The 121,896-nt window shown below is 42.6% G+C and overlaps 1 protein-coding gene and 1 pseudogene across 8 annotated transcripts; both read right to left on the bottom strand.

Annotated features, from left to right (window-relative positions):
* Positions 1–612: 612 nt before the first annotated feature.
* On the bottom strand, positions 613–118,358 carry LOC109890921 (band 4.1-like protein 1). Of its 8 annotated transcripts, none has more exons than XM_020483066.2 (26): positions 118,204–118,358; positions 50,869–51,005; positions 50,232–50,399; positions 46,704–46,808; positions 39,762–39,804; positions 38,032–38,107; positions 31,631–31,849; positions 31,056–31,143; positions 30,731–30,883; positions 29,466–29,563; positions 27,878–28,053; positions 25,873–26,120; positions 25,194–25,229; positions 24,485–24,517; positions 22,342–22,491; positions 18,149–18,226; positions 16,003–17,703; positions 14,111–14,161; positions 13,181–13,561; positions 11,789–11,920; positions 9,152–9,232; positions 8,305–8,370; positions 4,745–4,840; positions 4,519–4,599; positions 4,242–4,358; positions 613–3,694 (listed from the first exon to the last, which is right to left on the bottom strand). In XM_020483066.2, exons 2-26 carry the CDS (start codon positions 50,986–50,988, stop codon positions 3,689–3,691), a joined length of 4,503 nt encoding a protein of 1,500 aa, XP_020338655.1. In that variant the 5' UTR covers positions 50,989–51,005; positions 118,204–118,358; the 3' UTR covers positions 613–3,688. The 8 variants fall into 8 exon arrangements, with proteins under 8 accessions (XP_020338655.1, XP_020338657.1, XP_020338658.1 ...); XM_020483068.2 differs by having other exon boundaries at positions 25,873–26,117; XM_020483069.2 differs by lacking the exon at positions 24,485–24,517.
* LOC116374107 (uncharacterized) lies at positions 92,140–95,162 on the bottom strand (annotated as a pseudogene).
* Positions 118,359–121,896: the final 3,538 nt, after the last annotated feature.

Genomic DNA, 121,896 nt, shown 5'->3' with positions numbered 1-121,896 from the left:
TGGTCCCCCTTTGTCAGTTCAGAGTAGTGATCGGAGACCTCTGTGTTGATAAATGTGTCTGTCAAGATCAGAATCTGTAGACACACCTCTGCCACGCCTTCATTTCGTTGATCTCCACCTCAAACGAATAGCGGGCGAATAGCATGCTCTCCTCAAGCTTAAGTTCAAGGTCAGAATACTCTTCGATAGAAAAGTGTAAAGGGAAAAGTCCATAAAAAGGGAATTATGTAACATTTATGAAGGGCTTAATTAACTCGGTTCAGAATTCCCCCCTTAGAGCCTAGATTGTATATATAAAGAGTTAGAGATGTCCAATGACAGTCAAAATGTTCCAAATACAAAGCAACAATAGAACAACTGGCACGTGGCAGTAATAGTAGAACTATAACCATTAAGCGATATTTGAATCAATTTGAGAGGAATGATGATTATGCTTGACTGAGTATTGTCCTTCTGTAATCTTATTCCCAATTGCAATTCTCTTAAGGGCCACAAGATGGCAATGCAGGATTCCAAAGAAACTAAATGTAAACGCCTCACCAAGCCCTTTACCGGTTTCCATAACATGGTCTTGCAGCATTTGTCTTCCTCATGAAAATCGCAGAGACAATGTGAATAGCATTGAGACATTTATTTATTTACGTATGTATGTTTTCCATTTAGACTGAACGCAAATACAGCAAACACACACCACCAAGCACTAGGGGGAATGTAGAACAGACAGGTTGAGGTGAATTGAAGGGTGGAAGGAGAAGAGTGGGATGGACAGTGCCTCATGTGAGCCTATGGAATCTGCTTTCTGCTCTTCAATATATTTTTGTTCCAATTCGTATTATTACTACCACTGAAACAGTGTATCGTAGCTAATCTATAGTATTAACCAGTTCTTCTAAGAAGAGGTCATGACCTTAACACCACACGGAGAGTGGATGGCACACAGCTAGGCTAAATAATTACTTCCATGGTTTCAGTATAACAAGTGCACTGTATTAGCACTTACACTTAGTCGGTAGTCGTAACATTGCACATTTGTGAATCCTCTATTACAAAATGCGCACAACCTCATACCACTCTTCCAGTATATTTGTAACTAAATGCACACATAGAAGTATTTATGTTCATACATACAATACATACATACAATATCCACCCTTCAAAACAGCACATCAAGATATACAGAGCAACTTCTTTCTCAATGTCTATACTGTACAGCAAGTAATCATTTTCAGAGGTGTGTGTCCAGTATAGAGAAAACACACATTCCTAACAATATCGTTGCTGCCTATCACTGCAAGCAAGTGCCTTAACATGAATCCAGTGTCATTTGACCAGATAAAATGAAATAAAATATACAAAATAACTGTTAGGGACTCTGTTCACAGCGACTGAACTCTACAGCAGATAAAGACAAGGTCGAAGGATCTTCTCCGTTACTTCAGGGTGAAGTGAGAGTGGAGTAACTATGCCAAGCACGGTAACAAAGCCATGGGAACACGGTGGCAGAACTCAACTTTAGATTCAACTCCATCTTGGAACGGTTTTGGTAGTGCTTTTTATATGCATAAGAGCTCACAGTTCTCTTTTAAATAGATTGATAATGGATTACAATAGCGAGGTGGCTACAAAAAGAGACGGTTATTGCAAGTCTCACAAGCAGTTAAGATTGACCGCTGTAATAAACAATATCATATACTGTAGGAGATGAGAGCAGAGCGGCACACCATAAAATGAATCGGGTTCTCCTCTGTAATATTTTCAAAGTTAGTCCGCACAGGAAACAATGCATAGTATTTATTCAACAGTATGTTCCAGCATATCGTTTTTGTTGATTTTTCAGACTGACTGACGAATGTATACGCAGCTGTTGAATATAGCTTTAGAGTTATTATCCAGAGAGTATACAGATTTGGCCAGGCAGGGCTACGGAGGCCTTTGCTAGGTGTTCTGGAACAGGTTCACCGCCTGTCTATCTGTCGAAGGTGATGGGAGTTTGGCCTTAAAACGTGTCACACTATGAATCCAGGCTTTGTCTGTGAAGTTAACAGAAAAAAGAATCCCACACTTAATAATCGTTTTTAGGGAAGGCAAGAAACCCGCCGGCTCACATTCACCACCACTCTTATAAATACAAATGTTGAACTCACACACCATAACTTAAAAACAAAAGTTTAAAAAAAATCCAAATCAAACATATCCTCACACTTCATAAAATTAGATACTGTAAAACATTATATTAAAACTGCTCATTTGACCAGACTATAGCTTTGTCTCAAATGACACCCTTTTCCCTGTAGAGTGTACTAGTTTTGACCAAAGTAGTGCACTACATGGGGAAATGGGTATGATTTGACTTTTGCCCTACGTGACCAGCATTTGCAAATTAAAGTATAACAGTATGATGAGTGAAGGAGAACAGGATGAGCAGAGGAGCACAGAAGGGGGTGTGGAAGGATTCTGTTTGTTATAATCCAGAGAACGAGCGTCAGAGCCTGGAGTAGTAACGCACCCTGAATGTCAAGCGGAGTCCCAACTCATAGTCTCTTGATGTTGTAGAAGTGTCTGTCCACGTATTTCTTCCGTTGACTCTCCTATCAGTATAGGCCCGTCAGCTTTGTTTGACATGCAGTGTCTACACGCCGCAGAAGTATATTCCACAGAATCCTCCTTGAGCACTTCCCGTGGACGTCAGTTCCACGACAGCTCTGTATCGTATCGTTCATTCCCTCGACTACTTAGAATCATGCATGTGAGTATGAGACGCTAAATCGACCCATTTGATTTTTATTTTCAGAAGATAAGCAAACACTGGACTTTAAATTAGATTGTTCTATTGTTAAAAATGTTTAAAAAGCTAGTAAGACAGCTGTTGACTATATATGTGTCACGCTGGTGACAACAAGCATTAAAGGCTGACCCTCACTACTGGCCCCTGCAGAGCACCCCTCCCCCCCCAAACCCCTTCCTCACACTCCACTCACCCAGTCCCCATGCTTCATGCATGATGTCAGCACAGAGCAGGCATCTCCATGGTGACCATATATGACAGCAATTTGTGGGGGTGGGCTATTGAGTTCCTTAAGAATAAATGACCAGTACTTACAGGTAAGTCAACGTGTTCTGGGGAAATGTCGATCCGTTTTTTTTGTGGATTACATCGTGATCGCTAATAATTTAATTGAACTATGCCGATCAGGGGTGATGAACCATTAACATGCCATTATGTTTGTACTGTACATACAGAGTCTGTCTGGGGATGTAAAATACCAGAACCATTATACTGATCTCTCACAGATCCCAGAGCTAAACAGCCCTATTCGCGACCAAATACAGGTGTAGGAACTTCATTATGCGCGCACAGACACACACAATTAAGATCCTACACCTGTAGCCCTATTCTTTACAAACCATGAGTCAGTCCTCATGGGGGTCTACTGTACAAACACCGAGCATTTTCTAGGGCATTTTCCAGAGGAAGAGTGGTTGGTGGGTGAGGATGGGTCAGAGGCGGCGTCACAGTCGGTTCTGGCTAAAGGGACAGGAGAGGAGACGGAAATTATTTCAAGGAGAGCTGTCTATTGTATTGTAGTATACACTGTGGGTAGGTTACTGTAGTCCTCTTGCAACGGTTGAGTGGGAGTCAGGGAGTTGATGGGCTCCTGTCCCCACTCCCAGGAACCACCATGGGTTATCAGGACTGAAACAGAGAGAGAACACAAACACAGCTCTGTGAAACTGACACTGGGATAAACAAGGTGGTTTAAACGCAAGTTGAGGTTTGTCGTCATTAATCTTTCCCTGGAGGCAGAACTGAACGATTTCCACTAGATGGGCCAGCTGAAAAGTCAAAATTGCCCATTTCGTAAAAATGTTGGTCTAAATTTAAGGTTAGGGTACGGCATTAGGGTTAGCAGTGTGGTTATGGTTAGGTTTAAATCTGATTTTAGGACTTTGTGGCTTTGCCAGTTAGTGACCACTCTGCGAGTTGCTTGCAGTGCAAGAATCATGACAATAGATTGCAACCTGCATTTTAAACAACGTGATTGACTTCCATGTCCAACATACTGTACGCGTGAGCTATGGCATATTTAAAGCCACCTATAGCCTGTATAGCATACATTCACAAATAAATGCATACGCGCACACACACACACACACACACACACAAACACACTGTCTATCACTATCTCCCTACTTATCGAGGCAATACTATGGTGTCTTGTTTACATTGCAGCTCCACATACCTCCGATTTTCTATGTTGCTCTTCAGTGGGAGACTCTGTTTCCCTGACAACCACTGCTTTTGTCACCAGCATGTCGGGGTGTTGCTGCTTGGCCTCCTGTATCGCCATGGCAAGGGCCTGTGTGATAAAGGTCACTGTTCCCATTAAATGGACACTATTCATTTGCACTCAATCTACAATATTAGTGTCTTTGAGTGTCCATGAAAGATGCCATACAAATGACATGCATTTCTACAGTGCTTCTAACTTAGTAACGGCTGTAACTGTTGTTCCTCACCTGATGCTGGTCCACGTCATCATCTCCCGTGATGATGATCCTTTTCTCAATCCGGGTCTCGGAGTAGCCACCTTTCACTGTCTGAAACACAACACACACACACACAGTCAACATCAATCAGATCAGATAATAATTGTGTCCTTTCATAGCGCTATAGTGTATATTAAGTGAAGAGGAAGTGTCAATAACTTTTTTTAAAGGTCACAGAGGAGACACGAGGGGTTACCTTGGTAACTTGAGTTGTGGTTGCTGAGGTGACATTGTCGGCGGTGACAGTCAGCGGGGACACTACGGCCTCTCTCCCCAGGGTGCCCGCCTTCACCTGCAGCACGGCCATTAGGAGAAAGAAGGGTCACATACATTATCAGCACAGCTGCTACAAACACACACACATCCAGTGGTTAAATTGAACCGGAGCAAGGGTCAAAGAGAGCCAGATGGAGCCTAGTTCCAGCACCTTATGGGTCCAACAAGGATTTTTTATTTAATTTATTAGAACCCCCATTGACTGACACATAACGAAAAATACATTACAGACAAAAGAATTTACAATTTAAATACATTTAATAAACATTCATATGAAGTGTGTGTGTGCGCGCGCATCTATCAGTTAGTACATACACACAACAAGTACTGTAGGTCACATTGACGTTTTGCCATGAGGTGTTGCTTTATTTGTACTTAGTCCAACAAAATAAATCCAACAGTTTGCATAGAGCAGGCAGCAAGCTGATAGGCTGCTTTACCTGAGGACAACGATTTTCCTCTATTCTCCGATTAAATATATGTCATGATGTGGCCCTCTTTGGGTATAGCAAGTACCATACCCTTCTCTCTCACTCTGTCTCTCTCCCTCCTACACCCAGGTTCTGTTATCTCAGGTCATAAATTCCTGGAGGAGACTCTCTCCTCATGGCCAGGCAGTATATAGATAGAGAGAGTTTCACAGTAGAACAAAGGAACTTCTACATCATAGAACTTGAGAACTGAACAATATCCATGTTTTGGAGAATGTGTAAACAGTCGGTGGAGTAGCCAGCTACAACCCGGTCCATTTTGTTTCATGTTGTGACCTCATGAAAGACAATACAGCCACATTACCATACCTCTGTTTATACAGGAGCCTCCGTTATGAGGTTTGCGTCTAATTATTGTATAAAATGAATGAGTAAAGATGAAACTATTTGTGAAATTATGTAAGGTGATGTTGAACCGTTAATGTGAGAGTTTAACTAAGTTATTGGCCCACCCCCGTGAGCACAGACATGATCTGGCGTCATGGGACAACCCTTTTCTACTGTTATGAATAAAAACCCCACCTGAAGAAACCCCTTCAGACCATGCATACCTAGGTCAGCTGAGGGAGCGAAGGTTGAGTAGAGACCACAAAAACCTCAGTACAAGCTAAGGTTGTAATGATTGTTGAAACTCTGAGACTATCGACTCCAACAGAATAAGAGCAAATTTTCGATACTAATTACTAGTCTAAAGCGAGAAATCGACCTGAAATGCGAAGACCAACAACTGCCGCAACATCTATTCTACAAGAACATTTCTGAATGTTACTCTGAAGTATCCAGCTTACCACAAAAGACTTGATGGAACAGAGAGACGATCAGATGAACTTTCCAACAGAAAGACGGACGATTCCAACAGATATCACAACGACACACTGAGCGTAAATATATATTGATTGCAGTTATTCCCGAATGAGTGAGCGTTCATGTGCAAAGGATTAGCATTTCAGTTAATATAATTATCAACTGTGTAGTGACTCTCGTCTTTCCCGCCCTTCTCAGTCCACACCCACTTCCCTTTGTCTGGCAAGCCGTCATATCGGCTCAGCCCACTAGGGAACCTCCCCTATCATTTACTTGTAACCATATCTACTGTTTGTTTGTTTACATTTACACGATTAGTTTTATCACGTAATAATAATTACAGAGAATTGATTTGATAAAATAACAGCCTTCAATTTAATGATGCCAAAGACACGACAGATATGACATATAGGAGTGGCTTTGGAGTCAGCTACCATCCTCAGTAGCTCTCCATCTAAGTTGTTAATGCCAGGACGTTTGTCATTATTGATCAATGACAGTAATGTTTCCACCTCGCACACACTAACTTCACAAAAATATCAAATTCAAACTTGCAATGCTTTTCTTTTCATTATTTCGTTTTTTTATGCACGAGTGCGATGGCTCACTGTTCGTTGTTGGCATTTCCTGCCTAAGTTTGCTCACTTTGTCAATTGAGTAATGATTAAAATAACTGGCAACATCAAATCGTTTTGTGATGAATAAGCCATCTGATTGGATGAAAGACGGAGTTGAAATTGTATTTCTGCCCATACATTTAATAGAAAGTACTCCAAAGTTTTTTTTACATCATTTATCTTGGCTTCATAATACAGTTTCTTATTTTTTGTCGTTGTGTTTAGTCACATCATTTCTCAATTTGCAGTAAGTCAGCAAGTAAGATGTGCAGGCAGACTTATTAGCCACTCCTTTTGCCCCATCTCTTTCAACCAGACATTTTTTTTTTTAAATTCCTCATCAATCCATGGAGCCGTAACAGATCTAACAGTCAGTTTCGTAACAGGTGCATGTTTATCAATAATTGGAAGAAGCAATTTCATAAATGCATCAACTGCACCGTCTGGATGCAGATCATCATCCACATAAGAGTCACAGCCAAATCTTTTGTATGATCCTCTTATGCACTATTTTAGGCCCAGGTTTTAGAAGTTTGGCTTTCCTGGATAGAGCCACTATATTGTGATCACTGCATCCTAAGCGTGCAATTTTAGAACAAAGTTCTACACGTGTGGATGACCTTGTTCCTGTAGTGTTTGTAAACACCCTGGCAGGTTGATTAATAACCTGAAACAGATTACAGGAACTGGTTACAGTAAGAAGCTTCTTCTTAAGTGAACAACTTGATGAAAACCTGTTAATATTCAGGCCCCCAAGTAAGTAGACCTCTCGGTTGACATCACATACACTATCAAGCATTTTACACATATTATGTAGATACTGACTGTTAGTACTTAGTGGCCTATAGCAACACCCCAAAAGAAAAGGCTTAAGATATGCCAGATGAACCTGCAACCATAACACTTGACATAAGATCTTCTCTACGCACATACAGCAACACCTCCCTATTTGCATCCCTGTCTCTTCTATACATGTTATATCCATGTATAGCTACTGCTGTATCATCAAATGAATTATCTGATGTTAGCAAGTTATTGATTTCATTAACCTTATTTCTAAGGCTACATATAGTAGTAGGATAAAAAGTAGAATAAAGTACTAACCCTCCCCCTAGAATGGTAATGCATTATACAGCAGTTAACATTACCCTAGACACTTTCCTAACCCTAGCCCTAACCTTGTCTTAATGTCCACACCCTGGTTCAACCCTAACCCTAGCAATACCCTAACCTTGTCTCTGCCACCTCCAAAGTCCCAATTTAAACCCTGCACACACACACACACACACACACACACACAATGCTGCTGATTCAAGGTATAGTCCAGCCAAAATACAACTGCATCTTTACCCACTTCTCTCTACATGACAACATACAGTGAATCACAGACACCGCTTCAATTCAACAACAAACAAGAGCATTGTTTCATGGGAACCTTTATCACTGCGTCAGCTACAATTAATCAAGCGCTACAGTATAGGACTAAATGTCTGGAGTCAGAGTACAGTAACATAGTCTATTGAGTGAGATGAGGGGGTGGAGGATGGTAAGGTGAATTATGTACTTACATGGGAGCCATTTTCTATACTGGGGAGAGGAACTTCCTTCCTACTGCCAACTTCCTGGTTCTGGTTCTGGGATAACAGGAAGGATGAGGAGAGGGAGGGAGGAAAGAAAATGTCACTTGGATGAAGGGATGAAGTCATCATGTTCATGATGATTCAACTAATCAGGGAGAAGAGCAGTGTGTCCATATGGGAACAAGCAGTCCACAAAACCTGATCACCATATTGCATGCAGCTACCATGACCGTAGTGAATCAGAAGCAAGGTATTAGGATGAATTTATAAAGCAACTTATAAGCCAATAGGCAGCCAAGCAGGAGCGTACCAACTACTGAAGTTCAACCCAACAGATCCTCCTGTCATTATCATTACAGCATGTTTGTTGGCACTGTGATACAAACTGGAGCTTATTTAAATATTAAGTGCCATAGATAACCAAAGCCAATTATGTGGTAGCAGTATGACATGTTGTAAACATGTGACTCTGCACAATTTATAAGGGGGAGAAGTCTTTATAGCAAGCCTATTTTAAAAGGATGCACATGCAAAAATTGTGAGGCAATATCATATTAAGGCAGAAAACTAAACAATCTGGCAAAATATATTCTCTAAATGTGCAGCCCATTATTTGCACATGCAAAACCTGTCATGGCAGATTTGAGTGATTCTCTATACCCTTATCCCCCATGAGCACCATATTTACACCAGTCCAGTTCCTTTCAAATCCACCAGGGGGATTGAATTAGTGTGCAGTTCAGGGAGAAGGGTAGTGAATCAGACTGCAGATAGAGCTTGCATAGCATAGCCTTCAAGCCTTTCCGCTATTGTCAATAGAGTGTATGATACATACCAGGTCGCCCTCTGGTGGCTTAGCCATGTCAGTGCTGCTGGAGACCTTTGTCTCGTTACAGTTGATGTCAGCCTCCATTTGCTGCAGACACACACAAAACGCTACTGTATTTTTGCTTACTCCAAATCAAGAGCACATCTGCCAAAGAGGCTCAACACACGAGACATGGCTATTTGTCATCTAGAAGACTATGTACCTACACGTAGTGTACAAAACATGAAGAACACCTTCCTGATATTGTGTTGCGCGCTGAAGCGTTGCAGTTCTGGACACAACCCGGTGCACCTGGAACCTACTACAATACCCCATTCAAAGGCGCTTAATATTTTGTCTTGCCCATTCACCCTCTGAATGACACAGACATACAATCCATGTCTCAATTGTCTCAAGCCTTAAGCATGCTCTTTAACCCGTCTCCTCCCCTTCATCTACACGACTGAAGTGGATTTAACAAGTGACATCAATAAGGGATCATAGCTTTCACCTGTTCAGTCTATGTCATGGAAAGAGCAGGTCTTCCTAATGTTTTGTACACTCAGTGTATTCAAGGTCAATCCATTTCTCTGCTCAACACACACTGACTTGAGTTTTCACTTCAAAGAAACCCGCTCCAACACAGCTCATCCTCATCATTATATGAATGACACACCAGAGGCACCAATTACATTTTAATCAGGCACCTGTGGGACTGACACAGCTCCATGCTCTGCCTTTAGAGATGAATGGAACTCCCGCATGCTTTCATAATTCTCTTTAATGTCCTGTCAATACTTTAATCCCTGTATAACAACGTTATTAAAGTCCCAATGGATTAAAAAACATGATTTGATTTTGGCCTTCCATGGTGACATCACCATGCGGTAAATGTGTTAATTGACCAATAACAAAGAGAGTTCCAAACCTCTCTGTAAAATAACAGTGTCACGTTCTGACCTTTATTTCCTGTGTTTTGTATTTAGTTAGTATGGTCAGGGCGTGAGTTGGGTGGGCAGTCTATGTTTGATTTTCTATGATTTGGGGTTTTCTATGTTTCGGCCTAGTATGGTTCTCAATCAGAGGCAGGTGTCATTAGTTGTCTCTGATTGAGAATCATACTTAGGTAGCCTGGGTGTCACTGTGTGTTTGTGGGTGATTGTTCCTGTCTTTGTGTTTTGCACCAGATAGGGCTGTTGAGGGTTTTCACACATTTCTTGTTTTGTTGTATCAGTTGTTCATGAGTAAATTTACATATTAAAAGAACCTTGGACACTTACCACGCCGCATATTGGTCCTCTGATCCGTTTCGCCTCTCCTCTTCGGAAGAAGAGGAGGAAATCCCTTACAAACAGCTCATTTTCAGTTTTCCCCTTCCTACTCAGACCACTCCCAGACAGTCCTAGCAAAATCCTTGCTTGAGAAATTGCCCTTTGCTAAGAAGAAGCTATTTTTGTTTACTTAAAACATTCACAGTAAGGTGCTTAGTTGTTACCCAGAAATGATTTGATATTGAGATTTTTTTTTAATGGCTCCATTGGACCTTTAACTCCCTGTGGTCGTGAGAATATGTCACTCAATCGAATCAAGAGCTGCACTACAGCAGAGCTACGGAGAGAAAATGTCTCATCTATATTAGGATTATATGCTTCCTCTTTAAATGACTAATTACATTTCCCTCTGTTTACAAAAATATCAAACTATATTGGTGGGGTAAAAATGAACCTAGAAATGGTCTTATTCACCATAAGACAGTGTTTCCATTTCCTGCTGAGGATCATTTCAGATGCCTTCTGGTCAAACTGTAGGGCCACTCTGCTACATTTGTCATTTGATCATTAGTATGCACTAGCACTGGTAACACTAATCTGCACTGGTACTAAAGTGACTCTTATCAACTGGATGCAAGGATTTCCTTTGTGTTGTCGTAGGAATGCTGCATTATCTCACCAACCCCCTTGTCACACCTCTGGGTAGCAGAGGTTCTGTTGCGATAACATCCTTTAAGTCTGATATCACTTTGTAATGCTATTGTTCAACAACTCAAAATGTTGAATCCAAACTTTTTAAAAAAGGGGCCTCGGATTCATTGTCTCTTTCTCTTTTGTTCCTGACCTGCGCTGGTGAGATTCATGCGCTCTCTCGTTCTTTCTTTCTCTCTCCACCTCATGGACTCTTGGGGCATGCCCTTTCAGGCTATGACTTCTCCCACTCTCTCCCGCTCTGATCAATCCGATAATAATGCCGTGTAATGCGTGTCAAAGCTTTGTAACTTAAGTTTATGCCTTGTATGTGATTTCAGTCATTTTACAATGTTAATTAAATTAAGAATTCCATTCTCAGACCTTTCTTGATTGCCTATTACTGTATCGCAACTGTAGTCTCTTGCATATTGCAAACATATTTTTATGGAGTCAGAAAACTTTTTAAATAGGCTAATTGTATAGTCCCGGATCGCATGTGAGGCATATATGATCAATATTACAACACAAAACTGATAGCACTTATCTGGTTTGTGCTTTAGACAACTCATCTGTCATGTTTATTGTCAAAGGACTTGGCTAGAGCACAAACAGATTTGACTACTTTACCAGGCTAAATCATCAAACATCAAAACACAGAGGGACATGAGTGAGTCCATATGCATAGACTGATCTAGTGTACCTGCTCAGACATGTCCATGATGTTGGTGCTGGTGACCTCTGACCCATTGGTATGTGTCTCCATCTTAGTGTCGGCCTTCCTCAGCATCTGGGCAGCGCTAACAGCACTGGGGTCTTTCCTGGCTACTGGGGGCTGCAGCAGGAGGACACAGACAGGTACACTAAGATTTCATAGACCATAGACAGTCTATTCTTCTCCAACGTCGTCAATATTACCTGACGGTATACAAATCTTTAACAAATGTCCTAAAATTGAGCCCCGAAGTACAGTACCAGTCAAAAGTGTGGACGCACCTACTCATTCAAGGTTTTTTCTTTATTTTTAATATTTTCTACATTGTGAAAAAAATTGTGAAGACATCAAAATGACGAAATAACACATGTGGAATCACGTAGTAACCAAAAAAGTGTTAAACAAATCAAAATGCTGTATGTCGTTTTCTATGTTTATATGTTGGAAATAATTATGGGCGAATCGCTTGAAAGACACATGAAAATCCATCAAATTTGAATCTTACTTACGTGATGTCTAAATACGGTATATTCTGTCAGGTACGTGCTGTGGCCTTGACGTGTTACTGACCGTGCTTATCCTTAGTTCAACTACAATACATTTCTTATTCAAAAACTACAATACTGTTCAAACAGACAATGAAGCAATACAAGCATAGTCATACACTGCAGTATCAATTGGTGATTGTACATCACTTCATTTCAGACCAAACATTTAGTAACGCAAGCAGGACTGACAATGGAAGGGAAAATACCAGAGAACATACACATTTCACAATAATCTGAAACAACGAAAACAGCAAATGGACAAACCATAGGAAAAAAAATAAACAAAAACCAAAAGACTAAGCAAAAATATAACTAATAATTGTATAACATGTAAACATAAAATTAAAACATCAACAACAACAAAAAATGGCAACTGAAAATGCTCCAACAGAAAAGGTGACTGGTGATTTCATTAAAGGAATGACGTTATCTACTTCCCCAGAGTCCGATGAACTCATGGATACCATTTTTACGTCTCTGCATCTAGTATGAAGGAAGCTAGGGGTAGTTTCGCGAGCTAACACTAACTAGCGTAAGCGCAATGACTGGAAGTCGATGGTATGTACTAGCGTGCTAGCAGTTACCATGGTCTTCCAGTCATTTCACTAACCCTAGTTAGCAATTGCACTAACGCTATTTAGCAACGTCCTTCAAACTGCATGCAGAGACATAACAATGGCATCCACGAGTCCATCTGACTCTGGGGAAGTAGATAAAGGACTTCATTGAAAAAAATAATGAAGTTTCCCTTTAAGGGCAGGATTCGCTCTCAGAAGCAGGAGGGAGGAGACAGGGAGTGGCAAGGATCAGGGATGGGGTACATTGTGTCTACCTCATGGCGCATACGTTCCTCACGGTGCACAGGGGGCATCTCCTCTACAGCGGACATGTCATGGGAGCCCATGAGACGGGCCGAATAGAACCTGGAGGTCTCCTCAAAGTCGTCCCGGCCCACCTCGGGCAGCCGCTCGGGCAACCACTCCCTCTCCCCCAGCTCAGACAGGCCCTTGGAGAAATCCTCCACGCCCGTGTGGAGGTCCATGATGACGGTGAAGTCCACCTCGGCCTCCAGGCTGGACGTGGAGCTGACCGTCATGCTGGAGCACTTCCTCTCAATGCCCAACTGGGTCTCTTTCATGAAGACCACCGTGTCACGCTCGTGGTCTTCCTCCGAGGTGGAGCCCGGCCGAGGCCTCCTCTCCCAGTGTTCCCTCTGGGTGAGAGAGGGGGTTACAGAAAGATGGCCGCCACAACAAAAATCACAACACACGGCCAGTCTGGCCGCAGCTCAGGGCAGGGAGTGACCATGAGAGAGGGGATGATGATGATGATGATGATGATGATGATGATGATGATGACAGTGGATGAATGATCCTCTAGAAGGGAATATGTCCTGGCCTGGAGGTGTGCATAAGTATTCATGTAGGATCTTTCCGAGGCCCTGATATCTATTATACATGTATATATTATCATAAAAATCGATCATAAAAATCTTCTCCAGGCATGCAATTTGCCACATCGTATATAGAGAAGAAAGGAGATAAATGGGGAAGTCTTACACAGAGGAAATTACTTTTAACATAACGGAGGATAAACGCCTGTGGCATAGTCAGGGTTCAGCCTCTATGTATGCTGCTCATATGACAGAGTTACCCATGTGTGACGGTGAGGGAGACAATGGGGAGTGAGGGACTAATTTACCACAGGGGAGAAATGGGAAAATGGTGAGGCATGTGGTTGAATTCAAAATGTAAAAAGTGACCTTGGCATCATCTACTGTATCTTCATAAATGGCAAGAGTGGAGAGAGGCTCCTGCGGAGGGAAAGCAAGGGAGGAAGGAGAGCAGCCAGAGGTTATTCCAAGCTGGAGAGACAGACTACTAGACATCAGTAGAGAGACTGGGTCTCTGCTAAAAGGCTGTTAGAACAACAAAACCGCACGTTTCTAGCATAGAAGGGCAGTTCCCCCTTCTACCTATTAGTGAGTACAAAAAAACAAGTAAGCTTACTACCAGCTTGGACAAGAGAAATTAACCCAACATGTAAAGCCAGTTGTCATACTTGGAATTAGTTTAAGCTAGAGTGTCATACAGAATGTTCTATGGACAGGTTGTACGATTTGATCATCTCGAACAGCCGTAGCAGCATGGCAACAGTCAATCATTGGCCAAGGGCAGAATCATAGAATGCCGCAAACCACGCAGACTGAATTTCAAGGGGCTCAAATGGCCAAAGAATAGTGTTTGGTTTTCAATGACATCAAAGGCAGTTTTGGAAGTCAAAATAAGGAGGCTCGTTATGATTTTATAACATGCTTGTGAGCCCATTCAACTTTTTTCACACCCAGTATACAGAATGGCGGTTGCTCTCACACTGCTGTTTGTCAGTTTTTGGGTGAGGCAGCTTACAAAGTGATCTCACACCTCGTTCCATGCCTGATCGTGCCAATGTGTCCTGGGCCTACAGACTAAACGCAGGGAATGATTTAAGCTGTTTGATCCCAGTCCTAATTTCTAATGATTATAATTCCACTGGCAGATACATTCAAGCACCTAATGACACTAACTGTGGAATGAAAGTGGCGACTCTCTTTCTGAAAGCTAGTCTGTCTGTGTAGCTACAGTACAGCAGCCTGGGGATTGCTGCTTGAGGGCTTGTTGCCTGCCTCTTTTTTTCCACAGTCTGGGTGGGTCCTTGGCTTTACAATAATGCATATAGCATCCAATGTATGATCCTTGTAAAGCATTTTGATCTGGTTTCTAAATAATCACTAACCAATAAGGTACCATTATTCATTTTCATGCTAATGAAGTTGATATTTTGAAGGGGGAAAAAAAAACATGTCAAATCACAAACTACTTACATTTACATTACACAAACTTTTTTTCTTTAAAAAGTATCTTTGAGGTCAGGAGATTAATGGCCGACATTTGACTGATGAGCATACTGTACAGTATATGTAACAGAGTGCCTTTATGGGTGATAATGACATGTTTCTCTCATTTTCTCATACAGTTCCTGTCACAGTCAATTGAGCTGTAAAAACATGTATGAAACCATGTCTGAAGTCCATGCCTTCCTCCACATGTCAGCTTGGAAACAGCATGGAGGAGAAGTGCAAAAGAAAACTCAGCGCCATGGCAATATGCAAGAGGCTTTTTTTCCCTTGCAACCCTCTGCGAAAGAGACTTGCTTGGGGGGGGGGGGGGTTAGTTGGAAGGAGCGTCACGGTTCAAATGTGAATAGAGGGGGAATAGAAGCCAAGAGCAAAAGCATGAAAAGTTGTGTTCGTCTTTTTGACAATCTCTACCATAGCCCTGTTGTGAGTTTTACAGACTTGCAAGCAGTTGTGTTTCAGGTTTGCTGTGAAGCATAAGGGTGAAGGGAGGCAGGGAGGAGTAGGGGGGCTAAACGGGGAGGATCCAAACTCATGGCAGACAAAATGCATTGATGGCGGCATCAGCCAATGAGACGCAGCCAAAAACAAGTGTCTCATAAGTTACACTCCAACCCCTTCTTCATATACAGGCACATATATATATATATGTATATTCAAGTCACTGAAAACAGGAAAATAAGAAAATGGGAGTGTACGGGTCAGTCTGAAGCTCATGCGATGCTTTTTGCTTCCAAATGACTGAAAAGCCAAGTTACCGAGTGTCTCTTCTTGGCAGCATCCAGGCCAGGCTCCCTGCTAGCATTGCGGTTGATGTTCCGGAGTATGAGTCCAGACTCTCTGGCTTTCCGTGTTTTCACTGGAGGGGCAGGAGGAGCTGTTCTGGGAATCGCTGAAGCTGGAACTGAGGCCTTAAAGCTGAGAAGGTGATGACTCTCTATGGCTTCTCGAGCCACCTGAAAGGGATCGTCACAGGCAGTGCTGCTCTGTTCCAGCTCTTCAGTTTTAGCCTCGACTCTCGTCAAGCCTTCCAGACCCCAGAAGCTGCCCTGTACCTGTGTAGCTTCTCTGTGTGATGTGGTCGGGGAGTGAGTCTGTCTTGCTGGACTAGTGTTGGTTGTTACGAATGATGTAGGCAGGGTGAATGTTGGATGAAAGGTGGGTGCGTCGTTCCGGTTGATGTCTGAGGGTCCCTCTGAGGAACCCCCTGACCATCTGTACTCTCTTCTAAAAACTCCAATCAGCTCAGACTCAGTCTCCTGGCTCCCTTTGTCGTGCTCATCTTTACAGGCCAAGCTCTTTGACCTTTCGGGTTTGAGAGGAACGATCCTTGTTATTTCTGACTGACTGCGGCCTGATAGTCTTTGAAAAGACCTTCTCTGACCCCTGACCTCTGACATGAGAACTTCCATGTCCTCCCCTCCAGAGTTACTGGATTTTCTCTCATGGGTCTTGACCACCCTCAGTTTGACCTCTGCTATGTGTTCTTTATTGTCAGTCATGCTCCTCTCTCTACGATCAAACTCTTTAACCATTTCTGCTAAAGTATCCCATTCTTTCTTATCAGGACCATTGACAGAGCCCAGCACTTCATCTGCTGGCTGGACTTCATCGTTGATGAAGCTTTTAGCCTGGTCGTTTTCCTCACACCCTGCCGGATCATCCACAGCACTTCCCGGAGTCTCCTTGTCTTCTCCTATTGATGTAATGTGTCCCTTCTGGTTATCTTTATGCACAGCGGCAGACACCACTTTCTCCGTCCACTTTCTCCGTCCACTCGTCCCCCAACACTGGTCGTCTGGCTCCTCTCTCGCTGTACTGTCTTCAGGGTGGTCTATTAGTCCCGCCTTTGTCTTCTCTGTAGGACTATCCTCCCAGTCTGATCCCTCATGGTCTTCTTCGCCATTTGAGCCGTCGCCCTCTTTCTCATAGACAAATTCTGTTGACATTCCCAGGTTTAAACTATTAGGCCTCTTCTTTTTTCTGTGTCTGTTGAGTTGATGATCCTTCTTAGAGTCTCGGAATGGGACTGGGGCTGGGGTTGATACTGGGTCTGGGTCTGAGACTATGTCATTCTTTGCACCAGAGTCATCTGCTGGAGGTACTTTCCACTGTGTATCATCATCAGAAGATTCAGTGGTTTCAGCTAATTCCACCATGAACCGGCTGTTGCTAGTCAGCCGCGGTTCAGAACATTCATCATGGGCTTCCCTTGTGGCTTTGGGCAAAGGAAAGTTATCAATATCTGTTATCATTTCTGGCCCATCCTCTCCTGTAGCCTTGACATGAATCATCTTGGCTCCTTCTCTCTCTTTTTCCAGTTCTTTCTTTCTTTCCCAATAGATATCAGGGACTAATGGGGGAGGTGAGGTGGAAGCTTTGTTCTGTTCCTCGGCCTTCCAGTCATGGTTATGTTGATAAGTGTCTTGTTTCTCAATCAATACCCACTCCTCAGAGCCCTACATGTTGATATAGATTAAACACAGTTAGAGGTGCCAACTGAACTGTAACATAGGTTAACAGCTACAGTACAGAAATGTGTTTTTATTGTACAAATAGATCCTCTACCATCCTCCATGTAGATGGTAGGTGCATGCTCATAGACTGTAATCTGCTAATAATTTATGCTTCAATTGCTGCAATCATACATTGAAATGTTACATTTTACATAAAAAATGTATATGTTGGTTATTGCTTTTCTTAAAAGATTTTCTCAGACACAATGACTGCAGCTGGTCAGATTAAAACAGGATGCAAGGGATATCAGCTATAGCTGAGTGAGCAATATGTATATGAAATGGTACCAGGCCACAGATTCATTACAGATAAATGGCCAACTACAGTACAGTCAGTATGTTATGAGGTAAAAGTTAGAAGAGAGAGGAAGAGGAAGTGAAGAGCAACCTCTGGGGAAGTCACCAAAGTCTTCTGGAAGAAGAAGTCCTCTACAGAGAAGCTGTTTACTGGGTCCTTGCCCCCCACCTTATGGGGGGGACGAGCGTTACCCGCCAGGAGAGGTGTGGAGGGGGAAGAGAGAGGGAGGAGAACAGCTATTAGATGAGCCCCAACTGTATGGTTCTTTGTCACAGCATACTATCCAACGTTTGGTAATTTCATGCAAAAGGGGAAAAGGAAAGTGAAGGATAGAAAGGGGGAAGAAATATTGATTCAATGGGCTAGGGAGACCAGGGATTTTCAAAAAAATACTGTACGACTCTCCTGAATCAAAGTCCTAGCTGAAATCTAAGAGCCAATCCAGATTAATCTTGAATCAAATAACGAGACATGGGCCTAGTTGGCGTCCACCTGCACATTGCGGCTCCCACATCCACATAACCAACTGAGGAGGTATTTGCAATGCAAAAATAACATTTGCAACTACATCAAAGGCTATATGATTTCCTCTGAATCGCTCCGAGTTGGACTCCTCCAGGATAGAGAGATTTCTCAGGCCACACGTTGTCGTTGTTCAATCGGGACAATAGCGTCACTCCCTCAGATCTATGTAGGTGCATGACAGATGGCGTTTTCATGCCCTCGAGGAGGTCTGATGAGAATCTCTATGGCTATAATTTGATTGTTCTCAAAGAGCAGATGTGAACGCGTCGGTAGACTACATAAATACCTGGAAACAGACTGCATTGACAGAGCTACACTAGAGAGGACTGTCATATTATTGTCTCTTAACAGTATAATCACAATGTGAAAGTGATCAAAGTGGCAGGGGCTATTGCGTTCTGACACAAAGGGAAGATTTGTAATTGTCAGGCAATCAAGGTGGGTAGACGATCGAGATGGTTGTTCCTCTAGGGCTTCATAATCTGAATATGTCCAGATTTTGCACATCTTCTCTTCAAGTTAATGCAGAGTCACTTTTCTACCATCTCTAAATAAACTGGGATTTTGCTACAAGTGAAGATCCGTCATCAATAAAGCGGTGAATTGGGAGCTTCGACAATGTGCGGGCCTTCTTGTTCTTTACTAGGTGTTCTTTGTAAGCCCAGCACCTATGTTTTTAAGGATGTGCGTATGACCACAAACACCCACCTTTAATGATAAACGCAGGACATGATTTCAGTTTTTTCAAATTCAATATGTTCTTATGATCTAGACTGAACAGAAATATAAACACAACATGTAAAGTGATGGTCCCATGTTTCATGAGCTTAAATAAAAGATCCCAGAAATGTTCCATATGCACAAAAAGGTAATTTCTCTCAAATGTTGTGCACAAATTTGTGTACATCCCTGTTAGTGAGCATTTCTCCTTTGCCAAGATAATCATTCCACCTGACAGGTGTGGCATATCAAGAAAAGTGTGCTGGGGACAATAAAAGACCACTCTAAACACAACACCATGCCACAGATTCCGAAAGTTTTGAGGGAGTGTTGGCATGCTGACTGCAGGAATGTCCACCAGAGCTGTTGCCAGAGAATTGAATGTTTGTTTCTCTACTATAACGTTGTTTTAGAGAATTTGGCAGTAACCGGCCTGACAACCGTGGACCAAGTGTAACCACGCCAGCCCAGGACCTCGACTTCCGGCTTCTTTTGTGGGGAAAAACAAATTCTGATTGACTGGGCCTGGCTCCCAAATCGGTGAACCTAGCTCCCAACTGGGTGGGCCTACTGTATGCTCTCCCAGGCCCACCCATGGCTGAGCCTCTGCCCAGTCATGTGAAATGCATAGATTTGGGCCAAATGAATTTATTTCAATTGACTGATTTCCTTATATGAACTGTAACTCAGTAAAATTGTTGAAATAGTTGCATGTTGCGTTTATATTTTTGTTCCGTATATTTTAGCAGTACCATCACACTATCCAATAGATTGGGTCTGAGTCTGCAGCAGTATCTACAGTTGAAGTCAGAAGTTAACATACACTTAGGTTGGAATCATTAAAACTCGTTTTTTCAACCATCTCCACAAATTTCTTGTTAACAAAAAAATCGTTTTGAGAAGTCAGTTAGGACATCTATTTTGTGCATGACATAAGTCATTTTTCCAACAATTGTTTACAGACAGATTATTTTACTTAATTCACTGTATCACAATTCCAGTGGGCCAGAAGTTTATATACACTAAGTTGACTGTACCTTTAAACAGCTTGGAAAATTCCAGAAAATTATGTCATGGCTTTAGAAGCTTCTGATAGGCTAATTGACATCATTTGAGTCAATTGGAGGTGTACCTGTGGATGTATTTCAAGGCCTTCCTCCAAACTCAGTACCTCTTTGCTTGACATCATGGGAACATCTAAAGAAATCAGCCAAGACCACAGAAAAAAAAATGTCCACCAAAAGTCTGGTTCATCCTTGGGAGCAATTTCCAAACGCCTGAATTACCACGTTAATCTGTACAAATAATAGTACGCAAGTATAAACACAATGGGACCACGCAGCTGTTAAACCGTTCAGGAAGGAGACACGTTGTCTCCTAGAGATGAACGTACTTTGGTGCAAAAAGTGAAAATCAATCCCAGAACAACAGCAAAGGGCCTTGTGAAGATGCTGGAGGAAACAGGTACAAAAGTATCTATAGCCACAGTAAAACGAGTCCTATATCGACATAACCTGAAAGGCCGCTCAGCAAGGCCGCTCAGCCTGACTATGTTTGCAACTGCACATGGTGACAAAGATCGTACTTTTTGGGGAAATGTCCTCTGGTCTGATGAAACAAAAATAGAACTGTTTGGCAATAATGACCATCGTTATGTTTGGAGGAAAAAGGGGGAGGCTTGCAAGCCAAAGAACACCATCCCAACCGTGAAGCATGGGGGTGGCAGCATCATGTTGTGGGGGTGCTTTGCTGCAGGAGGGACTTGTGCACTTCACAAAATAGATGGCCTCATGAGGAAGGAAAACTATGTGGATATATTGAAGCAACATCTCAAGACATCAGTCAGGAAATTAAAGCTTGGTCGCAAATGGGTCTTCCAAATGGACAATGACACCAAGCATATTTCTAAAGATGTGGCCAAATGGCTTAAGGACAACAAAGTCAAGGTATTGGAATGGCCATCACAAAGCCCTGACCTCAATCCCATAGAAAATTAGTGGGCAGAACTGAAAAAGAACTGGGCCAACATTCACCCAACTTATTGTGGGACGCTTGTGGAAGACTACCCGAAACATTTGACCCAAGTTCAACAATTTAACGGCAATGCTACTAAATACTAATTGAGTGCATGTAAACTTCTGACCCACTGGGAATGTGATGAAAGAAATAAAAGCTGAAATAAATCATTCCCTACTATAAGTCTGACATTTCACATTCTTAAAATAAAGTGGTGATCCCAACTGATTTTTTCTAGAATTAAATGTCAGGAATTGTGAGTTTAAATGTATATGGCTAAGGTGTATGTAAACTTCAGACTTCAACTGTATCTACAATAAATAACCACCTACAATACCTTGAAGAATTTTTATTATCCTTAAAAGTAATTGTCAAAAAGACAGTTATTGGTTTCACATCAGACTGTAGATTATTCCAAAAGCACACAAACACCAGTACTGTCTGTTTCCCTATGAATAATGGAGAAAAACATGTTCTCCGGTGTTGACCTCCAAGCATACTGGGTTCTAGGAGATTGAACTGTAAGAGGTGCTACAAAACTAACCTCAAGACTGGAATATCAACGCTGTCGGTCATACACAGCCTATTTGTCAAACGCTAGGGCAGTTTCAACAGAAGTATTAAAAAGGTGCACTACGCAGAAACCATTTCCTGGTTGCTAAAATTATAATAGTTTCAGTTTACGTGACAAAACAAGCAAGTATAGTGTAGAGAACCATTGTACAATCTAAACTGCTGTGAAATATATTTTCCATAACCAAAAATATAATATTGTAGCTGATAAAACCGTAGCCGAAAGTACTTGCTTGTACTAAGAATGAAAGATCTAGAACTAACGTTTCTATGTGAATTTGGTCGGGGTCGCCCAAAAAGTGACATATTGCAGCTTTAAGGCATTATCGGTGATATATTCATGGCATACAGTAGAGAATCTGTACATAGGTTAAAGATTGTGAAATCTCTCAACCTCCACCCGTGCGCCAGTGGACCGCTGGTCCTCACCACCCTTATCCCACACTCACAGCTTTCCTCTCGGGCGTGCCTCCTGGGGGCGTTCCTGACAGACGCTTCTCACGGTTCGTCAGCTTGCTGTTGGGTCCCCTCAGAGCTTTCTTCAGCTCATTGATACTGGCCTGGTGCTTCAATAAGACATCCTCCGACTTATCCAAAAACTGTATTGAATAAAAGGGGATAGATAATGATAATTAGAGAGGATTGGGAGAGAAGGAGAGAGAAATATACATTAGTTTGACATCTATATCAATTACCACATGTAGTAATCACACTGACACTCAATTCAATTGCATTATGACTTGATATGCATGGACAAGCGGAACGTGATCTGAAATAACACATCAAAGTGACATTAATATCGCAGGCAGCACACAAGAAAAGACACAGTGACTTAGACCAATGTGTCTTAATACTTAGTGATTCAGCACATGCATCAAGTGCATTGTTTGTGGGCTGTTATCGCATTGCTATTCTGTTCAGTAGTCTTTCTAAAGCCTGTTAGGGAGGCTGCGAATTTTCGCAGCTTTTTGTTAAAACTCGCGCAAAATTTCAACGTCCTGCTACTCATGCCAGGAATATAGTATATGCATATGATTAGTATGTGTGGATATAAAACACTCTGAAGTTTATAAATCTGGTTAAATAATGTCTGTGACTATAACAGAACGTGTTTAGCAGGCAAAATCCCAAGGAAAACTGTTCACAAAAAAATATCCATCCGCCAGTCTCTGTATTGTCTATGGCAAGGGAAAATAGATAGCGACCAGTTTGCAATGCCTACAGCTTCCACACGATGTCGCCAGTACTGGCATTTAGACTGAAGTTAATCCTTGGTCAGATGAGAAATAGGCACTTCCTGTTATCGAGTACACAGGCGGAAGTTTGGAGAGAGAGAAAATGGAGCATCATTTCAAAACGTGCTGCTATTGAATACAGATCGCCTCGTGATCAATTTGATCGATTATTAACGTTTACTAATACCTAAAGTTGGATTACAAAAGTAGTTTGAAGTGTTTTGTCAAAGTTTATAGGCAACTTTTTTAATTTTAAAAAATGACGTTGCGTTTTGGATCGGTGCTTTTCCATGGATCAGACGGGCTTCATAAATGGACATTTTGGGTATACATGGACGGATTTAATCGAAAAAAAGACCCAATTGTGATGTTTATGGGACATATAGGAGTGCCAACAAAGAAGCTCGTCAAAGGTAATGAATGTTTTATATTTTATTTCTGCGTTTTGTGTAGCGCCGGCTACGCAAATTATTCTATCAGATAATAGCTTCTCATGCTTTCGCTGTAAAGCATTTAAAAAATCTGACATGTTGGCTAGATTCACAACGAGTGTAGCTTTAATTGAGTACCCTGCATGTGTGTTTTAATTAAAGTTTGAGTTGTATCGAGTACTATTAGTTGTCACTCTGAAATTTCCGCTGATGTTGATCCCTGTACAGGGACAGCAGCCGTAATGAACATGGCATTTGGGATGCTATTAAGACCCACGGAAGTGAAATTATTATCTGACTTTTTGGATTGTTTATTAAGATGAAACACAAAATTAAAACAACTGAGTGCCCTAATAAATCGTCTTAGTGACTAGCTAGCTAGTCTACTTTTGCCCAATATTCATTTTCATTGACTGTATCTGCCTATCAATTGAAGGCTGACTTAAGTGAATGCTGTTAATTCATATGAAGGCTGGTTGCATCTCCATGCAACAATAGGGCCATCACATTAATGCTACAGGCACCTAGAGAGGAAATGGAGCTTCAGTGCAATTTCTCCCCTAGTCCTAGTCATACATTGCAGTGTTCCATGATGTTCAATACTCTGCAAATAGTATCGTGAGATATTGGTAGATACCACATGTTCAGTTGAGGGGGTCACAAAGCACTGGGACAGAACCAGGGTTGAAATCAATTCCATCTGAATTCCAGTCAATTACAGAGCTGATTTTAACTGCTGAAGAAATGAAGGAAAAAGGAAACCGCACACTGCTCTTGATAGTATCACTGATATTTAATCGGCCTTTCGGCCTTCGTCAGAGCTTTTGTCAGAACTGCTGAAGAAATGCAATGTCCAATTGAATAGACAGGAATAGACCTGGAACAGACTCCAACTCTGGATAGATCATCAGCACAATGAGCTGTACCTCCTTGTGTCGAGGGGTTGTCTCCTGGTCCAACTGAGAGGGCAGAGTTGGGGCAGGAGCAGGGACAGGGACGGGGGCATGTGGAGTGGGGGAGGGGGAGTGGGGGAGGATGCAGAGACAGAGAGGAAGAGCAGAGATGGTGAGTCAAGGAGGTCAGGCAGGCAGACAGACAGGGAGACTGAGCAACCCGGACAGGACACAAGACAGGGAGCCACAAACACACAGAAGCACAAACCAGGAACACGAACATACACAACCATGCTGGCTGACTTAAGATTTTCACATTGAATTGCCTGTAAAATCCTTGTAGTTAGGCTCTTTCTCTGATAGTTGAATGATCATTGGGGAACTTTGTCATGTCTATTTGATTTGAGCAGCACCTCATGCAAAAAAAATGTTACAAAAATTCTACCCCCGAAGCACTATTTAACAACTAAAAATACAGCTGTACCAAAACCGTAGTTCATTCTAGAAGGAAATAAAATATTGCATTACCAGCATAAAATGAAGGCTTTGCAGCTTCAATGTAATACTTTGGGTGCAAACAAATATAACATGGTGCAGAAGATTACTCACTGTCGGTCAACCACTGCTAGTTTAACAGGAATATGTGGGATTACTAAACAACAAGACAGGTAGGCAAAGAACAATCTCACTGACCGACAGACAGACTAACACAGAGACAGACGGGGCACAAGACACCAAATACCTCCTGGATATTGTCAAGTGGGGACCCAGCATCCTCCTTTTGCCAGCGAGGGTTAAAGAGAGAGAGCATGTTAGTGAATGACAGGGAGAGAGAGCAAGGAAGAACAGCAGCAGGAGAGGTTAAGTCGGCTTGACATTATGAGAGAGAAGTGAAGGACCGACACGACAGTTAGTGGTGGGGATAGTGAGCCATAACGGTTAGCCTATAAGCCACTGAGTGGCAGCAGAGTTAGTTCTGACAAATCTTGAACTTTTTAAACCCCAGCAGGGAGCGTCACAGCGACCCCAAAAAAGTTCCAGCGGTACACTCCTGCACCCTTGCGGTCACGACCATCTGCCCTGAGACATACAGATCCACCCTGACAAAAACATGAATCTCCACACAAGCAGTGTGACTCTCTAAGCGTCCATACAGATGCAGGATCCTAATTTGATCACCCTGTTACAGGATTTCCTGCATTGCAAGTGGGGACAAGTAGGCTGAGCCTGGGTCAACAGTTCTGTTTGTGCTTTATCCAACTCCTATGTCATGTAGCCTAAGGAATGTTAGAGGAGTTGGCTAAAACATATAGATCTGTCAGCCATGCGAGGTTGGGCCATTTACCCTCTGAACCAGATATGACAACCGCGGTATCATAAATCTACCCTATCAACCCTTCCTCCCATCCGCCTAACAGTACCTTGATCTCCTTCTTCTTGCTGGGGGTGGTGACACCCGCCTCCTCTTGGTCCTGGTCTTCCTCAGGATCCCGTTCCTCATCCTGATCCTCCTCATGGTCCTCTTGGTCCTGCTCCAGACTGGGTGGTTCCAGTTCAGTCTCCTGTTCGTCCCCAGAGGGGCTGTGGAGGTTGGGGTGTTCACTGACACAGCGCCGGGACAGACCATCCTGGTTCTCACACATGGCCGACACTGGCCGGGAGAACTCTGCTGGTTAGACAAAGGTACAGTGGGACTGTTTTATTTTTTTACAGGGGAACAATCCAGCACTAGATAAACAGTGCCTTGCGAAAGTATTCGGCCCCCTTGAACTTTGCGACCTTTTGCCACATTTCAGGCTTCAAACATAAAGATATAAAACTGTATTTTTTTGTGAAGAATCAACAACAAGTGGGACACAATATGGATATTTCAAACTTTTTTAACAAATCAAAAACTGAAAGATTGGGCGTGCAAAATTATTCAGCCCCTTTACTTTCAGTGCAGCAAACTCTCTCCAGAAGTTCAGTGAGGATCTCTGAATGATCCAATGTTGACCTAAATGACTAATGATGATAAATACAATCCACCTGTGTGTAATCAAGTCTCCGTATAAATGCACCTGCACTGTGATAGTCTCAGAGGTCCGTTAAAAGCGCAGAGAGCATCATGAAGAACAAGGAACACACCAGGCAGGTCCGAGATACTGTTGTGAAGAAGTTTAAAGCCGGATTTGGATACAAAAAGATTTCCCAAGCTTTAAACATCCCAAGGAGCACTGTGCAAGCGATAATATTCAAATGGAAGGAGTATCAGACCACTGCAAATCTACCAAGACCTGGCCGTCCCTCTAAACTTTCAGCTCATACAAAGAGAAGACTGATCAGAGATGCAGCCAAGAGGCCCATGATCACTCTGGATGAACTGCAGAGATCTACAGCTGAGGTGGGAGACTCTGTCCATAGGACAACAATCAGTCGTATATTGCACAAATCTGGCCTTTATGGAAGAGTGGCAAGAAGAAAGCAATTTCTTAAAGATATCCATAAAAAGTGTTGTGTAAAGTTTCATCTTATCTGGTCAGATGAAACCAAAATTGAACTTTTTGGCAACAATGCAAAATGTTATGTTTGGCGTAAAAGAAACACAGCCCATCACCCTGAACACACCATCCCCACTGTCAAACATGTTGGTGGCAGCATCATGGTTTGGGCCTGCTTTTCTTCAGCAGGGACAGGGAAGATGGTTAAAATTGATGGGAAGATGGATGGAGCCAATTACAGGACCATTCTGGAAGAAAACCTGATGGAGTCTGCAAAAGACCTGAGACTGGGACGGAGATTTGTCTTCCAACAAGACAATGATCCAAAACATAAAGCAAAATCTACAATGGAATGGTTCAAAAATAAACATATCCAGGTGTTAGAATGGCCAAGTCAAAGTCCAGACCTGAATCCAATCGAGAATCTGTGGAAAGAACTGAAAACTGCTGTTCACAAATGCTCTCCATCCAACCTCACTGAGCTCGAGCTGTTTTGCAAGGAGGAATGGGAAAAAATTTCGGTCTCTCGATGTGCAAAACTGATAGAGACATACCCCAAGCGACTTACAGCTGTAATCGCAGCAAAAGGTGGCGCTACAAAGTATTAACTTAAGGGGGCTGAATAATTTTGCACGCCCAATTTTTCAGTTTTTGATTTGTTAAAAAAGTTAGAAATATCCAATAAATGTCGTTCCACTTCATGATTGTGTCCCACTTGTTGTTGATTCTTCACAAAGAAATACAGTTTTATATCTATATGTTTGAAGCCTGAAATGTGGCAAAAGGTCGCAAAGTTCAAGGGGGCCGAATACTTTCGCAAGGCACTGTACATACATAGCGGCTTCTAAAAAATATCCCATAGCCACTGATATTTCATAATATAATTCACTTTGAATAATTGTCACTTGTGTGAGTAGCCTTTGAGGAACACAACCATGGTACCTACCTCCATCCAGACTGCGGGACAGCAGGTACCTCTTGCTGGTGGATCGTTCAAAGTGTGGCGCGGGCCGGTCTATAAGGGCACTGGCCTGCCGGGTCTGGGCCTGTGTTCGCCCACTGTAGCGGAACTTCGAGCCCATCACCAGGAAGCCCTTAGGAGGAGGCTCTGGAGACACTAACCTGGAGGTGTTATAGTCCACAGACAGAGAGGAATTTGTCAGCCCTAATTCTGGAGACTTTAACCTGGAGAATCCAGATTCAGGAACATCTTCATTGTCTGATTGCGGTTTTAACGGTAAAAAAAAAACACAAAAAACAAGGGTTAACTTAAAAATACTGGTGAAAGAGAAATTCACCATCCTTGCTTTACAGCAATACAATTAAGAGAAATGCCAGATATAAGTATGAGAGTAATTACTGGATGTAGTAGACGGCTTTGTAAAATGCTGAGAACTTTGGACTTGTGTTAGAGCAACAGGACCTGTTTGAACACATTGCTCAATTCAGTGGTTCCTAAACTCGGTCCAGTTTTAAACGTACTCTTGAAAGATGTGGTAGAATGCACAAGGTCCAATTTCAAAATTGGGAAGTGCATCATCAGGTCCTCTTGTCACGTTAGTCAGAGCTAATTATAATTTGTCAGAAATGTCCAGATCAACTAACCCATGTCAGCTAGGTTTTTTTGCACATAGATTTTCAGACTTTCAGTCCCTCAAATATTACACGAATACATATCGGACATGGCAAAATGTATAGGATGGCAAAACTGCAAACTTTTCCATGCAACCCATGACCAAATGTGTTGTATTGCAGGAAATTCTCCCCACCAACAAAAGGGCTGTGAACAGTTTGCATCATGAACAGTGCTTGTGCCCGTAGAAAAAGGCATCGTGCATGAGCTCGCCCAGGATGTTCCCCAAAGCTGGAAGGGGGGCCCCTAATGAGAAAGTTCAGGAACCCTTGCTCTTACCTTTGTTTGCTATTTAACTAGGCAAGTCAGTTAAGAACAAATTCTTATTTACAATGACAGCCTACTGGGGAACAGTCATTCAACTGCCTTGTTCAGGGGCAGAAAAACAGATTATTACCTTGTCAGCTCGGGGATTTGATCCAGCACCCTTTCGGTTACTGGCCAAACGCTCTAACCACTAGGCTACCTGGTGTCTTACTACCCTTGCAGTGAATTTCTCAAAACCCGAGGCAGCACAGGCAGAGAAACACCAGAGACACAAGTCGTAACATGAAGACGAAGACACAAAACAGAGAAGGAAACACCTCGAGCCTAACTATAGTGCTAGCTGCTGTGGAACAAAAACGCTGCTGTGGATGATGCCTACAGGGAGAAAGAGCCCTGATCAAAGCTGTGCTCTAATCACTCCTGAGCTTCCCCGGCAGTGGGATAGCAGGTGCTGGAAGCGGCTGGGGAAAAAGCTATAGAGAGATGGGAACACGATTGAAGCGAGTGGTGTTTGGTTATATTTGGCTGCCTAAAGATCAAGAGGATCTAAGGAGAAATGGCTTGCATGGGGTAACGTAACAGAGGTACAAGAGGGCTACAAGTGAGGGGATTAGATACCTGAAGTTGCTCTTACCTGAAGAAGGTGTGGTGCTCGATGCAGACCTTCCATAGTCTCTTAGCCGCCCGGTGGTTGGGAAGCTTGAAGCCAATAGTGCTCTCAAACTGCTCGTACTGGTTCGTGAGAGAGAGATAGAGGGAGAGGGGAAGACCGAAAGGGAAGGAGGGAAAAGAGAGAGGAGCAGGTGTTTCTTGGGGTTACATTTACTGCATGAATGCATCATGTTCCATTCCGTATGAGGAAGAGACTGCAGTTTTGTATGACGTGATACATTCTTAAAAAACTACTTTGTAATGCATAGTCACTTTATTTCATATTCCAAACTGTCACAATTTGAAGTTCTATGCTTTTCAGATAGATTTGCTGGATCGGCCTGCTTGTCACTCAGGAGATGAAACAAGCTCTAAGCAAACAGACAGTGTGAAACTGTTCACTTCTGTAAACCCACAGACACCTGTTCCAAAGCCAAACGGCTGACAAGCAGGGTTAAAACTCCCAAGTATGGACACTAGTAATCTGTTCTCCCTGAAATTCCAGCCCTGTAACCACCAGACAGATTCCTGCGCTGAGCCGAGAAAACGGCTAAGAAACGACAATTTTCAAACAGTGGAGACAAACATGAGGGTAGCGTTTCAATTTTCATGACTATATTTATACTTTTCATCCCTCTATTCTGGGTGCTGCTGCAGCTGCACTGGCAGTGTTAAAGGCTCTCTTTATCCTGCTCTTCCACAGGCTCACTGTGGGCCTCTTGTCACTTTAGCAGCCCTGGCCAGACAGCCTGTCACACTGGGCAGAGCTTCTGAGCTGCGTCTGAGCTCAGTAGGCTGCAGAGTTTGAGGCTGCAGTGCAGCAAAGAACTGAATAGAGACGGGGCGAGAAAGGCAGGCTATAGAATCTAAGCCTGTGGAGCAGCTAAATTAGGGGGAACTAAATATTTTCCAGTTCTCTGGTTAGTCGAACTGACCACACATCCGTTTCCTCACAATCTTTAGCTGGACGTATTCCCAGTTATAACAGAAATTATGGGGTGCATACTGCATAAATGCTCATGTTTCATGTTCATTTTGAAAGGGGCCAAGACTTGATCTACACCCAGAGGAGAACCCTTTGAAGAACCCTTCTTGGTTCCAGGTAGAACCCTTTTAGTTTCAAGTAGAACCGTGTTATGTTCCATGTAGAACCCTTTCTAACTGGAACCTAAAAGGATTCTCTATGGGGACAGCCAAAGCTTTTTTTCTAAGAATGTACAGAGAAGCCACTAACTTGGTTCAGCTTACCTCTCCAGGCCGGATCTTGATGTAGAAGTTGCTCCTCTTGTAGGAGATCTTAAGGATCTTTGGCCAGGCGAAGCGGTTGATCCTCAGGCGGTCGCGGTAGATCAGGAGCCCGTTGGCACACACGCCCAGCATGATGTCAATCCCTTCTGAATCCTGGAGCAGCCAAAGACAAAGCATGGCAGAGGAGAGGAAGATGAAAGGAGAGGAAAGAGAGAGGGAAGGAGAGGAAACATTCAAGTAATAAAGTAATATGTTGGTAAAATAAATAATCCTGCACAGTCACATAGAAATTTTGACTAACAACATGTCATATGTAACAGCATACCTTGGCATGATGAAGGTCCACCCCATACATGGATAGCTTCTTAGCATTTTCCAGGAAGTTGATTTCTGCGTCAGCTGGAGTCATACCCCTGAAACCAAAAATGGGAGAACGGGAGAACCAATTGAATACTCAAAATGGTAAGATTGATATTTTCAAACCCATGTCTCTCCCTCCACCTTTCTACCATAACTCCTTGGGCAAGAGCCAAGTGCAGGGGCCATGCCAGGAAAGGGATGGGGGAGACCCTGAGACTTGGGAAGTATTGACAGTGTTGGCAAGGCCTATTGTATACAGCCATGACAGACCAGGGCAATGTGGTGGCATCTGTCAACATATGTATGGTATGTTGTTGGACACTGTCTGAGCAAAGGTTCATCAGCAGGCTCCAATGGTTCCATATGAATGGGAGATGTAACTAAAATGGATTTACTATATAAAATGCTGAACTGAACTGAAATAAACCTAACTGGGCCTAGAGATTTCTCTGACCATGTGACCTGACCAGGAAAACCTACAAGACCCCTATCATTTTCTGGTGGTCAGATTATACTCTTGGACATAACCGTAAGTCCTACCTGTAGTTACGATGGAGCTCCATGACCCTCTCCTCCAGCTCTCGTGTCTGATTGGGTGCGAAGCGGAAGTCGCTGACGTAGTCAGGGCCATGGTCGTCGGTGTCATAGTCTCCCAGCTCGGCCTGCACGGCGTAGGAACCCAGCAGGGCATGGGTCACGAAGGAACAGGGCAGACGGCCCGACAACATGTCATCTCTCAGCTGCAGACACAGGTAGTACCTGTGAAGGAGAGGGAGACGTTAAAAAAGGCCATAGCTCCAACAAGAATGCTGAGGAGTTAATCCATAACAGTCAGTGGAATTCCAAATGTAGCTAATCCTTCTAAGTAGAGTGGGATTTTGAACTATTTGACAGCTGTGAAATATGCACTGAAATGATTACAACTGTACAAAGTCTTTCAACACAAACTTTTGTTATTTGACAGCGATATTTTAATGTGCAAACCGACACTGTAAGTATGAGAGACTGCATGCTGCGAGTTTATACAGTGCATTCGGAAAATATTCAGAACCCTTCACTTTTTCCACATTTTGTTACGTTACAGCCTTATTCTAAAATGGATTAAATAAATGTTTTCCTCAATCTAAAAACAATACCCCATTATGACAAAGCAAAAACAGTTTTTAGAAGAAAACGGAAATACCTTACTTACATAAGTATTCAAACCCTGTGCTATGAGACTCGAGCTCAGGTGCATCCTGTTTCCATTGATCACAACTTGATTGGAGACCACCTGTGGTAAATTCAATTGATTGGACATGATTTGGAAAGGCACACCTGTCTATATAAATCTCACAGTTGACAGTGCATGTCAGAGGAAAAACCAAGCCATGAGGCTGAAGGAATTGTCCGTTGAGCTCCGAAACAGGATTTTGTTGAGGCACAGATCTGAGGAAGGGTACCAAAACATTTCTGCAGCATTGAAGTTCCTGAAGAACACAGTGGCCTCCCTCATTCTTAAATGGAAGAAATTTGGAACCACCAAGATTCTTCCTAGACCTGGCCGCCCGGCCAAACTGAGCAATCGGGGGAGTAGGGCCTTGGTCAGGGAGGTGACCAAGAACCCGATAGTCACTCTGACAGAGCTCCAGAGTTCCTCTGTGGAGATAGGAGCATCATCTAGAAGGACATCCATCTCTGCAGCATTCCACCAATCAGGGCTTTATGGTAAAGTGGTCAGACGGAAGCCACTCCTCAGTAAAAGGCACATGACACACTTGCCAAAAGGCCCCTAAAGGACTCTCAGATCATGAGAAACAAGATTATTTGGTCTGATGAAACCAAGATTGAACTCTTTGGCCTGAATGCCAAGCATCACGTCTGGAGGAAACAAGGCACCGCTCATCACCTGGCCAATACCATCCCTACGGTGAAGCATGGTGGTGGCAGTATCATGCTGCGGGGATGTTTTTCAGTGGCAGAGACTGGAAGACTAGTCAGGATCGAGGTAAAGATGACCGGAGCAAAGTGCAGAGAGATCCTGCTGAAAACCTGCTCCAGAGCACTCAGGACCGCAGACTGGGGCGAAGGTTCACCTTCCAACAGGACAAAGACCCAAAGCACACAGTCAAGACAATGCAGGAGTGGCTTCGGGACAAGTCTCTGAATGTCCTTGAGTGGACCAGCCGGAGTCCGGTCTTGACCTGAAAATAGCTGTGCAGCGACGCTCCCCATCCAACCTGACAGAGCTTGAGAGGATCTGCAGAGAAGAATGGGATAAACTCCCCAAATACAGGTGTGCAAGCTTGTAGCGTCATACCCAAGAAGACTCGAGGCTGTAATCACTGGCAAAGGTGCTTCAACAAAGTACTGAGTAAAGGGTCTGAATTGAAGAACAATTAAATCCATTTTAGAATAAGGCTGTAATGTAACAAAATGTGAAAAGGTGAAGGGGTCTGAATACTATATGTGTGTGTATACTTTATATAGGGCCCTATTAAATCTGTATTATTAGTAGCCTGAATCCGTTTTCCCAAATTTCATTTTCTGCATTTTGTTTTTCCAGGTTTCCGCCCCCACCATCATCGCTAACAGCAACACAAAGTGGTAGGCACCCGCACCACAGATACACAGACGGGGAATTCTCGATGCCTCTTCAGAAAGTCGCACGAAATACGAATCACTGATGCATTCTGTTCATGTCTAATGATGAACTTAGGCTAATTAATTACTTTTCAATACATTTAGTTGATTCCTACTAAGTGCAATAATTGTTGAATTCTGTTTGGTCACACTTTATTTTTGTACATACTCTACAGATGGTCACACCATCAACAAACCATCTGTTGAATAAGCAATTGCTTGCTGAGGTTACAGCTAGATTTAGGGCAATGTTTAGGCTCCTGAACAGCTTCTACCCCTAAGCCATAAGACTGCTGAACAGTTAATCAAATGGCTACCCATACCATTTGACCTTTTTTTTTGCATGGACTCTCTTGCACTGACTCTATCCATATTCACTGGACTCTACCCACACACTCACACCTTTTTACAATGTCACTCCAACACACACGCTCATACACCCACACATGCATATTGACGCTGATGCTGCTCTGTTTATTATCTATCCTGATTGCCTTTCACTTTTGCCCCTGCCTACATGTACATATTACCTCAACTACCTCGTACCCCTGCACATTGACTCGGTACCGGTACTCCTTGAATATAGCCTTATAATTGTTATTTATTTATTAACCCTGTATTGTTGGGAAAGGGCTTGTATGTAAGCATTTCACAGTAAAGCCTACACCGGTTGTATTCAGTGCATGTGACACAGTTTGATTGATGTTAAGAATAAGGGTTAAGTTCAGGGTTAGGATAACGTTTAAGGTTTAAGGTTGGAAGAAGTTAACTGAAATGTTACGGATAGTCTGTAGAGCAACTACAGAGGGACTATCCAAATATAGTGTTATCTGGATTCCGTGATTCTGGCTATACTCGACCCTGCTCTTCTGGTGTCCACAGATGCATCAGATTATGACTTGGGTGGTGTGCAAATACATCCAGACGGAACAGAACGGACAGTTCTGCATGCCGTTCCTTCTCCTCCGTATGGTAGAAAAGGAACCGCTTACTTGCGTGTGGTCAGTTGAGCCGTAGCGAACGTTCCTGTGGGGTACAACCTTTTATCCTACGAACTGATCATCAAGCCTTTTCTACCCGTATTGGCAGTGGTGTAAAGTACTTTAAGTAAAAAATACTTTAAAGTACACTAAACTAGTTTTGTAGATATCTGTACTTTACTATTTATCTTTTTGACAACTTTTACTTCACTACATTCCTAAAGTAAATAATATACTTTTTACTCCATGCATTTTCCCTGACACCTAAAAGTACTCATTACATTTTGAATAATTAGCCAGACAAGACATTTTTTTTTACAATTCACGCACTTATCAAGAGAACATCCCTGGTCATCCCTACTGCCTCTGATCTGGCGGACTCACTAAACACAAATGCTTAATTTATCAACTATATCTGAGTGATTGAGTGTGCCCCTGGCTATCCTTAAATAAATAAATAAAACAAGAATAGTGGCATCTGGTTTTCTTAATACAAAGAAATTGAAATGATTTATATTTTTAAGCATGTTTTAGCCATTACATTTACTTTTAATACTTAAGTATATTTTAAACCAAATACTTTTAGAGTTTTACTCAAGTAGTGTTTTACTGGATGACTTTCAATTTTTCATGAGTCATTATCTATTAAGGTATCTTAACTTTTACTCAAGTATGACAATTAGTTCCTTTTCCCACCACTGCCTATTTGCATCGAAAGGTAATGGAATGCCCATTGCAAGATGGTCTGCTCGCTTACTGTGCTTCAAATATGACATTCTGTACAGGCCTGGATCAGTAAGCGTAATTGCAGTTACTGTTGTTTTGGTTACTACGCTGTGCATTTTAACAGTGCTATTATTCTGTACTTTGAATAAGAATAACTGTTCAATTAAAGAATTGTGAAATGTTTTATTTGGGTAGTTCTTAGAAAGCTTTCACAAGGGGGAAATATGTTGTGTTCTGCTGCACTACCCACATTTACCACTAGAGACAGGTATTCTACCCTACCTATTCTGACACAGAACGGAAGTACAATGAGAACAGGATTTCAGATAGGGAGAAGAAGAGTATGCATGTGCTGATGATGTATGCTGTGATGGAGCGCTAAGCTTGCTGAATAAACTTGTCCTTAATTTTACCCATTGTGTCCTCATGTTATCCTCTTGCTCTTTTGCACCCCAGTATCTCTACTTGCACATCATCATCTGCACATCTATCACTCCAGTGTTGATGCTAAATTGTAATTATTTCTCCGCCATGGCCTATTTATTGCCTTACCTCCTTACTCTTCTCTATTTGCACACACTGTACATAGATTTTTCTATTGCAATATTGACTGTACGTTTGTTAATGTGTAACTCTGTGTTGTTTTTGTCGCACTGCTTTGCTTTATCTTGGCCTCAACTGGCCTACCTAGTTAAATAAAGATGAAATAAAAAAAATTAAATAAAAATGTTACTCAGGCTACACTAGAAGCTGATAGGATTGGAACGCGGTGTGGTCGGCTGTTGCAATAGCCCATCCGTGAAAGGACAGACAAGTTGTGCGTTCTGAGATGCCATTCTGCACATCACTGTTGTACAGCGCCGTTACTTACTTGTTCGTGGCCCGCATGTTAGCTTGCACGATTCTTGCCATTCTCATTTGACCTCTCTACTCAACTAACTGTTTTCGCGCACTGAATGTTTTTTGTTTGTCGCCCCATTCTCTGTAAAACATAGACACTGGTGTGCATGGAAAGCCCAGCAGGCCATACCACGCTCAAAGTCCTTTAGGTCACTCGTTTTGCCTATTCAAACATTCAATCGAACATTAAGTTACATACACTAAGTTGACTGTGCCTTTAAACAGCTTGGAAAATTCCAGAAAAGTAGGTAATGGCTTTAGAAGATTCTGATAGGCTAATTGACATAGTTTGAGTCAAATGGAGATGTACCTGTGGATGTATTTCAAGGCCTACCTTCAAACTCAGTGCCTCTTTCCTTGACATCATGGGAAAATCAAAAGAAATCAGCCAAGACCTCAGAAAAAAAATTGTAGACCTCATCCTTGGGAGCAATTTTCAAATGCCTGAAGGTACCACGTATAAACACCATGGGACCACGCAGCCGTCATACCGCTCAGTAAGGAGACGCCTTCTGTCTCCTAGAGGTGTATGTACTTTGGTGCGAAAAGTGAAAATCAATCCCAGAACAACAGCAAAGGACCTTGTGAAGATGCTGGAGGAAACGGGTACAAAGGTATCTATATCCACAGTAAAACGAGTCCTATATCGAAATAACCTGAAAGGCAGCTTAGCAAGGAAGAAGCCACTGCTCCAAAATCACCATAAAAAAGCCAGACTACGGTTTGCAACTGCACATGGGGACAAAGATCGTACTTTTTGGAGAAATGTCCTCCGGTCTGATAAAAAATAGAACTGTTTGGTCATAATGACCATTGCTATGTTTAGAGGAAAAGGGGGAGGCTTGCAAGCCGAAGAAAACCATTACAACCGTGAAGCACTGGGATGGCAGCATCATGTTGTGGGGGTACTTTGCTGCAGGAGGGACTTGTGCATTTCACAAAATAGATTGTATTATGAGGCAGGAAAATTGTGTGGATATATTAAAGCAACATCTCAAGACATCAGCCAGGAAGTTAAAGCTTGGTCGCAAATGGGTCTTCCAAATGGACAACGACCCCAAGCATACTTCCAAAGTTGTGGCCAAATGGCTTAAGGGCAACAAAGTCAAGGTATTGGAGTGGCCATCACAAAGCTCTGACCTCAATGCTATAGAAAATGTGTGGGCAGAACTGAAAAAGCGTGTGCGAGCAAGGAGGCCTACAAACCTGACTCAGTTACACCAGCTCTGTCAGGAGGAATGGGCCAAAATTCACCCAACTTATTGTGGGAAGCTTGTGGAAGGCTACCCGAAACACTTGACCCAAGTTAAACAATTTAAAGGCAATGCTACCAAATACTAATTGAGTGCATGTATCTTCTGACCCAGTGGGAATGTGATGAAAGAAAGAGAAGCTGAAATAAATCATCATTCTCTCTACTATTAATCTGACATTTCACATTCTTAAAATAAAGTGGTGATCCTAACTGACCTAAGACAGGGGATTTTTACTTGGATAAAATGTTAGAAATTGTGAAAACTGAGTTTAAATGTATATGTCTAAGGTGTATGTAAACTTCCGACTTCAAATGTAGCAAGCCATGGCCACGTGAATCACTGTTTATTGGAGCAAACCATTTTGGTGAATGGAGTGGTGTACCTAATAAACTGAGTTTTTATACAGTGTGAAAATGATATGGGTGCCTCTTCATGCTGCCCTGCTGGACCACAGTACCTGGTGATGTCCTCTGTGAGCTGGGAGGGGTCTGGAGGGTAGAACTTGACAGAGAAGGCAAAGTGCCAGGGAGCAGCTGAGGACAGACAGAGGAGAGGGGATGAGTTTACTGCCCATGTTGACTGGACATCACTGATGTGATGTATTTGTATTTATAATGGATCCCCATTAGCAGCATCTACTATTCCTGGGGTCCAGCAAAATTAAGGCAGTTATACCATTTTAAAAACATTACAATACATTCACAAGAGATTGCACAACACATTAAGTGTGTGCCCTCAGGCCCCTACTTTACTACCCCATATCTACAACACAAAATCCATGATGTGGAATAGAGTTCCATGTAGTCAAGGCTCTATGTAGTACTGTGTGCCTCCCATAGTATGACTTGGGGACTGTGAAGAGACTCCTTTCTTGTGGCATGTCTTGTGGGGTATGCACGGGTGTCCGAGCTGTGTGCCAATAGTTCAGACAGGCATTCAACATGTTAATACCTTACAAAAACGAGTAGTGATGAAGTCAATCTCTCCTCCACTTTGAGCCAGGAGAGATTGACATCCATCTTATTAATGTTAGCTCTCTGTGTACGTCCTGTTCTGAGCCAATTGTAATTTTCCTAAGTCCCTCTTCGTGGCACCTGCACGACTGAACAGTAGTCCAGGTGTGACAAAACTAGGGCCTGTAGAACTCACCTTGTTGATAGTGTTGTTAAGAAGGTAGAGTAACACTTTATTATGGACAGATGTCCATAATATGTTTTGACCATTATATCAATATGTTTTGACCATGATATCAATATGTTTTGACCGTGATATCAATATGTTTTGACCGTGATATCAATATGTTTTGACCGTGATATCAATATGTTTTGACCGTGATATCAATATGTTTTGACCGTGATATCAATATGTTTTGACCATGATATCAATATGTTTTGACCGTGATATCAATATGTTTTGACCGTGATATCAATATGTTTTGACCGTGATATCAATATGTTTTGACCGTGATATCAATATGTTTTGACCATGATATCAATATGTTTTGACCATGATATCAATATGTTTTGACCATGATATCAATATGTTTTGACCGTGATATCAATATGTTTTGACCATGATATCAATATGTTTTGACCATGACAGTTTACAATCCAGGGTTACTTCAAGCAGTTTAGTCACCTCAACTTGCTCAATTTCCACATTATTTATTACAAGATTTAGTTGAGGTTTAGGGTTTAGTGAATGATTTGTCCCAAATACAATGTTTTTTAAGTATTTAGTACTAATTTATTCCTTGCCACACATTCTGTGTTGCAGTCATTTCAGTCGTTGTAGTAGCTGACATGTATAGTGTTGAGTCATCCACATACATAGACACACTGGCTTCACTCAAAGCCAATGACATGTTGTTAGTAAAGATTGAAAAAGTAAGGGGATTGATTCTACCTGTGTGTGACACAAATCACCAATAAAAGTGTCTGAGAACATTTAATTACGGCAACAGTACGGCTACAACAATAGCATAGAAACAAGCTTGTATTAAACATAAACTCATTATATTGTCTTAAATGGACCTATAGCTTCTCATTGTACTGCATAAGTACTTAGCAGATTCCATTTAGAAACAAACAGTATTTGAATAATAACTGTGTTTTCGGTCACTGTGTGTGGATGTGATGTGTCTGTGCTATGTGCTACGTATACTGCGTGTGGGCCAAGGATACTCACTGCGCATCTGCTTCTTGATTTCCTTGGAGGGGTCCAACCAATTCTGAAAGACAGACAGAAGAGAGAGCATTCACAGGCGTCTGTGAGAGACGTGGCTAATGCACACCCTGTTGCCATGCTCTGATTCACTCCGCAGCTCTAATTACAAATGGTGTTTCTAATGAAAGCCTTCACTGTACATGTGGTTCAATGGAACGAGGAGGAGAGGGAGGAAACAGGAGGAACCCTCCCCCACTGAGACTTTCAGCATGAGGAAATGAGAGTGTCAGTCCCAGCATCTGTTAGCCCATTTTGACAGTGAATTACCACTGGCCAGTTATCCTAGCTCGTATCACACCAGATATGTACATTGACATCGCTCGCCACAAGAGGCGCAGTTTTGTACAGCTACTCTCCCTCCTGCCTTGTGTTGATAAAGCTTTCTCATTCAATGCACACCCTCTTGTCGGGTGTGAAATCTCTCAGGTTATGGCCTGCTCTTTGACAATCACACCATGCTTATGTGCTGTTAGTTGAACAGGAAGTGTGAATATGCCTATTGCATGGATAATAGTGCAGGCAGGCGTGTGCCTGACCACTGACAGTGAGCTTCCCAGCTTTCTGAGCCTGAGTGGCACATCCCAGCTGCCGAGTAATGGTGAAAGTCTTTTTGGCAGCTACTACAGTATCACTATATCACTGTAAAATCAGGAGTGGAATAGGTTGAAACAGCACCGCAGTCTCCAATACTATCTTTGGAGTGTTCCTGCCAATTTCACAGCATCGCATTAGTGGAAACCAAGTCTGTTCTCAGGGCAGGCCTGGTTGTAATTAGATATGTTAGTTGCATCAGGGACAATTTTAACATTTTAGCTAACCCTTTTCAGAACCTGAACATTATTCTCCTAACCTGCTAGTAGTCAAAACGATCAGATCTGCCATGAGAACAGTCTTGGTTTCCACTAATGCGATACAGTGGCAATTTCAGTACACACAACCTGAAATATTCACCCACACCTGCACACTAACATGCTGACTACACCGGCAATCCGCACATGTTGATTTTGTCTATCCCCACCAGACACAATCATGACACGCAGGTTAACATATCAAACCAACTGTGAACCAACTTTAATCATTTAGGGACAGGTCGAAACATACATGAAACATTCAAGGACATTTAGCTAGCTAGCTGTTGCTAGCTGTTGCTAGCTAGTTTGTCCCATAGACATTGAAACCGGTAGATAGTGATAGCGACGATGGCACATGAAGCCGGAAGTATTTGAATTTGAAGCACCCCATATTGCTGAATGGCACCAAATATCAGAAACGATCATGGTTGATGTAGTCATTTTTATCATGCCAGAGAGAGTTAACCCAACGCTGCTGGGTGCACATGCAAAGAGCATGCAAAGAGCATGCATGAGGGCGCAAGTCTCCTTGTGGCCTGCTGGCCCGTGATACAAATACAATTATTAAATTACGAGCCTTGTTGGTTAAGCCACAGAAAAAGTCAGCAACCTTCCTACTGGCCATGATTGGCTGAGATAATGAGTTGGCTGGACAAGCCAAGAGAGGAGTTCAGATTGGTCTGCCATATAGAAGGCTTCTCTTCTGTCTATTTGAGCTGGTCAGTCTGTGTTTGTAATCTTGTTGAACGCGGCTTTTTTTTAATGTATCGTGTAGTGGAGCAGCAAAAGTGTTGCTCTCCACTTTCTGGAGGTTGAGTTTTGAAAATCTGTGGAATTAGAGTGTGATAGCTAAAGAGATGGAGAAAACATCTTCAAACTAAGGATAACATCTTCAAACTAAGAGCAACCATGGCATGGCATCCGTGACAGGGAGATGCGTCCATCATGCATGATTATGTATACGGGTAAGATAGTCTGACTAGCTACATTCAGATATTACACGTTTCTAATTTTGACAGAAAGTGGTTTCATTTCAAGAGAAAGTGTACTGTTAGCTAGCTAGCTTACGTTAGCTGGCTGGCTCCCTAGCTGATGTTATGTGTATGACGTTATTATTAGTATCCCAGAACCGTTTGCTTCGCTAGTTAGAGCCTAATGTTAGCTAGCTAACATTGAACCTGGTTAGTTAGCTCCCACCAGGTTCATGCAGGATAGTAACGGCATGATTTGGCACTATGTTCATTGTTGTTTAACTAGCTAACATTTGCTGGCTGGCTCGTTAGCTAACGTTACGTGACGTGTGTGATCTTACACGCTGTTTACCTAGCCAGGTTTATTATTTACCTAGCTAGCTACATGACTCATCTAAAGTGTACAACACCTGTTGAATATGGCCGGTGTCAGTAAACATCTGCAAAAAAGCGTAATATAATTGTTGCCAGCAGAGCTGGTTAGCATGTTTTCATGTTATCCAGAGGTAAACAAATCATCGTCCAGAGCATCAAGTGTGTGCTGTGAACTCACCGAGAGCGAAAGGAGATGGGTGGGGCTAAAGCTTAAGAGGGTGTGAACGATGCTGAATGGGTGTAGACAAAGAAGAGCTCTTCACTAGATACCAAACCATTCAAAGGCCATTTTCTCAGCAGAAATACTTTCCCATTGTTCCCCAAATATGCAGTGTGTGATATACTATTTTGTAGCACTGAGCCTCTGCTTTAGTCCAATGTAAAAAACATAATTTTGCTACAGAAGACCAAATCCAGGTGGTGAGTCACAAATGTAGTAGTCAGAATGGATCACTATTTAATTAAATATCTCGATTTGTAGCGAACTTTCAAATAATTCACTATGAGGATCAAACTTGATCATAGTAAACACATTTTACAGGCCAAAAGGGCTGTTTAAAAAAACATTGTTTTGCCATTCTAGTGATTGTAATTTACATAGGCTTTCTAGGGCAGACCAGTGCTTTTGGCACCTCTAACTTGCTATGCAGTAGCCAACCAGCAGAGCTCTGGGCTTCACGCTCCAGACTGGACACTGTGGGCCTGGTTTGTCCTTAGAGATAAACATTGGTTTGTTATTTTACCTGTTATGCACATGTTCCTCTTTTTAGATGGTTCTTTGTAGAATTTTGACCCAGAGCCATATAAAATCATGTTTCTCTACTCCAACGATTAATCCACACATAAAAAGAGAAGCCTAGTTCGTTTTTTAGTTAGTTCTTGAATTAATCTCTCCTTGTTTGTCTTATAGGCATCAACGTGGGTTTGTAGCTTACCGATATCCAATAAGGAGGGGACTTGCAGCGTTTGGCATGTCTCAAATAGGGCCAAATTCTATTTTAGCACTTGGTGCTGGTGAAATTATTTTGCAGCGCTCACGCACACAACTTGGCCGGTGAGGTTTGCATTTAATGAACTGAAATCCACTCACACAGACACTAACAAGCTCTCACTCACACACAACCTGAGTGAGGTCCTCTGGTACTTAATCAGCGTGCTAAGCACCATAATCAACAGCAGTCATTTATTATCCTCCTGAATCTCTCTGATGTCGGCCTGGGCCAAATACCACTCAATAACTAAAAAGGCACTGTCTCATTTGTCTCCTCTCTGTAGAGCAGTCCAGCAAGAATAGCAACTGTTCTCACTGTTCTGCTGCCAGGATGCACTGCAGTCAAAGTTCACAAAGCAATCATAACACAATAGATGTTCTCCCCAAATGGTGTGGACATAATATCCTCAAAGAGAGGCAGAGAGGAGTTTGAGGAAGACATTTCAATCAAGTATTGTTTGGCTTAGAGTCACCGAGGACCCCATACAGTAAATGCTGCCCTGGTATTGAAGAGGGGGCCTACCTTCTCTCAGAGGTACCTACAGTTGAAGTCGGAAGTTTACAAACACTTACAGTGCCTTGCGAAAGTATTCGGCCCCCTTGAACTTAGCGACCTTTTGCCACATTTCAGGCTTCAAACATAAAGATATAAAACTGTATTTTTTTGTGAAGAATCAACAACAAGTGGGACACAATCATGAAGTGGAACGACATTTATTGGATATTTCAAACTTTTTTAACAAATCAAAAACTGAAAAATTGGGCGTGCAAAATTATTCAGCCCCCTTAAGTTAATACTTTGTAGCGCCACCTTTTGCTGCGATTACAGCTGTAAGTCGCTTGGGGTATGTCTCTATCAGTTTTGCACATCGAGAGACTGAAATGTTTTCCCATTCCTCCTTGCAAAACAGCTCGAGCTCAGTGAGGTTGGATGGAGAGCATTTGTGAACAGCAGTTTTTCAGTTCTTTCCACAGATTCTCGATTGGATTCAGGTCTGGACTTTGACTTGGCCATTCTAACACCTGGATATGTTTATTTTTGAACCATTCCATTGTAGATTTTGCTTTATGTTTTGGATCATTGTCTTGTTGGAAGACAAATCTCCGTCCCAGTCTCAGGTCTTTTGCAGACTCCATCAGGTTTTCTTCCAGAATGGTCCTGTATTTGGCTCCATCCATCTTCCCATCAATTTTAACCATCTTCCCTGTCCCTGCTGAAGAAAAGCAGGCCCAAACCATGATGCTGCCACCACCATGTTTGACAGTGGGGATGTTGTGTTCAGGGTGATGAGCTGTGTTGCTTTTTTGCCAAACATAATGTTTTGCATTGTTGCCAAAAAGTTCAATTTTGGTTTCATCTGACCAGAGCACCTTCTTCCACATGTTTGGTGTGTCTCCCAGGTGGCTTGTGGCAAACTTTAAACGACACTTTTTATGGATATCTTTAAGAAATTGCTTTCTTCTTGCCACTCTTCCATAAAGGCCAGATTTGTGCAATATACGACTGATTGTTGTCCTATGGACAGAGTCTCCCACCTCAGCTGTAGATCTCTGCAGTTCATCCAGAGTGATCATGGGCCTCTTGGCTGCATCTCTGATCAGTCTTCTCCTTGTATGAGCTGAAAGTTTAGAGGGACGGCCAAGTCTTGGTAGATTTGCAGTGGTCTGATACTCCTTCCATTTCAATATTATCGCTTGCACAGTTCTCCTTGGGATGTTTAAAGCTTGGGAAATCTTTTTGTATCCAAATCTGGCTTTAAACTTCTTCACAACAGTATCTCGGACCTGCCTGGTGTGTTCCTTGTTCTTCATGATGCTCTCTGCGCTTTTAACGGACCTCTGAGACTATCACAGTGCAGGTGCATTTATACGGAGACTTGATTACACACAGGTGGATTGTATTTATCATCATTAGTCATTTAGGTCAACATTGGATCATTCAGAGATCCTCACTGAACTTCTGGAGAGAGTTTGCTGCACTGAAAGTAATGGGGCTGAATAATTTTGCACGCCCAATTTTTCAGTTTTTGATTTGTTAAAAAAGTTTGAAATATCCAATAAATGTCATTCCACTTCATGATTGTGTCCCACTTGTTGTTGATTCTTCACAAAAAAATACAATTTTATATCTTTATGTTTGAAGCCTGAAATGTGGCAAAAGGTCGCAAAGTTCAAGGGGGCCAAATACTTTCGCAAGGCACTGTAGGTTGGAGTCATTAAAACTCATTTTTAAACCACTCCACAAATTTCTTGTTAACAAACTGTTAACAAAAGGACATCTAACCGACTTGCCAAGGAAAATGATGTGGATATTAGGTTATGTGGATAATTGGAAGGAAGATTACGTGGATATATTGAAGCAACATCTGAAGACATCAGTCAGGAAGTTAAAGCTTGGTCGCAAATGAGTATTCCAAATGGACAATGACCCCAAGCATACTTCCAAAATTGTGGCAAAATGGCTTAAGGGCAACAAAGTCAAGGTATTGGAGTGACCATCACAAAGCCCTGACCTCAATTCTATAGAACATTTGTGGGCAGATCTGAATACGCGTGTGCGAGCAAGGAGGCTTATAAACCTGACTCAGTTACACCAGCTCTGTCAGGAGGAATGGGCCAAAATTCACCCAATTTATTGTGGGAAGCTTGTGGAAGGCTACCCGAAACATTTGACCCAAGTTAAACCATTTAAAGGCAATACTACCAAATACTAATTGAGTGTATGTAAACTTCTGACCCACTAGGAATGTGATGAAAGAAATAAAGCTGAAATAAATCACTCTACTATTATTCTGACATTTCACATTCTTAAAATAAAGTGGTGATCCTATCTGACCTAAGAAGATCATTTTTACTGGGATTAAATGTCAGGAATTGTGAAAAACTGAGTATAAATGTATTTGGCTAAGGTGTATATCAACTTCAGACTTCAACTGTATGCTGTGAGATAAATACTCCAGCATTTATCGTGTTTGCCTCACACACACACTACTTTCTCTTCCCCAGACAGAATGGGCTCAAAAATCTCAACCACTTGTGACAAATCAGGTCACAACATGTCATTCTGTATCTACTGAGACCTATACAAGCTGTTATTAGTGACAGGAGACAGGTGTGTTTGTCTCACCTTATTGGCCGTTCTCTCTCAACATGCCAAATCCTATCTTTACACAATCACTGCAATTTGCAATACCTGCCCTGAAGGTGAGGTGTACACAGGAAGGGTAGACCCAAAACACACACATCCTCGAAACAACCCTAATACCAGTTAATACAGGCTGACTGTCATGGCCATTCAATTTGGTCTCAGAGCTAAATCTTAGCCAGTTGCGTAATAACCATAATTACACCCGTTCTACTCCAATTACCCTTCCTAGTTCCATTTGGAGAGTCAAAAGCACAGACGTCAGTGGAGCACTAATCGGGCTATCTAATGTAGGCTGATGATGATTAAGTGTTCAAATGTGTTAAGGAGTTTAGGGCGCCATTTTATCTTAAATTGTATAAATTGCTTGTTGATCTGAATTTGACCTAGCATGCACATTTTCATTTCCAATCCTGAAGGGAGTGGCTCACTATTGCCAGAGCCTGCTGTGTCTTCTGTTGTTATTCGTGAGAGGAATGGTGATTGTGCCGAAGACAGTATTTCATGAGAAGAAGGGGGAAGGGGAGGGGGGTACATGAATGGTCAGAGGCTACATGACAAGGCACTAACCTTTTGGCTGTCCGCCTCGCTGAATGTCAGACCAAAGTAGTCCTTCTCCAGGAGGTTGAGGTGCTCACACACCTTGTCCAGCAGGGCCTGTCCTTTGCAGTGCTTCTGCAGAAACACAGACACACGTGTCATTCAAATCAAGGGTCAAATCAAGGGTCAGGAGATTTCTGACCATGTGACCTGGCCTCACTGATTAAAGCATAACGACACCGCATGGTTTTGTTGACGTGCATACATTTGTATTCTTGGAAGTGTATTGAGAGTGTCATGTAACTGCAAATGTATCAATCAACACAACAGAATGTGTCTCTCTCCCCAACCAGATAGGGAAGCCATCTTGACACCAGCTGCTATCTGTTGCTGTCTACAGGCTAGAACAGTTCTGCCCTTGAGTGCTGTGTTACAGTCAGAATTGATCAAATACTTGACAGGGAAAATGAACACTGAATTGTAGGAAGATTGCTTTCTGCATGATAAGCGGTCTGAGCAAACAGTGCAATATCCAATGCCACTCAACCCTATCCAAATGGTTCATCTTCTTGTCACATTCCTGTGAAGGACAGACCGAAGAAGTGTGCAAATGTAGTTATCAAAGCTACTCAGATGTCAAAAGGAGAGACAACGGATGGGATGGCATTTTAGCAAATCATTCTAGCGATGATATACAGTACCTTGATGTAACTTTAACAAATAGAGGGGGAAAAACTATTGTGTAAATTCAAGAAGACATTCACACATAAAAAAAAAACATTACTCTGACTCCATCAGAGTAACATGGTGCCCCGATATTTCAATCCCAGAGTCCAGACTATGGGTGGAGGTTGCTGCTGCACACACACTCACGCGCACACACACACACTTTTCCCTGGAGTACGTAGCTAGTGAGCTGTGTGTGTGAGCTGTGCATGCTGCTCTCCGGGTAGTAAGCGTCTGTGCGGCTCAGAGCTTTCCCTGGAGCCTGGTTTCCGCGGTGACAGGGAGACAGAGCAAGCCGTTGCCAGGGAAACAGATGCAGATGTGTGCACCATCCCTCTAGTTTTTGGTTCCTTATTATCTCAAGGCCAGAGCTAGGAGGAGTTTTAGTATTCAGTATTTATTAGGATCCCCAGTAGCTGCTGCCAAGGCAGCAGGTACTTTTCCTGGGAGTGTGTCTTTTGGCTCATTAGGATTGAAAAGATTGTGGGATAATACTCTGGAAGCACTTAAGAACTCTCCCCGTTTCATTCAACACAGTCCCCATGGCAAGGTTGTAGAGAGAAGATGTAGATGTGGATGTAGGGTCTGTCGGAGTGGACAGTATGGCATAAAGATGAGCTATTAAAAATATACATTCCGGGCATGTTAAGGATCTTAATACGCCGGTGACTAAGACACTGAGGGGTTTGTCCGTGGACACTCCCTTTCACGGTGTAATTACTTCAACTCCACCTTGCCAACTTCCTCACAAGTGTTTTCCCTCAAAAGAAGCACAGGAGACAGTAACACATTTAAACTATTGGCAAAGAGTACAAACAAACTCATTGTCAGAGTCACAGAGTATTCTATAAAACATATGGCGCCAGAAATAGCACCATTCTGCACAATAATACAGTGCAGCTCATCCATGCATGGCCTGATAGAGTATGCACTAGTGAGCAGAAGGAAGGGGTGAGGGAAGTATGGGAGTGTGCGGCCCCCTCTCCCCCTGCAGCCCCTGGGGTGCCAGAGCCAAGCAGTCATGACGAGACGGGCTAATTAACCCTTGGATGGGGCACCTCCTCCAGTGAGAGTTGTCACAAAGTGGTGCCTGCCTTTCCTTAACACTATTATTATCAACTCCTGGAGCATGGAGGAGGTTTGATAGGACTGGCTTGACATTCCAACCCACCAATTAAACACCGGAAGGGGGTCGGAGGCAAGCCGGGAGCGAGGTAAGGGTTTTGGATAAACACTGTACTGCAGCAGCTTGTTATGTCAATATGATGAGTAAAATGGGGGGGGGGGGGGGGGGTCGATATGTACATCATTCTGTAGTAATGAATGGAAGTACAAAGGGAAGCAAAGGACAATACATTGCATAAAGGCTTTGGTAATCATAATTTGGAGTTTTATGTCGAGTGTTGAGAGCAGCAAAAGTTTTGCGAGTGGCTTGAAAGTATTGCTTTACCTATTTTTGCTATTTTTTCTTTTGAGAATGGTTGGTGAAAGCGAGGCTAATGTTCTTGAGATTCTTACATCAGAGACACAGACACACGCACATACCTTTGCATGAAATTAAGTATCATAAGGGCAGCTCACGATAACACAATATTCTATTTTCTGCTTGACTGCACCTGGGTCGCAATGTAATGAGTATAGATTTCCCATTGTTCTGTCACTGGGTTTTGTTGAGGGATTTTATGTGGCAGAAAGGGAGATATCCTCTGACCCTCAAAGTGTACAGTATTTCTGCTCTGCCATGTTGTATATTTATGTCTAGGAGGGGCCCTGGAAGAGGGGAGCGAGGGCAGTGGGGTGTGGCAAAGCCTGCCTTCCTGGCTGACACTAGCTGCTTTTTTTCCTACATGCACTAGCATTGCTTTCAATTGTATTTGGTTGCACAAAAAACAGTCCGCGGGAAGCCAGAAGTTAAATACAATTGCATTTCAACTTACTTGGGCAGGACGGTTGGTCTTTATGAAGTGGGATCATTTGAGACAAAACATCTAAACAATCGTATTATGACATAGACTTTTCAAACATGGGTCTGTTGTAGACCCACTTCATCTCTGCTTACCTCATGTCAGGCTATACAGGGGGAGGTTGAGACAACATATCTAAACGGTCGTATTATAACTTGGGGGGGGGGGACACTTTTATTTGGAGATGGGATAAGCAGAGGGGAAGTGGGTCTACAACAGACCCACGTTTGAAAAGTCTTTTTAAATAATACGATTTTGTCTCTAATCCCCCCTCGTCATAATGACCAACCGTCCTGCCCACCGGCACAGAAAGTTGAAATGGAATTGTATTTAACATCTGGCTTCGCGGTGGACTGTTTTTGTGCAACCAAATACAATTGAAAGTAACACTAGTGTACTGTATGTAAATACATCCGCATTGCTAAAAGGTAGGCTGGTACAGATTAGCCAGGGAGAGGATACTGACTACAGTGACCATTCTCTACCAGCATGAAGACGTGTCTTGTTTGGTGATGAAGCTGTAATAACAGCCACTGTAAGCGAGAGAGCCTGCTTTTCCTTCACTATATTCTCTGTGTCACTACACCTAATGATTGGAATGTGTGTCTGTGGCAGAGAATGGTATAACCTTGCCCCACGGAGAGCTCCCAACATGACACCCTGTCTGTCATCTGCTTTACGCCGGCCTTATCTGCACTCTGCAGCTCCATAACATAATCACAACAAAGACCTAACGTCCGAAAGTAAAGAAACTAGTCGCATCTGCTGGTAAAACCACACAAACATATTTTGACTGGTTCCTTCCAGGACTTGGAAATGTGGCCTGCAATATTAAAACATAGCACTGCTCTGGAGGGAGGTTCCTTACCTCAATCCCCGCCTCATAGTCAGAGGTGTCCAGTAGGGTGACCTTGAAGGGAACAGTCTTTGGCCGTTTGGAAGTCTTCTGGGGGGACTTTGGGGTCTTGCATGGGGTGGTCTTCTCTGAAACGTCGTCTGTTTCCCTGTGGTCGTCGATCAGTTTGGAGTCCTGGTCCTACATAGGGGCGTTACATAGTCACAGGTGAAATTCTAAGTAAATTAATGATGTCCATTATAATTACGACTTAAAAAACATGAGCTGGCACACACCCAGAAAAAATAGTTTGTGTGGAGCTGCTGACTAACAATAAACTATAAACTATCAAAGTAAAGAAAGTCGCACATTCCATTATATAAACTCCCAGCAATTTAATGGGTATTTATCAACGTTTCGGCATCACCCTGAAGAAGGCACAGTGATGCCGAAACGTTGGTAAATACCCATTAAATTGCTAGGAGTTTATATAATGGAATGTGCGACTTTCTTTACTTTGATAGTTTACATTATAATTATGACATCACTGAATGTGTGTAAATGTCTGTCAATGGTTGATGTAGGACGAAGATTACACGTGATCTCACCAGAAAAAAACACAAGGCCCTAATTATAGTGTAGATTGAACTTCCTGTGCTCTCCTACGTACCTGTTTAGCCATCTTGCCGTCTGAAGCAGAGTCTTGCATGCCTGCTGCTGCCCCCTTCTGCTGGGAGGACACTTCTGCTGCGTTCTTCACCTCTGACTCAGGGCCAGGCTCTGTTGGCATAGCAACCTCTCCTTAACCTAAAAAAAAAAACACACCAAAAATACATTATAGTTTCATTCTTAAAACAAAAGCAAAGTGACCTGCATGACACAAAAAGAGAGTTTTCCAAACAGTATGCAAGTAAGTGCCTGTACCAACTGGGTATATCTCAGGCAGCAGCGACAGCAAGGTATGACATCGCAAAATTACATTTCAAAATGCCATAGGTTAATGTGATTCAGCTCTTTGGTGGTAGCAGTTATTCTCTGGCCTCCAGAGCCATATACAACAAACAGAGGCTGTAACAGATAAACAGTGCTGCAGAACGCCACCATCGTTCTGCTTCCTGTGGTGACTGTCTGCTAAAAACCACCTTGTCATCAAGGACATTCACTTCATTTAAGACATCTCTCATTCAGGTAATCATCTTCTACTTAGGCAAGCAGTGCTTCAGCAGCAGTTGAGACGATGCAATCACCAGAGAAAGTCCTGCAATTCATTTAGCTGCATGCAAGATTGTGGACTGAATATTGTTCGCTCTGGGAGCCGCTGGTACTTTCAATCGAGTTATGATTGTGAGCATGTAGAATTAAACAGTGAGATATCCTCGCTAAAGATTAATGGTAGTGGTCATTACTAGGGCTGTGGCGTCATGACATTTTATCAGCTTGTCATACAAAATGGCTGCTAAACGTGTTAATGAACATAAACACGTTTAGCATCTCCAGGCCTCCGCGCATACCAGCAGCTGATTGATGCTGATCCTTTGGAACATCTACATTTCAAAAAGTCCAATCAATCAATTCAACATACACCATCACAATGAATCTTAATTTAAGCAGGTCTAAAGAAACACTATGATATGATGAAAATGTATTTCAGATGAACAGAACAGGCGTACTATATGTTATCTGACTATGTGAAATGCCATGGGCTGTATGCTAGTTCATTTAGCAGACAAGATATGCTTGTCTCCTGCGCAATTATTTAATAAAATAGAAAGGACATTTTGAGTGTAAAAGGGATCATTTGAAACAGGTCCTATAGGGTAGATGTATTTGGCAACTTCAGTTGCGAATGATACAAAACCTTAGAATGTCTAAGAAATCCAAACGTATATGGGCTGCATGATGCATGAGGCTATTGATGACTTGAAGAAAAAAAACGCCAAAAAAAGCTTGCGCTCCGTTCCTTGTCTCAGGCTGCACACGCTGTTCTCTCATCAAGTGATCATATTTTCACCCATCAGACTATTCTCAATTTAATCTTGTCTTTACTAATATTTCAAATCAGTTTTGATTTAGAATGGCCCAAAATCAAAATGGGCAGGAACAGGGTTAGGGTAAAAAAAGAAATGTAATCCGTATGCACTCGAATATCGAATGGAGGCCGCTTTCCCATTTGATTTCAATCATGCTGAGCTGTGATTAACATTAGCAGCTGAGAAATAAATATCGTAGCAGCTGGGATCCCTCTCTTATTAGTGGCAACCATCAAAACTCTGCTTCACACGGGATTGCATATGGAAATGTCTGGGTTAATAATACACTTATTTTTCACTCCAACCACTGTTTGAGGAGCATGCAGCCTCTCTCTGTGCAACAGGTGATATTCCACCCAAACTCTGTATGCCGTGGGTTATCCAACCCTGTTCCTGCAGCCAAACCAAGTGAAATCTGTTCGGGAACATCGATATCAACATCTTTTCACAACAAAACACATTTCATTAAACTGTTGAGAGCACCTCTCTCTGCATAATGGAGAAAGGAATGAAGGAGAGAGAACAGGAGATGGAAACGCACAGTGGTGAGATATTCTGTAGCTAAAAAGGTCATGTGTCAGCTTATTAATTTTGAAAATACAAAAAATGCCCTATTACTAGGCTTTCAAAATCAAATACAAATTCACTATAATTGTAGGCTAATTCTGTAAGCTGCCCTGCGCAATTAATGAACCAACAGCATTGTTTAATGGTTTTCTGCCATGCTTAATATGTGGTAGGCTTTTAGACTTTATACAACAGGTGGGTCTAATGCGGATTGGATAAAAGCACATTCCGCCTCCCGAGTGGCGTAATGGTCTAAGGCACTGCATCGCAGTGCTAGCTGTGCCACTAGAGATCCTTGTTCGAGTCCAGGCTCTGTCACAGCCGGCCGCGCCCGGGAGACCTATGGGGCGGCGCACAATTGGCCCAGAGTCGTTAGGGGAGGGTTTGGCTGGCAGGGATGTCCATGTCCCTTGCAACTCGCTCTGGCAACTCGTGTTGCGAGCCGGGCGCATGCACGCTGACAAGGTCACCAGGTGTACGGTGTTTCCTCTGACACATTGGGTTAAGGCCACATCCAGGTTAATGCCAAACATTCCCTCATTGTGAAAAGTAACTAAGGTCTGGGTGAAGCGGGCATTGTGTCAAGAAGCCGTGAGGATTGGTTGGGTTGTGTTTAAGAGGACGCAAGGCTCTTAACCTTTGCCTCTCCCAAGTCCATACAGGAGTTACAGCGATGGGACAAGACTGTAACTACCAATTGGAAACTAACCCTTTTTCTCCCCAATTTCATAAAGAAAAAAATATTTTAAAAAGTGCATTCCAAAACTTAACACCGGCTAAATCTATGACATTAAAATGCCCATTTACTCTGTTCCATCTGATTGCGCAATACACTGTCTCATCAGCCCAGCCAGGCAATTTATAAACTTGATTTCCACTATAAAAATCATTATCTCACATTTCCTTTAGAGTAACATTTAGTTTTCAACAGCGGAGAATTGTATAAACATTGCTGTCTGTCTGTCCAACATTTATAACATTCCTTCAATATTCAAATTTTCTCCAGCTGCCCAGCTGCCCCATATTAATGAACTTGTCGGGATGAGACAGACAATCAGGCAACTTTTCTCAGCCAGTCAAAGTCATAAATCCGCATCATTTTTATGGATATATACAAAGAACTATTAATAAAAAACAGGTCAAATGAAATGAAGTGCAGCTAGTTTGTTGTCTTTCCAGCTTCAGTTTCAAGGGATTGTTTTAGTTGTGTTGGCTAGCTCCTCTGAACAACAGTGTCCTGATGAGAGAGGACATTTTCTATGGCAGGCAAAATCAGGGCACCCTTAGTTCATTGTCATGGATGTATGCAAATAAATGTCACTTGAAAGCAGCTTAAACAAACCCAAATGCAGTTACTTTGCTGTTATTCTGACGGCTTTTTGACGTGACAGTAAGTTAGCGGTTGTTGACTAGCTAGCAAGCAAGGGATGGCAATGGAACATTTAGAAAGAATGACTGGGTCGTGTCCATTGATACAGAACAAAAAGACTGAACTACTGGGTTAGGTCTCTGGCAACCGAACCAATAGAATGAACAACCAGCCTTAGCAACCCTAGATTTGTATCTATATATTGTGGAAGGATGAAATAGCTTGAATAAATTAATCAAAATAACTGTTTCATGAAAACAAATGTCAATCGTTATTTGAATATGTTGGTAACCTGTATTAAAGTGACAATGACCTCAAAGCCGGTGTTTGGAGGATATATTGGCATGGTTTGGCTCAACTTAGTCGTCTCGGGCCTAACAACACGTGCCAATATATCCTCCAAACACCAGCTTCTATGGCATTATCACTTAAATGAGGCTTTTGTATAAAGAAACAAATCAACATTTTAATTCAGACCATGTTTTCCACAAATTGTCAACCTGTTGTTGATCTTCTTTCTTCAAAATTACCATCACAGTGAGGTGAGTTTTAAAAGGATGATACTGTTTTAATGATCAGTGTTTGATGTGATATTCTATTGTATTTGCATTGATGTCGGAGTGGTGAGTAAAAGGGTATTAGCAACCTAATGGTTGTTAACGAGCTGGGTACTAAATCAAATCAAATTTTATTGGTCACATACACATATTTAGCAGATGTTAAAGCGGGTGAAGCGAAATGCTTGTGTTCCTAGCTCCAACAGTACAGTAGTATCTAACAATTCACAACATACACAAATCTAAAAGTAAAAGAATGGAATTAAGAAATATATAAATATTGGGATGAGCCATGTCGGAGTGGCATAGACTAAACTACAGTAGAGTACAGTATATACAGTTGAGGCCGGAAGTTTACATACACGTAAGTTGGAGTCATTAAACCTTGTTTTTCAACCACTCCACACAATTCTTGTTAACAAACTATAGTTTTGGAAAGTCAGTTAGGACATCTACTTTGTGCATGACGCAATACATTTTTCCAACAATTGTTTACAGACAGAATATTTCACCTTATCACAATTCCAGTGAGTAAAAAGTTTACATACACTAAGTTGACTGTGCCTTTAAACAGCTTGTAAAATTCCAGAAAATTATCTCATGGCTTTAGAAGCTTCTGATAGGTTAATTGACATTTTAGGCAATTGGAGGTGTACTTGTGGATGTATTTCAAGGCTTACCTTAACTCAGTGCCTCTTTGCTTGACATCATGGGAAAATCTAAAGAAATCAGCCAAGACCTCAGAAAAAAAATTGTAGACCTCCACAAGTCTGGTTCATCCTTGGGAGCAATTTCCAAACGCCTGAAGGTAGCACGTTAATCTGTACAAACAATAGTACGCAAGTATAGACACCATGGGACCACACAGCCGTCATACCGCTCAGGAAGGAGACACGTTGTCGCCTAGAGGTGAACGTACTTTGGTGCGAAAAGTGAAAATCAATCAAAGATCAGTTAAGGTCCTTGTAAAGATGCTGTAGGAAACAGGTACAAAAGTATCTCCACAGTAAAACAAATCCTATAATGACATAACCTGAAAGGCCGCTCAGCAAGGAAGAAGCCACTGCTCCAAAACCACCATAAAAAAAGCCAGACTATGGTTTGCAACTGCACATGGGGAAAATATTGTACTTTTTAGAGAAATGTCCTCTGGTCTGATGAAACAAAAATAGGAACTGTTTGGCCATAATGACCATCATTATGTTTGGAGGAAAAAGGGGGAGGCTTGCAAGCCAAAGAACACCATCCCAACAGTGAAGCACGGGGGTGGCAGCATCATGTTGTGGGGGTGCTTTGCTGCAGGAGGGACTGGTGAACTTCACAAAATAGATGGCATCATGAAGCAGGAAAATTATGTGGATATATTGAAGCGTCATCTCAAGACATCAGTCAGGAAGTTAAAGCTAAAGCTTGAAGCTAGCCCGGCCAGAGCTCCTGTGCTACCACCAAAGCATACTCCTGGGCCACAATATCCGGACCCACGACCGGTCTATCGATGTCACCGCATGAAGAGGCATAAACAGACTCACCCCATCGCGACGTCCCCCAAAGACTAACTTTCTAGCCCTTGCTATCTGCTTGCTTGCTAATTCGGCCTGCTAACTGCTAGCTTGTTTAGCCCCGGTCCGCTAACTGCTACCTTGCTCAGCCCCGGCCTACTAACTGTTAGCTTGTTAGCACAGGCCTGCTAACTGTCACAGGCCTGCCGCGTCCCCAGCCAGCTCAATCACTCACTGGACCCATATTTACTTTCAATCTCTTTTCGATTTTTAATTCGATTATACCCTCCGGTAACCTGCCTCACCCAATGTGATACGGAATCGCTATTATTTTTTAAATATTTTTATTATTTTTTTAGAACACATTCAAGAACCTCCAGAAGCTAACCAGCTAATTAGCTACAAGCTATTTAGTCATTGTTAGCCACTGCTAGCGGCTTTACCTTCTGCACGGCCAGCCATTTTTTTTTTACCTGGATAATACTCGCCAGTCCCATCCACCGCTGCCCCCTGGACACTGATCACTTGGCTACATAGCTGATGTATGCTGGACTGTCCATTAATCACGGTACTCCATTCTGCTTGTTTATGTTTTATCTGTCGGCCCCAGCCGCACTCAGGCTCTGTGTGTAGTTAATCCGACCCTCCCTGCCCAGTCAACGCCATTTTACCTGCTGTTGTTGTGCTAGCTGATTAGCTGTTGTTGTCTCACCTACTGTTTAGCTACCTCTCCCAATTCAACACCTGTGATTACTGTATGCCTCGCTGTATGTCTCTCTCAAATGTCAATATGCCTTGTATACTGTTGTTCAGGTTAGTTATCATTGTTTTAGTTTACAATGGAGCCCCTAGTTCCACTCTTCATACCCCTGATACCTCCTTTGTCCCACCTCCCACACATGCGGTGACCTCACCCATTACAACCAGCATGTCCAGAGATACAACCTCTCTCATCATCACCCAGTGCCTGGGCTTACCTCCGCTGTACCCGCACCCCACCATACCCCTGTCTGCGCATTATGCCCTGAATATATTCTACCATGCCCAGAAATCTGCTCCTTTTACTCTCTGTCCCCAACGCTCTAGGCGACAAGTTTTGATAGCCTTTAGCCGCACCCTCATACTACTCCTCCTCTGTTCCGCGGGTGATGTGGAGGTAAACCCAGGCCCTGCATGTCCCCAGGCACCCTCATTTGTTGACTTCTGTGATCGAAAAAGCCTTGGTTTCATGCATGTCAACATCAGAAGTCTCCTCCCTAAGTTTGTTTTACTCACTGCTTTAGCACACTCTTCTAACCCTGATGTCCTTGCCGTGTCTGAATCCTGGCTCAGGAAGACCACCAAAAATTCTGAGATTTCCATACCCAACTATAACATTTTCCGTCAAGATAGAACCGCCAAAGGGGGAGGAGTTGCAGTCTACTGCAGAGATAGCCTGCAAAGTAATGTCATACTTTCCAGGTGCATAGCCAAACAGTTCGAACTACTCATTTAAAAAATTACTCTCTCCAGAAATAAGTCTCTCACTGTTGCCGCCTGCTACCGACCCCCCTCAGCTCCCAGCTGTGCCCTGGACACCATTTGTGAATTGATCGCCCCCCATCTAGCTTCAGAGTTTGTTCTGTTAGGTGACCTAAACTGGGATATGCTTAACACCCCGGCAGTCCTACAATCTAAGCTAGATGCCCTCAATCTCACACAAATCATCAAGGAACCCACCAGGTACAACCCTAAATGTGTAAACAAGGGCACCCTCATAGATGTCATCCTGACCAACTGGCCCTCCAAATACACCTCCGCTGTCTTCAACCAGGATCTCAGCGATCACTGCCTCATTGCCTGTATCCGCTACGGAGCCGCAGTCAAACGACCACCCCTCATCACTGTCAAACGCTCCCTAAAACACTTCTGTGAGCAGGCCTTTCTAATAGACCTGGCCGGGTATCCTGGAAGGATACCATTTAAAAAGTGACCAGTGATTCCATGTTTATTTACATAGGGCAGCAGCCTTTAAGGTCGAGGGTTGAGTAACCGGAAGCTGGCTAGTGATGCCTATTTAAACAGTCTGATGGCTGTGTTTCAGTCTCTCGGTCCCAGCTTTGATGCACCTGTACCGACCTCGCCTTCTGGATGATAGCGGGTTGAACAGGCCATGGCTCGGGTGGTTGATGTCCTTGATGATCTATTTGGCCTTCCTGTGACATCAGGTGCTGTATATGTCCTGGAGGGCAGGTATTGTGCCCCCGGTGATGTGTTGGGCAGACCACACCACCCTCTGGAGAGTCCTGCAGTGCAGTTGCCTTACCAGGCAGTGATATAGCAGCGATATAGCCCGATAGGATGCTCTCAATTGTACATCTGTAAAAATGTGTGAGGGTCTTAGGGACCAAGACGCATTTCTTCAGCCTCCTGAGGTTGAAGAGTTCAATGTTGCGCCTTTTCAGACTGTCAGTGATGTGTACGCTGGGGAACTTGAAGCTTTTCACCTTCTTCACTGCCGTCCCATCGATGTGAATAGGGTCGTAATCTCTGTTGTCTCCTGAAGTCCACGATCAGCTCCTTTGGGCCCTCACCTCCTCCCTGTAGGCTTTTCCTGGTTGGTAATCAGACCTACTACTGTTGTGTTGTCTGTTGTGTTGTCTGCAAACTTGATGATTGAGTTGGATGCGTGCATGGCCACGCAGTCATGGGTGGACAATGAGTACAGGAAGGGGCTGAGCACCCACCCTTGTGGGGCCCTTGTGTTTAGGATCAGCGAAGTGGAGGTGTTGTTTCCTAACTTCACCACCTGAGGGCGGCCCGTCAGGAAGTCGAGGACCCAGTTGCACAGGGCGGTATTCAGACACAAGGCCCCAAGCTTAATGAGGAGCTTGGAGGGTACTATGGTGTTGAAGGCTGAGCTATAGTCAATGAACAGCATTCTTACATAGGTTTTCCTCTTGTCCAGATGGGATAGGGAAGTGTGAAGTTCAATGCATCATCGTTAGATGATTTGGGACGGTATGCAAATTGAAGTGGGTCTGGGGTGTCAGGTAAGGTGGAGGTGATATGATCCTTAACCAGCCTCTCAAATCACTTCATGATGACAGAAGTGAGTGCTATGGGGTGATAGTCATTTAGTTCAGTTAGCTTTGCTTTCTTGGGAACCTGTAACAATGGTGGACATCTTGAAGCAAGTGGGAACAGCAAACTGGGATAGGGAGAGATTGAATATGTCCGTAAACACTCCAGCCAGCTGTTCTGCGAATGATCTGAGGACGAGGCTAGGGATACCGTCTGAACCGACAGCCTTGTGTTAGTTAACACGCTTAAATGTCTTACTCCCATTGCACACGGAAAATGAGAGCCCACAGACCTTGGGAGTGACATCGGTGGCACTGTGCCATCCTCAAAGCGAGCGAAGAAGGTATTTAGCTTGTCCGGGAGCAAGACGTCAGTGTCCGCGACGTGGCTGGTTTTCCCTTACTAATCCGTCTGTAGACCCTGCCACAAATGTCTCGTGTCTGACCCCACTTTGTCTCTGTACTGATGTTTTGCCTGTTTGATAGCATTACTGAGGGAATAATTACACTGTTTGTATTCAACCATATTCCCAGTCACCTTGGTTAAATGCGGTGGTTCTTGCTTTGTTTTGTGGTAATGCTGCCATCTATCCACGGTTTTTGGTTTGGGTAGGTTTTAATAGTCACAGTGGGAACAACATCCCCTATACATTTCCTGATGAACTCAGTCACCGTGTCCATGTATATCTCAATGTTATTCTCAGAGGCAACCCGGAACATTTCCCAGTCTGTGTGATAAAGTCAATCTTGCATGGATTCTGATTGGACAGACCAGCATTGAATAGATCTTAGCACAGGCACTTCCTGTTTGAGATTCTTCCTATTGGAAGGGAGGTGCAGAATTTAGTTGTGATCTGATTTGCCGAAGAGAAGGCCAGAGGGCTTTGTAGCCATCCCGGAAGGGAGAGTAACAATGGTTGAGTGTTCTTGTAGCGCAAGTACTACAGGCAATGTGTTGATAGAACTTCGGTAGCATTTTCCTCAAATTTGCTTTGTTAAAATCCCCAGCTACAATAAATGCGCCCTCGGGATACATGGTTTACAGTTTGCACAAAGTCCAGTGTAGTTCCTTGAGGGCCGTCGAGGTATTGGCTTGAGGTGGAAAATACATGGCTGTGACTATAACCAAAGTTAATTATCTTGGGAGGTAATACGGTCGATTGTGAGACATTCTAGGTTGAGTGAAAAAAAAAGGACTTGAGTTCCTGTACGTTATCACAACCATACCATGAGTAGTTAATCATGAAACATACACCACTGCCTTTCTTCTTCCCGGAGAGTTCTTTATTCCTGTCTGTGCGATGTACTTAGAACCCAGCTGGCTGTATGGACGTGGACAGTATATCCAGAGAGAGTCAAGATTCAGGGAAACAGAGTATGTTACAGTCCCTGGCATCTCTCTGGAAGGGTGAACATAAGCAGGTAAAATACTTTGAAGCGGTGGAGTGTGTGCACGCCTCCTGAGTCGGACTAGAAGTCCACTCTGAATAGCTCTTCTCCGCCGTCAGCGTCTTGGAGCAGCCTCTGGGATAAGCTCAATTGCCCTGGGGGGTACGAACAAAGGATCCAATTTGGGAAAGTCGTATTTCTGGACTTAATGCTGGATAGTCATTGTTGCTCTGATATCCAAAATGTTATTTCCGGCTGTATGTAAGAACACACAAAAAAACATTCTGGGCTAATAATGTAAGAAATAACACACACAAAAAAAAAAAATACTGCAAAGTTGCTTAAGAGCTAGAAGCAGAGCTGTCATGTCTGTCGGCGCCATATACATTCTACCAACACATGAGTGCATAAGAGGAGATTACCGTGAAACAACGGTCACATGGAATTTGACTTTCGTCATGACTCGACTGCCAGTGTGGCGGTAATACGGTCACCACAACAACCAACAACCCTAGTCATTATCTAATCATATTGAGTAAGCTATGCTAACTATAACGTGAATAACTGATATAACAACTGACTGTATGCGATGACCAATCAGTGAGCAGAAGAAAGTTTACATGACTCATTACATCGTTCCGTTTGGAACTCCGACCCAGTTGTCATGTCAACATAGCTGCCAGTGCTGCTGCAAACCATGACAAAAGAGACCCCAAATGGGAAATGCATAAAAACATTCTAGACACCATGGCTAGTCATGGTTTATGTACATGGTCTGGCAATCAATCAAATTCATTTTAAAAGTGAACCCAGACCTTTCTCTGTCCAGTTTCAACCAAAACTTTCCAACATGAACTGCACTTGCTAGCTAGCTTGGTAAAATATGGTTGGCAAATATGTAACATTTTGGCTAGCTAGCTAAATTGTACAGCCAGCATTTTGTCTATATTGCTGCTGTTGCAATTACCAAATGTTTGGATAAACAAATCATTAAGAAACCATAATGTGATATATGACAGGGTTGGATGTTGCATGCAATTTCAATTGCGTTTTAATTGCTTTCTATATCGCAGTTGCTATATCAATTGCACCTGCAACAGAAATTGCATCCTAATTGCTTTGTGTGATACAGACAAGTCACATAAAACTACATTTCAGAAAGGAAACACCAACTAGAAATATGTTTAACCATTTATTTAAGAATGTCTTAGCGACATAGGCTCTGCTCCTTCAGGGTAGCTCACGGCCCAAGCAAAGCAAATATAACATTTCCTAAAAGCAGTGAGTGCGGTAAACTACACCAATCTCCAAGCAGGAAAACAGAACCTAACAGGTGGAGGCTGGGGTGGTGATGGGAGAAAAATTAGCAAATGCATACTAGCAGTAGCAGCAAGATGTGTGAGCAGAACCGGTTAGCTTAATAAATGGATCGCAAAGTAAGGTAGGGGGATTGCACCAATTAGATTGCTAGTAACAATCTTAGCTGATGTGTCAGCTAAGGCGAGCAATAGTCATACAGTAAAACATTTGTTATTCAGGACACCAGAGGGATGGGTTATTTAAATGAATGCAGGAAAGTGAGGTGGTGGATGCCAAAGCACGTTATACCTAATAGTATACGTCCTTAATTCCACTCTGTCAAGGTATACACTTTTAGACAGGTATCGGACACAGGGACGCATTCTCCTCTGACACTCTATCAAGAAAAACATGGCTCATCCGAGATGGCAGTATCCCCAATGGAGCCAACCCTGCTGGGGCTACCGTGAGCCAGTCTGATGCCAGCTGTATTCAGTGTCACACTACCTCAGTGGAGATTGTATCTAATCCAATCTCCATCTGACCGCTGCTGCCCTGCTGCCCTCATGGCACAAATCACATCCCCATAATGCACCGTGCGTAAGGTAGATTGGGCCAGTGGGCGGCCGTCATTATCACCAGGGGACAGAGACAGAAACATGACCACTTCTCTCAGGATCAAAGGGACAGACAGAGGCTGAAGTTTTAAGGTAGTGACATACTGTCCATGCAGCAGCGTGCTTAAAGCAGCATGAAGAGACCCCTGTGACCGTCCGTCCTCCTCTATGCCATCTCAACCTCCGCTGTCTCATTACTTACAATCACATGGAATCGACAGGCATTAAATCCCCTCCTGTGGGACAAAAGGGCAGTGTGTGTGACTTCTCTGCTTTGCTCTGCTCCAGGGACTAATTCTCCCTGGCTGTCTGATCCAGCTGAGTCTCTGTGCCACACTGCTAAATACGTTTTCCCTCCATGGCTGAATCACAGAAATTACTGCAAAGAAGCTCTCTCACTCACACACACAGCTCCCTCCTAAATAAAGTGCCTCATAGGGTTATTAATACAAACAGCTACAGAAAGAGAATTATATTTCACTGCAGCACACACACACCATTGTGCAGCAGTAGCAACCTATGGGGATACCATTCCAATGTAAACAGCCATACATACAGTATGTGTGTCTTTAATATCATCTATCTATTTACGCCTCACTGTCAAGTCTCACCATCTCAGAGCTACTTTGAAATCTCACAAATCAAACATGGGTCTCCGTCTTCCCTTCATGTCGCAAACACATTTCAATCATTTCTCTAACTCAGACACATGCTGACATCTCCTTTGAACATCCTTATGTGGTAAATTACATGAGGGATTCATTTGCAGCTGGGGTTAGGTAGAGAGAACCATGAAGAGGTCTGGCCACTTCTCGGAGCCTGGTTCCCCTCTAGATTTTTTCCTAGGATCCTGCCTTTCTATAGAGTTTTTCTTAGCCACCGTGCTTCTACATTTGCTTTGCTTGCTCTTTGGGGTTTTAGGCTGTGTATCTGCATAAGCACTTTGTGACTACTGCTGTTGAAAAAGGGCTTCATAAATTACATTTGATTGGTTGATGTTAGCGTGTGTACATTAGCTTTGGAGTTGTTCACATGCACCTCACAACTAAGCCATCCCAGCTCCCATCTCCAGGAATATCTTTCTGGATGCTCAAACAGCCACTGTTATTTCCATTCTACACACAATAACAAGCACCCAAACACTCCATCAGATCAATCGGCCAGATCAATACCTAGCTGGTATTGGCCCTGCATGATTTAAAGAGGTACGTAATTCAATATGGCATCGCTTTACTCTGATTGGGTAAGAGGTACAGTATAGTATATCAAAAACAGATACCAATCTCTCCCTACCGACTACAAAATGGGAAAAAGACCTTGCAATCACTACGAATATCTATTTCTGGAAACAAATCTCCAATAACATCTTCACCATGACTAACAAGCCCAAAACACAACGTATAGAGTGTGCGATCATGCACAGAGCACATACCGTATCACTCAACACAAAATGGGATTGATTAACACCGACATCTGTTCACACAACACTCCCGACAACTACTTTCACAAAACCTGGTCCCGTCCACCCAATGTCCACTACAATTCTGGAAAGAAATTAAACTATCAAAATCAAAAATCAAAAATCAAAGAAATCAAACTATCCACCCTTTTCGGTCATAGCGTTCCACTCTTCCCATCCCTCTGCCTTCTTGGAAATGTCTCATCAGATCTACCACCCAAACATTATCAGTCCATTTTGAAAATGCCTTAACTACCGCAAAAAAAAAAATATATTACTCAACCAACTGTATCTTTCTCAATGGCTTAACCTTCTCACAGACCACATCATAATGGGGAAAAAAGACTCAATTAAAATAATTCAACAAAAACTGAAAACCCCACTCCTCAACTCCTTGCAGCTACCAAAGAGCTGATCCCACCCTAGTGTTGTTTTCACTAACACACTAACTACTGCTATTTATTTTCAGCTAATATATTATTATTATTCATTTGTACTTAGAGTTGAAGTTGGAAGTTTACATACACTTAGGTTGGCGTCATTAAAACTTGTTTTTCAACCACTCCACAGATTTCTTGTTAACAAACCATAGTTTTGGCAAGTCGGTTAGGACATCTACTTTGTGAAAGACAAGTGATTTCTCCAACAATTGTTTACAGACAGAATATTTCACTCATAATTCACTGTATCACAATTCCAGTGGGCCAGAAGTTTACATACACTAAGTTGACTGCCTTTAAACAGCTTGGATAATTGACATCATTTGAGTCAATTGGAGGTGTGCCTGTGGATGTATTTCAAGGCCTACCTTTGCTTGGCATCATGGGGAAATCAAAAGAAATCAGCCAAGACCTCAGAAAAAAATATGTAGACCTCCACAAGTCTCATTCATCCTTGGGAGCAATGTCCAAATGCCTGAAGGTACCAAGTTCATCTGTACAAACAATAATACGCAAGTATAAACACCATGGGACCACACTGCCGTCATACCGCTCAGGAAGGAGTTGTTATTTTTTCGTCTCCTAGAGATAGAGATGAATGTACTTTGGTGCGAAAAGTGCAAATCAATCCCAGAACAACAGCAAAGGACCTTGTGAAGACGCTGGAGGAAACGGGTACAAAAGTATCTATATCCACAGTAAAACGAGTCCTATATTGACATAACCTAATCATACTTTTTGGGAAATGTCCTCTGGTCTGATAAAACAAAAATAGAACTGTTTGGCCATAATGACCATCGTTATGGTTGGAGGCAAAAGGGGTGGCTTGCAAGCTGAAGAACACCATCCCAGGTAGAAACATATCTATATCCACAGTAAAAACGAGTCCTATATCAACATAACCTGAAAGGCCGCTCAGCAAGGAAGAAACCACTGCTCCAAAACTGCCAAAAAAGCCAGACTACGTTTTGCAACTGCACATGGGGACAAAGATCGTACTTTTTAGAGAAATGTCCTCTGGTCTGATAATGACCATCGTTATGGTTGGAGGAAAAAGGGGAAGGCTTGCAAGCCGAAGAACACCATCCCAACCGTGAAGCACGGGGGAGGTAGCATCATGTTGTGGTGGTGCTTTGCTGCAGGAGGGACTGGTGCACTTCACAAAATTGATGGATATATTGAAGGAACATCTCAAGACATCAGTCAGGAAGTTAATGCTTGGTCGCAAATGGGTCTTCCAAATGGACAATGACCCCAAGCATACTTCCAAAGTTGTGGCAAAATGGATTAAGGACAACAAAGTCAAGGTATTGGAGAGGCCATCACAAAGCCCTGACCTCAATCATATAGAACATTTGTGGGCAGAACTGAAAAAGCATGTGCGAGCAAGGAGGCCTACAAACCTGCCTCAGTTACGCCAGCTCTGTCAGGAGGAATGGGCCACAATTCACCCAACTTATTGTGGGTAGCTTGTGGAAGGCTACCCAAAACATTTGACCCAAGTAAAAATATTTTAGGGCAATGCTACCAAATACTAATTGAGTGTACTTCTGACCCACTGGGACTGTGATGAAACAAATAAAAGCTGTGTTAAATCATTCTCTCTACTATTATTCTGACATTTCACATTCTTAAAATAAAGTGGTGATCCTAACTGACCTAAGACAGGGAATTTTTACTAGGCGTAAATAGCAGGAATTGTGAAAAACTGAATGTAAACTTCTGACTTCAACTGTATTTTTTAAATCTGTATCTAATCAGGTTGACATGACCAAACAAGATTCAACCCCTACAACAATCTTTTACCAAATATACTGCAACACGGTTACTCTTCCCAAAGACAAATGTCGAATTTGTTATTAAATGGTGTCCAGTCTACCTGTTCAGTTCTGTCCTGTCTAGTCACTTTAATAATGTTTACATATTTTGCATTACTCATCTCATTTGTATGTACTGTATTCTATACTATTCTACTGTATCTTAGTCTATGCCGCTTTGACATTGCTCATCCATATATTTATATATTCTTAATTCCATTCATTTACTTAGATGTGTGTATTGTTGTGAAATTGTTTGATATTACTGCACTGTTGTATCTAGAAACACAAGCATTTCGCTACACCCGCAATTACATCTGCAAAACATGTGTATGTGACAATACAATTGGATGCCTGTCCGGTCCTGTCCTGTCTACCTGCCCCTACCAGTACCTGTTGAACGTTTGTCTTGATTGCTTGTTTTTCTTTTGTTATTTGCTCTGTTTTTGACTCACATTAGGTGAATAGGTTAGGACAGGCCAAGCCAGTGTATGTGTGTGTATATATATATATATATATATATATATATAGTATGTATTATTTTTTTTATATATTTTTTTTTATTAGAACCTGAGGAATGAGTTGGTTCTGGATGACAATGTGTTGGGTATGTGGGTGTGTAAAAAAAATATATATATATATATATTTATTTTTTTACACACGCACATACCGAACACATTGTCATCCAGAACCAACTTATTCCTCATGTTCTAATTGGGTCTCCTATCTGGAGATCCTTTTATGGATTCAGATTAATTACCAAATTAACGCAGACTGATGTCACAGAGGGAAGTGGAGGATCCCCCAGAACACATTGGTGCACATTCATTTCCTGTTCAACCTCATTAGTCATAAAAGCCCTGGCCTGGACAAATGCAGCACCAGGACCTCTGCAGAGGAGAACGCCTGTTCATCGTCCCCCAAAAGCAGCAGACTGACGTGTGTTCCTATACCATACTGTTTGTAGGCCAGCGTTTCCCAAACTTGGTCCTCTGGAACCCAAAGGGGGTTTGTGTTGGTTTTTGCCTTAACACTACACAGATGATTCAAATCAACAAAGCCTGATGGTTAGTTGAATATATGAATCAGCTGTGTAGTGCTAGGGTAACAACCAAAACGTGCACCTCTTGAATTGCTTGTGGTACAGTATCTTGTAATTATTCATTACATAGAGTCTCTCTCTCTCTCTCTCTCTCTCTCTCTCTCTCTCTCTCAGCTTTAATCTAAGTGAGAGAACGGAGAGAGAGAGAGAGAGAGAGTATGTGTGTGCAGAAGAGGACTGGCTTAGTTCAGAGACTCAGTTGCCATAGTAACAGTTCAGATGTTTTTTTTTCCCTCCTACCAATCAGCAAATGTGACAACGCTATCTGTTGAAGAGATGGAGGAAGAAAGAATGGGGGGGAGCGGAAGAGGCAGGAAGCAGGAAAATAAGAAATCAGGAAAAAGGGAGAAGATGTACTTAAACAATAGGCAGGGGAAAGAGGGATTAGGGCAGAAAGGAATGCCAAGCATTAGTGTTATTCTGCTTTGTGCTGCAGTCAGGACCACACAGCTCCCTAACCAGGGGGACCAACAATCTGCTGTGTCTAGACACCAGGCTGACAACAGGATCTGGGCCCAGCAACACACAGTATACCCCTTCCTCTGAGGACCGACCGGTGGGAGTCATACACTGGCACTGATAACCTGCTTCACACTTTCATCTCTGTTTTGACCAAGTGGGAACCTGCCAAAACACATTAATCTGCAGTGGGAGGGCTTGCTACAATACCAGTGGCAGTCTAATCCTCCCCGCAAATCTCATTGCAAATCTATTCTGCTCAGTGGTAGTTAGTGAATAATCCCTGTTGTCCACTTCCATGGTGTAACTGCATGCTGTAACTACATGCTGTAACTGCATGGTGTAGAGGAGGACTGCATGCAGAGTGATGTCCTCCTCTGTTCTGTGTGGTTTTGGAATGAATGTTAATCTCTCCCACGTGAACTTCTGCCACCTTAATTATCTCATTGGCACACGCAAGAACTTTGGCTGGTAGTTAGCTTGCCTGCTCTGCCATTTGAACGTCGGGTCATTGCAATCAAGTGAGGTACTTCAATCTTTAAAAACCTATATCGGCATGTTGAAAAGAGGCGAGAGAAGAGAGACATGGAGAGCCATAACACAGAGTAATTGTATCACAGAGGCAGAGCAGAAGACAAAGCCTCACTGCTTAGGAGAGACTGGAGGTATATCTCAACAGATGACACGCTATTCTCCAGCTACTGTACTACGTAGTGCCTGCAGTGTGCATGTGATGTGATGGTACAGGACAGAGAGAGACCTCCCATGCCAGGTGTCAGGTCCTCTCAGAGTCAGAGTACGTACTCTCTCTCACACACACACACACACACACACACACAGCCCTTTTGGAGCATGTGCCCTACCTGATGCCAGCTCATATTCAACCACACACACACACACAGTACCATGACTTCATTTAGAGGCATAACCACATTCATAGTGATAAAAAAAAAAAAAAACTGTATAGCCTCAGCTAGTGACATCTTTCCTCTCCTTTCTCTCCCTCATGACGTCTTTACCCAGTGTACTATATAGTGTTTCGGGGGGAAGAATTAACTCCGTGTCACTCACAAAGTGTACAGTGTGTCTGAGGACTTGTAAAGTTACTAGCATCACTCTGATCCACACAATACTACTGTATTCTGACAGACCCATTTCAACACTAATGGAATGCACTCAAAGATATATAAAAACAAGGTGCTATCGTGTGTTCCAAGTTCCTTGTTCCCCTTCCCCTGAGCACAATCCAACTCTTACAGCTCTGTGACAGTCTAGATAGGATACAGATTTTGTCAAATTGACGGCAAAATTATATATGTTTTTTGCATTTTATCAAACCATAACCTAATTCTACTAACCTTTTAATTTAATTTTCCTAATTTTCCTAATTTTCCTGCAAGTTCTCCTAACCTGCCACGAAAAGTAAATTTTGACAAAAGCTGTATCCCTTCCAGACAAAACCCTCCGTGACCTCTCACCAGTACACACTTCCTGCTACTGCTCCTGCTGATGGCTGCTGACAGTGGCCTGGCCGTGGGCGATATGGCCTCAGCTCCTCCTCACTACGGAGGGAGAACTACAGTGATTACTACAACTTCTACTGAGCTGTTCATAACAACACATTCCTACCTGCCAGAAACACCAGGGACAGAAAAGACAGACAGCAGGGCAGAGCCAATCCAACACCTGCTTGTCGAAACATCGCATTCCAAAATCATGAGCATTAGTATGGAGTTTGTCCCCCCCTTTGGTGCTATAACAGCCTCCAATTGTCTGAGAAGGCTTTCCACTAGATGTTGGAACACTGCTACATCCATTCAGCCACAAGATAATTAGTGAGGTCGGGCAATGGCGTTGGGCGATTAGGCCTGGCTCGCAGTCTACATTCCATTTATCCCAAAAGTGTTTGCATGGGTTGAGGTCAGGGCTCTGTGCTGGCCAGTCAAGTTCTTCCACACCAATCTCTACAAACCATTTCTGTATGGACGTCGCTATGTGCATGGAGCCATTGTCATGCAGAAACAGGAAAGGGCATTCCCCAAGCACAGAATTGTCTAGAATCTCACTGTATGCTATAGCGTAAAGTTTTCCCTTCACTGGAACTAAGGGGCCTAGCCCGAACCATGAAAAACAGCCACAGACCATTATTCCTCCTCCACCAAACTTTACAGTTAGCACTATGCATTCGGGCAGGTAGCGTTCTCTTGGCATCCACAAAACCCAGATTCGTCTGTCGGTCTGCCAGATGATGAAGCGTGATTCATCACTCCAGCAAACGTGTTTCCACTGCTCCAGAGTCCAATGGCAGAGAGCTTTACACCACTCCAGCTGATGCTTGGCATTGCGCATGGTGATCTTAGGTTTGTGTGTGGCTGCTTGACCATGGAAACCCATTTCATTAAGCTTCTGACAAACAGTTCTTGCGCTGACGTTGCTTCCAGAGGAAGTTTGGAACTCGGTAGTGTGTTGCAACCGATGACAGACGTTTTTTTAAAGCTCTACACTCTTCAGCACTTGGCGTCCCCGTTCTTTGAGCTTATGTGGCCTACCACTTTGCGGCTTAGCCGTTGTTGCTCGTAGACGTTTCCACTTCACAATAACAGCACTTACTGGGGCAGCTCTAGCAGGGCAGAAATTTGACAAACTGACTTGTTGGAAAGCTGGCATCATATGACAGTGCCACGTTGAAAGTCACTGACCTCTTCAGTAAGGCCATTCTAAGGCCAATGTTTATCTATGGTGAATGCATGGCGTTGTGCTCGAGATTATGCACCTGTAAGCAACAGGTACGGCTGAAAAAGCCAAATCCACTCATTTGAAGGGGTGTCCACATACACTATATATACACAAAAGCATCTGTCACCAACAGATGCATGTCTGTATTCCCAGTCCATAGATTAGGGCCTAATTAATTGATTTATTCGACCAATTTCCTTATATGAACAGTAACTCAGTCAAATCTTTGAAATGGTTGCATGTTGTGTTTATATTTTTGTTCAGTATACATGGACTATGTTGTAGAGTATCTGTCTCCATTAAGCAGCAGGGGTGATGGAAAACAACGGTTTGGAGCTTTATTCCTTTGCCTTTGCCATAGGTTCCCCTCCTTGTTTCTCATTGTGTACTGTATGTCAGAGCATTATAAGCATTTATTACAGTTCGTTTTACTGGCATACAGTATTGAACTGTTGGCAGGTGGGTTAGGTGTCTAGGTTCATGCTACGTACATGCGTTCCTCTTTACTGGCATATTGTAGCAGGGGTGTTAGGCCCCTGAGGTGAAAAGAAAGGCAGTGGGTGTGGGAGCACATGAACCAATGAACAGGCACCATGAGGCCTGAGGGCTAGGAGGAAAACAGAGCATAAACACATGATGACAAGAGAGGGCTTGCTAGCATCTCTAAACACAGCACTGTAAGGAAACAGTAAGAGACTAAAATACTGTATAGGTGTAATCCTAGTAAAGACATGCAATAACAAGCACAATATGTTGGCATCTTTAATGTTGTGGCCCGTGTGCTTTCTGTCTTCCTTGCCCTGCTTGTCTAATTGAACCTTTAATAATTTAGTACACAGTACGTTATCTTTATTCGCCAAAAATGTATTATCTTTATTCAAATCCAGGCTATTAAGAGATGATTATCATTCACTCCTATCTAGTCCACGTATGGATATTTTAAGAGACTGTTCTTTTAAGTTACGCTTTTTTTAAAAGTGCTACTTTAAATTAGCCCTGAGAAAAATGAATAGAAGTGCTGACATTTGCTCTTTTGTTTTCTTTTTCTTAAAAAAAAATGTCATACATTAATTAAACGAGTCCCCTCTCTGTTCTCTTCCACTTCACTGTCTTAACAATTTCTTGGCAAGGAATCCGTTTTCCTCACCTCATTAAAGATATTTTGTCTAGCTCACAATATCCTTTTAACAGCCCAGGGACAAACCTGGTTGAAAGGACATCAACTCAACCAGAAACTGGTTGTCGTTATGAGCAGGACACAACTGAGTTGCACTCATAACCAAAATGATTGGCACATTCTGCCTGGCCCATTGCCTCTATAATGCCCCAGCTAATAATAATATAATAACATATGCCATTTAGCAGATACTTTTATGTATGGGTGGTCCGAGGAATGTAGCCCACTATCTTGGCTTTGCACGCACCTAGGTCTACCAACTGAGCTACAGAGAACCATTATTGAGACTGTCAGCACAGGTGCACTTCCCAAAAAACTATACAGTCCATTCTCTGCACTACAGCTATAATCTACAGTTTAAGTCATAAGTTTACATACAGTACACTTAGGTTGGAGTCAATAAAACTGTTTTTTCAACCACAAATTTCTTGTTAACAAACTATAGTTTTGGCAAGTCGATTAGGACATCTACTTTGTGCATGACACAAGTCATTTTTCCCAAAAATGGTTTACAGACAGATTATTTTACTTATAATTCATTGTATCACAATTCCAGTGGGTCAGACATTCACATATACTAACTTGACTGTGCCTTTAAACATCTTGGAAAATTCCCCAAAATTATGTCATGGCTTTCTGATAGGCTAATTGACATCATTTTAGTTAATTGGAGATGTACCTGTGGATGTATTTCAAGGCATACCTTCAAACTCAGTGCCTCTTTGCTTGACATCATTGGAAAATCAAAAGAAATCAGCCAAGACCTCAGAAAAAACATTGTAGACCTCCGCAAGTCTGGTTCATCCTTGGGAGCAATTTCCAAACGCCTGAAAGTTCCACGTTTATCTGTACAAACAATTGTACGCAAGTATAAACAACATGGGACCACGCAGCCATCATACCGCTCAGGAAGGAGACATGTTCTGTCTCCTAGAGATGAACGTACTTTGGTGCGAAAAAGTGAAAATCAATCACAGAACAGCAAAGGACCTTGTGAAGATGCTGGAGGAAACAGGTACAAAAGGTATCTATATCTCTGGTCTGATGAAACAAAAATAGAACTGTTTGGCCATAATGACCATCATTATGTTTGGAGGAAAAAGGGGGAGGCTTGCAAGCCGAAGAACACCATCCCAACCGTGAAGCACGGAGGTGACAGCATCATATTGTGGGGGTGCTTTGCTGCAGGAGGGACTGGTGCACTTCACAAAATAGATGGCATCATGAAGCAAGAAAATTATGTGGACATATTGAAGCAACATCTCAAGACATCAGTCAGGAAGTTAAAGCTTGGTTGCAAATAATTCTTCCAAATGGACAGTGACACCAAGCATACTTCCAAAGTTGTGGTAAAATGGCATAAGGACAACCAAGTCAAGGTATTGGAGTGGCCATCACAAAGCCCTGACCTCAATCCCATAGAAGATTTGTGGGCAGAACTGAAAACGAGCAAGGAAACCGACAAACCTGACTCAGTTACACCAGCAATATCAGGAGGAATGGGACAAAATTCACCCAACATATTGTGGGAAGCTTGTGGAAGGCTACCTCAAACGTTTGACCCAAGTTAAACAATTTAAAGGCAATGCTACCAAATACTAATTGAGTGTATGTAAACCTCTGACCCAGTGGGAATGTGATGAAAGAAATAAAAGCTGAAATAAATCATTCTCTCTACTATTATTCTGACATTTCACATTCTTAAAATAAAGTGGTGATCCTAACTTACCTAAGACAGGGCATTTTTACTAGGATTAAATGTCAGGAATTGTGAAAAACTGAGTTTAAATGTATTTGGCTAAGGTGTATGTAAACTTCCGACTTCAACTGTCCATGAAGCAATTTCCTGTGTCCGATAAGTGTTGATAAAGAACATGCAGGTTGGGGCAGTTTAGACAACATGGTTCGTTAAAGTGTCTCCCAGTCTTCTTGTGTAGTACTTACATGTCTAGATAACATTGTAATTAAACGAGCTGAAGCCACTTTACCAACCACTCTACAAGACAAACAGGAATGACATTTGGCAGTTAGGCTGCCTGTCTATCAAGCTGACATACCATTTTAGTCAACAATATCAGATTACCTATTGCAACACTCAAACAAAAGGAACCATTTGTTCCCTTTCCATGTGGACTCCCGAGTGTCAAAGCAGTCTAAGGCACTGCATCTCAGTGCCAGAGGTGTCACTACAGACCCTGGTTTGATTCCAGGCTGTATCACAACCGGCCGTGGTTGGGAGTCCTGTAGGACGGAGCACAACTGGCCCAGAAGGGGGTCATAGAAATAATCTTTTAACTGTGATTTATTTCCCTTAATTGACCCCAACCCTGCTGTCAATGATGATCCTACTGCCTACAATATATTCGTTTCTATGCTAATATATTGCATAATCCATGTCCTTGAGAAAGCTAATGATGTGTGCCTAGGAGGAGCTGTTTATGTTGGGTATAACACTGTATAATAGTCAAAATAGAGTGAGTGCTAACACATTCCAGTAGTGGGAAGGGCGTAGCACCCTTTAGACTAGATATGCTCTCTCTAAGACCAGAGATGCTGCCGCTGCTGGTAACACATGGTCACCTCCAAGATGGCTTTTCCAATTTCCTTTCACCTCTAGAAGATGTAGTGGGAGCCTAAATCAAGCTGAAAATGGTGGGTGTCAGAGGCCTCACTGGCCGAGATAAGTATTTATCTCAGGGGATCAAGACGGATCAGGGGCCGATACACAGGAGTCGTTCTGGGATTGCTGGAGAACCCTAGAGCATATCGGCTCAAACATCAGAGAAGGCTGGGGAATTTAGTTAAAGCTGGAATCCTTAATTAGGGAAATTGTCATTTGGGATATTACAACAAAAAAAGTTACTGCTAACAACGAACTCTTGTTTTTTTGGGGTCGGACATCATTGCACATGCAATAGGACAGCAGAATATGCACTGCACATTATGCTTTTCTCCTCCGTTTTCATCAACAAAACAGTAACAATGGTGCTGGGGCAGACAGTGGCACTGTTTACCCTCATGCGAATTTGATCAATGTAGTGTTGGCATCATCTTTCATAGCAACAACTAAAGGAAATGAGAGAGAACAGTGTTTTTCACCTGACTTCGTTTTAGTAATATGACTTTTATGTAGACAACAATTCTACTGATCATGGTTGTTTGTCAGGGGACGCATTAACAAAATGAATCGTTTCTGATAAAGATATTAAAGTATCTGATGATTTTCTATGACAGTAATATAACTTTCTGCAGAGAGCCTTCAACACCGCAAATCAATCACTTTGTGCCACAGTTAATGGGTCCACATTTGCATTGGTGCCCCTCAGAATGGCAGTGCAGACACATGGGTCCATTGGGACGGTTGGTATAGGAGTGCCTTCTAGGCACAAACTGAGTGGCATCGTGCTGCTGCCCAGAGGCAGCTGGCTCCTGCCAGTACACCAAGGCCTGCTGTCACACCACACTGTCTAGCAGAAACCTGGAGTGGGCGAGCTGCATTTCCTATGCTGTGTGGGGAGTAATAGAGAGCTCACAAAAGGACAGGATAAATGGGTTGCTGGTTCAGTGGATGCTGCTGGCCTAGAGCTCTTTCTAGCTGGCCACAGCAACACAAAGAGCCAATCTAGAATACAGACAAAGCAACAGCAGGACAGTGGTGCTGAGTGTGTGTGTGTGTATATGTGTGTGTGTATATGTGTGTGTGTGTATATGTGTGTGTGTGTGTGTGTGTGTGTGTGTATATGTGTGTGTGTGTATATGTGTGTGTGTGTGTGTGTGTGTGTGTGTGTGTGTGTGTGTGTGTGTGTGTGTGTGTTTCAATACAGCCCCTGCATTGCATTGAACACCCACGGAGAGCACCCTCATGAAAAAATACTTTTAGATTACTCCTCATCACTACTACACAAGATTTACACAAAACCTACTGGTTTTACTATGTGATTGCTTTTGAAATGTGAGGTAAACCAGTGGTAATTTATGTAGTAATGAATTGGGATGTTTCACTACTAGTGAATACCACATATTTCCTACTCATTACATAATTCTCCCTTAAATGATTACTATGTAACTACTTAAAACCTACACAATTCCTACACGTTCAGTATTGAATTATGACACAATGCCTACACATTTGTCATGCCCTGATCTTAGAGAGCCTTTTTATGTCTCTATTTGGTTTGGTCAGGGTGTGATTTGGGTGGGCATTCTGTTCTGTTTTCTAAGTTTTTGTATTTCTATGTGTTGGCCAGGTATGGTTCTCAATCAGGGACAGCTGTCTATCGTTGTCTCTTAATTGGAATCATACTTAGGCAGCCTTTTTCCCTTTTGTCATTGTGGGAAGTTGTCTTTGTTAGGGGCACTATAGGCCTGTAAGCTTCACGGTCGTTTTTGTTATTTCTTGTTTTGTTGACAACATTTGACTAAATAAAAGAAAATGTACGCTCACCACGTGTACATTGGTCTTCCTTGAATGACGGCCATGACAACATTACTGCTGTATTCCTACTCAATCCCTATGGAATTACTATTGCCATCTCTGTGTGTAGTGTTGTCCTTTATTTTTTCCTACAAAAACCCTTTTGAATTACTATTGAAAACATTTACTAATGCTGGTGTTTTCAGAATCACTATTGACATCTTGTTTTACTACTAGACTAGTGCACATGTTATTTCCTCAAGTTTCAAACTTTAGATATATCATCTAACAAGTAATAAGCTTAAAACAAACTTAATTGCCATTTTTATTTTTTATTAAATTGATGACGTATTACATGACATATACACTTTTGTAAATCCATTTAAGGCCTCGTTGTCACGAATATTACCGAAGGTGACTCCCCTTCTTGTTCGGGTGGGGCTCGGCGGTCGTCGTCGCCGGTCTACTAGCTATCGCCGATCCGTTGTTCTGTGTTCCTTTGGTTTTGTCTGATTGGTATCACCTGTTTCTTGTTTGGTTGTTAGGGGAGGGTTATATATAGTTTGTTCAGCCCGCTTCTGTTTCGTGCGGGCTTGTTAGTCTGTTTTGTTGTTTGAGTGTATTTTGTTTGTATTTGGGTTTCACGCTGTCCGTTTATATTTCTGATCATTTGTTTGTCTACTTTTGGTTCATGTTATGTTTCCGGGACATTAACGCGTGTTTTTTCCCACATCTTTTGCTCTCTGCGCCTGACTCCACACCTCCTCACTCATTCCTCGTAACACTCGTCTTCATTCAACTTTGACTTAACCTTCAGATCCTCTTTTTTGTTGCAGCCTCATTTCTCCACCACGTGACCTTTAAGAAAATAAAGCCACGGACAAGAGACAATCAACTGTTACTCTTACCAACAATGGCCTCCAGTCTTCTTATGTCAAGGGCCTCCTTGGCAACAGGTCAAAATAGGTAAGTAGAATGGGTAAGTATACCAATATGAACATACATTTGCATAAAAACACCCATACTTATTAACTAGCATGAGGAAAAGAGGGTACATAGCTACATTTCAATGGGGCTAGCAAACAGCTAGGCTAAACTCGATACATCTCTATGAAAACGGCTAACGGCTAACACCGCTTTAGCTAGCAATCTCTTTGATGTGGTAAAAACGTATATAAATGGTTAAAACGACACGAAAATATTCATAAACCTTAAAGTAAAGTTAAACTTACAGATTGTGCCAGAATAAGGGCTAAGAAAGACAGGATGACAAAGGATGGAAGATAATAACATTCGGGATTGTCAAATATATATATATATATATATATATTCAACTAGGCAAGTCAGTTAATTAAGAACAAATACTTATTTACAATGACGGCCAACCCTGGCAAAAACCTGGATGGCACTAGGCCAATTGTGCGCCGCCATATGGGATTCCCAATCACAGATGGATGGAATACGGCCTGAATACCTCAAAAACAGTAGCTAGCTAACAACCTCTACCTCCTGTTTTGACTTCTTCTGCTGTTGTGAAAAGCCCAGTGTAGTCTGGCTGTAGTGATACTTATTTACTACCAACATCAAGAAGTAAAAACTCTACCTGATGACTATTGACAAGCCCGTGTAGTAAAGCTGTAGTGTTGACGACTTATTTACTACCAACATCAAGTAGAAACAATCTCTACCTGATTACTACTTGAAACACTACTGTTTTCCTACTAAACACTATAAAACTCAACTTGTGAATGTTGAGTCGAGCCTAAACTACACATTCACTACACAATCCCTACATAGTCACTAGTGCACAAATAGCTTTTGTGTAGTAAGGGCAGGCAACACACTCCAAATACAGTGCCCTCCGTAATTATTGGGAAATGAAGCATTTATACTCCAAAAGTTTGGATTTGAAATCAAACAAACGACCATGAGCTTAAATTGTTTAAATTGTTTTTTGTACATAGTCCACCAATTTTTCTCTAACTTTCTCACTTAGCATTGTTCACGATGCCTTCAGGATTATCCGTCATCATGGTAGCATCCACATTAATGTAGAAGTGTTCATTAACAATAAAAGTGACTCCAAAATGACACAATACATTATTTACCTTTCATTACTATTGGGCACAAAAGAATCTGAAACACAACCAAAACAAAACAGCAAATGCATGCAACAAATTTGTAGAGTCACAAGCTTGATGTAGTCATTGCGTACTATAAATATGGTACAAAATACATAACTATTTACTATTTTAATACACAAGTGAATTTGTCCCAATACTATTGCTAACCTAAAATGGGGTGCTTATCTCCAAGTGTGCTGTAATTTCTAAACGGTTCGAATATGTATGGAAATACCCTCATATTAAAGTTGACAGTTTGCACTTTAACCTTAGTCATTGTTTGACATCAAATCCAAACCCTTGGAGTATATAGCCAAAAGAAGAAAAAAATGCTTCACTGTCCCAATAATTACAGAATGCACTGTATATTTTGGAAAGGTTCGTCACGACATTCCCTGATACCAGTTACCACAATTATAGAATGTATCTGATATGCCCATCTACAGCCATTCTTCCACCAGTATGCAAAATACTGCAGGTTACTGTGGGTGAGGAACTTCACGCTGGCTGACATAACCAGAGCAGGATGAGGAGGGGAGGAAAGGAGAAGAGATGAGAGGAGGCAGGAGACTATGGCATGGGAGATAGTGCTCAACTATTCTTGCATCAAATCACAAGATTAAGCTATGACCAGGAAATTATCCCTCAAATGCTATGACAACAGAGCCTGAAGCAGTAATCAGCCACACACACACACACACACACACACAGCCCTTTTGGAGCCTCATGTGCCCTACTGCTCACTGCTCAGGCAGGCCGAGGGTGGCACAGGGCCATGCCATATGGACATCTTTGTGGGGGGGGCTGCATACGGACAGCACAAAGTCTGCAGTACAGCGGGAAGGAGCTGGTCTCTGGGCTGAGGAAGGAACCAACCTGTCCACTGGACCAAATAAAAAAACTTTGATACTGGATGGATGGATGTGTCCTCAGATCTCAGACCCACATTCACTGAGTACACAACTGATTTATTAGAAGAGTCCACTCCAACGCTGTGAGAGTCATTCTAATACTCTGCATGTTTTGCAGATGCTGCTTCTCTGTGGTGGGTGTGATGAGGATAGAGACACTGGGCATGGGTGGAGGTAGGTATGGTGCTGCTGCTTAAGCTTGATGCCCTTTCTGATCTGATAGCTAACTGCTTATTATTCCAGTCCTATCTGTTGACGGCTCCGTTACAGCAAGCAGCCAATAAAGCAGAGGCACATCTCTGCAGCTGCACCACATCGCCCCACCGCAAATAATAACAGTGAAGCTCTTTGGGGTGACATTGTAATGATCATGTGCTGCTCAAATCTCTTTAAAAAGTAAAGTAGGGTTAAAGATGAATCGTCGCTGAGCTCTAGGACCTATATCACTGTAAGGAATCATTCACAAACATGACCGAACAAGATTAGTCATATGTCATAGACGTACAGTACCAGTCAAAAGTTGACACACCTACTCATTCAAGGCTTTTTCTTTCTTTTTGCTATTTTCTAAATTGTAGAATAAGTGAAGAAATAACACATATGGAATCATGTAGTAACCAAAAAATATATTTTATTTAGTAGACACCCTTTGTAGCCACCATTTGCACACTTTTGGCATTCTCTCATGAGGTAGATTTGGTAAAATACCAAGTCCCTATTATGGCAAGAACAGCTCAAATAAGCAAAGAGAAATGACAGTCCATCATTACTATAAGACATGAAGGTCAGTCAATACGGAAAACTTCAAGAACTTGGAAAGTTTCTTCAAGTGCAGTCCCAAAAGCCATCAAGCACTTTGATGAAACTTGCTCTCATGACGACCGTGACAGGAAAGGAAGACCCAGAGTTACCTCTGCTTCAGAGGATACGGTCATTAGAGTTACCAGCCTCAGATATTGCAGCCCAAGTAAAGGCTTCACGTAGTTCAAGTAACAGACACATCAACATCAACTGTTCAGAGGGGACTGCGTGAATCAGGCCTTCATTGTCAAATTGCTGCAAAGAAACCACTACTAAAGGACACCAATAAGAAGAAGAGACTTGCTTTGGCCAAGAAACAAGCAATGGACATTAGACCGGTGGAAATCTGTCCTTTAGTCTGATGAGTCCAAATTTGAGATTTTTGATTACAACCACTGTGTCTTTGTGAGACGCAGAGTAGGTGAATGGATTATCTCTGCATGTGTGGTTCCCACTGTGAAGCATGGAGGAGGAGGTGTGAAGGTGTGGGGGTGCTTTGCTCGTGACACTGTCTGTGATTTATTTAGAATTCAAGACACGCTTACCCAGCATGGCTACCACATTCTGCAGCGATACACCATCCCATCTGGTTTGCGCTTAGTGGCACTATCATTTGTTTTTCAACAGAACGATGACCCAACATACCTCCAGGCTGTGTAAGGGCTGTTTGATCAAGAAGGAGAGTGATGGAGTGCTGCATCATATGACCTGGTCTCCACAATCACCCGACCTCAATAAAATTGAGATGGTTTGGGATGAGTTGGAGCGCAGTGTGAAGAAAAAGCAGCCAACAAGTGCTCAGTATATGTGGGAACTCCTTCAAGACTGATGGAAAGCATCGTCAAGAGTGTGCAAAGCTGTCAAGGCAAAGGGTGGCTACTTTGAAGAATCTAACATATATTTGGATTTGTTTAACAGTTTTTTTTGTTATTACATGATTCTGTGTGTTATTTCAGAGTTTTGATGTCTTCACTATTATTCTTCAATGTAGAAAAGAGTCAAAATAAAGAAAAACCATTAATTGAGTAGGTGTCCAAACTTTTGACTGGTACACCACAGGGTGTAGAAGTGATACCCCAGGGAGAAGCAGCTGAATCCAATGAGACATAATAAGCAAACGCAAAGTTTATTAACCCAGACCTGGGGGTCATTGATTGAAACACATCCAGATAAATGCTTACTGACTGTACTACAAAGAGCAGGGAGTGTTTGGTTATTTATGTTTTTTTCCTCAATGAGATTTGCCACACCACACTGTTTGTTCCATCAATCTCTCAGTTCCACAAACTGTCTTCCACTCCTCTCACCCTTCTCTAACTCCTGAAGGAACCTGGTTAACCAATCTCTGAAGCCCCCGGCACTATGCGACATCTGCTGTGCAATCTGTTAGTGGAATCAAGCGTTTATGACACAAGGTCACTCTGCCACAGAAACAAGTCTGAGGGAAGGAGCCACACACATACATATACATCCTGTCCTTGACTCACAGATCATAGGTGGAATTGTTCATTGAAAATTGTATTTCAAATAAATGGACTAATTCAGCTTTAAAGGATGTGTTAAATGGAAGTCATATTGTACTGTATGCAGCGTTGGTAAGTAAGAGATTACATGTAAACAGATGACATGTAAAAAATATTGTAATCAGATTAGATACTTTTGAAAAACTAGATGATTACTTCGTGGATTACTTTTAAATTCAGAAAGGACGTTTTGTGGTAAAAAAAAAAATCTTTGACATTTCTGTTTTCTCAATGACATTTAAATCAGCATTGAAAAAAGGCGCAAGATTAAGTTTGTTCCACCTGAGCGAGTCTGACTAGAAGTCAGAGACCACTATAATGACACACCAAATGTGTTTGATGGATCGTGGGAAAAGAGTAGGAATAGGCTTTTGTAGGCTACAGTCCAAGCTAAGTCTTCCAATGGTGCGACTGCTGTCGGCATCCAAAGATTACCCAACTTGAATAAATGCTTGGGAGGTAAGGATAACAGCAGTGGTGTGATCTACAGTGATATGGATATCACGTATTATTTACACACTGTAGCGCATTGATGCGGATGTGAATCACACTGCTGCTCTCTCCTTTAGCTATTTGCGCCTTATGGATTGTGGTTGTTGTGGATGGCTGTTCACAAATCTAAATGTGTATTTGAACCAAATGATGGTTGAATTCAAGAAGTTTAAACTGCCTATCAAACATTGTTTTTGAAACCAGTGGACAGCCAGTGAAAAATGCACTCTTGCAACAGATGCACAGTGCAGATTCCAGCCTATGGAATAAAAATGGGGCTTTTATTGCTCAGTCTGATTCACGCTGATACATAAAAATAAAAAAAACACAGGCCTAATGGACAGATGCTCAAACTCTAACACTTTTGATAGACTTAAAGGGGCAATCTGTAGTTGGTAAATCCATTTCTGTATTTATAGATTATAACATGCATATTTTTGGGGTTCTCACAGTTGAACTAAGCTCATCAAAATATAAGCTTGTTATTCTCTAATGTTTGTAAACATTGTGAATGCAAACAAACGCTGTATAGCCTCATAACATGGTTAAAACAATAATTTTGATATCATGTATTGTCAGTCCTTGCATTCATAGCTCTGTCTATTCATCTGAGTGTGGTTACATTTCTCCAGGCCCATCCCTCAGCTTTTAACCAAAACAGAGGCGGGGCAACTGTTTTGTTATTGTTTCATCTGTGGATTCGCCCTTTAAAACAGCTGCATTAAGATCAAGGCGTATAACATTTATTGTAATGACTGGAATTCTGATATATCTTGACAATATAAACCAAAAGTAATTTGGTTAACTAATTTAATCGTATTATTATATGTAGTAGAAAACAATGGGTGAGAAGAAGCCTACATAACCAACCCATAAAGTAAAATGTTGCATCCATACATGGCCAGCTATGTAAACTTTAACATTGATTTATCCTGCAATAGATGTTGTTCAATTGGTAACAATTGTCTTCTTCTAATGCCTTAAGGGGGTAGTAATCTAAAAGTAACTAAATGTAATCATATTACATTACTGAGTTTGGGCAATATGGAAGTAAATGAAGGATTACAATTTGGGACAGGTAACTAGTAATGGATTGCATTTAGAAAGTAACTTACCCAACCTTGTCTTCTTCTAATGCCTTAAGGGGGTAGTAATCTAAAAGTAACTAAATGTAATCATATTACATTACTGAGTTTGGGCAATATGGAAGTAAATGAAGGATTACAATTTGGGACAGGTAACTAGTAATGGATTGCATTTAGAAAGTAACTTACCCAACCTTGACTGTATGCATCCCTCATGTCATACTGTATTTACTAGGGGGTGTGCTGAGTAATTGGACAAAACTAGCATCGTAACGGATATGGGCAATTGTCCTGATACGATTTTGATCAGACTATTTTTTATTATAATCTGTGATCGGAATTGTTTTTATTTTGGGTGCCAGCGCGCATCTTTCAATCAAATGCAAATTGCTACATGTTCTAAATAGCTCAACTGGCTAGTTTTGTAAAGAGAAGGGTGGACTGTACGTTGATCCTGCTGCTCTGATTGGTCCACTCGCTTTGCTTCATAATTTCACCCAACCACTTCTCCTTGCATGTTTCGGTCTGATAATTTCTTGATGATGCCTTTTGTTAGTCTGCTACTATTGTCAATCAAATGGGTTGGAGGTTTGCGCAAGCTCTCAAAGTGCATAGTATCTAACAAGCAGGGAGAGGGTAGGGAGAAAAGATGAAACGTTGATGCGCATTCTGACTGAGTGACAGCAAACTGCGTGCTGCAAATTGAGGACACAGACACACACACACACACACACCCTCCGTGCTGCTCCTACTCTGAATCTTATTTGGTCTATAGGCAAAATCAATTTAGGCATATTAAAACACTTCTCTGTGTTTTCCGATCACGAGTATCATCCGATCCGACTATCAACTGTCAATTATGGATACATTTCCGATGGCATTGAGGAGTACACCACATCAGTCACTGGCTTCATCAATGACGTTGTCCCCACAGTAACTTAAGAAATCCCGCTATGCCCTCCGACGAACAATCAAACAGGCAAAGCAGGATTAAGATCGAATCATACTACACCGGCTCCGATGCTCATCGGTTGTGGCAGGACTTGCAAACTATTACAGACTACAAAGGGAAGCACAGCTGAGAGCTGCCCAGTACCACGAGCCTACCAGACGAGCTAAATTACTTCTATGCTCGCTTCGAGGCAAGTAACACTGAAACATTCATGAGAGCACCAGCTGTTCTGGATGACTGTGTGCTCACACTCGCCACAGCTGATGTGAGTAAGACCTTTAAACAGGTCAACATTCACAAGGCAGCAGGGCCAGACAGATTACAAGGACGTGTACTCCGAGCATGCACTACCCAACTGGCAAGTGTAATGACATTTTCAAACTCTCCCTGTCAGAGTCTGTAATACCAGCATGTTTCAAGCAGACCACTAAGTGCCCAAGATGACCAGTTTATTTAGGCAGGTTATCTCTGTATACCCGTCGCAAGACCCACTGGTTGGTGCTTATTTATTCAACTTTCTTAGGCCTGACTCCCCCTGTCTGAGACATACAACACCTGTTCTTCCAGTCACATTCTGTTAAATGTCCCCAAAGCACACACATCCCTAGGTCACTCGTCCTTTCAGTTCGCTTCAGCTAGCGACTGGAACGAGCTGCAACAAACACTCAAACTGGACAGTTTTATCTCCATCTCTTCATTCAAAGACTCAATCATGGACACTCTACTGACAGTTGTGGCTGCTTTGCGTGATATATTGTTGTCTCTACCTTCTTGACCTTCGTGCCCAAAAATGTTTGTACCCTATTTTGAGCTGTTACCATGTTGTGTTGCTACCATGGTGTTGTCATGTTGCTACCATGCTATGTTGTCGTCTTAGGTCTCTTTATGTAGTGTTATCGTGATGTGTGTTTGTCCTATATTTCTAATCCCAGCCCCCATCCCCGCAGGATGCCTTTTGGTAGGCTGTCATTGTAAATAAGAATTTGTTCTTGACTGACTTGCCTAGTTAAATAAAGGTTAAATAAAATATAAATAAATAAATTACTACCGACCCATATCACTCATGTCTGTAGCCATGTGGTGCATTGAATGTCTGGTCATGGTTCACAACACCATGATCCCAGAAATCCTAGACCCACTCCAATTTGCATACCGCCCCAACAGATCCACAGATGATGCAATCTCCATTGCACTCCACACTGCTCTTTCCCACCTGGACAAAAGGAACACCTATGTGAGAATGCTATTCATTGACTACAGCTCAGCATTCAACACCATAGTGCCTTCAAAGCTCATCACTACCACGTTCCCGTAGTAATGTCAGGACAAGATGCTAGAATATGCATATAATTGACAGCTTAGGATAGAAAACACTCTAAAGTTTCCAAAACTGTAAAAATATTGTCTGTGAGTATAACAGAACTGATGTTGCAGGCGAAAGCCTGAGACAAATCCAATCCGGAAGTGCCTCATGTTTTGAAAGCGCTCCGTTCCAACGTGTCCCTATTGAGCAGTGAATGGGCTATCAACCAGATTACTCTTTCTCCGTATTCCCGAAGGTGTCTACAGCATTGTGACGTAGTTTTACGCATTTATGTTGAAGAATACCCGTAGGCGGCTACATTGCGCAAGTGGTCACCTGATTCTCCCAGATAGATTCTCGCGTAAAATACAGAGGTAGCCATTTTCCAAATCGGTCCTACTGAAAAACCAATTGTCCCGGTGGATATCGAATAGATATTTGAAAACACCTTGAGATTGATTATAAACAACGTTTGCCATGTTTCTGTCGATATTATGGAGCTAATTCTGAATATTTTTCGGCGTTGTGGTGACCACAATTTCCGGTCGATTTCTCAGCCAAACGTGAAGAACAAACGGAGCTTTTTCGCCTACAAAAATAATATTTTCGGAAAAAAGGAACATTGGCTATCTAACTGGGGGTCTCGTGAGTGAAAACATCCGAAGCTCATCAAAGGTAAACAATTTAACTTGATTGCTTTTCTGATTTCCGTGACCAAGATACCTGCTGCTAGCTGGACAAAATGCTATGCTAGGCTATCGATAAACTTACACAAATGCTTGTCTAGCTTTGGCTGTAAAGCATATTTTGAAAATCTGAGATGACAGGGTGATTAACAAAAGGATTTTCATGAATAGGAATATTTTCTAGTAATATTTATGTCCGTTGCGTTATGCTAATTAGTGTCAGATGATGACAACGGTCCCGTTCACGGGATGGGGTGTCACTAGAGGTTAACACGGGGGCCCCTCAGGGGTGTGTGCTCGGTCCCCTTCTGTACTCCCTGTTCACTCACAGCACGGCCAGGCACTACTCCAACACCATCATTAAGTTTGACGATGACTCAACAGTGGTAGGCCTGATCAACAACGACAAGACAGCATATAGGGAGGTCAGAAACCTGGCCATATGGTGCCAGGACAACAACCTCTCCCTCAACGTGATCAAGACTAAGAAGATGATTGTGAACTACAGGAAAAGGAGGACCAAGCACGCCCCCATTCTCATCGATGGGGCTGTAGTAGAGCAGATTGAGAGCTTACAGTTCCTTGGTGTCCACATCACCAACAAACAAACATGGCCCAAGCACACCAAGACAGTTGTGAAGAGGGCATGACAAAACCTATTCCCTCTCGGGAGATTTGGCATGGGTCCTCAGATCCTCAGAAGGTTCAACAGCTTTACCATCGAGAACATCCTGACTGGTTGCATCACTGCCTGGTATGGCAACTGCTCGGCCTCAGACCGCAAGGCACTACAGAGGGTAGTGCGTACGGCCCAGCACATCACTGGGGCCAAGCTTCCTGCCATCCATGACCTCTATACCAGGCGGTGTCAGAGGAAGGCCCTAAAAATGGTCAAAGACTCCAATCACCCTAGTCATAGACTGTTCTCTCTGCTACCACACGGCAAGCGGTACCGGAGCACCAAGTCTAGGTCCAAGAGGCTTCTAAACAGCTTCTACCCCCAAGCCATAAGACTACTGAACATCTAATCAAATGGCTACTCAGACTACTTCCATACACTGTTATTATCTATGCATAAATCACATTAATAACTCTATCCACATGTATATATTGCCTCAATTACCTTGACTAAATCGGTGCCACCACACATTGACTCTGTACAGGTACCCCTATATATATAGCCTCACAATTGTTATTTTACTGCTGCTCTTTAATTATTTGTTACTGAATTTTTTTGTGTGTATTTTTCTTAAAACTGCATTGTTGGTTAAGGGCTTGTAAGTAATCATTTCACTGTAAGGTCTGATATTACAACAGAATAGTCAGACCATAGATCTGTTGTATTCGGCCCATGTTGCATATACATTTTGCTTTGATTTGAAGTACGAGTATAGTCGGGTCAGCACACCTCTAGTATAGTGATGTAGCGTGGAAAGCCATGGACGTTTCTGAAGACTCATGCTGGATCAAGTCTTTGTATTTCACAGCGAACAGGCATGCTTACATCCAGGGAGCTACTCCACTAGGCTCAGAGACAAAGAGCCTAGTGAGGGAAATGGCCCTGAGACAGAATAATTTCACAAATCTCTTTACAACACTTAGTATTTCTCTCTCTCTCTGTCTGTTCATCATTGGCAATCATTCTGGTATTAGATTGCGGTTAGCCTACCCCTCTGCTCTATCATGTGAATTATAGTGCCTACAAGCATGTCATAACACCACATGTCAAAGCAGTAGGCTCAAGCACATAGAGATTTGTTACCAGCCAGGCATTGCCTGCTATTGTATTCACACTGAAGGCTACACTTCTGTGGTAAAGCATTTCCAAAGCGTTTGTATGTTGTCCACCGCCAGATCTTGCCTCAGGCCCAGCATAACCTCTGCTCTGTGTTTGATGAGTCCTTGTGAGCTTTGTGGTGGAAGAATAAGAAGGTGATACTCGCGACTTGCGACTAGCTGGCGTGGGTGAACGGCGGGATGTCTCAATCACAGTTCATGACATTGTTTGGATGGTTGACGATTTGTGGGCTATCACAGAGGTCAAACACACCTTATCTGGGGCTTTCTCCGGGAGGGAGGTTTCCACAGTACCCTGGGAGCACAGACACTGTTGGAGTTGTGAAGACAGATTAAAACAGGCCCGGGCAAAGGCCGGCCCGGGGGCCGTTTGCGGTCCGCGGCCTGATTCAATACGGCTCGCGGAATCTTGCTCAGATCACGCAGAATTTCCGATAGTAAAGCTTTGAAAAATATATTTGTTATTCAAATTAAAATCCCAATGAATACTTGCCTTTGTGTAATGATTTAACGCCCACCGCTTGTGGGACATTTATTATTTATCTATGTTGAAGGCACTTATAAATAACAACAGCACAAGGAGAGGCAGTGACTGACACATCACAGTTACAAATAATAGCTAGCTAGAAATTGTGCAAAAAAGAGCTTTTCAAAGATTTCAAAGAGAAGGAAAGCGGACAATGAATGTAGGATGTTCCAGCAAGAGTGGACATCGAAATATTTCTTTATTGAGGTGTCAGGGAAAGCTGTGTGCTTAGTGTGCAAAGAGAGCATCGCTGTCTTGAAAGACTACAACTTGTCCCGACACTTCCAGATGAAACATGCAGAGAAATATAGGAATATGTCTTCTGAGCAGAGGACAAGTGCATCAAAAGAGTTGCTTTCCCTGTTCAAAAGCAGCAAGGACTTTTCACAAAACTGCATTCAGCAAAAGACGGAATTGGGAGAGCTAGCTATAGCAAGCTATTCGCTGAGGGCGAATTCATTAAAGAATGCATAATTGACTCTGCAGCAATACTTTGCCCGGACAAGAAAGAGCTGTTTGAAAATATTTCCCTATCAAGATGAACAGTGACACGGCGTGTTGAGGACATCGCAGAGAATATGGAACAATAGTTGAAAGACAAGGTAAAGGATTTCACCTATTTCTCCTGGGCCCTGGATGAGAGCATGAAATGAAACGGCACACATTAAACGGCACAGTTGTTGATATTCTGACGAGGCATAACCCCAGACTTTGAAATGACAGAGGAGCTTCAGTGCAGTCAATGACGTGCACAACCACAGGGAAATATTTTTTGGAGGAGGTTAATAAGTGTGTGGCAAAGCTGGGACTGAGTTTTGAAAAGTTATCCAGTGTGACCACTGATGGGGCCCAAACTTGACAGGAAAAAGCGTTGGCCTTTTGAAAAGGATACAAGATCAAGTAGTTGAGCGGAACCCAGATCAAAAAAATATATTTTCCTGCATTGCATTATTCATCAGGAGGTGCTCTGTAAATGTGTTCTGAAAATGAGCCATATTGTGGATACAGTCACTAAAGTGGTAAACTTCATATGAGCAAAATCATTGAAACACAGGCACTTTGTCTCACTGTTGGAAGAGACCAAGTTGGGTGATGCAGATCTCCCCTACCACACAAACGTGAGATGGCTGAGTTTGGGGAAGGTGCTTAAAACGGTGTGGGACCTGAAGTTGGAGATTGCTGAGTTTTTGCAAATGAAAGGAAAATATGTGGATTTCCCTCAATTACAAGATAAAAAATGGTTGGCTGATTTTGCCTTCAGCGTGGACATCATGGCCCTCATGAATTAACTGAATTCAAAACTACAAGGGAAGGGCCTTTTTGCACATCAGATATACAGCCTTGTCAAAGCCTTAAAGGGAAAATTACTCCTCCTGACCCGTCAAGTAGAAGCCAACAATCTCACCCACCTGCCAACACTACTAGTCTGTTCCCTATCAGATGACAACAATCTCACTCACCTTCCAACACTACTTGTCTGTTCCCTATCAGATAACATCAATCTCACCCACCTTCCGACACTACTAGTCTGTCTCCTATCAGATGACCAGCGGGAGAAGTATACATCGCTGCTGCGTGCTTTGAACGGTGAGTTTTCCCGTCGTTTTGAGGATTTCAAAGTGTGGAAAATGACATGCTCTTAGTTTCCTCTCCTTTCACCTTCAACGTGGATAACTCTCCCACTGACCTGCAACTTGAGCTTATCGATCTTCGGTCTGATGCAGTGATTGGAGAACTATTCAAAACAATGTCACTGACGAGGTTCTATGCATCTCTCGATGAACAAAACTTTCCAAAGATTAGGAGTCATGCTCAGAAGATGTTTGTACTGTTTGGGTCAACCTATGTATGTGAACAGACATTTTCAGTGATGAAATATAACAAGTCAAGGCACAGATTATCTCTTACTGACTCTCACCTCTCAGCAATACTGCGCATAGCAATGTCAGAAACTATACCTGACTGCACTGCTCTAGTCAACGCCCATCAGAGACTTCACTCCTCACACTGATTGAGTAGTTTAAATGTAATATTGAGCTCTCTCTCGTTAACCCGTTAACAAGAGTACCCGTTAACAAGAGTTCTGTCCGTGGTGCTGAATGCAGTGTACCTTTCCCTCCGTGTAATTCAATGCATGTTTAATAATGAAATACCTACCAAAAGGAGAACATGGATGTGGTTTATTTCTATGCATGTTAAAAAAGTAAAATGAGTAGCATATCTGGATGTGATTTACAGTAGATATATCTGCCAATACAGTCATACACATGACGTATAATCCTGTCATATGATTCTGGCCCGTGATGGCAAAAATATACTCTAATGTGGCACTCCATGCAAAATAATGGCCCAGGCCTGTATTAAAACGTGAAATAGACTAAATTAATGTTACAATGTGAATTCAATTATCATGTTTGCATTGTTTCAATAGTTCATAAAGAGCTATGAATTTTGATATGTTTCATTGTACTGTAAGTGCTATTGATAATTGTTACATGGAAACGTATTTTGTTCATTGGATGGAGGACAGTTCAAAGAGGAGCTACACAGGGGTGCACTCTTATCATTTAAATTGAGGTGATTCGAATCTGGGTGTGTTTTCATGTTTGTTATTTTTACTAGCAAAGTGCAAAGAAATTTTAATTCAGGTTTGGGGCAAGTTCCTGCTCTAATTTTTTATTTGATTTAACTAGGCAAGTCAATAAGAAAAAAATAATATTTACAATGGCAGCCTACCCTGGACAGCACTGAGCCAATTGGGCGCCACCCTATCACCAAATTGTGCAGACTCCCAATCACAGCTGGTTGAAGCATACATCCTGGAATTGAACCAGGGTCTGTAGTGACACCTCTGGCCCTGAGATGCAGTTCCCTAGACCGCTGCGACACTCGGGAGCCCTGGTTAACAGGAGAGGGAATTTGTTCATACTTTGAGAACTTGTTACCAAGCTCCTGCGTATATCATATCGTTTTTTCTCTTAGAGATTATTCGGAATTGAAGACACGTGTTAGCACGTTACATCTTATTTAGTCGATCATCATTTACTCTGAGTAGTCTGTAATGTATCATGTACACTAAGTGTTTGAGTGTTAATTATTTTGTGACTAATAAATTATATTAGCTGAATTGAGGAAATGCATTCCTCATTTTACAGAGCATTTAGTAGGTATATTGATAGTTCTTATTTACACTATATACTACACATGCTCGGGTACCACCATGACATCTATGATCTGCCTCAATAAATTAAAGCGGACAATGAATGAAGGGTGTTTGAAGTACGAGTATAGTCGGGTCAGCTAATAAATTATATTAGCTGAATTGAGTAAATGCATTCCTCATTTTACAGAGCATTTAGTAGGTATATTGATAGTTCTTATTTACACTATATACTACACATGCTCAGGTACCACCATGACATCTATGATCTGCCTCAATAAATTACTGCTAGAACATTGGTCGCCAGGATTAGCTATTTGTATCTAGTCTCTTAATAATTGCATAATGGTGCAAGTTAGACATGTTCATTATAGTCATACTAAGTGGTGATGTGAGGCTCGATAGCTTGACTAGACTCCTACAGAGACATAAAGTGCCTGTTGCATTGATTCACATAATATTGGAGTCAGATTGATGTAGATGAATGTAGTTTATTATTATATTGAACATAATCGTTGGATCATTTCCATCCAAACTATAAATGGTGACTCATCTTCTTTATGGGGATTTCTACCAAAGTACAGCTTCACCCTGAACAGCCTTCAGCTGAGCTGACACAGAGGGGTGGTATTCACTATGGCTGAGTGAAATCTATATGGGAGAAGGTAAGTGGGTCTCCGCAACACAGTTAATTGCATTAAGACTGGTGGATACTCTCATGAAATTGTTATTATGGCACTGTGGATGCCTGTCTCTGTATCTGACGTCTTGCCACAGGGTCCTGTATGGTGCAGTTGGTTGAGCATGGCACCTGCAATGCCAGGGTTGTGGGTTTGATTACAAATGTTACAAATGAAAATGCATGGACGCACTACTGTAAGTCGCTCTGGACAAGAGCATCTGCAAAAATGTTAAGTTCCTGACTGGTAGAGAAATGCTCTGGTATTTATACTTTAGTTATTTACCAGACACTCTAATCCAGAGCGACTTACAGTGAGTGCATTCATCTTAAGATACCTAGGTGGGACAACCACATATCACAGGCATGGGGGGGGGTGATCAAGTGCAAGTGCTGGTTGTGTTCTTTTTATCTATTTTATTTATTTGGGGGGGGGGTCGAAGTGAGGAGGATTATTTAAGATACTGTCTGAAGAGGTAGGGTTTCAGATGTTTTCGGAAGATGGGCAGGGAGACTCTGGTGTCCTAGCTTCAGGGTGAAGCTGGTTCCACCATTGGGGTGCCAGGACAGAGAAGAGCTTGGACTGGGCTGAGTGGGAGCTGACCTCCCGTTGGGGTTGGAGGGCAAGAGACCTGAGGTTCTTGCTGTTCCATAGGTAAGTACCATGGTCTTGTAGTGGATGCAAGCTTCAACATGAAGCAGCTGTAGTGTGCAGAGGAGCAGGGTGACATGAGAGAACTTGGGAAGGTTGAAAACCGGGCGGGATGCTGCGTTTTGGATAAGTTGCAGGGGTTTGATGGCACGAGCAGGGAGCCCAGCCGACAGCGAGTTGCAGTAGTCCATACGGGAGAGGACAAGTGCTTGGATTAGGACCTGCGCTACTTCCTGTGTGAGGAGAGGTTGTACTCCAAGGATGTTGTAGAGCATGAAACTGCAGGAGCGAGTCACTGCTTTGATGTTTGCAGAGAAAGACAGGGTGTTGTCCAGGGTCACGAAAAGGTTCTTTGCACTCTGGGAGAGGGACACTATGGAGTTGTCAACCATGATGGAGAGGTCTTTGAGTGGGCAGGCCTTCCCCAGGAGGAAGAGCAGTTCCATATTGTCGAGGTTGAGGTGAGGTAGTGGTCCGACATCCAAGTTGAGATATCTGCCAGGCACTCAGAGATGTGCTTTGCCACCTGGGTGAAAATTTGTTGTGTGTCATCCGCATAGCAATGGTAGGAGAGACCATGTGAGGATATGGTAGAGCCAAGTGGTGTATAGAGAGAAGAGGAGAGGGCCTTGAACCGAGCCCTGAACCGAGCCCTGGAAGACACCAGTAGTGAGAGTATGTGGTAAAGACACAGATCCTCTCCACGTCACCTTGTAGGAGCAGCCTGCCAGGTAGGATGCTCTCCAAGAATGTGTAGAGCCTGAAACGCCCAGCCCTGAGAGGGTGGAGAGGAGTAACTGATGGGTCACGGTGTCAAAGACAGCAGATAGATCTAGGAGGATGAGAAGAGAGGAGAGAGAGTCCGTTTTTACAGTGAGGAGAGCCTCCGTGACACAGAGAAGAGCAGTCTCAGCCTCAGCTGAGTGGCCAGTCTTGAAGCCTGACTGGTTAGGGTCAAGAAGATCGTTCTGAGCGAGATAATGAGAAAGTTCAGAGACAACACGCTCAAGTGTTTTGGAAAGAAAAGAAAGAAGGGATACAGGTGCATAGTTCTTGACGTCAGAAGAGTGTTGGTTTCTTGAGGAGGGAAGCAAGTCAGAGGGGACGCAGCCAGTGGTCAGAGATTAGTTGATGAGGGAAGTGAGGAATGGGATAAGGTGTCTAGAGATAGTCTGGAGAAGGGAGGAGGGCAGGTTTTCGGGTGGCCAGACCTCACTAGTCACAGGATGTCATCTGGAGAGAAATGGTAAAAAGAGGTCAAGGCGTAGGGTAGTTCTGTGTGAGTGAGACCAGTGGACTCAATAGGCTGAATGAGTAGTGGATGTCGTCAACCTTTTTTTCAAAGTGGTTAACAAAGTCGTCTACGGAGAGGGAGGAGGGAGGGGTTGGGGTGGAGGATTAAGTGGAAAATAGTTTCCTAGGGTTAGAGGAAGAAGCTTGAAACTTAGTGGTAGAAAGTGGCTTTAGCAGCAGATACAGAGGAAGAGAAGGTAGACAGGAGGAACTGAAAGGATGATAGGTCCTCCGGAAGTTTTGTTTTTCTCAATTTGCGCTCAGCTGCCCGCAGCCCCATTCTGTAAGCTTGCAATGAGTCACTCAGCTACGGAGCAGGAGGGGAGGGACAAGCCACCCAGAAGGAAAGGGAAGAGTGCGAGTCATAGGATGCAGAAAGGGAGTAGAGTATGGTCGAAGAAGCAAAATCAGAAGACAGAAGGATTTAGCAGAATGGAGAGATAAGAGAGTATGGGAGAGAGAGAGAGCGAAGATTGTGATGGCGCATGACCATCTGGGTAGGGCCTGAGTGGTTGGGGTTGGAGGAAAGGGAGACAGAAAAGGAAACAAATTAATCAGAGACCTGGAGGGGGTTGCAGTGAGATTAGTAGGCGAGCAGACTAGTAAAGATGAGGTCATGCGTATTGCCTGCCGAGTTGGAGGGACTGGGAAAGTGTGAGGTCAAAAGAAACAAGGAGGGGAAAGAAAGAGTTGGAAAGAAATTAAATCGAAAGCAGACGTCGGGAGGTTGAAGTCACCAAGTATGAAGAGCAGTGAGCCATCGTCAGGAAATTGAGCTCATCAAGGTGCCAAGGTCATTGAGGAACTCTCCAAGGGTACCTGGTGGGCGATAGATGACAACAATGTTAAGCTTGAGCGGACAAGTGACAGTGACAGCATGGAATTCAAATGAGGAGATGGACGACTCTCGGGAAAAACATTTGCACGTTCATGTGGCACGCCTGTGACCTTAGCTCAGGTTGAAGCTCACATGAATAATCGCAGCCATTGGGCTTCTCATTACTGTGGCATGCTGGGAGCTCACAGAAAACAGCAGGTGAAAACATGGTCAGAAGCCCTTGACTACTCTCTGTCTCAGAGCTATGGTAATGTTGCAGAAAGGTGTGTAAAGTGCAAGCTAACTGTACCCTATATAGTACACTACAAAAGTCAGTACTGTATTGCATTACAAAGGTCACTACAAAAGTCAGCCTATTCGCTATATAGTGCACTACATATTGCATGCATTCTCATTCAATTAATATGAGTAGCAGAAACAGAGGTAACAGTATTGTTTTGTCTGGTTAGTCATTCACTGCCTATTAACACGTCAAGGGTTTTTTGCAAATATACATATCTACAGAACGTTATTGACTGTTTTCCGTCTGCCCTAAGGCGTTAAGCTGTAACTGAACCACAAGATTGTGTCTTTGTTGAAGCTACAATATGTAACTTTTGGGCGACCGACCAAATTCACCTAGAAATTGAGTTATAGATCTGTAATTCTCATTGAAAGCAAGTCTAAGAAGCAGTAGATCTGTTCTATGTGCACCATTTCTATTCTTCCCGTTCTTAAGTGTCATTATGTGACTTTTATTTTCAGTTTTGTACATCAGCTTCAAACAGTTGAAAATACAATATTTTTAGTTATGGAAAATATACTTCACATTGGTTTAGATGGTACAATAATCCTCTACACAATGACTGCTTATTTTGTCACAAACTGAAATTAGGTGAACTATTAGAATTTTAGCAACCAGGAAATGGCGGGGATAATATTTTTTTTAACCTTTATTTAACTAGACAAGTCAGTAATGTTGTGACGTTGGCCTGGGGGATAGGTTTATGACAGTCATAAATACCTCTTCCCCCCTTTTTCCTCTCTCTACCCTACTGAGGTTAAAAAAAAAATTACTTGGTTAACATAGAGATTCTGGGAACATCAGAATGTGGGGGGAAATTAACTATATTCTGGTAATCCGAACAATTGAACATATGCGGTGGTACTTAATGAATATGATGTCAGTTCAGTTGTCATCTGAGACATTCTCATCAATGATAAGATGACATAAACTCTACAAACTCTACAGTGGAAAGTCTACACATCAGAGTTATCGGATTCACATGGAATTGTTGTTCAATTAAAATGTTTGAATATGAAATTATTTGTGATGGGATGAAATGTGATTTAAGCTTCTAAAATGTGAGATGTGGGTTTTCATAAGATATTGCTGCTCACTCAGGGCCCGCCCACATGAAGAGACAGAGGTTGTAAATTATGACACACACACTTTTTCTCCCTTCCTATATAAAGCCTTGACGACAACATAACTTCCTGTTCCGAGGATATGAGGGCGACGGTCCTATGTCAGAATGGTTCAGATAATAACTACAGAATGAAGCCAACATCAGCATGAGCTTTGGTTGCGAATGGTATGAACTTTGAACTCTTATTCACTACAGAAGGGATACCTCCTAGCTGTTGAGTTAGCGAACGCAGCTGCAAAAGCAGGTTAGGAATGAACAGACAGAGTATCCCGTCTATTACACAACAACGTTACTACAACGTATCCAATTGACAACCAGAGACATTCTTCAAAGGACAGAGGACTCGGTTTGGCAACACGGCCTTCCATCTACCACCAACCTACTGAAGCGCAGCTCAGAGTAAATATTTATTGCATTTTCCTTTTCCAAATCGGCAGTAATTTAGAATGCATAAGATACTGTATTTACGATAGCACAGCTTCTCCCTGTGTCCCTCAGTCTTCTCGCTCTTTCACTCCAACCCAGCCCCTTTTCCTTTGTGTAACAAGCTGTCATATCTGTTCCGCCCGCTAGGAACGTTTTCCTTTATGACGTAATTTGTAATCAAGTTATGACTAATTGTGTGTATGTGAATTCTGTGTCATTAGTTAGGTATTTAGTTAATAAATAATTAAACCCAATTTTGTATTGCTGATTCAAATTGTTAGCCAGGGTTCTTGCAGATAACCAAGAATGTACAACTTTCAGATGAGACTGAAGTAAGATGAAGATTAATGTTGACTGCTATGGATGTAAAATATTGCTAGTTCTTTAAGAGTTTATTCGGAAGATAACAGCTCTATAAATATTATTTTGTGGTGCCCGACTCTCTAGTTACATTACATTTACATGATTAGCTCAATCAGGTGATATTAATTACAGATCAATTATTTTATAGAATAGCATGTCATATCACTTAATCCGGCATAGCCCAAGACTTGACAGTAAAGAAAATAATTATTATTTACAATGACGGCCTACCCCAAACCCGGACGACGCTGGGCCAATTGTGTGCTGCCCTATGGGAATCCCAATCACAGCCAGTTGTGATACAGCCTGGAATCAAACCAGGATCTGTAGTGAAGCCTCTAGCACTGAGATGCAATGCCTTAGACCGCTGCGCCACTCAGGAGCCCAAACATTTAAGAGGTTTTAAATTAATATTCGGACTGCAAGATAGTTTTCTGCAAAGCCAAACTGTACAGGCCTTCTAACCAATGATTTAAATCTGTATAATCTTCTGAAATGTCTCAAACTGCAAACCATGTTCAAGCAAAATAACAAAACATTTACTTAAAATGTTTTGTTTTTATTGATGTGCCAAATAACTGCAGTACTGCGCCATCTTTTTTTTAAATCCACTACTGCTGCCGGTCCAGAGTATCTCACAGAAGACAAACAAAAATCCATCAGTAGAAAGCGGCAGCATGGTGAAATGAGGCAGGTGTCCTTGAGCTAGCAGTGGAACACATATTAACACAAGTGATTGTGCTTTTATTGACATTCATCCTCTGCAGTGTAAAAGATGTGTACATCTGCTAGCGTATGTCTACTGGCTCTGTGCGCTGGTGTGAAACAAACAGGCTCTATTCCCCAGATTCAGACCCCACCACAGGGGTTTGTTGGTCCGCCTTAAGTCACCATACCTATTCTCACAACAGACTGATGGAACTCACAGAATATAGGCAACTGCCAAAATAAAGGAAACTCAGGGGCTCCCGAGTGGCGCAGCGCTCTAAGACACTGCATCTCAGTGCTAGAGGCATCACTACCGTCCCTGGTTTGATTCCAGGCTGTATCACAATTGTTCGTGATTGTCCCATAGGGCGGCGTCCGGGATAGGCCGTCATTGTAAATAAAGGTAAAGTAAATAAAATACCAAGTATATTGAAAACTGCCGCTTTGAACACAGGTGTGGTTCCCAAGTTAATTAGGCAATTAACATCCCATCAAGCTTAGGGTCATTTGTAAAAATGCCAAGTTGCCCATTATTTTGGCTACCAGAGCTAGAAGAAGAGATCTCAGTTACTGTGAAAGAGGGGATCTCAAAGGAGCACAGGGTGTGTGTGTGTGTGTGTGTGTGTGTGTGTGTGTGTGTGTGTGTGTGTGTGTGTGTGTGTGTGTGTGTGTGTGTGTGTGTGCGCGCAGTCACCAAATCTCAACCCAGTTGAACACTTATGGGAGATTCTGGAGTGGTGCCTGAGACAGTGTTTTCCACCACCATCAACAAAATGATGGAGTTTCTTGTGGAAGAATGGTGTCGCATCTAGTAAAGTTCCAGACACTTGTAGAATCTATGCCAAAGCGCATTGAAGCTGTTCTGGTGGCTCGTGGTGTCCCAACACACTATTAAGACACTTTATTGGGGTTTCCTTTATTTTGACAGTTACCTGTACTTCGCACAAGTGCCAGCTAATCATGTGTTTATTAAGCAGCAGACCATAAATCCCTCTGTTGCAACCAAACACACACCAAAGCTGTCCAGATATACTCTAAAAAAGGTGCCATCTAGAACCTTAAAGGGTTAGTTGGCTGTCCCCGTAGGAGAACCCTTTGAAGGACCCTTTTCGGTTCCATGTAGAACCCTTTCCACAGAGGGCTCTATATAGAACCCAAAAGGGTTCTACCTGGAACTGAAAATGGCTATCCTTTTGGAACCCTTTTTTTTGTAACAGTGTAGGCTACAAGAATCCATCTGCAAAGACAGGTAAATACAGCCCATGCTGAAGGATTACACTGTTGCACAACATGGTTTCACGCGGAGATTGACTCGTTAGAGTAGTTCGCAATGGGCCAGCCAACAGATTCACAGCCTCTCAAACGACTCACAGCTACAGTACTGCAGCTTCTCACATGAGAGCTCTCAAATACACACAAACAGTACAACTGTCTAAAAGAGGCACCATGTAATTTACACATACACACACAAAGAGAGAGAGAGACACATGCAGTACACACACACACACACACTGTCGCAACGTCATAGCGTGTTTATAAGTGAGAGAGGAGGCTCTTCTTGTGGTCTGTACCTCCCACTGAGGTTATGCGTCACTGCGGCGCAGGGCCTGTAACTACATGTGTGTGTATGTGCGTGTGTGTCTGTGTATGCATGTGTGTGAGCTTTCTGGCAGAAAAGGGAGTTGACTTCTTGACAGCCAACAAGCTGTTCCACAGAGTGCTACTCACCGGACAGTACCTACCCCCAGGAGGCCTTACTGATAGCCTGGCTGACCCTGTCTCCAGACCGTCTTCCAGACCAACCCCTCCCTACCCAACTGTGCAGTGAGCGACAGACTACACACACACACCAAACCAGCTCCAAAATAAACCCAGTTCAGTTTAGAGCTACACACACCCACACCATCACTACTGCACCACACACAGCTTTACAACTCAGACTGATCCTGCATATCAGTCACCATCGGGACACTCCCTCCCTTCATGGGCTGCTTGTCAGATCGAAGCAGAGGGAATCGATAGCAGTCGGCCCTCTCATATATACCTCCCTGTTTAGTATGCTGGCCCTTAATCCCAGTTCATTGGAATCCTTAGTAGAAATGCTGCCAGTTATAAAAACCATCAATCTGATCTGAATGTGCCACAGACCGGAGGACAGAGGGGTGGAGGAAGGGAAGGGCGGGCGGGCATGAAGTCATGGACAACATGCTTACCCATAAAGTCCCTCACCGAGGCTCTACTAAATTATCCAAAGACCTGACTCAGGGGCACAAACTGCTAGTCAATACACACTAAGGTTGTCTGTGTTCTGATATCCCAAAGTGTATGTTTGTAGAGCAGTGATGGTCCACATTCAAAGCGATGGCGGTTGTAGAGCAGTGATGGTCCACATTCAGAGCGATGGCGGTTACTGTTTCATCCCACGGAGATGTCAGAGGATATTGAAATGAGTTGTGGGTTTGTGTGATGGTGGGTTTGTGTGGTGGTGGGTTTGTGTGGTGGTGGGTTTGTGTGGTGGTGGGTGTGATTTGCTTCTTCTCTCTACGCCGTACTGCATCGTCATTAATTATCTATATCTTTGCTTATAGGGCTGCGTTTCTGTCTTCTGTAATCATCTCAGACATTTTTTTTTTTACCACGGCCTGCTTAACACGACAAGCTTTTTTCCATTAAGGGACATGTAGAATTATAACTGAAGGCTGTGTGCGATGCATGGCTCAAGTAAGGCCAGGATAAAGGTGTGCTTTGGGCAAGATGAGAAGGAAGTAACTATCAATGGTGGCTCACATGACCTATATTGCAGCTCAACACACACACACACACACTGCAGCAAACAGACCCTGGCTCTGAACATGACCTCTATTGCAGCAGCTCAGCACTCCTCACTCAGTGGCAGGCAGCTCAGGGAACACCTGGAAACAAAAGACTATTGTACCTCCCTGTGACACGCTGAAACACAGAACCAGAGACGGCAACAATGAACCAAAACAAACACACCTTTCATTTAGTTTTCTAATGGCTCACTGCCTGCCCCTTGAGATAAAAGGAGCTTAATGTGCTGACGCTACACTATTTGTCCGGTTGGCCTTGTCCATGGAGGGGAAGAGTGCCATTAGACAAACACACACACACACACACACACAGACACACACTGCTGAAAACGACCTAGAAAATCCCCCAGGTCCTTCTGCAGAGGCCCAGAGGCTTGGCCAAATCAAATTTTATTGGTCACATGCTTAGCAGATGTTATTGAGGGTGTAGGGAAATGCTTGGGTTTCTAGCTCCGACAGGGCAGTAATGTCTAACAAGTAATATCTAACAATTTCACAACATACACCCAATACACACAAATCTAAGTAAAGGAATTAAGAATATCTAAATATATGGACCAGCAATGTCAGAGCAGCATAGACTAAGATACAGTAGATTAGAATACAGTATACACATATGAGATGAGCAATGCCAGACATGTAAACATTATTAAAGTGATTGGTGTTCAGGGAGAAGCTTGATCAGCATCCATTCGGGAGAAAGAGAGAGACACAGCAGTGATCATAGCTCATAGCGTCCAATGGTGAAGAGATTGACATGAGCAGTACTGTGTTGCTCACACAGTCATCCCACGCTCAGCCTGAGGCTAAACGGAGGGTGGTGTGTGTGTGTACGTGTGTGTGTGTGTTCCACCATCAGCTGAATGAAAAATCCATAAAGGCTGCTTGTAATAAAGAATCCTATGGGTTAGGTCAGCGTTTCAGCAGAAAATATTTGCATCAGTGGCAGTTTGGAGACAGATAGAGGTCGTGCCAGTAGATGAGGAGCATGAAGCCAGTCAGCCTCATTCCTCAGTAGGTTATATTAACTCCTTCATACATTCCTCAGCCGAGTAGACCTCTATCCTGGGGTTACTAGCTCGCACATTGTGTAATGTGTGAGTGTGGTCCTGCTGTGAGGTCAGCATCTCCAGCATGCCACCAAAAGGTTGCTAATGTTACAGCAGTGTTACCATGGCAACCCCGGCCACAGAACACGTAACTAGCGGCCTCCCTTGTGTAGGCTTGCGGATCAATTTACACAAAAAGCTGGAAAAATGATACACAAGGTACAATTTTGAAATTTGGTTGTGCATCTGCATACCACATGTAACCATGGTAGCCCAGGAGCTCCACATCCGGCTTCCTCAACTGAGGGATCGTCTGAGACCAGCCACCCGGACAGCTGATACAACTGAGGAGTATTTATATCTGTAATAAAGCCCTTCTGTGGGGGAAAACTCATTCTGATTGGCTGGGCCTGTCTCCCCAGTGGGTGGGCCAATTCTTTCCCAGGCCCACCCATGACTGTGTCCCTGCCAAGTCATGTGAAATCCGTAGATTAGGGCCTAATGAATTTATTTCATTTTACTGATTTCCTTATATGAACTGTAACTCAGTAAAATTGTTGAAATTGTTGCATTTATTTTTTGTTCTGTATAGTTATACAATTGCAAAATCTTCTCTCCGCCCATGGCAAAATGTGTAGAATTGCAGGAAATGAACCCTAAAACAAAACAAAAAAAATCTTGAGGTGTGCCACTATAATGTTTTGCTCACAAGGTGGGTCCCCAGAATTGAACTTAGTGCCCCCAAAGGCAAGGGCCGGCTCAGACTGCATGTGTGGGTATGGATGTGGGTACACAGACCCGCAAGCCACTGCGGCCCCTCATGATGAGTTTAGATTTTTTTGTGGCCCCCACCCCCATCAAAGCTGGCCATCCCTGCACTGGAAGAAGGGTCGTTAGTAAAGGGGAATTGTGAGAGCGTGGGTGCTTCTCTCACCTCCTACGGTCTTGTCTATCATCCTTCCTGACGATTGGCTGCCAAGTGTGAGCTATGGTTTAGTGGTGGACATTTACGATTGTGCAGATGATAGTTCCCGCCGTGTTCCTTAAATTGATCTCGTGTCTACGTCTTGTTCTTGAGTCAAGCAGCGTTGTCCAGGTCTAACAACAACAAAAATGAATAGCCTGTCACTAGAATAGTCAACGGTCTCCTTCTCTATGTCTGGGCATGGGGTCCATCTCATGTCAATACCATATTCATAGAGGGTCACTCAAGATGACTGCCTTGGTGACAACTAAGGAAAGAATCATGGGGAGAAGGAGTCTAACACATCAACGGGTCCTGTGGTCATTTCAGGCTGTCCATTGGACACACTAGATCACGTTACTGTGTAATAGTTTTTCCTGCATTGATCTAGTGAGTGATATTACAAAATGTGACTCGTTTCAGGAAACTAGTTGTTTGGTCACTACTTCACAGAAGAGCCGTTTGAACGCAACATTTTTTTAAATAGTTTTTTTTGTTGGCAGAAATGCCTTCTCGAACATGTGAACTTTTATGTGCATGAATAACAAATGTGTATGCCATCTTTACATACAAATAAAATGGTTAAATTACGAGCCTAGTTGGTTTAGCCACAGAAAAAGACAGCAATCTTCCCGCTAGCCATGTCTGGCTTCGATAATGAGTGTGCTAGACATGCCATATAATATGCGTCTCTCTATTTGAGCTGGTCAGTATGTTTAGGTAATCCAGTCTAATGTTGCTTTTATGTATCACAAAATAAAACTGCAGAAGTGTTGCTCTCCACTTTCTGGAGGACCGAGTTCTAAAAATCTGTGGAATTTGAGTATGATAGCTAAGGAGAAAAAAACACTTGTCTCCGGATTACATCTTCAAACTAAGGGCAACCATGGCATCCGGCAGGAGACACGTCCATCCATGATGTATAAACTCGATAGTCTAGCTAGCTATATTTTCTGATATTACACATTTCTAATTTTGACATAAAGTATTTTAATTTCATGTTAAAGTGTACTGTTAACTAGTTAGCTAACATTAGCTGGCTGGCTCGCTGGCTCGCTCGCTAGCTAACGTTACGTGTATGATCTTCTAATTCGTATCTCAGAGCCATTTTCTTGTCTAGTTATAGCCTGATGTTAGCTAGCTACCATAGAACCTGGTTGGTTAGCTACCTGCAGATTCATGCAGGGTCGTAACGTCATGAGTTGGGATTATGGTTCATTGTTTACCTAGTTAGCTAAATACATGCCTTAACAAAAAAGACTCCACTATGCAAGTAACCATTTCGGGTGCGTTCGTAAATTCAGTCAGGCCATCTACTCCGATTTTAGAGCACTCTCATCTGAGTGTGCCAGAGTGCAGGATAACTGATGAATTTACGAACGCTCAACACCCATTGAATATGGCTGGTGTCAGTAAACTTTTGCAAAAAAGCTTAATAACCAATTGTTACCAGCAGCACAGTTAGTCACCAATGCTCTGGATAACATGAAAACATTCTAACCAGCTCTGCTAGGGCGAGTAAAATGGTCAGCGTGGGGGGGGTTCTCTCATTTGTGTCTGGAAGTAGCTAACAAGCTAGCCTATGTTAGCCAGTTAGCTTGGGTGCTTGACTGCCGTTGAGTAACGTACTGTGAGATATTCTCTCATTTGTGTCTGGAAGTAGCTAGCAAGTTAGGTTGGGTGCTTGACTGCTGTTGTTAGTACAGAACACTGTGATCAACCCTTAAAGAGATGGGTGAGGCTAAAGCTTATGAGTTTGTTTAACGATGCTAAATGGGTCTAGACAAAGGGCTCTCCAGGAGTAGTACCAAAACATTCAAAAGGCCATTTTCTCAAAAGTGAGTTTACAAGTTTAGCAACTTTCAAAGCAGAATTACTTTCCAATTGTTCCTCGACTGTAGTGTACGATATACCATTTTGTAGCTCTGAGTCTCTACTTTTATCCAATGTAAAAAAACACAATTTCAAATTTTGCTACAGTACATAGGACTTGTTTGAGCCGGACGTTCACAAATATACTCAAGCCATCGAAATATATATATATTTTTTTCTCGTTTGTTTGATTTTACTGAATCGTAATGATAGTCTTACTTTGGCTGAGACATGATTATGAGAATGCAGATACTGTATAAATAAATGCAGCCAAAGGCTATACAGACAAAACTCTGAACGGCCATTGGTAGGTCTGTCATCAGCAAACGGTAGTGCTGCAAATAGCAATCCACTGACCATAAGCTGCCTGCAAATCATTGTGGTTGCTGTGGAAACAGATACGATTCGTGACCCTATAAAAAGAAATATTTCATCACTCTCAAAGCAGAGATGCGAGTTTATTCAATTTAATTGATGGTGAGAACACAGAATTTCCTTCCATTCAGTGACTCTCAAAATCAAATTGTAGCCCCCCCAAAAAAGACTGCAATAAATGCCAGCCAAACCTATAATCATTACAAAATATGCCAATCGTGCATTATATACATTTTAACTGTGAAACTTGCTGGCAAAGCCTAGCATCTGTGTGACTAGACAGCGGGCAGTGACCACAGGTGTTGACTCAAGCATCTGCTTACATACACACTGGCTGTTGGACCCTTAGGCTACCTAGTGAGAATGAAGTCCAACACTAAAAACAGAACAGAACACAGGAGGACTGCCTGCCTGATGTCTCGGGTGGTAATGGAATTAATGGATAGTCTGTCGACTGAAATGAAAGGCTGTCCATTTACATCAGCTCCATCACCTCAACAGTAGAAGATCTACAGCGAGGATCATCAACTAGGTGCAGCGGCACGCTGATTTTCTCTTGAGTGGATGATCAGGGGGGCTTCCACAAATCATTTGTAGACTGCAAATTGACCGCAGGAAGCCCAAACAGATATAATATTTGACTCAAACATAATCATGGCACACCTTGTACTCGATCACATACATCTATCTCTCTGTTATGCGTGGGAATACTTTGGAACACATTTCCAAAATTAAAATCACTTGGAGCTGATTTGCTGGTGTTTTTACAGTCATGCCCAACAACAACAACAAAATACACATAATAATAATAATAATAATAAAAATCAACCATGGGCCGCCAGTTGGGTAACCCTGATGTGCACATTCAGTCCCTGAGCTGACAGCATGCCACTGTATTGAAGGAGTTGCAAAGAACCAATGAGAAGGACATGCGGGGGTCCTATGGCATGTTAGAGTAATGTGTAAAGACGAGAAGCCAGAACATATCAAGACATACCATAGTATGTGAGGGAATGAAAGATTTTTGTTTTTGTTTTCGACAATAGTCGATAGACGTGGGTATGAAGGCTTACAGTTTTGTCCTTTAAAAAGCCTGAAGACCAGAGATTCAGTGGCAACAAATACCGTATTTCAACCTAATCTGAAAAGCTCAAAAGTATATGAACTGCTTCTGTGTGCCGTACTGTACATTCTCTGGGGTGTTACCGTTTATACTCATATTCAACACCTCTGCTATGAATGTGTGCGGCAGGCACACCGTTTCAGTCGACACCACTCCTTTCTGACACATTTATAAAGAAATTAAGATGTCAACTAAGACCGACAAAAGACCGCTAGTGTATAAAACATTCAACAAAGAGAACAGCACCCTTCTGTATGAGGGAGACAGAGTTACCATGGAAGCAGAGCTATATTAAATGGAAGACTAGTTGAAAAGGCCTCCCTTGGGAAATCCTATCCCTGATTGGCACATGCTCATTTGCCAAGTGGAAATACTGCCCCAGTGAACTCCAATTTTCTTAAAAACACGAAAACAATGACTTCTTACATGGGGATTGTCATTCGCTGACAGCCACTAAAGATGTGTTTTAGCACAAAAGAATCTCGGCTTTTTCTGTCAGCTGGTGCCCATTTAGCATGCTTTGGTCTGCCTGCCTCGGAGGGAGAGAGTCCTGAAGGGTGGAAGTGTTTGTGGCAATACTAGTTCCTACTGCCCTCTCTCCTTTCTTGTCTGACCACATTCATGTCCCTCGTTATTACATCCTGATTCCAGCTACATGGGACCTGGTCATTCTACCCAAAGAGCTGAGAGCTGAGAGAAGCAGGGGGAGGCTGGTAGAGAGGCTGGGTGAGTCTGCGAGGAGAGGCTCTGGGGGAGAGAGACAGACATTTTAGAAGGAGAGGCTGGCAGTGGGCATGGGTCCAGTCCCAGCTCAGCTCACTCTCCTGTTTGTATAGAGCCATTCATCTCCTTATTAGGATCAGAGCATGGCTGAAAGGAAGCTAAAGGGACTCTGTGTGTTATTGGTGTCAGTGACAGGGAGCTAGTAAAGGGGTCGAACGGGGAGCTCAATGTTACTGCCATCTAGACACAGAGAGGCCTAACTAAGAGTCACCCAGTCAATGCCTTTACTACTGAGCCGACGAGCTAACTGTTTAAGACTTACTGTCAGTCCAGTAAACCAGTCTCTTGTTTAAGACCATTGTGTGCATCAGAATAGAGGGTCTACTGAGTGCTAGCTGAAAGCATCAGTGCACTGTGGAGGAGTTGGCAGCACTGTGTGCTAGTGTCGGTACCATAGCGGCTACACTTCAACATCATGATACGAATTATCAAGGACCTTTTTGGCTGTTTTCACGATGAGAATCAATGTACCACAGAAAGATCTGTGTGGAGAGCAGAACAAATGCTAGGATCTCAAACTGTGGAACTATGCAACGAATACCAATAATGGATTCGATTAATAGACCGTTTTTTTTTTGTCTCGATCAAAGGGCTTTACATTGCATGGGGGAAATTCACTTTATCTAATGACTACTAGTGCTAACGTATCTACACTAACTAACGGACTCAACTACCAATGAATAGTTATTACAGTTATACAGCCTGTAGTTGAGAAACACGGCAATCTGCTCATAGAGCGCCACAACAATGCGTGGGCTCTCTTCGCGACTGAGGAGTTAGTGGTAGCTCTGCATGCAGGTGCTGAGGAGAACCGAGAGCTCTGTTTCCTCCTTCTGCTGATAACAGTGCATCAGTGAGCACAACAACACAAACAAGCCCCCTAATTGTTGACTGCTGAACACATCAGGATTTGTCAATACAGTTGAACATAATTGAACGGCGGTGGTGTTATCAAGTCGTGTCACCCGTTTCAGTTCTGAGTTGATGTAAAAAGCAGAGAAGTGATTTAAACATCATTGTTAGTCTACTGATCAATAGATCGGGATTGCCACACACTCACGCGCGCACGTGCACGCACGCACACACACACACACGCACACACGCTCACGCACACACGCACACACACCGTTATCAAATCATATCACTCGGTTTCAGTTTTTAGTCCTTTAGGATGGAGCTGTGGTGTAGTCTAGATGTTCGACAGCAGGCCTGGTTACGGTCTAACGTCCTCCTGACTAAGACATTTAATGTCAGCCCTTTAATATCCCCAGTAAAATCGCCCTGTTTATGAGGAACAGAATGTGTGAAATGTGACTATGAAACTCACCCTGGACGTGAGTCTCTGGTCTGAATCTTAAATCATAGGAAGCATGTACGGTTTTAATAAGTTCTAAATGGCCGAGACACTCACACCCATTGACATATTTGAGTCAATTATATGGCTAACCGATTTGAGTATTCCAGGACCAAAGTTGGCAGGGTGGTTCTGTCTGCAGGGAGAAAGAGCAGAGTTGGTAGCTGATTGCAGAGATGATAGAGGAGCTGGGAGTGTCCTTGTGTCAGGCATCAGGGGTAAAGTAGCACTGTGACATAATAACAGGCAGCAGAAGCCTCACCCCTGTCACAGTCACACACACTACAAACAAACCAACAATTACCTGAGACCAGACGTCATTCACACATACATTGATATCGGTTAGCTTGTAATTAATCCTGTACATTGTCTATAGATCTCTAAGCACACAGCAGGCATACACCAAGTGCAGTATGGTGAGGCACATCCGGGATCTCCTATCCAACCTGTCTGACCAGTTTGGGAGCCACAAGACAGGCCCAGCGGGACTAGGAGTAGTCTCCTCTCCTCTGCTCCTCAGACCCTAACTATTCCACACACCTTCTGCTGCTACGCAACTAGCCTACAAACATCAACAAGCATCCTGACCAGGTAAGTTAGCACTGGGAATTGAGTGAAAACAAAGACATGTTTTTTTTTCCTGATGTGATGTCGCCCCTGTCCAGCTGGACTGCCCTGCAATATCCAGTTTGATGGTAGTACTTTATGCAGCACTAACTGTGCATAGATCATGGGAACTCGCCATCATCAAAACAAACGTGGCACGAATCGAATGTCCCAGTTCACATGAGCACTGATTAAACTTTCTCATTTAATCTCCTGACAGGCTAATTACAATCTCTGATGTTTATTACAGTGGAGAGTTTAAGCGTCGCTGAGGTCATGGACAGACAATAGGAAAAACACATTCTGCAGTGACATTTTTTTTAAATTTGATTTAACTAGGCAAGTCAGTTAAGAACAAATGTTTATTTACAATGATGGCCTAGGAACAGTGGGTTAACGGCCTTGTTCAGGGGCAGAATGACAGATTTTTACCTTGTCAGCTCAGGGATTCGATCTAGCAACCTTTCAGTTATTGGCCCAACACTCTAACCACTAGGCTACCTGTCAACATCACTGGCTGCATAGAGCTACACAACTCCTCCACCAATCAACATCACTGAATCCCTGAGATACTGGATGGCTGTAAGATACAGTAGCACAAAGAGAAGAGCACACCCCCACTGTCTGAGCTGGGGTGAAAGACAATGAGGCATGAAGCATGCACATGTAATCACCATCCCACTTGATCAGAGAGACATGACTCATCCCTGAAAAAGGAGGGGAGATTTCTTTAGAGAGAGTGGGGGGTGGGGGGGGCAGGTATGTAAGAAAAAAAGAGAGAGAAATCCATCCCAGCCTCAGAACCTGCTGACTCACTGCAATCAGCAGGAGCACAGAGAGCTTCTGCAGCTCTGGAGAACAGACTGGATGCTCCACTCCCTCTCTGGGCTGGCTCTGCCTCCCCTTCAGAAGGACAAAGTGACACTTCCCATCACACGCCACGAGCTATGATGGCAAGCTGGAAATAAAAGACAGGACTAAAACCGTCTTAAGGAAATGAAATAGCAGCTCCCTAGGATTTACAGTAGCAGAACACCCATCTCATCAGAACAGAGACTGATGCGAGAGAGATGCCAGTGAATCAGTACGTTAAAAAAATGATGATACAAATAAATCTCCTGAGCAGACAGTAGTAGGAGGTGAAGGGAAAACACTGAGGGAATGAGAGAAAGAGGCATGATGCCAGAGAGAACACATAGAGAGGAGAGACAGCTCATTGCCCAGCAGTCATTAGAAACGTCAACAACCCACTGGCTGTCTAGCCCATTGAAAAGAGACACCCATTGACTTCCTATGGCAAGACAATAACCATTGTCCCCAGCGGTCAGAGACAGCAAATAGTCCTATGGTTCTCCTTAAAACCTGTGATGGCAGCGCTTCAGTAATCAACAAGGTTTTGGCAGATTCAATAAGAGAAATCATCTCAATTACTGCAGTCTAGGAGTGGTACACAAATAAAACATTGCACTAATATTGCATTCAAAATTCAGCCATCGACTGTGTTTGCCAACAGTCTGACCACGAGGGAACGCAACCCTCCATGCGTTAAATCAAGGAAGTTACTCTGTTGCGGTGTAATTCGACGTTTGAAAAGACTGCAATGATTCCACTCCACCTCTTGTAAGGCCTAATTCAATCCCAGAGCATGAATAGACATTCAACTCCCCCTGGCCAGTTCCACGCCATGGTATTATGGAAACATTTTCCTTGTCCTTTTTTTAAAGGCATCATTGTTTCCTCACTAATGAGATTACAATCCTTTCATCTGCTTTTCAGGTCTCTATTTGCTCCGACTTATACTTTGCTTACCCTTTCGTGGCAGGTGTGTCTTATCCTGTACACTGTCTCGCTCATTTCAAACGGGTGTTTTACAGGTAGCTCTCAAAACATCAGCTATCAATCAGTGTAATATCCTTCCACATCCCTCACAATTGAAAAACATTATGTCACCCACTCCCACAAGACAAAAGCACGTGATCACTCCTCGGAAACGCCACACTTTACAACAACGACATGAATGGCACTATCCAGAACAGACCGTACCATCCTAACCTCAGAGAGCAGCGTAAAGCAAAGTCTCCTCTTCTGTCTATTGTGTGTTCTCAGTATTACAGTGTCTCTGACCAAGCCTGTGGCTCGTCTCTGTGACTCCCTCCGACTCGTCCCTGCACCGCTGCATGAGACGTGACCAGATTCACCCAGCTACAACACGGAGCCAGGGAACATTCCACAGGGCCAGCAGCAATGACAGCTCAGTGGAGACACGGACTAAAGCATACACTCTATCCTCAACACACACCGCACTGTAAAGCCCACGTACTAATGTCTGTGTACATATGTCCTCTGGTTTGGCACTGTAATAAATGAATAATGATACAAGCAAGATAATGCACTTCTATTTTCTAACGATGACGGCAGCATGTTGGAACGTGGTAATGAGTAGTAGGATAGTCTAGTAGTCTATGAGGTTAACATGGGGTACAGGAGCTGGTTGTCTCCAGGTAAAGACTGAGCCGAGCGAGGAGCACTGCCTCTGTGCCTCAGACCCAGTGGAGGCTTCATACTTCCTCATTTGAATTGCAAATCAGGGAAAATCAGAACAATATGTTGTTGGTCACATGATGCCGAATGCATCAGGTGTAGACGTTACCGTGGAATACTTGCTCACGAGCCTTTTCCAATGATGCCAAGTTTAAAAAATTGATTTTTTTTAAACTATGAATAAAGCAATATACAGAGTACCATATCACTGTGCAGGGGTATGAGGAATTTGAGGTAGACATGTACATAAAAAGCAGGGTAAAGTGACTAGGCATCAGGATAGATAATAAAAATAGTCAAAAAAAGGACAGATTAGCAGCATATGATGTGTGTGTGCGTATGTAGTGTATGTGAATGTGTTTGGGATTTCTGTGAGTGTCAGTGTAGTGAGTGTGAGTGTATATATAGTCTTGAGAATGTGCATAGAGTCAGTGCAACTAACTATTTAGCAGTCTTGTGGAGTCCATGTGGAGTCCAGCAGTCCATGTGGTTATGGCTTGGGGGTAGAATTTGTCTGAGCAGATGCTCAGGCACTATTTGCTGGACAGTAGTAGAGTGAACAGTCTATAGCTTGGGTGGCTTAAATCAGCATGCTGTGATCTGAAATTTCAGCCTCAAGCATATAACAAACACACATACACTACGACCAACTCATGTATCTACATGACCCCAGAGTGAGACAGATGTGCCACACGTTTACCATAGAGACATATAAAAGCTTAGAGATAGACACAGACAGAGAAAGAGCTGTCAGGGGAGTGATATGATGTGATATCATGCCAGCAGTTCTCTTTCATCCAAGTCTCTCAGTACACTGACAAAAAGTGTTCATAAATGCCTATTCCCCAGCTCGTAAGGTTCCTTGGAGAACTCTTGCCTTTACATTGTAAATAGTTAAATGAACACTCAGTGGTGTGTAAGAACTCCAGTGTTGGTGTTAATAACCAGAGTTGAACCAAAACCACACCCACCAATATCATATTTCCCAGCATGCTCTATTGCAGGTTGATTTTTAGAATTGTTTGTTTCAATATCTATTTTCTTGCATGTACATTGATTGATTGAGTCATCTTATGCTACTCAAATATAAATAATACATTTTCCTAAACTAATCCAATCTGTTACTTGGACTTATTGCACCTGTTACTGAAATGGTTGTTCCAATTTAGATGTTTAAGGCAGTCTCATATCTTGGTCTTCCCAACCCTGGCAGTCATTCTGAATGCAGGTTGCAGGTGAGTAGAAATTTGAAATAAATGGGATAATCCCCACTCCGGCTAGATTCCAACAGGAATTAGACATCACTTTGCAAACCAGCATAATATGACTAGCAGGCTGTAAAATATGAGTTTCAGACTAACTGTATTAGGATAAAACTAGGCTTGTGTTAAGAAATAGGCCTTATGAAATATGTATTGTCTTAAAGAATGTCATTTAATGACAACATATTCTCTTAGGATCTCATTTGGTGAAGGCCACAAGACTGAAAATGAATGAATGCAACAACCATGTCCTCTGTCACTAGCAAACACAGTCGTGGGTGGTACTGGTAAATCTAAAATTCACTTAAAATCCACCCTGGGAAATATGCAAATAAGGCTTAAAACTCTACAGCAGGGCTATTTAATTCCGGTCCTGGAGGGCCGAAACATTTATGGTTTGGGATTTTTGTATGGTTCTTCAAAGAATCATCCCCATTTATAATTTTTCAGAGACCCTAAAATGGTTCCGCTATGGCTTTGCTCTAAAGAAGCTTATTTGGTTCCAACTTGCACTTTTATTTTTAAGAGTTTAGGCAGGCAAGTGATGCTCTGGGCAGGGGAGATCTAAACTGTTCACAGCAGTGTTCCAGGCCTAATGTTAACAAAGCTACTGTCTGACAGCTCTACCCAGTAAGGCTGCTGACTCGGACTGTGTAGGCTGCAAGAAAGACAGCGCTGGCTAAGAGAGAGGGATTTAACGAATACAAACCAACTATAAAAACAAGCTGGGGTGGAAGAAACTGCTGAAAGAACAAGATGATACAGATGAAGAAATAGAGGTCTACTTAGTAATGATTTGAGCATAAATGTCTGAAGAGGTTGGATCTAAGCGTCTACACATACTACAAGGTAAACTGGTGTACTTGTCACGTCTCCGCAGCTACATCCAGACGTTGCGCCCGACACTCGCCCTACAGTTGCCCCCCTCTAAGCAGCAGAGCAGTGTAAACAGAATTGTCTTGTTGAGCCAACACTATTACAGTACAAATTGTAATAGCATAGCAGTGTTTTTTTAAACAGATGGGTTTTTTTAAATAAGGAAAATGTCTGTACATTGAGACTTTTGAGGTGTTAGCTGTCTATTGTCAGTCAATTCAATGTGTACGGACGAGAAAATAAACCCTTTAATTGTCTGCACATGCTTTTGGTTGTTGCATTATTCAAGAGTGTAATATGGGTTGGTTGCATTATTCAAGAGTGTAATATGTTTTAGAAGAAAAAGTAGCTTGAATTGTTAAATAGTTTGTGCTTGCTGGCTAGCGGCGACTGATATATGGTCAATTTGAGTTTGCTGACCAAGAATGACGTGTTGCCAGTCACAGCGAAAGGAAACACATGGATGTAATGTGAAATGAAAAGTAGAAATCGCTTTTGCCACTCCGCTCCTCTGACTCTCCTTCGTCTCTCATAGTGGGAATAGGGCCTAATAGAGCATTTCTATCATAGCCTCGTTCCAGTTTTCAGACCCAAACAAAAAGGGGATTATGTCCTGTGGCTAAACATCAGTGACTTCACCAGCATGTGCTGGATAGCTGATTGAATCAACAGATTAAATATTTACCACATGTATTTTACGCAAGGAAGATGGTCATTTGATAAGGCTTTTGGTAAGCATTCTTCACATAGCTAGATCACAGGAAGGCAATTGACACAAGTTATTTCATTATATACATGGCTTAATTTAGCCGGATTCTGTGAATTAAATGGCTACTTTGTTGTTAATGTTGCAGCATCATTAATCCAATCTAATAACAACGAAATATCTATCCTGAGCCAAGTTCAAATTCAAGTGGAGAGTAGACAACAGCTATTCAAATCAACATTGCATTCAGTCGAAAACTAAACAACTTGAAAGCTTTCCAAAGTAAACGCCTCCATAAAAATAAGAATTCCAGTAGCAAGCTATTCACCTTAATGTGCCACAGTCAGATACTGTATGAGGCATGACAAATGTTAACAGTAATGGAGAATACAGCCCTATGAAGAGTACCGTAGAGCTCCATGAAGAGGTCAATTGTCCACTGAAGGCAAAACAACCCCCCCCCCCCCTAAGCCTCACAAATGACCATGTCCATTGTTTCAGTGCGACACACATAACATACACTGAACGTACAAAACATTAAGAACACCTTCCTAATATAGAGTTGCACTACTCCCCATTTTGCCCTCAGAACAGCCTAAATTAGTCAGGGCATGGATTCTACAAGGTGTCGAAATCGTTCCACAGGAATGCTGGCCTATGTTGACTCCAATGCTTCCCACAGTTGTGTGAAGTTGGCTAGATGTCCTTTGGCTGGTGGACCATTCTTGATACACACAGGAAACTGAGCATGAAAAACCCAGCAATGTTTCAGTTCTTGACACAAACCAGTGCGCCTGGCACCTACTACCATACCCCATTCAAAGGGAACTTTGAATAGCACACATACACAATTCATGTCTCAAGTGTCTCAAAGCTTAAAAATCCTTCTTTAACCTGTCTCCTCCCCTTCATCTACACTGACTGAAGTGTATTTAACAAGTGACATCAATAAGGGACCGTAGCTTTCACCTGGATTTACCTGGTCAGTCTGTCACGGAAAGAGCAGGTGTTCTTAATGTTTTGTACACGCATTGTAGTTCGTGTTGGTTAAATACACTGAAGAGATGTTTGCCTTTTATAAGAACCTAAAGTTGTTACATTTTTATTGAAGCATCTGATCTGAAACAAGCCTGGGATTTCCGAAAACATCGTAGCACTAAGATCTTCTTAATTCCATTGAAACTAAATGAACAAAAGATGATCTTAGAGCTACAATGCTTTTGGGAAACCCTGTCCAGATCTTATGTATTTGCTCTCAAGGAAACCAGAAAGGCCTCAGAAGCATGATGGTCAGAGATGAGACCACCACCATACATGGACCAGTCTGACCATGCAGCAGAGCCTGCTCTAGTCTTCTGAATGATATATTTCATTTAACTTCTGCCAGATGCTTCCACTGTACTCCCTCACAGTGAGGTACAGTGGGGCAAAAAGTATTTAGTCAGCCACCAATTGTGCAAGTTCTCCCACTTAAAAAGATGCACAGTTGGTGGCTGACTAAATACTTTTTTGCCCCACTGTATCTGTAGGTGTCACAGATCCCCTCGGTACTGCTGCTCATTCTGTTCACCAGTTCCGGAGGTCTACGTCACCGGCTTTCTCGGCTTCACTGAAAGGGACTCATTATCATCAACCCTGGACTGTCTTGTCTGATTACACACCCCTGGTTCTCATTTCCCTTGATTAGTATGTTATATATGTTCCCACTGTCTTTGTCGGTTATTGTTCCCATGTCCGTAGGTGGTGTGAGTACCTATGCGTTGGTGCAGCTGTTATGCTGCCTGCTATATATAGTGTGTATTACGGGTGTCGTTCATCGATGGTTTACCCTCGCTCTTTTGTTTGGGTACAGCTCAGTGTTTTTGTATACGTGTTTGTTTTGGGTGTATTAAAAAACCCTATTGTGTATTCCTGCGCCTGTCTCCAAAATCCTTTATACCAGTGTGACAGTAGGAATACCTTCTTTGGTGTGATTATCTGGGCAAAGGCCACAACAATCAGTGATTAGGTATTGGTGATGGGCTGTCAGTCACTCAATATTCTGTCCACAGTTCATACAAATGCCTTTGAGAAACGTCAAACACTGAGTGTTGACTGAACATGCAAACACTGAGTGCCTGACTGAACATGCACCCCTGGCAGTGTTTGGGTGTTTCAGAGAGGGTGTGAAATGGGACTGTGTTTGCCGTTTGGATCGGTGTCTCAACATGTTATGCATACATGTGTATATGTGTCTGTGCGTGTGTGCGTGTGTGCGTGCGTGCGTGTGTGTGCATAAGCATCAGTCAGGTGGAGTGTGTGCACTGTGTGAGATGGGCGTGTCTGGGGAAAAGCAGGCAAGTGGATTGTGCTAACTTTGAGTTGGGATAGAAGATCCAATTTGCCTTGACAGCAGGACTGAGACAAATTAAAGCCCATGGACGAAAACAAATCGATATATTGCAGTCACGAGAGATGGTGTGAATTAACATTGGTTACAAGCAGCAATACTCAAGCCAAGTAAAACTGACAATTGTCAACCAGAGACATACTATGAGATAGCTGCGCAGGGCTGAAATGAACAGAAACAACAACAAAAACTATACAGCATCTCCCATGGAGGTGAACATGAAGGTGAGTGGGAGTGAGAGTCTGCTAGTTTTAAGAGTGAGTGGGGTTCAAGCCATCACACTGTTACGCAGGCTTAACAAAGGGATGCAGAGGTGAGGCATTTGACTGGATATGGATTGCAATGCCTGGTGAAACCAGTATGATAAAAGGTGAAAGCACTTTGTGAGCAATTGCATGCCAGCATACCTGGCAATGTATTCAACATAAGTGCTCAAGGATTGACTGTGTAATCAGCTATCTAAATTCACTCTGCTACATGGGCCTTAAACAAGATGCCACCCACCTGAGTGGTCATATAACAGAACATACCATAATAGAATAGAAGGTGCTCTCTTCTGTCCTCTGCACAGCAACCATCCCCAGGAGGCTAACACAGCCTTGGGCTTAACAGGCAGTCACCCCAAGGCTACCCTCACTTCACGACACCACAAGGTTCCTGTGATACTAATAACATATAGGGATGTGTATGATGACAACTTTTTATTCTCATTACTGGGAACTCCCTTCTCCCTTGAAGATACGTTACATCTAATGGAGTAATTCTTCATTCTTTGTGTAGATCTACTGGCTCTTTATGACATCGTGGCTAGATGACTATCATGAAGAGTAGGCTAGGTTTGTTATTAATTCTGTCAGGAGTTAGGGCGGGGGCTGACCGGCGAATAGCCGCGTCATTGACGCTACAAGTAGTGCCTCTGGAGCCATAGGACGCGCCATGGAAATGAAACGTTTATTTCCTATCACCTCATGCCACACATCGCCTTCACACAATTTCCTGTGTGCGCATATGGGATGTTATGATGATGAGGCTATGGGCATGTTCCACCAAACATATTCCGAATCATATTCGCTTTATACTCGAGGAGCATAAATTAAATCGTATGGAATGGATTTATTGCAGAATAACCAAGCATTGACATGGTCTCCCTTACAAAATGTAAAATAGTGAAAGACATTTCGGTCTAGTGTGTTTTTCACATGGAATACCATTGCACAACATGATTGTAGCCAATCCCACTAAATAGTGCGGTATGGCTACATCAAGAAGAAGAAAAATCACAAAGTAACGGAATCCAGCATAGCCCACAAATGGCCTTATAGCCTACCAACATTTAATATTTAAAAAACGAGGCACAAGTACATTTTTGGACGTGTGTGTTGTGGACAGCGTTAGCCGGAGCAACAATAGTGGATTATTTTTTTGCATGCATCTGCAACAATTTATTTAGAAGTAAGATATTGTAGCGTAATAAACTATTCCCTGTGATGACATGGAAGTACCGCATGTAGGCTTTGAAATGTAAATAATACAATGCAAAATGTTGCTACCTACCTTTCCGTCAAACTCACATCCAGGTGTGGACCATTGACGTTGCGCACCACGGGCAAATCAATCCAATACTGCCTCCGCCCCGTCGTTATTCCCTGCTTTAAGGGGAACAGCAGTATGAGGGAGTGAGCGAGCTTCGAGTGAGTATGAGGAAGAGAAGGAGAGTGAAAGAGGGAGGGGCAGAGGCTGTGTGGTAGAGAAAGACGCGCAAGTCTCGGGATCCCAGTAACCAGCGGGAGCTTGCTTTTCCCCCACGCAGAGAACGGCCTTCACTTCTTTGGCACTGCAATGACTTTGATTTATATCATCATTGTCATAACACAAATCCCTATTCAGGTAGTGTAGAATATGCGACGAAACCGTCTTATTTTGCATATAGAAGACTATAACAGGCATAGTGAAATTGGTCCATCAAGTCAGGGCCTTTTCTTTATGAATGGTTTATACATGCGACATAGATTACCACCTGTGTAAACTATGGTAGGACAACTTAGTGAGAACATGCATTTATAGTTTTCCTTCTTGGTTAAACAATAACCCTATCATGTGCTAATTGTTTTTAAAAAAGGCAAATAAAATGGTTTGTTCTGGCCTATTAGTTGAAAGTATGTCAATCTATTCAACCTGAACTCAGGGGTACACGTTAGTGGTGCGCGACTCGGCTGTTTGCCCAACCGCGCCCGCCCGCAATTGCTAATAACCCATCCGGTCCGCCCCGACTATGTGATAAAGTGAACATCTGAAGTCTGCACCCAACCCTAACCCGTTAGTACAGAAAATTAGCTGTAGGCTACAATCAAAGACAGCAGAACGATTTTTGACATTGGGTGCAGGTTTTTTGTTGTTGCCTGATTTCTGCTTATAATTTCCGAGGCTATTTGTTAGTCAACTTGTCTATATATAATTGATTACATGCAGCGTCTATTCTGTCATTATATGGTGCCCTACAAGACAAAATAAACCAGAATAATGTCATAAATCTAGTTGACATCTGTAACGTTCTCTCTCTGTCATCTGCATTGCCAGGAATTTAGGGACTGGGGAGAAAATGCAATAACAAAAAAAACAGAAAAGATTTTCTGTTCAAAATTTCCAAGTCACATCAGTTTGATGGATGTAAGAAAATAGAAAGCTGTGAAAACAACAAAACAGGTTTCTGATAAGATTTCAACAGAAGGTGTCTAACAGCATTTGCATTTTCTCAAGATGCTGAAAGAAATCATTTCTCCACTCCTGTTCCCAAGTGAACATATGGTGTATCCTTTTACTGCAAGAAATGCTTAATTTCGCAGGAGTTAATATTAAGGCTGTGAGAGAGGTTATAGACCTGCAGTCAGTGTTTAGATTTAGTTTAGTTCCCTTAATGTGCCATAGGCCTATTTAATGTCCCCCTTTTGTGACTGTCGAATTTGTATAGAGCCTCAATCACCACACATCCAGTGCATTTGGAAAGTATTCAGACCCCTTAACTTGTTGCACATTTTGTTACATTACAGACTTATTCTAAACTGGATTAAATTGTTAATTTTCCTCATCAATCTACACACAATACCCCACAATGACAGGTTTTTAGACATTTTTGCAAATGTATAAAAAATACATTGACATATTACACTTACATAAGTATTCAGACCCTTTACTCAGTACTTTGTTGAAGCACCTTTGGCAGCAATTACAGTCTCAAGGTTTCTTGGGTATGACTACAAGCTTGACAAACCTGTATTTGGGGAGTTTCTCAAATTATTCTCTGCATATCCTCTCAAGCTCTGTCAGGTTGGGCAGCTATTTTCAGGTCTCTCCAGAGATGTTAGATAGGGTTCAAGTCCGGGATCTGGCTGGGTCACTCAAGGTCATTCAGAGACTTGTCCCGAAGCCACTCCTGCATTGTCTTGCCTGTGTGATTAGGGTCATTGTCCTGTTGGAAGGTGAACATTCGCTCCAGTCTGAGGTCCTGAGTGCTCTGGAGCAGGTTCTCGTCAAGGATCTCTCTGTACTTTGCTCTGTTCATCTTTGCCTCGATCCTGACTAGTCTCCCAGCCCCTGATGCTGAAAAACATCTCCACAGCATTATGCTGCCACCACCATGCTTCACCTTAGGGATGGTGCCAGGTTTCCTCCAGACTTGACGCTTGGCATTCAGGCCAAAGAGTTCAATCTTGGTTTCATCAGACCAGAGAATCTTGTTTCTCATGGTCTGAGAGTCCTTTAGGTGCCTTTTGGCAAACTCCAAGCAGGCTGTCGTGCCTTTTACCTAGGAGTGGCTTCCGTCTGGCCTGATTGGTGGAGTGCTGCACTGTGTTCTTGGGGACCTTCAATGCTGCAGAAATGGTTTGGTACACTTCCCCAGATCTGTGCCCCGACACCATCCTGTCTCGGAGCTCTACGGACAATTCCCTCAATCTTGTCTCTTGGTTTTTGCTCTGACATGCATTGTCAACTGTGGGACCTTATATAGTCAGGTGTGTGCCTTTATAAATCATATCCAATCAATTGAATTTACCACAGGTGGACTCTGTAAAACATTTCAAGGATGATCAATGGAAACAGGATGCACCTGAGCTCAATTTCGAGTCTCATAGCAAAAGGTTTGAATACTTTTACATTTTTTATTTAACTTTTATTTAACTAGGCAAGTCAGTTAAGAACACATTTTTCATTACAATGACGGCCTACCCCGGCCAAACCCAGACTACGCTGGGCCAATTACGCACCGCCCTATGGGACTCCCAATCACATCCGGATGTGATACAGTCTGGAATCAAACCAGGGACTGTAGTGACGCCACTTGCACTGAGATGGTGTGCCTTAGACCACTGCGCCAAACAGGTATTTCAGTTTTTTATTTTTTATAAATCTGCTAACATTTGTAAAAACCTGTTTTTGCTTTGTCATTATGGGGTATTGTGTTGATTGGGGGGGGGGGGGGGGATTATTGAATCCATTTTGGAATAAGGCTATAACATAACAACATTTGTAAAAAGTCAAATATTTTGTGAATGCACTGCTATCATCCTCTTTTACAACTTCACCAAATCTTTCCCAAGCGTTACTTTTCTGTCCCTCCCTTCTCTTCATTTTCATCTCTCCATTTCACAGCTTTTGTCTTATTGAATTAAACTCTGGCATTGTCCCTTTTGCCTCTGTGGATTGAGGTTAACTTTTTCTGCCCGTTCTCAAAAGCATTTGTCGATTGACGTGTAGGCTATATGGCACGTGTACAGTTAGGCCCTCGAATGTAGGCTTATGCACTATTCCTAGATAGCCTAAAATAATTAAAGAAAAACTTCAATGTACCCTACAGATATAAATTGCACAAGAATTATACATGTATGGATTTTTTAAAGGTAGGCTATTAGTTACTCTTTATTCAACCCGCCCGCCACACACCCGCCCTTCATCCACACAATATTTAATGGCCCTAAACCTGTGCACCCCTATTTCCACATGGATGGGGGTTATGAGGTGGCCCATGCATCACTAGTAGATGTAACATAGTAAATGTAAATCTGTTCCCCTCCATTTAGTAGGATATGTTATGTTTCGTATGGGATGTATTCAATTGTGGATGTCCATCATCTATTTTGTATGATATGTTCGAATTCCAATTTGTTGTGGCCAACGTTAGCTAGGGTGCTAGATGGCTAACGTTAACATTAGCTAGGTGGCTAACATTAGCTAGGCTAGGTGTTAAGGTTA

The sequence above is a fragment of the Oncorhynchus kisutch genome, linkage group LG5 (genome assembly GCF_002021735.2).
Source record: "Oncorhynchus kisutch isolate 150728-3 linkage group LG5, Okis_V2, whole genome shotgun sequence".
NCBI classification, from domain to species: Eukaryota; Metazoa; Chordata; class Actinopteri; order Salmoniformes; family Salmonidae; genus Oncorhynchus; species Oncorhynchus kisutch.
This window is presented reverse-complemented; position numbering and strand designations above follow the sequence as displayed.

What these genes read in the sequence shown, in the direction of transcription:
- LOC109890921 (XM_020483066.2), bottom strand. Translation starts at nt 50,988, where the DNA reads ATGCCAACAGAGCCTGGCCCTGAGTCAGAGGTGAAGAACGCAGCAGAA. An exon ending in GCGAGGCGGACAGCCAAAAG is followed by an intron (nt 39,805 to 46,703) that starts GTTAGTGCCTTG and finishes TCTGTCTTTCAG; the next exon opens with AATTGGTTGGACCCCTCCAA. An exon ending in CCACAACTCAAGTTACCAAG is followed by an intron (nt 4,600 to 4,744) that starts GTAACCCCTCGT and finishes GTTGTGTTTCAG; the next exon opens with ACAGTGAAAGGTGGCTACTC.